This window comes from Corvus kubaryi, unplaced genomic scaffold (genome assembly GCF_017639235.1).
Source record: "Corvus kubaryi isolate FWS band 111438036 unplaced genomic scaffold, C.kubaryi_AGA036_p1.0 37385, whole genome shotgun sequence".
NCBI classification, from domain to species: Eukaryota; Metazoa; Chordata; class Aves; order Passeriformes; family Corvidae; genus Corvus; species Corvus kubaryi.
In genome coordinates this window covers 1-144,179 of record NW_024581127.1, presented here as the reverse complement: position 1 = coordinate 144,179, position 144,179 = coordinate 1, and the positions used below count along the sequence as shown (strand labels likewise).

Genomic DNA, 144,179 nt, shown 5'->3' with positions numbered 1-144,179 from the left:
TAGAGTCGTTTAGGTTGGAAAAGATCTTTTAAATCGTTAAGTCCAAGCGTTAATCCAGTACTGCCAAGTCCACAGCGTACAAGGAGACGGATGAACAAACAGTGCTCTCCAGGGGGCTCTCCAGGGGCAGTTGAGAGAAACAGGATCAGTGGAGAAACTGTGGTCCCTACATCTACATACGTGGTTTGGTCATAGACAAGTAATGTTCTGGGGCGGGATAATAAATCCAAATATACACACCGACTCTTAAAAATACTTTCACACATGGATGAAGTATCGGCTACCTTCTTTTTTTCCCTCTCCAACAAAGTATAGATAAATTAGATCATTTTTTACAAGCATAAAGGCACGTTCCACTCACCAGACAGCACTTTCCTACAGCCTGTTACCAGCTGCTGTTCCACAATACAGAGACTTCTGCCGTGAAACACTGAAGCTTGCCCTGGGGAAAAAAAAACCACAACACAAAAACAAAACCTTATCTTCTGCAAGGCATTTTAGTGAGATATCTGATTAATGTCTCAAATACACAGTACTGCATCCGCCAACTACATACAGCTGTTCATTTATATATTAAATGGTAGTGACAATAGTCAAATAATTACAGGACTACTGTAAAACAGTATTAGATTTGGAAAGCTGCTTTTTTTTCTACCCTTTTTTTTCACCCTTTTAAGTAGGAAAACATTAAGATAGTTTGATATACCAAACCAAAGGAACAAAAGGAAGACAAGTAAGAAGCAGCTTCTGCTCATCCAGGATATGTATTTGACTAGGTATGTATGTGAGGAGCACAAAACATAACCCACATTGCACAGTATAGAAAACTGTAATAAAACTACCTGAGATTTATATTTCTATGTATGGTTTTTAACACAAAATTCTACCTGGGGCTAAAGTTTACTAAAGTTTACTAAAGTTACTTGTTCTGAGAACATACATATTTTGAAGGATGAATACCTGAATATCTGAAAGTAAATTGAAAAGGTGATAGTTGCCAGAAATACATTGTGCCAGGCTCTGTGAGCTGATAAATTTTATGGATAATTGGTTTTCTATAGAGAAGACTTAGAGGAAGCATCATCTCTCTGGACTTCACTGAAGTATTTAGTAGACCACAAAATCTTTCTAGTTAAACCAAACAATACAGAGATTAATAATAAGAATGGCAGGATGGGTAAGGAGCCAGATAAATGAGCTAGTGCTGAAGAGATTTTACTTGTATTCACCATATTCAGGCCCTACTTTTACATCAATGGGATGAGGTCCATAACTTTCTTCCATTTCTCCCCAAGGATAGTGCTCTTCTGAGAAGTAGCTAAATCCTATGGAATAAGGGGAGTGGAGAACGTGATAGTTTTGGCTGTGATATTTTTTTCACAGTAGCTAGTATGTGACTGTGGTTTGGATTTGTGCTGATACAGGGTTGGTAATTCAGGGATGCATTAGTCACTGCAGAGTAGGGCTCACACAGCTTCAAGGCCTTTTCTCACCCCTCACCACCAACAAGGGGCCTGGGGGTGCACAAGGAGTTGGGAGGGGACACAGCTGGGACAGCTGAGCCCAGCTGACCACAGGGATATTCTATACCATATGGCATCATGCTCAGCATGTAGTGCTAGGGGAAAAAGGAAGAGGGGGACATTTGGGGTGATGGCATTTGTCTTCCCAAGTCACTGTTACACGTGACAAGGCCCAGCTTTCCTGGAGATGGCTCAACACCTGTCTGCTCATGGGAAATGGTGAATGAATTCCTTGTCTTGCTTTGCTTGTATGCATGACTTTTGCTTTCCCTATTAAATTCTGTTTATCTCAACCCATGAGTTTTCTCACTTTTACCCTCTGACTCCCCTATTACATCAGGAGTGGGCGGGGGAAGAATGAGTAGCTGCATGAGGCTGAGTTTTCAGCCAAGGTTAAACCATGACAACCGAGAGTAAGTTTCATAGAGGCTTATGATTCTCTAATATTTTTCTGTTTGTTTTCCCATTTTCCTGAAGCATTTAGTTATTTATGTCCTCTAGCTAGTCAAAATTGATCCCCCCAGCCCCCAAAAAAGGATGGTGGTGATAAGAATTATCCCTGCATATTAGGTTTCACAAAGAAAAAAAATTACACAAGAGGATGCTGTAGAATATGATTTCCACAGCAGCACAAGGAACTAAAATATTAGAATAACCTTGCATTGCAGCTGAAAGCACTGGGCATAGGAGAGGTACAGGAGAAAGAACCTGGGTCAGAAGGAGGCTAAGAAATGAAGTATGGTTATGAGAAGGCATAGGATTTCTAGAACATCTCAGAGAATGCAATATAAGAATACAATAATGTATAAAGCAAATAGGATGGACTGTATTTTACAGATTTCTCTACCCATGTATTGGATATAGAAGCTGATAGTCAAGCAACCACAGAAAATAATTTCCAGCTTTATAATGAAACAGCCCTAATTCAGCACCATGCATGCCAAGTAGAAAAAGTGGTGTAAGTTCTAAAAAGCCCTGTGGACTCTCTTAATGCCTAACAAGACGTGCTGTATGGATGCAAATTCAGTGCACTTGAAAAGAAAGCATATCCTCAAAAGCTTTATGACATGTCCATGTACAAATGGCCATACCCTCACATAAGTATATGATTTCCTATGCTAAAGCTGTAATCGTAGGACATCAAAACTTGTGCTTTTCATCTCATTGCATTCAAAGCAGAAAGCCAAGGTTGTTCACATTCATAGAAATACAGCATCACAGATAGCAGTAAGAGATATTACAGGTATGTCATAGAGACTTCTAATTCCTATAGGTTTAATGCTTGTTATCTTCAGAATCAAAGATATGAAAACTTTCAGGTTTAAGAGCTGAAACCATCAGTAAAAAATCTCATATCAAGAGGATTAAGTGAAATTCATAATATTTGACTGTTCTTGTAGCACTTTAATGGCACATACTATTTGTCTAATAAGCATTTACTTGTCTGTCTTTCCTGGAGTTTTTCTCAGCCTGCACCAAATTAGCTGGTCATGGACCTAGGCTTAAGGAGGTGCATTTTGTTAACTCTGCCCATCGGATTAATTAAAGTAATAATTAAATAATTAAAGTAATAATCACAGATGACAGCAGAAACACTTGCTTCGTAGTTTGACTTTTCCGTTTTTGATCATGAATATTAGTCAGAGGAAATTGGTGATGAAAATAAGTAAGAGTGTCAAAGGATAATCCTAATCCTGGGAAGATTTGTGTATTTACTTAATTTTAAACACCAAGCGTAGCCCTCGATGCTGTAGGTAAGTACGTTTAGGGTCTGCATAATCAGAACTTAAGAACAGATTCGTGTGGCCTCAGATTTCACCTTTGATTTTGGCATTTTTTGCAGAAAGATTGAGAATCAGAAGCTTTGTAATACTTTTCCAGCTTTTCCAGAATGAGAGAGGATACAGGGATCCAAAAATGCACCTCCATAAAGCTATCAACAGGTCACTTCACTATCACTATCACACTTCAGGCAGACTTGCAGTTATGATAGCTTAGAAAAACATTCCACTGTGTATTCCCCAAGCAGTCTTGAAATACCTCAAGCAAACTAGAAAACCCATGAAATTTAATATTGCTTTAAAGACAAATGAGGGTTTCAAGATATTATCAGTGTTTTTAGTAAATCCTATTTTCAATTTATCCTTCTGAAAGCAGATACACAATATAATGATCTAATTTTTCATTTCGATGTTAACACCTGCTGCTAGGAAACTGCATTCTTCATTAAAATGCAAGTACTTTATGGAATGAAAATATATGTTCATTGTGAATGACCTTTTTTTTTATTTTGAAAGAGTGTTTTAAATGATCAGGCTCAGTGTGGGAAACCACAGTGAGGCACAGCCTCTCAGTGGCTAGGCAGGTCCATGGGGAAAGAGATGGGGACTGGTCAGTGTCAGAGACAGAAGATATCAGACCTGGCTGGGCTTGTCCCTGGGGAGACAGAGCTGTGGGAAGCTGTAGATCAGCCCTGCTGAGGCAACGCTAGAGCAGGGGTTGATGGCCCTGGTGGGGCTGAGATGGGGTCCTGGGCTGTGGGCAGGGTTGGGGGAGCCCAGGAGGTGGCCAGGAACAGGCAGGACTGGTGGTGCTGTCAGGGCCCTGACAATATGAAAGCAGTTTTAAAAACATGAGTGCTCTAAGTGCACCAGCTGACTCCCTATAATTCATTCTGGTTTGTTAGTGGTGGACTCCAGCTCAGCTTTGGATTTGTTTTTTCTGTATTTAGCTCTTCTTATCTTTTTCTCCTTTTTTTTTGTTTTTGGTACAATGCATAATACATGTCTCCATAGCCAGGAACAGAAAAACTAGAATAAAGCACAAGATCTTTACAACTGTCTCCCACATTAATTGCAGGAACCAAAAAGCTAGTAAATTATGGAGATCTAAATATAAATATGATATATATAAATATAAAGATATAAATGTACAGATCTCTTCACTGTCAGTGACAGGACTTGAGGACACGGCATGAAGCTGAGTCAGGGGAGGTTTAGGTTGGATATGAGGAAAAGATTTTTCGCACAGACGGAGGTTGAGCACTGCAACAGGCTCCCAGGGAAGTCCTCACAGCCCCAAGCCTGACAGAGTTCAAGAAGTATTTGCATAACACTCTCTGGCACATGGTGTGACTCTTGGGGGGTCCTGTGCAAGGCCAGGAGTTGGACTTGATAATCCTGATGGGACCCTTCCAATTCAACATGTCCTATGACTCTATAAGGGTTTCTCCTTGCAGGTCAGTATTAATTTTGAACCATTCATTGTACATAAATGTTGGTACAATCCTCAATTTTAATATGGGAAAACTTGACAAGAAAACTGACGTGCATATTTATGTGGAAGAGTCCTTCAAAATGCAAAGCTGAATTTATAGCTCTGAAATGGAACATAGAATGGATTGTTTTTCTTTGCTCACTGCAGCTTTTGCGTTAGACTCGAAAAGATGGCACTGATACCAGCTGTGTTATTCACAATCAAGAATTTTAGATGCTAGGTTGGTCTTGTGACATTTGCTGCGCTCATGTTCTGCTCAGCTTTTGTGACCTGGTGAATGAGATTTTGAATCTGAGGGTCAGTGATAAACCATCACAGGTCACAGCAGAGGTTTTGCCACAGTATGAAATGTACTTCCTGTTCTAGAGACATTCAGAACTCCAGCTGAAGTCAATGGGGGTTTGGGAAGCAATGAACACATTGCTAAGGCCTGAATAGGGCTGGGAATTTAGGCTGAGAGGATGTTCCATGCAATTGTTCTAAAGTTTCTGTTGTCAGCAATATTTTTCTCTGAGTAATTCACACTCATTTCTCATCTATTTTCAGGCATTAAATGTCAGCTTTCAATAAGAAAAGCAAAGCTGACTTGCCCACTTGATTCTAAATAACAAAATTTACCTGAATTACAGTTATTATATTTGTAGTTTAAAAACCCTTTTTGTTATGATTGTGAAGCAGAATTTTTTTACATGAAGTTCTTTTTCCATAGAGTGCAAGGCTGTTGTTTGAATCAAGCCTCTGGACAGCGTCCGTCTGAGGAGATACACATGGGCAATTGTGGTTCAGGGAAACTGTACATTGACTGACTCTCAGTGGAAAAGAGACTGGAAAAGGTTATCTGTTTCAAGACATCTTGGGGGCTTGGAATGCGTGGTAGGTGATGGGTCAGACCTTGCTCTGGTGAGGTGGTGCCCTGTCCCCCATACCCCCCCAGCCCCACAGTATCTGTCAATCATGGCACACTCTAGGCAGCCCCAGTTTTGCCTAACCCAGTCTCTGAGTGGCCGAGAGACTGGAAGTCCCTCCTGGGAGAAAGGCCCAGAATGGGCTAAAGAGGTTTAAGAAGGGTCACTACAAGGCAAGCACATTGTCCTTTAACCCTACCTTCATCTTGGAGCTTTACATCACTGGAAACCACAAGCTGGTAGTTATATGTCTGTTTTTCTATATCTTTCCTGTCTTTCTGTTTTTCTCCCTTTCTTCTTCTTCTAACTGTTGTCTCACAGAATGTAACATTGAATAGATTATTAGGTTTTCTATGTTCAATGGGAAAAGTCTATGCTGTGATAAGTGATGTTATTGTAGTATTTACTCTTTTGCCAATGTTCTTTAATTGTCTATAGTTTGCCAGTAAACTTTTGTGTATTTTTACCTCTTGAGAATATTTGGTCGGAATTTTCTCCTTTGCATCTACCCAAAGCAAAAGAACCTTGGTTTAGCCCAGGGTTTAAGAGACTGGGGTGTAACACAGAATTTTTAACCCTATGGAGCCAGCTGTATTCCTCAAAATAAGGGTTAAGGAACTACATATGCATCTGATGCAAATTTCCCTAACTCCATTACTGGCAAGTGAAATGCAGTGATAGATGCAAGTGGAAGATTTGACTGCATAAAGCTGCCTTACCATTACACAATCAATACTCAGAGTAAACAACTCGTGTCTTTGTGTGGAAAGCCATCAGATGAGGTACTGGTAACAATGAATTCCTGCAAATATGAATTAATTGGTGGGTTTTTTTCTAGAAGTATTTTTTGCTATGTTAATTTTTTTCCTTTCAGTGAGCTCATAGTACAAACAATAACTTTCTAGGATGTAATTGTCTCTTCTTTCAGTTTTTCATCAGAACAAATTTCTGTTTGCTAAATCAACCTGATTTACTAATTAGCATCTGGATCTTATGTACACACTGTGCACACACACAATAATACCACAATTATATTATATTAGCTTTTTAAGGGCTCATCTAATTTTACTCTATACATAATCCTTGAAAATGAGATTTGCATAAAGTAATTTAAATAGACAGGGCAAACTAGAAGTATATAATTATGTGCAGCTCTGAAATAAATACATTTTCAGTTCTCAATTTCCATAGCTGAGTTCATAATTTAGCCCCTGAATATCTGAATTAATAATAAAATGACAGTATTCCACTGTCATGTATGTACTTACACAGAATTTACAGACGGGGTCTCCTTTGTTATACTTAGTGGATTACCTATGGAGTGAGTAAACCTTGATCCCCCTCTAGAAGCTGGAGGAAAGGGAGAAGCTGAGAGGCACTCTCCACTCTAGTCTGTTAAACAACTAAAGATACTTTTTCCTGTCAAGATTTCTATTGCTTCCAATGTGCAGAACTTGGGCTCCTAAACTTGGTTCTCTACATTCCATTGAAATGTGATGCTTGTAATAACCTTAAGACTACAGCAAATGTGTCTACCTATCTTTCAAAGTGAACCTTTTCTTCAGACTCACTGTTTGTCTGAGACCAGCCTATTAAATTACTTTCAGAGATTTTAACAATTCTTCAAAGAGAGTTCATAATTATGGGTTTGCATGATGATCCGTGAGGCACAATGAGGTAAATACACTCCTTGGTTTTGTCTATCAATTTTCTACACCTTGTAGCTGCATTTCTATAACCTACTAGTTCTGTTGTAGACTTTGAATTGCCAATACATAAGCGTGCAGTTCAATGCCCATACATACTGGCAGTACATGTTACCACTTATGATGATTTTACCATGTTTGCTAATATTTGTTAGTTGTATAAAGCCATGTTCAGCAATCAAGTGATTACACAGGAAACTTAGTTTGCATAAAGAAAAATAAACTGAGTCTTCTCTATGACAAAGCTGTTAAATGTGTGAGGATAACAATAACACATCGGTTGAATGGAAGCTGAAGCAGTTCCAGGATCTGATAGCACACACTCTGACTGTTCAATGTGATCATGTATCTATATATTGATAAAGAAAGTGATGCTGATAAATTTTCAGCTTGGATGACCAATACTGTCTGAGAAGCTGGGTAGTAGTTAATTATTTTAACACACATTATGTAGTCTCATAGTTTTGCATTAATTTGATATTTGTGAAAGTTATAGCCCTATGCTAAAGTTAAATATGTTGTTGGAACTTGTCACAACTGCATCAAGCTCTGCACTTGCTTTTAAAGGGCTCTTACAGGAAAAAACCCGCAGTGTGGGAGGCAGTATTATGACAATGACTCTATGCTGGGAATTAGGAGGACTCCAGCCAACAAAGGAATGAGATCCTAGAACAACTTTCCCAAAGCTATTTGGTGAAACAAATTAAGCCAATGACTTTTTAGACTGAGTTGACAAATTAATGAAGTGGATGACACATAGATACTTGCAATACCAGGACATTATAAAATACCAGGAAGTACCTTTGAACTATAGAAAACCATCAAAAATTCTAACACAAAAACAGCATGAGGAGCAAAGAAAAGGAGATATGTCAGAGATAGAAAGCCATCATGTCAGCCAGGATAGTTTATAAAGACTCTGGACAGCATGGATGCCTCTAGGCAACAGATCCTGCCCTAAGTTAAGCAGTCCTCCAGGATGCTCAGAAGAAAATGAAGGCAACATTAACAAACTTACTTGAATCATCTGCTGAACAAATAGCAAATTATGACTGGCTCATACTTGAGAAAAATGGCCAGAGTGAGCAGCTCAGGAGCAGTGCATAAACCCTAACACAGCTGCATAAAGAACTTGCTAAATAACTCTAAATAATAGGACAGCACATAAAAATCAGACTGTTTGCAGATAAATTTCAATAGGAAAAAGCAAAAAAATAAAAGATTACATTCTCTGAACAAATGCTTTACTGCAAATACTTTTCCCAGCTCTAATGAAGAGAGTTTCCTCTAGCAGCAGAGAGAATAGGGCTGTGATGATAGATGATCATTTACACATTTAAAGCTGCAAGGATATTCTCTTCCATACCCGAATTTTACCCATTGCTAAATGAAAAGGACATCCTTAAGTCATTTAATATTACATGAAATGTGGAGTCCAAACAAATCAAGCAGATCTTCAATCAGCACTCAGGGAAGGCATGGCCAGGCTAAGAGTAGAAGGAGCAACTTCCTGGGCATCAGGAGAAGGAGCAGTGCAAGCCCCCCTTTCCCTGCCCCCATTGCCACTGCAGCTGCAGCTCAGCCTAAGCCCTTAAGAGTAATTCCAATTTGACAGCTTGCATGGGTGTGAATACATTCAAGTAAAAAGAAACCCTGCCAACTTTAGATGAATTAAACAACTGTGACACACACTGGGCCAGATTCTCTAATGCACAACAAATTTACAACTGTGATTGTTAACTGGAGTCCCAGTTCATTTTTAATACTGTAGTTAACAAAGCTGTATACAGATGCAATGATTGCTATAGAGGTTAGAATGTTTCAGTGTTTCCGTCTGAGACTGCCTTTTGCAGTGGATTTTCATATCACATTTTAAAAATGGTAATCTGGATTGAGGGTCATATTTGCATTTTCATGTCTAATATCTGCTATTTATCCTTTCAAAAGCTTTCTGATATGTTGTGATACATACATACCACTTCTAGACAGAGACTTTGTTCCACTAACTAATCTCTCTTTGGCTCTTAATGTCTCAAAGAATGTTTCCATGATAAACATAAAAAAACTAAACTTCAGGAAAGTTTTTGTGGTGTTATTCTAAACAGCTTATACATCTGCTTTTTTTATCCACTTACCTATATAAAGCAAAAAGGACTTAAAACTTGGGAGCAAATAACAAGTTCCATAATGTTTCTGCAGAAGCCAATGAAATCCAAAATATCCGTGTCTGTCATTTGTTTGCTGAATCAAATATTTTAGAAGAAATGTAATATGTCAGTTTTAAATTTTCAAATGTCACTGTTCAATAGAAAATGTCATCTTTTCAGCAGGAACATGGAACTTAACAACAGCATAATGAAAGTGCAGTGAACTTCTGGATATGAATTTGACCTACCCGTAGTTCATTCTTCATGCCTGTGAAGGGTTCTGGTAGCCTTGAGGAACTGAAAGGTAATATGAGCCAGGCTGGAGACACACAGGGACTCAACACATGCAGCTCCATTGGTTTCTAGCTGTGAGGGTACTCTTGTAGCGCAAATATTAAATACTGAAATCTGAGAGAAATCTTTAAATTAAGATTAAATGTTTTGCTGTAATGTACAGATGTTATCAGCTTTGATCAGCTCTTCTCTGGCAGAAAAAGAAGTATTAAGAAAGTGGGAAGAATGAGGCAGCTGTTTAAAAGATGGCATCTTTCTATTCAACAGGTTCTGCTCCTCTGGGTGAGGGACTATGCTCTTTAATCTTTCTTGTGGAACAGGATTTGAAGCCAAGTACCTAAAATCTGAGTGGTAGAATTGTACAATCTTTTTTTATGACCACACATATGCATTCTTCCTGATTCCAATAATACTATGCTTTTTTTTACTAAGTGCATCTCTGGAAGGTAAAAATAAAGGAATGGTCCTTTCTTTTTGGTTAAGTAGGTACTTACCAGGAAACCAATATGTCTGAACATGCAAAAGATGTTCTGCTCATATTTGTCCATTCAGGAGTTTACACTATGTTTATTCCTCTGAAAAGACAGTTCCATGCAAAGTACATTGTCTGTGTTATGTATTGTCAATAAACATGTTTCTGTTATTGAACACTGATAGGATCAAACCAGGAAGAAAAGCACTTCATATTCCAAATCAAACTTCAGATGACAAGGGCCAATAAAGATACCTTAATGAATGTTTTTAAAAAGACCTTAAATGAGGATTGAGAGAAGTAGAGTAATAAGAACAGAATAATAGTGTCATTTTAAGAACAGGATCACTTTTATACCACATTTCTATGAGAAGTGTAAGCCAAGAACAGCAGCCTTGCCCTTCATCTGCCTCTAAATACAAACTGCTGCCCTCTCAATTGCCCTCTGCTTTAGGCTGACGAAGGCATTCTCATTACTGAGCAGCAGAACAGTTTGAATTAATCTGGATTAAAATTAATCATGACTATTTTTTCTTTCAAGTGAACTTTGAAGTGGACCCATTCTATTTAGCTCATTGCTTGGCAATGCAAATACTTATACTGGCAGCAGGCAGGGAGCAACAAAGGGACAAGGGCAAGCATTTGGGAACAGAGAAAGGGCAGGGCTGTTCTTTTTGGCAGCAGTGCTATACTGCTTGCAGAATTGCAATGTTAATGCATCCCGTCCCAACTCTGTTAGGTTATTTCTGCTTATGCTAACAGAACCAAAGCAGAGCAAGCTATGCTGGGTGGGAAGCTTGAACAAGGCAATCAAACCCCACACTGTTAGAGTGGCAAGGGTGTTCATTGGTAATGAGGTCTCGAGTAGTAAATAGTTTAAAAGCCAACAGTGGAGCAATCAGTCATGCAGCTTTTGTGAAACGATGTGGAGACCAAATTCAGATTTGTGCTGCAGCTGGTTAGTACTGTGCTGCCGACACAAAGCAGCTCTAAAGCCAAGGTAGCCAATCAATGCAGACAACTGGCATAGCATGTCTTATACCATTGCTCTCCTGGCAGCTGGTTATTTCTCTGCCTGAAAAGGGAGTGTAGCCAGATCATCCCTGATCTGAGACTCTCTTATCTGTCCCAGGGGCTCTTATTTGTTGGTACAGTTCTGAGCCTATATATCTCATTTAAAATTGCCATAAGAACAGCACAGGAGTGAATGTTTACACCTTCAGGCTGCTTCTGCTCTGAGCAAGGTGTGGGCTCTTTGGCTGCACAGCTTTCCTTGTTCCACAAATATGCCCTCCAACAAAGAAAACCAGGAAAAGTAAATACCTACCAGTAAAAGAAAAATATTCTCGTTATTGTTTATGTATATTGGAACACTTGGAAAGTGATAGCTTAAAGCATGTATTTGATGGAAATGAGAAATTGCTTGTGATTTGGGGTACACAAAGCACTCGATAGCTATCTGATCATGTTACAGTGCATAGAAAGTTCACTTCCTAGGGCTCTCTGGGCAGGACAAGCTACATAGCTTGTTAAGGAGGTGTTTAAAGCACATAATTAATTCATCTTTTTCCATGAACATGAAGTATCTTTTACATGATCAAAAGTCACCTCCATTATGCAACAGATGTGTTTTCAGTCCAGAGTACAGGAATCTCATGCTTGATAGTTCCCAGTGCGATCAGTGGTGGGAAGAGCTGTGTGCTCGCCTGTGTGCTCAGTGTCCTGGCAGGCAGCCCACCATGTTAAGAGAAATTCTGCTGTGGTGGCACAGGACTGCTAGAGGATTCACCAAAGGACTCCTGGGAGGGTGCACTGACCTGTAGCCTGCTCACATCACTGTGTTTCCAAGAAAGTGGAAAACAGGGAGAAGGCCTGAGACTGGGAACTGGTCTCACTGCTTCTGCAAGTGACGAGCACTAGGGAAAAGTGAGAATTCATAATGCAGGATGACCTTATTGTCTTAATTACTATTGCATGATATTAAGAGGACATTTCTCGGAGGCGGCTAAACACCTGTAAATTATAGGGACACTGTGTGTTACCAATCCATGGATCTGAGCAGCATTCCTTACACTTATAAAATCATATTGTTGGACTGTCACATCTGGCTAAAAGAATTTACTGACAAGAGCTGATGAAGAGATGTGTTCCCTATGTGTTTGCTCATGCTGATGGTGATTCTGGGTTCATGAAATACATAGTTCAAGGTGCTCTTTCTGCAATCAACATGCTGCAGGAAACAATGAAACTGAAAAATTTCTGTTCATTCCCCATTCCAGCCTTAGAACCAAATTTTGCACTCAAGAAGAAAAATGTGCAGTTTCCTTTGTTTGTGCAGCTTTTAATCATATCTGCACATGTGAGAAGTGTTTGAAATAATTACGAACTTCTACCTCTTGATTACCTCAAGTCTGTATTGCATAAAAGGATGTTTTAAGGCTATGGACCCACATTTCTATCAAAATTCTTTGGATTTAAAATCTACCAATGGCCTCATATAGCATTCTTTTTACACGTTCCTATTCCTTCAGCTTTTCTACTCATCTGTTACAAACAATTAAATCACTGGATTTTTCATTGTTTGAAATAACTGGTTGCATTACCATCTGGAAACAATACATTTTAAGTGCATAATTACGGATGTTTAAAATCCCAGAAACCCAACTTTATATGCCCAGGACTAGGAGGCAGCATGCTTGGAAATGGGAAATGTATTGTCAGCTGTGTGATGAACAGTTAAGAGGAAAGGAGGCGCAATTCTCCATCACTTGTCTGCTGCCTTCACGCCATTAGCCTGAGAAAGCTAAATTCAGATTTGACTGCAGAGCAAAAGCAAATGTTTAGACTGCTCTCACTTGCACTGAATTTTAATGATTGCAGTGGCACAAAAGGACCCTAGTTGAGTTGTAGCCTTTAAGTCCTCACCCTTCTTATTACAAGGCTGGAAACCTGACTTTACACTAATTTCCAGGAAGTGCAGAGATGAATGGAACACATTACATGACAGGACTCTGGAGGATAACCATGTGCATAATAATTTCACAGTGGAAAATGTTTCAATATTCTGAAACAGAAGTTGCAATATTGGATATTGAATGTCTGCAAAACCAGCATATCTCAATGATATGACAGTTAGTCAAAACTTAGCTAAAGCACTGGCTATTAGCTAAACTTTGACTAGTCTAAATGGCTGACTCCATCCCCTTTCCTACCATTCCTTGCCTTACATATGACCTATTTCACAATGTATTCATTTGCCAAAATGTATTCCAACTGAAAATAATCAGACAAGTCCTCCAACTTCACCAATGCCAGCTTCAGGCCCAGCTCAGCCTCAGGAATCACATCAGAGCAAGTACTTTATACTGACAAAAAGATATCAAGCAACTCAAAACAAAAAGCAAAAAAGAGTTCATTATATACAGGCCCAAACACACCATCAAATGTAAATTCTATTTAGCTTTGATTTCATAGTGTCTGTATTCCCACTTCTCCATTATCTTTCTGAATTTTTCCCCTAGGGTGTCTTGGGGTGACTTTGTGATGTGTATCCCATATCACTGCCCTATGCCCAGAAATTAATTTTTGTGCCTCTCTATGCCTTTAAACTGAGCCTGAGAGGGGGAAGGAAAAACTGAGCAAAACTTTTTCAGAGCAGTTTGCAGCTTGTTCAAGGTCACACAGAGATAGAGAATTTTTTTTCAGCTGCGGCAGGGGAGCGAGGAAGCACCCGGCTTGCTGCTTTCCAGTCAGCTTTTGACCAGTTGTTCAGTTTCTTTTTCTCCGGAGAGAGACTGAGAGTTGAACTTTTTTTTCCTTCCCTGGAATTTCAGGTTTTCTCCCATTTCTACTGGACTGGTTCAATATCAGAACACATCAGGAGGACTTTCCACCGGGCACAGAGGGCCTGGCCCTGGGCCAAGCCCCAGCTCCAAGGAGACCAAAAGGAGGACTCTAACACTTCTTCCCAGGTTTTTTTTCTCCACAGCGAGAGATTTTATTATTTAGCATTATTATCCTTTTCCCATGTGTTTGTTAAATAAATAGTTTTTATCTCTTTCACTTTCCTTCGAGGAAAATTTATTTTTTCCCGAACCTGGTGGAGAGGGATGGTTATGACCTGCCTTCTCTCAGAGGATATATTTCTAAATTTGGCCAAACCGGTACATAGGGTTACTTTGCCCTAAAAGACATTTAGCTTCTAGTTCTTTCAAGTTACTGTCTGACAGGGCACCCATCACTCCATTCCCTTCTATCAAACTTCAATACTAGTTGGCTGAGAAGAAAACCCCAAACCTCTGACCTGCATGAATGTCTGCTTGATTAAAAGTACTCCTCCTAAACCAACAAGTTAAAATCCACAAAACCAAGCTTACCTCTGTGAAATTTATTTCTCCATTTCCAAATCATTTTATTTCAGGGCAATAAACCATGCCTCTTCTGTTCACTTTTGTAATGCAGGTATCATTTTAATTTGAATTAATGTATAAAATGCACATGCAAAGATCAATATATTAAATTTCCTAAAACCCCCATGTGGAATTAGCTTTTCACACCAGTAATTTCCACATGCACCTCAGTTTTACTTTACCAGCAGCCTGGTACAAGCATGTAAGACTATGCAAGAGTACAGTTCATTGGAGGACGGCATAAGACACATGACAAGGAGGCCTTGACATAGTGAACGGGAAGGGACTAACATACTGCATTAAAAAGAGAACAAAGCCTGTTTTAAAATAAAAGTCAAAAGAAATCCCTATTCCAATTGAAAAAAAAAAAAGCAAAACAAACCAAACATGCCCAAGCATCTGATGGAAGGACTAACTAGCTTTACATTCTTGGGCATTGAGAAAGAGCCTATCCAACTCCCTCAGACTGTGTATGTTTTATTGTATGAAGATATATTTCCTGCACTGCACTAAACCTCCTTAATATATTGTTAAAAGTTGTATATAATGCCAGATGTTTCTAAACATTTTAAAATATTTGTATATATTTTCTTAAATAAAAAAGATTCAAAGAAAATCAAAATGGGAGCAACAATCAAACTGAATAAAGGCATTTCTTTTTGGAATAAAATAAATGGCATCTATTGGTTCATGATACACTGACTAAGACACACATAAGAAAGAATGTGATTAAATAGCATTCTTTTGGTGCATTGTTTATGTATTCAGCTCTGATTATAATGTTCCCAAAGACAATCAATCATTGATTTTAATTTACTTTATTGTGCTAAGGAAAAGAGTAAATTAAATGTAAAATTTATTTAGCCTTTCTCTTGTAGTCTGTAATAATCCAGATGGAGCATATACATTTTCTATTTAATGACACTAGCATGATTAAGCATTAAGACTTAATGAGTAGTGCATTTTTTATGGTTCATTAATAAAAGTTAGAGATAGAAAAGATGTATTGGTCATCAGCTTTATCTCCTTACTGTGTTTGTATGTTTATTATACAGTCAATAAACTTGTTTTTATATGATTGCTTTTGTGAGAGGGACCTTAACTGACTTTAAAGTACATGAAATCTTTCTCTCCCTGAATGGCTCAAAATTTAAGATGTGAAGACACAGACTGGATCTGGCGCAGATGAATGAAAAAAGATGACAGTGAAGAAGAGCAATGCAGGAATAATTTATAGAAGAAACCAGTTTGACAGAGGAAAGAATTGTATGTAAAAAAGGGAAAAGATAATGCTGAAATGAGAACTAGGGGACTGATTTTAAAACAAAGCAATATACAAGAGAATGCACACAGAGAAGAGTGGGGGGTCTGGAAAAGGACTTGTTCAACTGGTTTATTAACTTGTTTCAATGTGGGGATGATAAATTACACCAAGCTTTAGAGTTGAACATTGTCTAGCTAAAACCAGAAAATGTCTACATTACAGTTGTAACATAGGTACAAGCATTTTCTGGAAGTGCATTTTGAAATGAAAAAAGACCCCAAACCTAATAGGCGGTTTATATCTCTCAAAACTACTTCTGAATCCAGAAGATTATCATATGAGAAAGGGGGCTATTGCAGAAAACCCCACATCAAGGGCAATACATTAGGTCTATAGGTACTCCATCTATTGTCTTCTCTCCTTAAGACAAAAAAATCATAATCAGAAACACCATGTAGAGGCATAATAAAGTAGTGAATGGTAACACAAAACAGAAAAGAAGTAGCAATGAAGGACTTTAAATTGCATATAGACTATACGTTCTGATAATATGTTTCTTGTTTTAATGATTAAATGAATTCACATTACCTGTTTTTACATATTTCCGTCTTTACCCCCTAACACACACATACACTCTCAAGCCTCCAAAGCGTCCATCATTTTGGACTGTTGTAATTTGGTATGATGCTTGTCCTATTTTGAAGACAGTCTTGAGTAATGATGAATAATGACGATAGTATCAGATTTTATAGCTGTGAAAATAGAGTCTTGAAATTAGAAAAGAAATTTTTACATCCTATGTAGCTTTGGATTCACCTGCAAAGTACTCTCTGCTGGACGTATTTCAATGAGCTTCTTCCTACTGCCTCCTCTTAAATACAAGTAAGTATTTTAGTTCTACAGTTGCCACTCTTTATAGTGCTTCCCCTGCTACAGTTACTGGAGGTATCCATACTCATAATGGTTTGTCTCCGGCCACTACACCTGGAAACAAAGCTGCATGCAAGCCCAGAGCCAGACGACTGCAACACTGAGGATGTGCATCAGTGACTGCACTATTTCAAAAGGGGTTGCTTCCCAAGTAAATTGTGCACAACATAATTAACAGTGTAAAACTTGTATTAAATTGTTATTTTCTTTCCTTGTTCATGAAGGAGTCAAATTGCTGGTCCACAGCCAGACTCAAACTTCAAATCTCGCTCAAGCTATATCTTGAGTTTCATTTTTAATAACACACTCCCCAGAATTTGCCCCACACTGCAATGTCTGCAATCAGTACTCAACTGCTTCATCAGCAGAAGACAGAAAATTGGTCATTGCAGATTTGTAACTAGCTGTGAGTCAGTGTCCTCCTGCAGAGACACAGGCACTCTGTGAGTGTCCCAGACTGACCATAACTCACTGTACAAGGACAGCTGAGGGATGCTTTGTGTGAAACAAGCTCTGGACATCCGCACCCACCCAGGTTCACCAGGAAATGGCAGGCACACCTTCCTCTTTAATGCCTGCATTGCTTCCTAAAGCTTGGTCTTAACTGCCCCACATTGCAGCATCCTAAACTTTCGCAGACTGTACTGGAAGACAGTAAAAGCAACCACTTCTGTGTCCTCGGATTGTCAGGAGACAGAAATACAGCTACGTTTTCAAGCCTAGAAATGCAAAGCAGGAGCATGGCAAGGCACAGGCTATGGTGTGCTCTACCAATTGTTACATTGTATCTTCTGAAATCATTAAACTATTTCAAGTGTTCCTGAGTTTATTACAGGAGTACCAAGGGGCCCTCATCATGTATCAGAAGTTCATTATGAGAGCTGATATGCAAACAAATTTAATTAAAAGTTGTCAAGACTTGTATGGACAAACAAGGGGGAATTATTACACTAGCAGCTGTTCAAATTTGCCAAGCCACATTCTGGCAGAAACTGAGTCAGTGTGAGAGAACAAGGGAGAACCAAAAAAAATTTCCTGATTAAAAAAAAAGATTAAATTGAAAAATTTCCTCAGGATGAAATTGAGGAAAAAAAAAAATAAAAAAGAAGTCTACAGTCACGTAAATTTAAAAATTCAAAACACTTTTGAATGATCCCTGAAAAGTCATGTTTATGTCATTTATATGCAGATTAACTAATTCAATCTTTGCATAATTATTTTCTTATCTTCTCCCCCTTGAAAACCATTTTTAGTTTCAGGAAAATTATTTCCCTTACAACACTCTAAATTCTTTACTTGTCTGTTTTCAGCAGATTCCTTAAAAGCCAGTTATTTACTTATTCAATTTCCTTTCCCTTTAGCACATGCAGCATCTTGAGTAATGACTCACCGTTTTCTCTTGGGCAGGTAAAAAAATCCTTCTATAGATTATGGGAGCAATAAAAATCATGACAAGCTGCAGTAAATGTATGATAGTTATTGTTCCATGTTTGATGGTAGAATTTCAGTACGTTATGGGCTCATTCCTTCCATTTAGGGTAAATGTACCAGCATTTAACTAGCAGAAAATTGTGTTGATGGGGGACTCTGTTCTCCAGCACTAAGGAGGATCATTTCTCACTCCTATCCCCTGCTGCCTATCAGAAAAATAAGCAGGTGCAGAGAAGAAAAATCAAATCAGGCTATACTTTAGCATCCAGTAGTGTTGTGGGAATGTAGAAGATTAGGAGATCAGAACATGGATTTTTGTTGCTGGTGGCAGCAGCTGTAACAGTGCTCATCTATTAGTATCACCACTGCCAGTTTAGAGAGCTGGTAGCATTTGCCATATATAATCCTTGGGGCTTTCAAGGTGAATTGAAAGGTGAGTGAAGAGAGATGGGAGAGGGAGAGAAATGTTCCAGCCAGTGGCAAAACAGCTGGAGTGAGAGGTTATAGAGTACTCTCACTTATTATGCTTAGCTTATAAAGGAGCCTTCACTGTTACTGTTCTTTGTAGTTATACATAGTTACAAGTGTGGGAAATTATACAAGCAGTTGTCAATGCCCCCTGCCATAGCTCCTGCTACAACAAATTATTTATCCCACTATTCAGCCTACGATAATGCCTAGGAGTATTGTCTGTAAATCAGCACCCTACTATGTTAGCTGCTGTACACACACACGGTAAAAGTAAATCCCTCTGCCAGTGTCTTTGCACCTGAGGTAAAATAGCATGTGCTTGTTGCCAAGTTGCTTCCTGCAAAGCAGATACACATTTTGAACAGCGTCTAGAAAGCGGAATTGGCTTTCTTCTCATTTGGCCAGCTTTCAGGTGTGAAGTGGGCATGTAAATAACTGCACATTAGCATCATGGATCCTGTCTTCACTGGGAAACTGAAGAAGCAGCTCAGACATGTGGCACAGCTTGGCAAATTGTCACAACACTACAGGACAGAACTACCATAGAGAAAGCAAGATATTGCACTGGCTTCTGAAAGGGTCTGTTTGTCTTTCCTTTTCACACACAGAAGTCCTGGGGACTTTTTAGGCTGTCTCCTGATCCACTGGATCCTGAAGTGAAAAGTTTAAATGGCATTATCTACATAATATACACTTGTGGGGATGAGGGCTAAAACCCTAACACATGCTGAGAAAGTCCAGTATTTTTTTATTCCTCTTTGATAATAATATGCATTCTAAATGTTGCTTCATGATGCCACAAAATCAATTCTGCATTCTTAAAGCAGTAAGTATGAGCCATAAAACCCCTTCAGCATCTACTAAAACCTTCCTTCCTCCTCTTCTTTCCCCTCAAATGCCCAGGAAAGGCTAGTAAGATTAAGCATTTCACCAAGGAAACCTATTAGATTGAGATGGCTTTCTTGAAAAGAGCTGACACTATTTCCAAACAAAGAAAATAGAAAATAACGAAAATCTGACAAATTAAATGTAAAAATTCCTTAAGACAGGCTAATAAAAATCTGATGAATATTTTTCAAAAAGCTTTGAAACTAAAAATAAATCTTGTTCAAATACACAAGGAAGAGGAAGCTGACCAGATAGTCTGTAAGGCTAATAGGTGATGAAGAAATAATGGAGCACATGAATTATGGCCACAGCAGAAAAGTTAGGTTAGCATTTTGCACCTCTCTTTGGCATGCAGGACTCTCTTCAATATCCAGGCAGAGTTCCACACTGAAACACAACAGCAGATGCACCACAGTCCTGTCTCAAATTGAAGTGTGAGTTGAAAACATTTTTGGCCAGATTGACATAATGCATTGTAACAAAACTCCAGGACCAGGGCTAAACGAACTTTACTACAAAACAGCTGAAATAAACATTGTAGGATGTAACCTCTCACTTAAAATTGCCTCAGTGTCAGCAGACATGATTGCTTCTGGGAAGTATCCAGGAAACATTAGAGGAAAAATATTATACTGCACAAAACACTGCAGCAGTGAATAGAATCAGTGGGCATCTGGAGAAACCCTGCTAAACTTTCAGTGGTACCTAGGAACTCTGCTCAAAGACCATGACCCCATTATGTCACACACTGCAAAAGCACAGAGCAGATTGCTTCTAGGCGAAACAACAAGCAGAAAAAATACACAAATACTGAAAAAGGAGGTGCAGTAACACAGACTGACTTTTGTAGACCTTTCGGATGCATTTCTGAATGCCTGTATTACAGCTTGTAAGTTAAGTGTTTAACATACACAGGCAAAAATAGAAATGCCAGGAGGAGGAGAATCTAAGGAGACAGACATTGGCAAGGAAAGAAGCTAACTACAAAACATTGCATCTGCTTGTCCTATTAGTGTTAAAGAGGTCTTACACTGGTGATGAGATGCCCCAGGTAGCATCCCTATGGCACTGACTTCTACTGAGATGTGTGGATGTGACAGCCTCACTTCTTTGCAACTTAACTCTGCTTTTTGAGTAACATTTAGCACCTACCATGTCAGGGTTTCTTAAAATATGTTTAAAATTTAGTATTAAAGTTTATCCCCTTCTGTTAAGTTTAAAAGCATTGCATTATTTATATAGTACCATGGTATTATCATTACATTATTTTCAACACACTTTCTTTGGAGTGCTTGGGACCTGGTTTACTGCACATGGTTGGATGTCAATACTACAAAACATTTAAGAAGAGCTGATATGACTTTCATGAAGCAAAGTAATGTTTCTCATATCTGTGCCAGTTCTGTGAAGGAGTCAAGGACAGGTATGTGAATCTTGTGAATATAACTACTTAAATCTCCAGAAAAAGTGTCATGAAGACCCCTTGAAGAGCTCCTAGAAAAAAAAAAAGCTGCTTTGGGATAAAGGGAAGCTAACTGGCTGACTAAAGGGAATAGCAAATGGTTAATTTTCACAAAAGAAAGGAGTCAATAATGGAGTCTCTGTAGAGGACATATACTCAAGCTGATATGATTTGTCATATTCATAAATGATCATGAATGTCAAAGTGACAAAGTTTAAATCACTCACAGAACTAAAAATGAAGGCTGATTAAGAAGAGTTGCAGCAGGACTTCACAATACTGTGCAATAAAATACCAAAGGAAATTCAATAAAGACAAATCTGAAGTAATGTCAGGGAAAAAATGACAATTCTAACTTTATAAAGTGAATGTGAAGCTCCTAGCTAGCTAACACCACTCAGAAACAGAATCTCAAGGTTATAGTAAATAGTTCTATAAAAATGTCAGCTCAGTGCCTCACATTGGTAAAAACAAAGACAAGCAAAAATGACCAACAGTTCAGGGAGAAATAGGAAAGAAACCAAAAAGATGTAGTGATGCATAATACTGGTGGCATCATTTGCAACAGTGATGAAGAAAATTAGGCAGTGGCTGTCAGGCAAGGAAAAATTAATTCAAACTAAATGCCTTAAGCTGGAAAGAAGATAACTGAGAGGACTATGACAAAGATTTATAAAATCACAAGAGGTTTAGAGAAGGTGCAAACCACCTACCCAAACCCAGGGAAGAGACTTCAGGACATTATGTACAATCAACATTCTTGTTTTAGGATATCATGGATACTGAAAGTTTCCAGGGCTCAAAAAGATTATTTTGTGGAAGAAAAATACATGAAGTAAAGATATATTTCTGAATAAGAAAACTCCCATGATCCATTTCAAAGGCTGGGATATCACATCCACAACAAAAGCTTTACCAGTTACATAACTATAACTTTTGAAGTTGCTTCTGATACAGTTCTGTGCTAGAGCAAAATTATAGACTTTATCAACAAAATAATGGAAGAAAAAGTCAATGAAGGATATTTAGGTATTTAAAAGTATGAAAACTAGAATCAGTCACAATCATCCTCTAATTGCACTAGATCCAAAATTTCAATGTAAGTGGGAAGAACTACTTTTGTTGGAAACTTAAGTGTCCAGGATCATCCAAAGTAAAAACAAGTAAGGCTGACATTGGTGAATTGCATGTAAACATACCTACACAGACAACTGCCTAAGAGCTGGATGTGCATTCAGATTTGCTTCATCTGTGACAACCTCCATTGCTTCTGTACTAGACACAGATTAAGTGTACTAGACACCTGATTAAGCAGCTGAAAAGCAGAAAACTGCATCGTGCCCACCTGTTGGCAGGTGCTTCAAAGACACTGTGAGTAAAATTATCAAGTCTAGAGATGGTCCCTCCAACTGTAGAACATTTCAGCCACTGTAAGAATACAAGTTCAAGCTCTATGCATTTGTCAAATAAACACTGAATTTCAATCTTCATGTCTGCCAATAACTAAACTCATACATAACTCAGGCTTGAAAATGAAGCATCATTGAATCACTTTAAAAGTACAGATGAGAACAAAGATAGGCTTACATTGTTTTAGGAAGCCATGGTTCTGAAAAAGCATTGATTTAGTGCTGGTCCATGAAGGACATGAAACAGGCTTTTTAGCAAGAGTTTCAGGTAGGACTGTTCTATGGGACAGAGAAAAATTCTCCTCCCTGGCACACTGTTTCTGTACTGCTGTGCAGTCAAGCTAACACTCTAACTCATATAATGGAAGAAGAGGTGCACCAGCGCTGTCTTTTCCACGCTCCCTTCCAAGGAAGTTCTGGCTACTCCCAAAGGAGAGTTATCCACAAGGTCTGAAAGAGCATAGCAGAGAGTTCTGTGAAGGTCAGGTTGTCCTCTGTCTTTAATCTGGCATTCGTGATGGGTTGACACTGACTAGATGCCAGGTGCCCACTAAAGCTGCTCCATCGCTGTCCTCTTCAGCTGAGCAGGGAAGAGGAAATATAACCAAAGATTTGTGGGTTGATATAAGGGCAGGGAGACATCACTGAATGTCATAGGCAATAACACTTGACTTGGGAAAATTACTGGAATTTCCTACCAGTCAAATGAGAGTAGGATAATGAAAAGTAAAATCAAATCTTAAAAAAACCTTAACCCCATCCCTCCCTTCTTATTGGGCTTAACTTAATTCCCAGTTCTCTACCTCCTCCCTGCCAGCAGCACGAGGGACAGGGAATGGGGGCTATGGTCAGTTCATCACACATTGTCTCTGCCACTGCTTCCTCCTCGGGGGCAGGACTTCTTTCCTTGCTCCAGTGTGGGGTCCCTTTCACAGGACACGGTCCTCCACAAACCTCTCCAATCTAAGTCCTTCCCACAGGCTACAGTTCTTCCAGAACTGCTCCAGCACAGGTCACTTCAGTGGGGTACAGTCCTTCAGGAACAGGCTATTCCAGTCTGGGTTCCCCATGGGGTCACAAGTCCTGCCAGCAAACCTGCACCAGCCAGGGCTCCTCTCTCCACAGGTTCTGCCAGGAGCCTGCTCCAGCAGGGGCTTTCCACGGGGTCACAGCCTCCTTTGGGCACCCACCTGCTCCAGAGCATGGCTCCTCCATGGGTTGCAGGTGTCTATCTGCTCCTCTATGGACCTCCATGGGCTACAGAGGCACAGCTGCCTCACCATTGGTTGCGCCATGGACTGCAGGGAAATCTCTGCTGTGGTGCCTGGAGCACCTCCTCCTCCTTCACTGATCCTGCAAGGTCTGCAGAGCTGTTTCTCTCACATATTCTCTCTCCTCTCTCTGGCTGTAATTGCTTCTGTAATTTCTTTTCCCTTATGAAATATGTTCTCCCAGAGGTGTTCTCACAATTGCTGATGGGTTCAGCCTTGCTTAGTGGGAGGTCTGTCTTGGAGCCTTCTGGCATTGGCTACGTCAGATGTGGGGGAAGCTTCTGGAAGCTTCTCATAGAAACTGCTCCTAAAGCCCCATTGCTACCAAAACACTATCCCAATACAGCATTTCAGATGTGGAAGGGTCAGAAAAGGCGGCCTCATGACAACAAAGTAGGTGTGTTTACAGGGCAGAGCAGGCACAGCTGTTCATAACCTTAGGTTTGAAATAAACATTATAGAGTGTTGCTACCTTCCAAATGTTTTCCTTTCTTATTTCAGAAATATAATTAGTACAATATTCCAACAACACATAATACCAAGTCACATATTTCAAAGAAATACATGACCAGAAACCAGTGTTTCTGTTACCTATGCTGTAGAATTCGTTTGCATTAGGTCTTGCCACAGCAAAACTGGACAAAAAATTTTGGCTAGGCATCCACAGATTCCTATGACTAGGTGGAGAACTGGCACCTGGAAGGCTCTAAAATGCCAGACTTCAAGGTCAAAGCAACAGAACTATGCACAAATTACAGTACCAGCAAAGAAACAACCAATAAATAACAGGTACTGAGATGATCAGTACACATCCTAAGCAAAGTTAATAGATGCATCTATGGAAAAATTATAAGCAGAGAAAAATTAAATCCAAAATGAGAATGTTGTCTTTTAAGTGAGTAAGTCTTGTGTAGAAGTAAGGCAGTGCCAAAATGATCAGTCAGAGGGGATGAGTGAGGGGCAGGAGGTGGCAATTTGCCATCCAGCAGTAGGGTTACATAAAAGTGCTGCTCTGGGTTTTCTACAAGGTTTTTATGGGCACTTATGTGCCTAATTAAAAAAGACTGCAAAAGACACCGAAATGGGAACACTGTTCCAGGCACACTTGAGTAGGGTAAAAGAAATAGTAAAAAAAAGCCCCCCCCAAAAAGCTGATGTCTTCTTAAGCCACAATCCTCAGATTCTAAAATGAATGCAATCTTTCCCCCTGTTTCTACACTTCCTTTTCATTCATGGCAGCTCTGCCAAATCACGTGAGAAAGTTAATGGCAAAAAAGATCATCTGTTTCCTCCAACTGGTTTGTTGAGTACTTTAAAAATTGGCAGCCTGGAAATGTTTCAAGCCAGAAGGGAAAAGATTCATGTACCCACACATCCAAGTGTTTCTAAAGACTGAGCATACATAGTTCTGAACATTTCTCAGGTGATCTAAACAGATACGTTTCTAAGATGCTGCTGCTTGAAATACAACAGGCAGTAGGTCAGGGAACACAAAACTGGTTGATCAAAATGAAGCTTTGACTTTACAGCTAAATAAGAAGCAAAAAGGGTTCTCTGGAGGGCTGAGGGAAGGAGGAAATATTAGGTGAGAAATTTATTGGTACTATAAAGAGCAGAAGGGTAATCTTGCTAAAAGAGATGAGTTATATTAAGAAACAGAGCTATACAGCTAAAAAAACCCCAGGAAAATAGTTAGGGAGGATTAAATAGCCAGCTGTATGAGATAATTTTTGTTGTTGTTTTAAACTCAAGGCATTGCAATGTATCTGCAGACGGAATTAAGAGGTCTTTGGAAATAGATGTTTACATAAGGATGGTTTGCCCCACTTTTTGTTCCTACAAAACTGAAGCCCCAAATTAATTTGAATGAAAATTGAGCCCCAAATTAATCTGAATATTTAATTTTAATCCAAGATTACAAACCAGCTAACTATCAAATTTTCATGTATTCAGAATACTGTGCGTAGTTTTTCACATACTGCTTGCTATGTTATGCACTGAGGGAAGTCTCACCCAAATATTTTCTTAGGGAGACAATAGCTTCATAGTTGGCAGTGAATTAAGATTTAATATGTTCTGAGGAGATTCCCTTATCTCACCTTTCTCTAGCTTTCATTTCTGTTGTAAAGATGTACGTTATGATTCCACAGTGATATCCAGCATCTTGTACACACAGATGTCCTTTTGGAGCCCTCCCCTTACTGCAGTGTGTCAGCATGCAAAGCCACCACAACACTCTTCAGGACTTTACAAACATTTTAGAGAATATGACACAGGTAGAACAATTCATACACACTAACTTTGCCTAACAGTCCTGCACTTACTAGTGCAGATCAGCCTATAGTTAAATAATACAGCATTATGTGAGACAATACTTATATATCTGCCCTATGCAGCCATCCAAGGAAGCAGACATGATAGAGCTGCTTTTATTAGCAGATTACTCTTCTTTCTTCTTATCATGGAAATAGACTGGAAGTGTGATAGAAGACAGAAGCTTGATTGACTCCATCTTCTATATGAGAGTTATGTAAGCAGATTTTCATTGGCCCCGAGTGTTCTTTGGAGACACTTTAATTTCATGAGTTTCAATGTTTTCACAATGCAAATGTTGAGTTCCAAAATGAGCGAACTGAAACAAGTAACAAGGACCTGCAGTGTCAGCCAGCAAAAACATAACTGATGCTGGAACTGTGTTGGTAGATTAAGAAACACTGAGAGAAACAAGAATTGAGTCAGCTTTGCTGTGAACCACATGAGAGCAATACTGTGTTAGCCCCCATTATGTGCTGCACCAACAATCTAAACTGAAAACATTGTTTTCAGAAATCAGAAATCAGAGTTGGTCCCAGACACTGCTCCTTAGATAACATTTAGCTTTCCTGCATTTCTAATATCAGGAAAATTTAACACCTCAGAAAACAGTCTGAAAGTGGTCAGAATGGATCAGCAGAAAGAAGCTGATCTGCTCTGTTTGGGTTTCCATTCTGCACTGGTGGCAGCAATGATGCTCAGAGTATCATACAAATCTTTAGTGGTTTTGTACAGGTGAGAGTAGGTACCAGAAGCAGCACAAGGAAAATATTACATCTAGTGCACTAGAAATTAAGAAGAAGGGCTCTAGAGCAAAATACAGAAATGGATCTAAGCCAAATATTTTGTATCCAAATTGCTCCAAATGTTGTAGGGTTTTCGTTCAGACTCAATGGTTTGAGAAGAATTTGCCTCTAGACAGCTATTAAAAGGAAACCAAATCATCAAAAAGAAACTGGTCTGTGATGAATTTTGTGCAGCTGCCTAGGGGTAGAGATGGTGCTCATACATGCAAAGGAAACAGACTGAACAAGGCAGCAAGATCTTGGACACACACACAAAAAATTATTTTCTTTAATGAGGCTCTTCTTTTACCAAAGGCATATGAACAAGTGTGTAATAGTGGTCCTCCCCACAGTGGAGTTTCAGTGGATTTCAGAGGGTTAGAAATCTGGGACTATATGAATAATTTTGATGGTCAGCAAAGTCATAGTAGGGCACAACAGGCATACTAGAGTTTGGTGTCTGGTCACTAATGATGTTCTCCAGGGCTCAGTTTTGGGCATGGTCCTGTTTAACATCTTTGTCGATGATCTGGACAAGGGCATGGAGTGTACCCTCAGTAAGTTCACAGATGATACCAAGCTGGGTGGGAGTATGGATCTGCTGGAGGGTAGAAATGCTCTGCAGAGAGATCTGGACAGGCTGGATCAACGGATTGAGGTAAACTACATAGCGTTCAACAAGTTGAAGTGCCACATTGTGCTCTTGGGTCACAACAACCTCAAGCAGATCTACAGGCTTGGGGAAGAGTGATTTGAGAGCTCAGCAGAAAGGGACTTGGGGTTGCTTGTTGACCTATGACTGGATATGAGCATCTATGTGGCCAGGTGGCCAAAAAGGCCAATGGAATCTTGGCCTGTATAAAGAAAAGGGTGGTCAGCAGGACCAGGGCAGTGATTGTTCCCCTGCACTCAGCACTGGTGAGGCCACACCTCAAACCCTCTATTCAGTTTTAGGCCACTCACTACAAGAAGGACATTGAGGTGCTGGAGTATGTCCAGAGAAGGACAATGGATCTGGTGAGGGGTCTGGAGCACAAATCTTATGAGGAGCAACTGAGGGAGATGGGGCTGTTTAACCTGGAGAAGAGGAGGAGGCTTAGGGGGATTTCACTGCTCTCTACAACTCTCTGAAAGGAGGCTGTGGTGAGGTGTGGGTTGGTCTCTTCTGCCAAGTCTCAAGTGAAAGGACAAGAGAAAATGGTCTTAAATTGCAGCAGGTGAAGTTCAGATTAGATATTAGAAAAAAAAATCACTTTAAGAATGGTTAGGCATTGGAATAACTTCCTCGGGGATGTGGTAGAGTCACCACCATGACACTGATGGTTGGACAAGATCATCTTGAAGGTCTCTTCCAACCTTGATGATTCTGTGATTCTTTGAGATAGGAACACATTTGACATATCTTAAAGTACATTATGGTCTGTACAGTTATTGAAGGTACAGAGCTAGAACTTAAATGCACAATTCTATTGTATGCTTTTTTTTTTTTTCCTCATTGAGACTAGAAAACAGTATAAGGTAGGAGAACTAGCAGGCACCAGATATACCACTTCATGTCCTGCCTTAGCAACTTTGTCACAATTTCCTCCAGCTGTACCCTGGTCTGAGACAGATGACCTGCAGAATTGCTGTCTTCACCTAGCAAGGGTAGCGTAGTTTGCTGAGGACAAAAAAAAACACCACATGATTTTTCTGTTTTTCATCTTATGGCTGACGGCTCTGCACCAGGGGGGTAAAAAAGCAACCCTCACCCCCAGCCCACAGGCACTGAGAAGCCTATGGTTGACACCAACAGCCAGTAAAAGCTGTACTAATGCTGCCCTCAGGCTCTCATAGGGCCAGCTCCTCCTTCCTCACTTCTGCCTGCAGTTGTTTTGTGCAGCTTCCTCCATTATCTTCTACATGATCTGAAGCAGAATATGTTAAACATGCTACAGTTTACATTATCTCAAGCATGCAGATAAGCCTGTGGCATACATTCATTAAGTGTCTTGCATGGAGAAGGACAAAACTGGACAGTGAAAGTTTTATTTTTGCTTTCTTATTTGAAAGACAGTGACTTAGGTTGTCACGGTCTCCAGCTTGGCGGTGCCGGATAATGAGGCGCTGCGACCTTCCAAAAAGCGTCTCCAAGGCGAAGCCGCTCGGCAGGACCACCACACACTCACACGCATGCACGCACACACACGGATAGCTCCTTAAAATGGGTTGACGGCAAAGAGGCAGCAAGGGTCTTCGTAGAGAGTTCCACGGGAGAGGTTTATTGCAGCCACACGCGTGAAGGGTTCCAGGGACCAAGACAAAGAATATGGAGGGTCCAGGTTTATATACTGGAGCAGGGCGAGCATCAGAGACCAATGATCTGAGGGCATGGGGGCAGTACATAGGCAGGACTACGGTATGGGAGCCAGTGGGAAACTCTGAGAGAGTGGCAATGGGGCAAGGGCCAATGGGGGAAACTTGGAGTGGAGAACCTTCTAGGGCAGGGACATGTAAAGTAACAAGGGGCAGGGAGGCCAACCAGGGAAGCAGAACTGGGGTACATTAACATAACAGAACAGGGCATCCTGGGAGAAGCCTTTTCTGTCACTCTAACCTGGGGAGGATCTTTTGGTACTAGGCACTGTCCCACCAGGAGATTTTCTTTGTCCTTTGTACCACAGGCCCACCAGCCACCACATTAGGTATTATCTTTCAGTGTTCAGGATGCAGAATACCGTAAACCAGTGTTCTGTCTAGGTCTGAGTCAGTGTAAGAAAGTGGCAGAATAGCTAATACATCCTAATACACGACACAGGATCCAGAACACCAGCCTGACCATTTCTGCACAACGTTATCTTTTTATTATACATACAACCAGAATTTTATTTAATGGGCATAACAGCGATCCCAGAACATGAGAACTGACACCATGTTTTACTTGTTACTGGGAAGGCTTTGCTCCATAGGACCTGTCTATCTAATCTGTGCTAGTGCAAACACAGATCAAATTCATACCAAAGAGCAGTAAGGTGAAACAAGCACCAAGAATTTCATATCTGTTTAACCTGACATTGAAAATTTTTCACCATCAACAGCTCTTTGGGTTTTTTACTCTGATGAGTGGTACAAGACAAAGGAAACAGGTTTCAGTGCCCTACAGTATTAACAGGCCTATGAAGTCTGTATCCTTCCCTTTGCTACCTCTCTTAGAAAGAGGAATATGGGAACCAGCTGTGTCTGTCCCACCACTGCTCTTCCCATCAAGACAGTGATGGGAGGAAAACTAGAGCAGACCTTCCCTTGTGATACTGAAAACCACAAAACTTGTGAAGAAGCAGGTGAATGGAATGGAAATGATTTTGTCCACTACCTTGTATCCTTCTTGTGTTACCAGGCCCACGCATACCAGGAGAGCCCTGGTGTAAGCGCTCTCCAAGGTTGTGCATTATCCCTGCTGTGAAGCAGGAAAAAATCGGGCTCTTGAGCTGTCAGATCCTACTTCCTCTGCAACATTTTAAATGAAACAATTTTTCACTCTCTGAGTCCTTGTAAACAAGTTTTATAGTGCTTTCAACTTGACTCTATTCTGTGTTGCAGAAGAATTGCAAGTGTTTAGGATTTAAACTCTTTTCTCAGAACATCAGGCTGGAAGAACGAATGAAGTCTTTAACAGCTTTCAGAACCTTCCGAGATAAAGTTCTTGCATCTATCAGCATGAGCTGGCATGAGACACCTGGTGAACAAATTGCTCACTCAAAAAGCACAAATGAGAAATGAATACAGAGTTTTGAAGTTCTCTGTTGCATCTCTTTCCACCTACACTCTCTGTTCATTATTGGAAACACTTCAGGCATGGACCCATCTTTCCATATCTGTACTAAGTGCCAAATCCAAGGTGTGCCACTACTGATGCACAAGCTTCTATACTTCAACAAGCTTCAGTTTAGGCCAAATATAAATAGCTATATACAGGAAAGCTCCTGCCAAAATATTTGGAAGCTTTGACTCTCTAAACTTTGCACAATTGTTGCACAATAATCCTTTCTGCTACCACCAGGCTACTTCTTCCACCTCTCTCACTATCCTCCTAGTGCATACATGGGCCCTAGAAGAGTACCCATGAAACTCATTGCAAAGGAAAGAGGCACTGACTGTAGGTCACAGTCACAGGCGAGTTGAGGTCTCAGCATGAAGTATGGAATAACACACATTCTCCAGTCAAAGCCCAGGAACCAGTTCATTGACTCTGAGTCTTAGGGCATGCAAGGTCTTAGGGCATGCAAGGTCACAGTCCATTCTGCTGAATTTTGTTTTGAGAAACACTCATTTGTACTTTTATTTATGGAGCTAGATTACTGTATTGGAAAATCTAATGAACTCTATATCCAAGTCTTGGAAAAGACCGGGCAACATTTGGAGGCAAATGATTCACTTAGTTGGCTCCTCGGACACTGAATGGGGATACCAAATCCAAGTGACTGCCAGATTGGCAGTTTGTGTCCAAGTCTTGCAGTTCTTTAAGGAATGAATCAAGATAAGCATCAATGGCACAAATTCTGCTGCACCAAGATCAATGCAAAACCTCCTACTGACCTCAGGCACTCGGACTGTGTGGATGTTCTGGGAAGTCTGTATTCTCCTTTACTGGGAAAGGATTTAGTTTCTTTCCAGAAACAGAAACATTCTTAGTGTGACACCTAGTGTCAGAAACAAACACCTTATAGACTCAGATACGACAGACCAAGGATATAGCTAAGTCAACAGAACTGAAAATTCAAGTAACAAAATTACAACAAAACATTATAAATGCAAACTAACATCTAAAATACAGAAAATTCTGAGGATAAAAGGTTTTTTTGATAAATAAATCCATTAAAATACATACTGGTCATCCTCTGTACCCAAACCCAACTCTGACCTTATTACTTCTTCGGTCAGCTCAGTATATTCTGTTCTCTGGACTCTGCTTATACAGCAACTACCACAGTCCGGTCTTATGGGAGTATTTCAGGTGTCATTGTGGGATGTAAATCATTCCTGCTGACTTCAAAGTGCACAAAAAGAAACTACAGGGAAGCAGACTTTAGAGGTCAACATATTGACTTGAACTATTGTTGTGTTTGTATGTTTGTAGGTGCACATGAAACAAATTCAAAAAGAAAGTTAAGATAAAAAAAGGATTAGGAAATGATGTTCAAAATGTTAAAGTCTCTTCAAAATCAAGCTAATAGCACCTCAAGAAAGGTGCGGGGAAATGTCTCTGAATCATTTACAAGTCAGCAATTCAGGAAAGCTATTAATTCTAAATAGTAATTACAATTGATTAAGATCTGGCACTTTTAGGCCTAGATCTGTTTAAACTCAGAGGATAACACTGTTGGAAAGTGGACTACATAACTGCTGGTGTCTTTTGACCATTTTTTTGGTAAATGCAGGCCAAATACAAAGGGGAACATAGGTTTGGTGCCAAGTTTTTGCAATCTGAAGGCTAATCTGGCAGTCAGGCTTCTGGAGGCTGACTGATGGCTGGATTTCTTGATTTAGCAAAGAGGAATTATGTTTTGAGCAGGCACAGTGACATTCACTGCCATCTTCTGGAAGTGCTTCTGAAGCACTCATGCTGGAAGCATTCAGAGCAATGTCAAGGACTTAGTATCTGTTAAAAGCACAAACAAATCACTGAATTGATGTCAGGTCTCTTTCAAAACCAAAACTTCCTCCCAAAACAGAAATTTTCCTAAACAAAGTTTTCATTTTTATAGAATAAACTTTTCCACTAAAGATTTGCAATGGCAAATCCCTTAGTACTTACACATACCAGCTCAATTGCTGAACAAATATACAGAAAGCCCTTACAACAGCAAACTTACACCCATTTTAAAAAGTTCTGTTGATAAAGACACCTGTGCAGAAGCTCACTGCCATGATCATATTGATCTGACCATTTCATTCTATGAACAAATGTAGTTACAATGCAGCAAAAGCAGCAACCCTACAATATCTCTACAAGCATTATATAAAGGGAAACCAGCAAAATATGTCAAATTTGTAAGTTACATACATTAAATACATACATAGATATTTATATGAAAGTGGGTAATTTATTTTTAGCTGCCTCAATGTCAGGCCATTATTTCCTGGTTAGCTGGCTAAGTTCCTGTAGGGATCATGATTTTAAAAGACCAGGAGTAATAAGTTCAAGGAAGCTCTTCTAGCCATGAAAGTCAAGGCCGTTGTTAAACGTATCTGTGCAAAGGAACTTGTGGACATAAAATCTATCTGCACAATATTTGATGATGACAATATTAAAAATGATGAGAACAAAATAAAATCTCATATCCTGAATTGCAAGGAGCTCATTTCTCTTGTACCAAAGTTCCCTTCTCACCAGGGTCCTTTTTGTGCACAACACACAGATCCTCCTCCTGGATCTGGTTTTCTACAGCTACAAAAAGCAAAACAAAGTCAGGATGAAAGGTATCCACTGCTACCAGCCTGTGAGGAGGCCACAAAAACAATAAAACAGATCTAGAATCTCTGGCTTTTCAGCATATCTTTGCATGAAATTGTGTTTCCTTCTGCAGGAATCAGATAGGTTAGGCAAGCCATGGACGTAGGATATTGCAGGACTCTTATTCCCAAGGGCTGGAGAGCCCACCAAATGCTGGAAGGTGTTGGGTGTCCTCACCCATATTGCTGGTCCCCCAGTACTGACATCACTATGACAAGGTCGGGGTATGAGAACTTTTTGTCTTCTTCAGTGTACTCATCACGTAAGTGTTAAAGAGGTTAGAAAACATGTAAAGCAGAGCATAAAGAGATCTATTTTTACTGGTTGCTCCGCATGGGTCTTACTTCATGAGTCTTCGATTCCAGCCAAAACCTCTTACTTAGCTGTAAGAGAAATATAGATATTCAGTTGTGAAAATTGATTTTTTCCCTCAGCTATTTTAATTGGAGGTGACTTTGAAAAAGACAGAACTCTAAAAATATTTTTGGTAAGTTTAAACTTACATCTGTATGCAAGATGTTCAGCGGAAATTAATTATCTCAATTTCTTAGGGAACTGCTGGTAACACTAAGGTGTCTGCTTCTTCCATGTAACACATTTAATGTCCACTGCATGGGCAGTGTGAAACACATTTACTCTTCAATTATGGTTACAACAGATTTATTCTGCTGCATCATTGAGTAATCAGTCACCTGTTATCTTCATGAATTTGAAATATTTCTATGACTAATAATGAAATCACAGAGCAGAAAAATAAGATCACAAAAGGGTTTGTATTTTCTCTATAAGTTTGTTATAAGGATTGTGAAAGGTAAATTAATTCTGACTTGAAATCTTTCACTCTTTTAAATATTTCCATAGGTATCTTCTAATAGAAAGTATAGCCAATGCAGTTTTTAAATGTTTAGATACAAATGTAGAGCCCAAACAAAGAAACAGCTCAAATTTCATTTCAAAAATCTACTTTACAGCAGACAGATAGTATTTTAACACAGAACATTTCTTTTGAGAGGTCTTCTTCCTAGCGAAAATAAGAAATTCCCAAAGGAAAGGGTTCAGTCACATGTTTTCTAGAAATCATACATGCACTAACAGTGAATAACAACTTACACTACTTAGTATGTATGACACACATTGAAGGCCTTATTCACGAACTCAGTCTAATACAGGCTGAAATATTTTCTTAATTTTTTTTAGAATCACTCATTAAAATCAGTGTCCAAGCTCTAACTGAGCAAAGATGCTCTATCACGTCCCTAAAACATATGCTTAGCTCTAAGAGTATGTTTAAATCTAATTAAGTGTTCTTTAGAATCCACAGTGTGGGTAAAGAGTTCAGCTCATATAAATGTGAATAAATATTCCTGACATTCTTTGTGGCATAAATATTTTACTTTTTCATGTGGAACTTAAGAAAATTGTTTATGCAAAAACACCATTTTGAGAAACAGCCTAAAACTTCTGTACATTTCAAAATTAAACTTTTCATCTTCTTCAAATACTTTCAGCATTCTTTCCAGATATTCCTCTTCCCCAAACTTGACATCCATCATGAACAATTTTGTCCCTTCCTAAACAGCATTTTTCAGTTAATTTATTTTCAAATGAAAGGAGTTATCCAGTTCTACTGGTATTTTAAATTGGCACAAGTTTTACTTTTCCAAATACAGAGTTTTATTTCAGAGAAGTTTAAAGCACAACTGTCAGGAGCAGAAAACTACAAAGTAGACCTAAGAACTACAGCTTTGTCTGGAACACAGCAGGAAATTTGGCGGGTGACTAATATCCTAATAAAAAGACCTCGTTGTCTTGATAGTATTAATTACTTTAGCACTGCTATGATGTGATCGTACTTCCTACTTATGATCCTGGGACACTGTAACCGTCCACAATCCTACATACTTTCCCTCTGAAGGGTGGAATTTTGTGTTTGTGAAATGCTCCTCTGTGAACACCACTTCCTTGTTCCTCAATGCCATAAAAATTCTTTTCTAGAAACTCTGTGAAGCCTCAAGACTAGAGGGGTCAGCTTAAATGCAAATGGACAAGAATATAAGCATTCTTTAATTTTTTGCTTTCTCAAACACATGGATTTATACTGCCTACCACTACCCTACACATAAGTAAGCAATAGTTCAAGAGGAAAACTTGAAAGTACTCCCGACTGTTGCATTTCAGATATGGGTCCTTGTTGCTGGATGTTTTAGTACATCTGGGCTGTTCATCATAGCTTGGAAGCAATATGGTTTTAGTCTGTCCCTGCTTGGTGAGTCAAATGCTGTTTCTTTCTACACTGTTGAAACAATGAAATCATAGCATCATAGAATATGTTGAGTTGGAAGGGTCCCATCAGGATCATCCAGTCCAACTCCTGGCCCTGCATAGGACACCCCTTGTGCCTGAGAGTGTTATCCAAATACTTCTTGAACTCTGTCAGGCTTGGGGCTGTGACCACTTCCCTGGGGAGTCGTTCCAGTGCTAAACCACCCTTTGTGTGAAAAATCTTTTCCTGATATCCAACCTAAACCTCCCTGACCCAGCTTCGTGCCATTTTCTCTGGTTCTGTCTGGATGAAGAGATCAGTACCTTCCCCTCTGCTTCTCCTCTTGAGGATTTTGAAGACCACTATGAGGTCTCCCCTCAGTCTCCTCTTCTCCAGACTGAATAAACCAAGTGACCTCAGCCACTCCTCACAAGAGTTGCCCTTCAGACTCATCACCATCCTCATGGCCCTCCTTTGGACACTCATTTATAGCTTAATGTATTTTTCGTATTGTTGGTGCCCAAATCTGCACACATCACTTAAGGTGAGGGCACACCAGTGCAGAGCAGAGCGAGACAATCCCCTTCCTTGCCCAGCTGGTGATGCTGTGCCTGATGCCCCCCAGGACACGCTTGGCCCTCCTGGCTGCCAGGGCTCTACTGACGCATGCTCAACTTGCCATTGACCAGGACCTCAGGTCCCTTTCCACAGCACTTGTTTCCAAGCTCTTTTTCCCCACACTATTCACACAACCAGGGTTACCCCATCCCAGGTGCAGAATCCAGCGACAAATCACCCAGCAATTACATTCCTCCAGCACAGACCAGAAACTGCCCATAGGGCTTGCTGGCTTACATTTTGATTGTGCATTCTAAAACAAGATACTTTTAAAAACCCACTCGGATGTAGATGTCAATTTTTGATCTAAGGAATAACTCAGTTAGAACTGTTCTGCCCCAAAATTAGTCCCAGGACAACGTTCCTGATGCATGTGCATTACTATATAGGCAGTAGTCATTGCTCTACTCACCAAAATGCCACCTGACTTTTGCAGCATGGCCTGTCAATGAATGCTGTGCATTCATTGTCCTTTCCATCTTTTTTACGGCTTCTTTCTTAGAGGCAAAGATGTAACTTTTGAGCTTTCAGAGAAGGTCACACAATAGACATAAAAGAAAACTCTCTACATGGTATGAGTCCGTGAAAGGACTATCCAGAGTTTAGCCAACAATAGCTTACTATTGATTATTTGATATTAAGATATTACTTAATTTTTGCCTACTTTTTTACAATCTGTCTTTACCACAGCCCAGAATACGCAAATTGTCTTTAATCCTGTACCAAAAACTTAAATGGGGAAGGAGCATCCCCCTCAGATTTCTGTCAAGGCTAGAGACAGCCATCTGTCCTTCACAGAAACAATTCTTCACAAAAGAAAAATTAAATGGATGTTGATTGAGAGTTCACCTAAGCTAATGGTTCGATCAGACATTAATGTGACTAATGGTAATGGCCCCTCTAGATGAGTTACATGTAATAGTGCTCCAGCTGCTTTGGCTTTGCAGAAACCAGTCAGATGACTGAGAATAACTTTTCTGGTCTTCAATTAATCTCTGGTGACTGAAATAACAAATTAAAATTATGAGCAGTTCTGAATCTGGGGGGCGGGGGGTGGTTATTACTATTTCTGTAAGGCTTTAAAGGACATTTAAAATCTCCTTCGCTACTTGGAGTTCAAATACTCACTTAACAGCTTCTCAGGACTTAGACTTAGCGCTGCAGTTACCCAAAACGACAGCCTGATATGGCAATCTGCATTCAGTAAAAGGCCACTGTAACATACAACTGTATCATGAACTTGTTACAAAAAACAACTGTCCCCCAAGCCCCTTTGCAGTTATGTAGCAATGTAAAGGTTACAAATAAAACCTGCAAGGCTATTAAATTTCAAAGTCATTATATTGTATTTCTATTATGCTCTTGATCATTTTCTAACAAAGTATTTTGAACCAAAACTGCCTATTACTTCTCACTGCCCCATATTTCTGGCCAGTGTGTGGGTTCTCAATACCCCAAAGTTTCATTTTCAAAAAGTCTTTGTCCTCAAATGCTCAAGTAAATACTTCAAGAGTAGAGCTTCTTTTCAGTGATTTAGAGAACAATGAAATTTGGTCTAAGGTACAATAATTTGGTAAATGCTATGGTGCAAGATGCTGATGGTACAGATTACCAAAATAAATACTTTGCTTCACAGACAACATAAGAGATGTCTGAACAAAACTTTTCAGGGCTACAGTATAGATGCATGTGAAGTTGGTATCTTTTGATATAAAATTACTGATTTTTCTTTTTAATTACTGAAATAGTTAGTGGAACAAATTCCAGTGTTGTTGGGGAAAAAGTATCTTATTTCCCAAAATGCAATTACTGAGATTAAGTCTGAGTGTAGTCTGATTATATACACAAGGGAAATGCTGCCTACATGTCCAGTAGAGTGGTTATGAAAGAAAAGAGTGCTTGCAATGACCCTTTTATCATCTATCCAGTATTCATTAGTATTACATACTGACTCCCTTCCTGAACACACATGAAGAAGTGGCAACACAGATGAAGAGTAAGGATAGACCTGAGTAGGTTTTTAGGAACATAACTAGAGACAGAAACAGTATGTGGTAAAGCTACAGCATATTACTAAACATAAAGTGTTGAATTTGCCAGTTTTCCCATAAGTGCTGAAAATACAAAAAAAAAAAAAAAAATTAAAAATGTAAAATAGAAAAAAAATGTTCAATGGTCTTTTATTTAGGCATCTTAACTTGCCATAGTTATGTAATACTGCAAATAGGAAGATGCCCAAAGAAATACCCTTTCTGGTTCCCTTCCACTCCTTTTCTGCATGAACTTTCTTTTGCCTCTGGGTTGGGTCTTACATTGTGAAATAATTTGGGAAAAAATAACCTTTTGTTAGTGCAGAGTGTTTTCAGATCAGGATTTTCAACACTTTGGCACATTTAACATCATATTACATAGAACAAAGTGCCAGCAAATTAGAAGGTGAGGACAAGTTGGGTCCACAGCACACTTGCTGTGTTAGACCGTTGCTCTGGAACATTTTCTGGAGAGCAGACCAGCACAACTGCACTGAACCAAGCGTGGACTGCCTGGGAAGACAGAGCAGTTTTTAGTGCGACCTGCAACAGTACCTGAAAGTTACAATTCTCTGTCAGACCAGCAAGTCCTCCCTGCTGTTTCACTGAAAGAGAAATAAGGATAAAAGATCAAAATATGTTATAATACTCTGGAAGTTTAAATCCAGCATAGAAAAAATTTCCCCCCATGCTTCAGTCTAGGAAATAAGAGTAAATACAGAACATACGTCCTCCACAATTTAAACAAATGCAGCTCCATGCTGCCATGGCCAAGTGCTAGGACTGTCCTCATTAGCTACTGTTCCGGTTTGGCCAAATTTAGAAATATATCCTCTGAGAGAAGACAGGTCACAACCATCCCTCCCCCACCAGGTTCGGGAAAAAATAAATTCTCCTCAAAGGAAAGTGGAGGAGATAAAAACTATTTATTTAACAAACACACGGGAAAAGGAAAATAATGCTAAATAATAAAAATCTCTCGCTGTGGAAAAAATATCTGGGAAAGTGTTAGAGTCCTCCCTTTGGTCTCCCTCCTCCTCGGAGCTGGGGCTTGGCCCAGGGCCAGGCCCTCTGTGCTCAGTGGAAAGTCCTCCTGATGTGTTCTGATCTTGAAGCAGTCCAGCAGAAAGGGGAGAAAACCTGAAATTCCAGGGAAGGAAAAAAAGTTCAACTCTCAGTCTCTCTCCAGAAAAAAAGAAGCTGAAACTGACCAAAAGCTGACTGGAAAGCAGCAAGCCGGGTGCTTCCTCGCTCCCCTGCCGCAGCTGAAAAAAAAGTCTCTGTCTCTGTATGACCTTGAACAAGCTGCAAACTGCTTTGAAGAAGTTTTGCTTAGGGTTTCCTCCCCCCTCTCAGGCTCAGTTTAAAGGCATAGAAAGGTACAAAATTAATTCCTGGGCATAGGGCAGCAATATGGGATACACATCATAAAATCACCCCAAGACAGCTACATTAAAGCAATATGGGAAATCTCTACACTATGCTGTAGTTACTTCTTGTGCATGTGCAATAGAAGCATGACATGATAAAGATAAGGAAACGATATTAAACTACTTTGTGCCTTTTTGCTTCTTTTTCTAAGTTCTCATAAGAAGAAAAAATAAGAAGAAAAACAAACATTCAAACAAACATTTAAGAAGACTGATGAGCAGAACAAAACACCTCCTCTGCTATACCTGCTGTTCTCTTCCTCACAGTGGCCCTGAACTAGGGGAACCAAAATGCCAATTCAAATCAACTTAAGTCTAGCTGGCTATACAGGTTATATCTAATGGAGCAGAAAACCTGGCCTTTTATTTGCTGAATTAACCTCGAAACACTTGCACTGCGTAGCTCAAGCAGCCTGGAATCAGAACATGATGCCCCATCATTCCTCACCATGCACTGCCTAGAGGTTCTGCCCATGAAGACATGCTGGGGGCAACCAGGTATTTTGATATCTATAAAGCACTGTGCCCTTTCAGTATCTAAGAGCAATTTTTGCACTTAGGCAAAATCTACAAAGTCTCACAACTGTGCCATTACCCACCTGAAAGGAAGAGAAATGAGAGGGAGACAGAATTGCGTGATAATCACAAAGATTTCTTTTCTCATTGCCTCACAATACGCATTATAATTGCACTATATGCAGTAGAAAATTAAATAATTCTATATAATTTTTTCCTGGGGAGGGTGCATCTCTACTTCCCTAAAAACAGGTATGGTTGCTTCTTACCTTTGAGGCCCATCTATTGGGTCAGATCCCAAATATTTCTATTTTATTTACTAGTTCCCTGCTAAGAAACTTCCACAATTGAACCTTCATCTTAGGCAGTCTTCCACTGAACAGAACCAATTCCAGAAGCTGAATATACATACAGTCCCTGAGATTCTTTCAAAAATACAGTTGGTCTTCACTTACTACATTGACTTTACCACCTCACTTTAAAAATGTTTATGTTCCTGGGAATAACTATCTCCTATGAGAATGGTAAGCAGGATATACTAATGGATTTCCTGGTACTTCAGTCTAAACAGGTAACTATGTTCTGTCCATCAGAGCAAGATTCAGTTTTGAGTGACTAATTTCTTTAGGTATTTTAATGTACCATGTTTAACACAGGTCATATTCAAAACTGAAAAAAGGATTCCATTAGTTTCACTCTTGAGATTAATGTGATTGCAACCAGATAGCTTGGAAAGAGCAGTGGATGGAGATGGATGTATATCCCTGATACTGATGGAAGGAATATTCCCTTTTTAAAAGGTAATTGTAACTTCCAGTAAAAGCCATCAAGAACTATTTATTTAATTTCAATAGGAAAGAGCTCAGCTCCTTGCCGAGCTGAGAGAATGGGATGGAGAAGACAAGGAGTGAAGTTTTGGATTCTTAAGGGAACCCTTTTTATCTTTAAGTTAAAACCTAAAACTTCCATAAGAGAGAGGCACATGTTTGTGCTGACTGATTGTGATTTTTATTCTTATATGGAAAGGCTGAAATGTTTACTTGAAGCTTTGAGCAAAACCTGAAGAGGGGATAAGGAAGGAAGATGTTAACTGCAGAGACTGCTGGGAGAGGTTTATGAGGAACTGCCTTGGCAGCAGTTCACAGTACACCAAGTGCTGAAAAACTGTTTTTTGAAAAACTGTCTCAGACCATGTTCAGAAAGCACCAGAATGCAGTAAATGCTTCTATTGATTTTGCATTATTAAATCCAGAAAATGACCTACCTTTGCATGATACGCAATTTACTTGATTTAGTACACTAATAATTCTGTCTCTAAGACCAAAATGAAAATCACAGTGATTCTCCACTCTGAAATTGGATGACTGCAGAGGAATTTTTTTTTTAGATTATGTAAATTTCTCAAGGAAATTTAAAAGCACTTGTTTTAAACTGTTAAACTGCTTCACCATTCTTACCAATATGAACTGTTAGTCCCTTGGGCTCTACTATTTTAGGGTGCTGACAAAAAAGTTGGCAGGAGGCAGTGGAGTCTTAACAATGGTGAGATTTGGATTGGAGCCATAATGGGCCTTAGAAGAGAGGGGAGATGGGTCTTAATGGTGCATATTGAAACTGGAAGATCAGATGTCCATTCAGGACATCAGTAACCAAGTAAGAGTTACATTGCATGCATTTGTGATTTGAAATCCACATTAAAATACAAACGAAGTCATAAAACCCGAAACTTTTAGATGATACTCACCATATACTCACTATAGCACTGATTAGTCAGAACAGAAGATGAGTCACTGTCCTTAAGGCAGCCATGTGGCTTTCTCTCATGTAATGTATCTCTGTTGGGAGGCATACCGTGATAGTTATTACACCTTTAGTTTGTAATTTAAATCTGTTGGGTTTGCCTACAAAATCATCTAGCATGCATTCAATTCCTGGATACTGTACTAGAACATAAATATTACCAGGGACTAAATTACTTTTATGTTTTATCCAGTGTTCATAAACTATATCCTCATTCATTTTAACATGAAATCTCTTTTAAGAGACTATAATTAAATTCTACATCTGGAAACCAGATTTTTTTTCCATCTCAAACCCCGAACAGAAGGGAACCAAGTTCTTTAATGCCTGCGCAACTCTTCTTTCCATCGTGCTTCATTACTGACCTCTAATGAGCACTACGGAAATTGCCTGAAATTCTTAGCCCTTTACAGAGAAGAAATGCGCTTCCTAATACGGGTTTATCCTCTCAGAGTAAGCAGAAATGCTTGCAAGAGTTGCTGGGTTAGATTCCTGTGCTATTCTTCCTAAGAAGCTGCTTTCCAGAGGAACACGTTATGCAACCAGGAAACGGTGTATTTTAACCATGATAAGCTAGTAATATTTCCAAGATACTAGCAGATTAAAACAAATCTGCAAACATGGGACATGATACTCAAAGTCCAGAGTGCTCCTAGAATCAGGTTTGCAAACTCCACGTGAATACAGTGAAACCTGAGTATTTATGAGAAGCAGTTTTGTTGTATATTGTAGAAATAGCACACCATTGAAATAGTCTTACACATCTCTCCCTTGGTATGTGCTTGACTGGTCAGGAATTTTGCTCCTGAGGAATACTGTATACTGTGTCAAGCACATGACACTGAAAATGATGTAAGACTTTGAAAGTATTTTATAGAATTCAGATGGTTAAAGTATTTTTATTTTAGTATTTATTTTAAATGCCTGTCATTACCCCTCATCCTAGTTTACAACATAGTTGATATTATATAATTTGACAGTCTGGTAAGAATGTCTCGGTTAACAGCTCTTACAATTACAGTCCTTCCATCTTCAAATGGTCTATTAAGGTTATCATATTTTTGCACTATACAACTATCTTTACATGATACTGAAAGAGCCTCCATGCAAGGGTAAAAATAAAGCAGAAATGTTTCCATGTCCCAAACAACTTCAAATACCCAGGGACTGACAACATCTAATTGTGGGAATTTCTGTAGGACTCCCACATGTTTTCATCCAGGGTTCCACGGGAACTTCACTAGCTGTAGTGTTTTTAGCAGTCCAATACAAGATTTCTATTTCTAGTGACTGAGCAATTCAACTCCCAGGAAGAATACAGTATACCTGAAAATTGCTACAAGATATTTCCTAAATTGCTGACAATAACAACATCTACAGGATTTAAGATTAAAAAAAAAAAAATTTGGAAGTTTTAACAGTTTCAACTGCCATCAAAAAAATCAAAGGAGGACATTATATTACTCAAAATAGTCTGGTGATAATTAGTAGAACGAGAAGGGTTTTTTTAAGAAGAGACGGGGGAATACCAGCACAAGTGAATGACAGGGTCAGTTGTGTGCTATGAACTCCCACAGAAAATATTGTGGAATGAGGGTAAAGTTGCACTCTCTCCCAGAGGGCTGCAGTCCCTTTGGACCTGCAACACACAACAAGCTTGACCAAAAACAGATGCTGCAGTAAAAGCCATTTTGCAACAGCCACAATGGGCGTCTGCATGCCATTGTATTCTGGAGTAAGCAGTCATAACAGGATATTATTCCAGAAGTGCTATTGAGTTTTAAATTCTCTATGTCACTGGATAATAACTTCCCTCAGCTGAGGAGGCTGTAGGCAGTTTTAAACTTATGCACAGATTGGGAATTGGTAAAAGTCATGGGAACAGCAGTATGTTACTTGTACCACTGGGAAAAGGACAAACAACACTATGAAAAAGACAAACAACACTATGAAAAGACACATATTAATGAGGTCTCTGTGTACACAGCACCAAGACAGACACTGAAAAGTGTTGAATCACTCAGTAGGAACTCAGAGCACTCTTTTCCCTTGGTGCTGCCTGTTAAGGAAAGGCAGAAAAGCCTGGGCAGAGGTTTTTGTCAGAACTATCACTGAAATTAACGCTTTCCAATTAATGCCGCAGTGTTGCGCTGCATGACTGCCGCAGTACATTACTGTTACGGCCGTTGTGTTACAGTCTCTGTGCTTCAACAGCAAGGCACCGCCAACACTTCACTCAAGTGTTTGCTTCACCCCAAGGTGGTGGTAGGCTTTCACCTATCCACTGAACCAGGGCAGGAACTCAGTCACAGTAAGAGGAGCTGCAGAAGCTACCAAGTCTGCAACCTCGCTGCACTCAGCAGGAGCTTAAACTGGCAAAGAGAGAATCACACTTTTCCTCAGCCTCAAACTGAGCATTGCTGTTGGGTAGAAATATCTTCAGAAAAACTTCAGGAAGTTTTCTAACCCCTGCCCTGGATTAGTTTGGCTGGAAAACAAATGAGTGGGTTTATGGAATTATAATTGCAAATGTACAACCTTTAAAATTTGAATTATATTTCTTACTTCAAGAAAAAACATACATTCACACCAGAAAACCAGCATGGCTGTAATTACTCTCAAAAACTTAATAATCAAGTAACCAGCATAAACTGAAAAATTAACACAAAAGAAGGGTTGGCTACCTGCAATATATCATATAACTAGGATACAAAGAGGATAATAACTTCTAACATATTTTTGAAAATAACGAAAAAATAATTCTGCCCATACTACAAATAACAGCTGGGTTACATGTGAGAGGCATATAACTTGCATTAGCATTTTGCCATTTTCTAAATAAGACTGTGAAAAACAAACCAGTTAATTCTCCTTTTGTTTTTAAAGACTGTTTAATAGCACTATAATGTTTTTATGTATTTTGCCAAAGCTCCACATTTTGTCAGTAGGAAAGGTGAATATTTTATGCCAATCAATCCTAAAAGTATTCATATTAATGTATCAAAAAAGCTCATGATCAATGAGCAAGCAATAGTCTTGAGCAAGATACCTTACTTTTTCCAAAATAAATAAAATTTCAATCATACTCTTACTAAAAGAGGCACTATGGCACTATGTAGGGGTCCTAAAAGGTAACCACATGCTCACACAGAATAAATAGGACTTATTTGTTGCCATAGAGGTAAAAGACTAATTCACTAGGTAGTGTCTCAGGTGTCAGTAAGATACTTGAGCATAGATGAGATGTTAAAATTCCTTGGAGGAAAAAAAAACCCAGGTGATAGAGTAAACACTGCCTTATATTATTTAAGAAGAGCAGAGAATGTACCTGTGAATGCAAACACAACGTAGGGATTTTGGTGCCTGCTCCACGAAGAACACATGCTTTCTGCTAAAGCCCATTGTTACTTATAGCTGCTCTGTGCTCAAACTAGCTCATGGTACTAGTTTGGAGAACTGCAACCAGAAAGCAGAATTTCACCCCAGGACAGAGTTATGGGTACAACCTGAGCACTGTCAAGGGTGTCCTATATAGCGGGGTAGTATAAAAGTCCCTAGAGAAACTTGGGTTGCAAAACCCGCTCTGCTCTCAGCCTGTGAAAGATACAAGTCTATTTCCACTTCCAAGGTATGAAAATTGGCTTTTCAGTTTACACTTCCATTTAGTAGTCCCTAGTAAAATCCCAAAACACTGGCCAAAGGCACTGCCATTATACAAACCAGAAATAAATCTGGAAACATTGCTTCAGGTGAAGAGGTGAGTTAATGTTTAAATGACGGCAGTGTCAGAACATTCTTGGGATACAACAAAATGTAAGCCATTCTCTCCCTTTGAGAGCCAAAAGTGATCCTACAGACTGACAAATACCTTCCTCTACCAGAGTGTCCCCATTGTCAGTCCATGGTCTACACTCATCTTCATCTCAGATAAAACCTTTTGTATTCTGCTAGTCTTTTTCTGATCTTTGAATGTAAGCAGCCCAGATCACCATCATCAGGCAAAATGAATCCAAGCCTCCTCTTTCTTCTAATCCCAGTGTAGTCCTAAGGAAGTTTCTTAAGAGAACCATAGAAATCATTCCTCAGCAGAAACCTGAATGTGTCAGCATAACATCTTTAGCAACCACAGAAGTCTTTGGGACACTCTGGACTTGGGCATCTGCATCAGTGTTCTGAGTCTCAGATAGGAGACAACCTGGACACTTCTAGCACAAAATCCACTGTCGAAATTTGGACTGAAGCAAACTAGAAATCTCTATTAAACCTTCCTTTGCTCAATCACGATTTTCTTTTCTTTCAAAAGCCTTACTAACAGACACAACTGAAAAGAGGAAAGAGCATATCTAACATGAGTGTTCAGTTGATAATTTATTCATCTCTTTATTTTGTCTCTCTTAATGTTATATTATAGCATAAGGGTAATTTCTTGACAGATGAATTACATAAACATTGATTAAAAAATTCATTTCTCTCATTAAATTGCATTTATCCAATTACCCATTAAAGTGACTTGTAATGCGAATGCACATTTCTCACATGACATTCCAAAGCAATGAACTGGAAAATGACACCTTGCCAAACTGGCACATTCATACATCTGATAATAGAATTGAAAGACAAAAATAAAAAAACAACAACAAAAAACCCATGAAAAAAAACCCCACCCAAAACCCAAACAAATCCCCAAACTATTGCCAGCTGTTTATATCAGTTTTCGTCACTATCTCAGAATCCAGCATGGTGTTTTGAACTAATATTTGTCTAGAATAAAGTAATTTTATTCTTCACCAAATGGTGGTAAATCAGAAGCCTGAAAAACACTCTACTTAGTGCCCAAAAGAATTTTGGAACTAGAGGAGTTCTAAAGAGCAGAAGAACCAGACTCATCTGCAACTCATTCAAAGGACACTGGAAACAACCTCCCAAATCACTCTGCAATGATGGGTGCAGACAGATCTCAATGGGCTCTGCCTGTGCTGAGCATGGTGTGGGCCCAGCATTCTCATAGGAATCTAAGAACAATGAGCCAGCTCCAGGCCACAGAGCAACAAAGCTGCATTAGTGCAGCTCTGTGCCCCAGTTATCGTGCAGTAGCAAGAGTCAGAGCTCATTAGCTCAGGAACTCTGCTAAGCTCATTTATACACACAGTGTCTTCAAAACTGAGCTGCTAAGTCTGTGAAATGCTGAACTGTATTTGTGAAGCTACTAGGTCAGACTGCATCTCTGCACTTCGTGCCACTTCTTAGCAAGAAGATTCTCCTCTGATCTCAGCCATGGTCTGAGGTAGTGCAAATTGACTCTAGAATCTAAACATCACATAGACAGCTATACCTCAGAAAAATCCCTGACCTTTTATCCCTATGCATACACTTAAAAAGCCCCACTTAAAACCTTTCTACTAATACAAAACATGTGACTACAACTAGTCTTTTTTTTTTTTGTTTGTCAGTATCAGTACTCAGAATAATCTCTCAGAAAAGACTCAGACTAAAGTGTAGTCTCTCAAAAGAGATGAGACATTTTAAATACAAAGACTGAGCCAGCAGAGATATGTGCAGGTATTACTGGGCAGATCTTATGGGTTGAGCGTCTTTTATAGATCTTTTCACATTCCCTCGAGTGACCTGACTCTGTATCTGCTTTATTTTGTCACAGAAGCAGCAATCGCTCTTTGGTGCTCAGCTGCATCAGCAGTGAGCTAGGAACTGTTCTCATTTATGACAGCCTTCTGAGTATTGCTTACAGGCTGCTTTTAGAGGTCTGAGCAGCCCCAGATCTTCATGCTACTGCAACAACTGAATTCCTGGAACTACTCTTTGTTAATACAGGTGCTATGGTTAAATAACACTTAAGAAAGTCTATCCTATTCCAATCCTGTTGGGATTGAACCTTCTTTATAACACTACTGTGTCAAATTTTATACGATCTGCTTTGTACCTTCAGGCACACACAGGTCAGCCAGGTGATCAGGCCTCTGCTTCTGGATTTGAGAAGATAAACCATCACCCTGTTCAGTTTTTCTTTATTCAAAAATCCTGAGATACTTTGTGAGCAGGGAGCCACATATTTGCATGATAGCCAACTGTTCAAAACATCTCTGGTGACTTTATCTAGGTTATCTAGGAGGTGGCTCAACCACATTATTGGAGGCAGAACTGAACTGCCTCGTGCAGGCCAGCCATGTTCTAAAAGAAGTACAGCCACACCTTCACTATCCAGACCTACCAGTTTGGCTCAGCTAAAGGTTCTCTGGTTTCCATGGCCAATGAAGCTTTCTCCTTTTTCCAGTTATATCTTGCATCACAGTTTGCTGGATTTGCTTGTTCATTAATCACATTTACCATGTTTCTGCCTATCCAGCCCCTGGAAAACTGAGCTCTGATAGTACATATGAAAAAGAGGAGCGAAGAAAGAAGACACACAATCACATTTCTATTAAATGTGTAAATTTATGAGCAATACACTCAATAAAAGCAGCAAAATCTACCATGTAACGGAAGTATGTTCATAACTTCATTCCAAACGCTATCAGGTTTACTGAGCTACAATGTAGCCACAAAAGAATTGTGACCATAGGTCCCAATAGTCATTATCTCAAGTTGGCTCTTTTCTCACATCTGTTTCAGTCCAGCAACACATGTATCACACAGTTCTGCTTCTGTGTGCTTTGCCATGATTAATTTCTGCAGCACAGCTACACCTGCAGATCCTTCCTGCAGATCATCTCAGTGTTACCATTGGGCAACTGTGACTCTTCTTCCTGAGCTAGCCAAGGAAAGCCCCTTCTCTGCTGCAGTAATTGCCACTATTTCAGCCTGGCCCCATGCCAGTCCAAGCCTACATGATCTCACGGACCACATCTTCTGTCCTCAAAATGAAGGATTTGGAACAAGAATGCTAGACTTGGTCTTGTTTATTCAGAGAGGCTTTTCTGGTTTCTTGCACAGAACTACTGATGCTTCCCTCAAAATGACAGAAAAACTTTGGCTGGAAGGGAACTTTGGAGGTTATACTTAAATACCTTCAAACTTAAATACCATTTGCAATTCACAAATCCCTGCCTATTATGTCAGGATAACTCTTAACACTGAAACAAAGCACAAAATCTGTATTTGTACTATCATTATTACAAAATATTAACTTAGCAAGAAGATCTAAAGCAGAAAGAAAACAGTACTGTGTAGAACTAGGAATAAATAACAGAATGATTTATGTAAATTATGTTAGACATGGTAGGTTGTTCCCCTTTGCTGCCAAACAGTTAATCTTCGCTCCCAGCTCTGATGTTTCTGTCCAGAAGAATTGAACATATTGATTTACAAACCTCTTGAAAACATTTAGCATTCTTTTGGTTATTTTAGTTTAAAATACGTAAATGCTTGACAGAAGCAAAGACCAAAAATAAAGACAGTGGAATATCAAGATTTTCCTAGATTAAAAAATAATGAATAGAAGAATCTCTCGCTCTAGGGAAAGTAAAGCTATGTTTCCAGAGAATTATGAAGTTCCTAATAAAAACAGACTTCTGTTTTGTGGAATTAGAAGTAATTAATCACATTTCTAACTAAAGGACATGCAATTTAACATAAAAGGGATTTATATTAGTACCATTACATTCCCTATTACATGAATACAGCACATACAGATTGTAAGACTTTTTAAGGGGCTGGATGATTTGTCGACAAATCAAGAATAGTTCCTTGCTGAGCCAGCTTATGGTAATATGAGCACTCCAGGGTCCCATGCCAGGGCACAACCCGATCACCTACAAAGATTAGAAAGGAATGTTCCTCACATGTGCAGTCCTGAGTAGCTGGCTCTCTGTATCACAGATCTTGATACTTGTTTTTTAACCTTTTCCTTGAGCAGAAGCTTATTACTGTTTCTAGACTAGGTGCACAACAGAACTGATTCCGTATACTAAATCTTGTTCTCTTATCTTTTTACTGTTATAGGATTCTTTGGTGAGAAGGAATAAAGTTCTATTATATATTATATTTCAATATGCAGATGACTTCCAAGGTAATTGCATTTACATTAAATATTTTACTTCCAATTTATTTTCCACCAGGCATTGCAAATGAGAATGTTATACAAAATAAAAATGCATAGCTGTACACTCAGGCAAATAAGCTCAGCATCATAAAGTTATTCAAATTTATAGAAAATATGAAAGACTTCCTTGATTGTAACTTGCAAGTATGTACTTTTACACAATTTAATTGGATTATACTTACTAGATAACATGATTTAAAAGCCACCCTTCAGTGCTGTAGGCATCACTGGTAATATTTTAAAGGTTTCAATAATACATAAACAAGATAATAAATACTCCTCAGACCAAATCACATAATTCAGTAAGAGTGTAAAGTAAACAGATCCTCCTACTCCCCAGAGCCTCCATATTACCACTGGCAACCCCCAATGAAAATCCTGCTGCTCACAGTCATGGGGGTGAGCAGAAGGGCCAGCTTTGCAATCAGTCCAGGAAACTCAGATATCAGATATTTTACAGATATTACAAGATAGGGGGGGGGGGGAAGGAAAATACTTCACCTGCCACTTTCTCTTCGTATTTTAATTATGACTTAAGATAAGTTCCTCCTTTGCCCGTATAGGCTAGCATGGGATGGAAAACATTCCAAGACACATCTTGGCATGTGTAGGTCAAAACAAACACTTTAGCATTATTTTAAAAACTTGTGAAGTTCTATGAGAAAATTTTCATCAATAGCTTGTTTATAGAGAGGCTTTAATAAACAGATAGGTATACACATATTTAAGCTCACACACAGAACTACCACATACAAACTCATACATTAGGACTGTGTACAAACTGTGTTTGAACCTGAGCTATTATATATTGCACAAACAAAAAGATGGTACTTATATCCTGCCCTTGGAATGATGTGAACAAAAGAGAGAGCCTAGAGTGTGCTGCATTGAAAGAAGATGTGAAGGTGACAGCAAAGACACTCACTTTGTTCATTATGTCTTGAGATACCCCTCTTTCACTACAGGATCCTGGGATAAAGCAAAGATAAAAGTGGGCAGAACCACCTAAAGAATGACACTTCAAGTATGCAAAAGAATTTTTTTTGTTTGACTTGATCTCTGTGCAGGTTTTCCCCATGAGGCAAGAATGGTCTTCCAGTAGAGATGCAAACATCACTTTTGCTCTCACAGAAATAAAACTTCAGACCCTTAGCTGCTTTCACAGAGAGCAGCAAGATCCTACACCTCCCCCGATGGGATCCCTCAACCCATTTCTGTCACTGCATTACAGTTGTGCAGCTCTATCCTCTTCTTCGTTAATCCAAGTGGAAGTGGCAGCCTACTATGAAGAAGAGAAACAGACTTAGCTGGTCTATACTTGGATGCCACAAGTGGAGGGAGTACCTATACAATAAGGGATTCAAAACACAGTCACAGTTCTGCTGTGGTGCTAACCCCATCACCTGTAGGCTGCTCTCATTTGTGATACGAAATTTCGCTGAGAAACCCCATGGACTTCTGGAGTAGGCAGGTGACTACCTGTCTTGCCTTTCCGTCATAGCAATATCCTCCAGCCAGACCACCAACGGCCACTGATGGGTCTATTTGTCTAATGGAATTGTCTAATTCATAGATACATAGAATATCATAAGTTGGAAGGGACTCACAAAGATCATCAAAGTCCAAATCCTTAGAGTAATTAGCTGCTTATTAATACTTTTGATTGGATTAACGAAGCACAGCGCCATCAATCTACCTTTCTTCTCAGCTTCACTGCATGTGAACTTCTCAGATGCCATTTCTTTGGCTTCCACACTCCCCTTAAGGTCTCAATATTCCCCTTTCAAACAACAACCATCTCTCCCAAGATCATGTTGGATACACCATATTTGCCAGCATTACATTAATCTCAAGTGTGGGTATGTTCTACTCCTTTTCTTAGGTCTTAGGACATGTCCTCCCCATGCAGAGCAAGCTCTCAGTGTTAGGAACTCTCTGCTACCTTGTATTCTTCTGGTAATGTACCTTCAATGTCCACATTATGGCTTACAGTTAGATTTTATAAAAATGTAATTAAAGACAGTTAAATCAATTTAGTAAAGTACATTTGGGTTTAAAAAATTAAAATTTTGTTTGGCTCATGTTTACCCACCTGAGCACATAAAATTCCCTAACTGTACTTACCACTTCTTCTCACTTGCTCCTTCCCTGCATCCCCACCCTTCTCAGCTCCATCCCAAAGCCCAAATACCTTTCCATTGAGAAAACATTTTGTTCCAAATGTACCAGCATGCAAAAGGTTCACAGGCTGTTACTCTAAATTAACATTAATGCCATTTTAGTAGCCAGTCATGAGTAAACCAAACAGGTTTTTGAAATAAGATATCTTCTTTACAACATTAGGCTCAACACTTCACTACTTCAGTTAATGTGTTGTGATAGGAGTTGTAGGTCCATATTACTATCTTCCTGTACATCTGCAGTGAAGTCTCACAGTGCAGTGTAATTGGATCTTCACAACATCACCTTCCACCTGCTGGCAAGGGATAATGGCACAGTTTGTAAAACAGCTTACTACAAAGAAAGTAGCAGTCTGATAAATTCAGAAAGATAAACAATGACTGTGTAAACGGAAGTCAGTGGAAATTTTAACACTAAAAAACTAATTTGAATTTGCATTAGAGAAATACATAGCAAGAAATTTGAGGAAAAAAGCATCAGAACTGTAAGCTCTTCACCAAGATGAAGATTTAATGGTAGCTTGATCTTAGACTCCACAGGCAAGTACGTTCCAAACCAGATAATATCGTTTGAGGGCTACAGACCTATGGCCAGAAAGTTTACAGAGGTAAATCAGGAATGGTTAATGAAACAAGAGTTACAGTTGGTATGATCCAGCTCTGTGTGCCATTCAATACTATCTTGGAGCCAGTATAGGAGCTATGCTTATAAATTTCACACGGGAAACAAAAAAGCAGTAACACAGGGCAGATTCTGTTGCTGGCATTACTCTATTCAGCTATTTCTCACTCATATTGCTGTATCAGCTAAGATCAAAAGAACTCTACTATCACAATAAAAGACAGGCTCCCCCTCCCAGCAAAGGAACACATTCTGTAAGTCAGCCACCCTGTAAGTAAGGACCACATATGGATGGCCAAGAAGTACTAGGAAACCATACCATCCTATTGATTACAGTGCACCAGTCCTCACCATGGGCTAATTTTTTTTGTGCCCAAGAGTTTTAAGGTGTTATGTGAAGTAGAAAAAAGAACATAGAAGAAAGTACACCAGTGCTTATTATAAAATACAACATATGGGCAAATGAAGTCAGCATCTTAACTGATGAGAAACAATAACTTTAATCCTTGTATGGTGAGTCAAATGTCAGACAAATGACAGGCATCTGTCAGCTTGTGGAGCTGGTACCCACTCATGCTCTGAATGCCAGTCTGGTATTTGTGACTCTATAATATACAGAACTTGGCACCCTGCCCTCATTCCACACAAAGCAAGGGAATGAAAGTTGAAGGCCCTCAAAAATGAAGGAACTTTTGCATGTGTAATGGTAAAAGATTCTGCCTAAAGATCTTTCTAGCTTTTTTTAAACTTGCTATTTTGAATGTTAGTTTTCCTGGACTTAGTCTTAAATTTGACTAGCTTGACTAATCAGATGAAAATAGGAGCAGTTTCAAAGTTCAGAGTCATCTGAATTATTAAGAATGAATGATAACCGTTCAATGTAACTGATTTTCCATAACCACAAACCAGAAAACTTCTCATTGGAATGATAGTGCATTTCCACTGCAAAGTAGTCTCTCCCCACAATCTACAGGATACACTATCATGACCATCACACCTACAAGATACCCAAATTGTAAGGTGAATTACTACTACCTGCTTCCCCAGAGGAAAACACTAGCTTATACCTGCCAGATGGAACTGGCAGCTGGCAACTCAGTGCACTACAAAGATGTTATGCAAATAGGCTCTTAACAAATGGGTATTCTAGCTTTCTGTTCCCACTCCATTTAAATCTAATGCCTCTGACTCCCACTCCCCACCTTGGCTGGCTCTTTGTTCCTGCCCAGTTCAGACTGCTTAATACACACACACACACACACAATTTTTATTATTTACATAGTTTATCACAGCAAATATTAATTACATGTATTTACTCAAAGACATTGCTTTCAGTTTGCTTGCAAACAGACCTGCTTTGGCTGCATCATGTCAAGCAAAAGAAGTCACACATTTCTGTGTCACAGACTTTACTCTTTTGATTGCGAAATACATATCCCCATTCTCTCACTGAGGGGGGACAAGATTAATAGTACAGCAAATATATATACTGCTGCCCTGAATGTTCAGTACTGCCAAGTGTTTGCCTAAGTTAGGCTGCACCTAAACAAAAGTTAGCATGCCTAACTACTTCAAATAAATGAAGTAATTGCTCTTCCAGTTTGAAAAGTTTAGCAAAAAATTGGCTTTTACTTGTCATTAAGTGCAATCATGCATAAACCTTACCAGCCCAGTAATTTTTTTTAGGAGAAATTTCTGAAACTATTATAGTGAAATACACAAGAAAAAAAATAATAAAAAACAACAAACCAAAACAAACAAAAACCCCGGGGTATGTAAGGAAACAGCAAAATGAACCACTCTTGAAAGGTTCTGGTTCAGTAGGAGAGAAAGACATACCTGTAGAAAACTGAAGTAGATCTGATAGAAGCACACAGCTGGCAGAAAATGCCTATTGCAGAATGCTTTAAAAATACACAATTTTTAAAAAAGAAGTATTCAAATACATTATTTACAGTCATACAGTAAAAGCTAACCCGACAAAATATAAGAAGAAACTTCATTATCTATCTCAAGAGAGTAATGAAATACAGTGAGTTTTAGACTGACTCCTCTCAGATCTGTCCACATCCTACTCACATCATCAAGCTCCAAAGCTCCACCAAATTCATTTAGTAATGAATAAAACATGGCAAATTTTATTACTAAGAGTCACTTGCCTAATGAATAAAGGATATTGAGCGCGCCAAGATTCTATGATTAAGTTATATTTCTTCAACTGGTACATGTATCACTGAAAAGTGAAATAGGCTTAAAGAGAAACAGAAGTAGTTTGAGACAAATAGAAATGGTTTGCTTCATGAAAACAGCACCCTTAAGCTGTATTCTTTAACCTTGTAAAATGAAAGACCAGGTGAGGGTTAGAAATGCTAGCACTATCTAAGACTTTGTCTCTATGCTAAGAAGTCCCATTTCTTGCGGGTTTGTGGGTGTGGGCGTGTGCTTACCCTAGGCAGAAGTAGTTTCCAGAAGCTGGAAACTACTCTCAGGCGTGAGAGCTCATGCTACAGGCTATTCCCCCCAAAATTACTTGCAAAGAAAGAGCATGACAGAGTTCTAGCATTTGATCAGTTCTAGTTTACTGAAATGTGTAATTTTTAAGAGAATACTACTCATTTTCTGCCTTGCCCCTTTACTACAGCCAGACTGAAACTAGCTGTGGGGGATCCCTAAGCAAGTGGCCTGGACTGAAAAAGCTTCCTACAGGGCAAGCTCTATCAATTACAGCTCTTTTTAAAAACAATACTAGCTACTCTTTACCTTAAAAACAATATTAACTATTGTTTACCTATTTTTTGCCGGTGTTTTCGGTTTTTAGATTCTTCTAAATCCAGCTAAGTGAAGTCTCTCTGCTTTTTTTCTGGAATGACAGAGTATGTAAAAGCCTCTCAAGGCCACAGAACTTTCCATATGTTAAATAAACTTGAGCAGTATTTATTTATAACTGAAGATACAAAGTTCACTAGAGAGGACTCAGTTCTTTAATTTGCCAACAGGATGACTAATCAGCAAGTATGTGCTGGCCAGAGCATGGCAGCCATTCAGCTATGCACTAACCAGACACACTGGTACACACTACCTGAATATTCCACAGGGATGATCACAATTCTCTGTGGAAGACAGGAGGCTACTGAAGCAGAGGTGGGAGAGAATTCGGGGAAAGAAAGGAAACAAATCTCCAGGAATTTAGGCACAGTGTATCCTGCTGCTCCCTGGACAATTTGTTTTCTTTCCTAATGTGGAAAATTCACAAAATTATTTTATTGGACAGTGTGAACTAGCAAGACTAGTTCAGACATGGCATCTGGGGTAAGCAGCTATTGGTGATGGCTGATTTAATAAGAATATTCCAGGTTGATTTTGGAAAGCTGCCACATCACTCACAGAAATGTACCATCCATCAGGACAACTTATTAAATCCATTGCTATTTCTGTTCATCTATTCTTCAAGCTTAAGAATCCTAATTTATGGCCAACAGCACTTTTTGCTTTTTAAACAAACAAAACTCTAGAGCTTCTGACCAGAAATTTTTGCTATTCAGATAGCTCTTTTAATATTACTACTTTTGCTCTAGTCTGTACAGCAGTTGTACCAAATGCAATTGTGGGCTAGAGAAGACCTTTTTGATTCTTTCCTGCTTTGGCTAAACAATTCAGATACCTTGAAAAGATCAGCAGTACGTTGTCAGGAAAGTACCTTCCCCTTATTTTTCCTGCTAATTTCAGTGGCACGTATGATGGCATGTGCTGGGAATGGCTGACTGAGCTTCATTCTCTCGTTGCCACTCTAATGAGGATTGTATCTAAGATAACAGAAATAATACTGATCCTGGTTTGTTGTAGTGTTTTATCTGTAGTGTTTTACTATTTGAGCTCCATCAGCTGCTCTCCATCTGGAAGGTATGACTTCAAGTTTAAATACCTTTCAAGGCTTATTTCTGATGGTCTTCCAAGCATACACATTACAAGTAACTGTTAAAAGTGCACAAATAAATGTTTACTCTTTTCTTCTGGGAATCTCATGCTGTAGGAAACAAATCCACACATTACTGTGCAGGTGCATAGGGACATGACAAAAGGCATCACTTAAATTCCAAATACCTTCACAGTTTATGCAAAATCTAATCACCAGATGAAAATTATTTCTCTGAGAAGTTTTCTTCATTCTCAGCTTTGATTACACTCACAGGGATCAATTTACCTGAATCAGACCTGGCAAAATCTGCAGTAAGACCTCCAGAATCCAAGCAATGCTGTAACAAATCCCAGGCTACTAGGTCACACCACTGATCCAAAGGCCAAATGTTATTTGAGTTACTCCTTGTCAATACAAATCAGCTGAGAGCAAGGAGAGCAAGCTATTGACCTACATTTTACCTTCACAATTTAAAACCAAACTTTACTTCAGCCTTAGCTGTGCCTGAACCAGACATGCTCCACCTGGCTCAAGTTCTTTGTGCTTATATTCTGGATAAGTACATACTTCTGAATGCCTTTCAAACAAATGGCTGTGTTCTATTTGTCAGTATCACCAACTATTTAGAAAATGTTCTAAGTTTTTATAGGAATGCACAAATCTAATAACAGGTGTCTACTGCCATAGAAGTACTGTTACAATAAATACATTTAAAAAATAAATAAAAGAGAGATTTCATCCTTAAGAGTAACCAGCTCAACTACACCTTACTTTACTGCAGATTCACCTAGCTGTAAGTGGAACACCAACACAGAAAATGAAGTTGTTTATGTTTGGATAACCGAGACACTCTTCACCTTCTCTTGTCTCTCCCTCTTCCCAAAACATCCGATCTGTTTTTCCACAAGTGGTTAGTGAAGTTTGGCTGATAAATGAAAACATCTGGATGTTGATTCTCTGAACTGCCTGTAACCAGAAAGATGATCAGCATTTCAAGTGTCAACTTGATAATCCAGAAAACAAACAGTAAAACCTGTTCATCACCCTCTTTGCTCTATAGTTATCCAATGCACATTTTTAAACACAGCCTGCTGGTGGGAACACCTTTTCCAACTGGCTAGCAAGGTGCATAGTTCACCCACCATGCACGAAAAAAATATTATCTAAGCAATCAAAAACCTTAAAATTCTACATACCTAAGTTTTCAATCGAAAATATTATACTACCTTGGAGTTTTTAACATAGTATTTTTAATGCCATCCTGAGAATTCTCTCCCTCTTTTCAATGCAATGTATTATGACATAAAATAATTTTTCCTCTCTTGCTGGAGAATGAGCTTTCCCTTAAAAATCAATTGAAGCTCATTTATTTATGAGAAACATCTATAATTGAATGGACAGCTGTATGTCACTTAGAATGATCAACATGATTAACAGGGACACCAATAGAATGAGGGTGAACCCCTTAAGCCTTCAATTATCATACTTTTTCATACAAGAAATGTCACGGCCTATTAACAGCACAACAGATGCCTTCATGACAAACTCAGATAAAAACTGTGAATAGAAATAAACTCACTATAGCACTGATTTTGGCACAGGTGCAGGGGGATTTAAAATGGGTTATTCAGCTATGATACAGGAAGTAAAAATTATAGGCCTAATTTAATGGTTCCTTTAAGGAGATGTCACTCATTCATTCATATTAACACTTTTCACTCTGCATCCCATTTCACTGTTATAGACAGGTCATATATCTGCAGTTCTTTTAGAAATTAGGAGATTAGAGGCTGAACCCTCTTCTTGTGTAATTGTTTCATTGCTGCTTCTGCTTATCACCTTGGATGTATTTCTTTCTGTCAAACAGCAGAGTCACTGTGCTTGAATGAATCAGGACAGCAAAACAGCTGTGACTGCACTAATGCAAAGGTATTTATGGAAACAAAATGCACAGTAAAAACATGCATTTATTTTCCAAGCAGGGCTCATTATTGGTGGCATTCTTTTAATAAAATGATTTATGATATGCAGTATAATTTAAACTTAGTTTAGCTGTAGTCTCAACAAGGAGTCAATTAGGACAGTTTGGAGTGAGGGTAAATGTGATTCTTGCCAAGAGAAAGGATTTTTTATTTTCTCTTTTTAAAAGCCTGATACCAGTAGAAAGACTCCAACTGACTGCTGTGCGGTCTGTCTCATAGCCCTTGTCTTTATTTATAACTCCTGTTTTTATGGCTTTTTTTTTTGCCTTTGCCTTACTAACTTGCTCCTTCCTCATTGTTACATTCTTTTTTCTGTCCTGTTTCTCTTCCTCCTACAAACAAAGACAATATTTCTCTTCTTGTGGTTTCCTGCACACCCTTACAATGTACCAAACACTTAGCTCTAAAACAAATGAGCAGATTAAAAAGTGATGAGCCGTTCACATGCACATTCACCTACCCACACTGATGGCTTTTCTCTTTGCCACTTCTCCCAAAAATGACATTTAAAATATTTGCTTCAATTTTCATTACATTTCAGATCAGAAGTGTTTGTCATATCATTTGTAGCAACACTCACCCTGGCAAATTTAAATCAAATTAGGTGTTACTTTCTCTAAAAGAACCGATATCAAGCTGTCCCAAGCTTCTTCAATGGCACATCACGGATCCCATAGCCTGGACGTACATGGTACTCAGGTGATCCCAGTAGGAAAATCAGGCCTGCTGCTTTCTGCAAATTAATCTGAAAGTCTGCTTAGTCCAAAACCACATATCATGATCACATTTTAAGTGCATGATCAGAGATATCAGGCAGAAATAATAAAAAAAAAAAGACTCTCTGGTCAGTGGAGGACAATAGCCCCTCTTATCTAACATTCCTCCTCAGTTTACAGTTGTCTGGGGACTGGGAGGAAAAAGTCCTGATGCTATAGGAGATCAATACAAACCTCCAAATGACAAGATCATGCAGAAGGATAGTGATCAGCATGAACATACAATACTGTATGAGCATTTGTACCTCTGGGTGTATATTTAAATCTTGCAAGGGAGACTTCTTGGTCAGAAGTACAAGCAGGTTCTGAGTACACCAATTACAAAATGCTGGCAACTGTGTGCCAAAGTAAACAGAAGTAAGGAATTTGACAATCCCTTTAAAGCCCAGAAGTTTTTTCACAGTAAAACATTAGCAATATCCTTCTGAATGTCCTATCCTATCTGCATGTCCAGGGGCTTCAATGTTCTCAGTACCTCTTTTCTTATCAAACTGTCATTTCCAGTAGTTCAGCTTCAGGAAACTGCATCCCACATTAACCACAAACAGCTGTTGTCTCAATTGACAGTAATTGCTACTTTCAAGAATATAGTCACACATCTATTTTTTACTAATTATTGTATTTTCAGTAATCCCAGTACCAGATTTTTTTTTTTTTTTCTTTTCCTTTCAGGCAGCAACACCTTAGGACAGTTCACTCCTTGCATTGTACTTCCCAATTTGCTGAAATGTTAGTAATTCATCCTGTTAGCTTTTTTCTGATAAATTCTACACAGTCATGAGTACATCTACTCCTCCCTAACAGCTTTTAAACTTGTCCAGCAGCTTTAGCCTCACCAAGTAAAAGGGAAGCATCTCAAAAAATATTAAGTACTTACACATCATGTGAAAATAAGACTGGTAGAGTGCCATAACCAAGCAAAAAGTTCAGATACTCAACTGTACTTGATACCAATTAACTCACATGAGAGATACCAAGAAGTAGGGTTCATTGGTTTTGATGTTCCCAAAACTTGTTGCTTTTACTTCTACTGTCTGAAGTGATATCAGTGTGCGCACACTGATATCCCATTACTTGACTAAGCATCTAAGTGCAAATCCCATTAAAAAATACTGATTAACGCTCTCCAGTAAATTACTGTTTCTGGTTAGCTTCATGGCACTACTATTCAAAACACAGTGCTGACCTTCGATTTGAGAAAAGGCTTCCTTCTCCACACATCCACTTGCAAAGGCTCTAACTTTCAAAATTGTTTGTTTTGACCTGAAACACTGTATTTATGGCCAGGACTCAAAGCTGGGTTTTGCTTTATTCTTTCAGACTTTGTGTTACACCAAACTGGTATTTAACCCAGTCTCAAACGGAATCATCAGTACCAAAAGGCATCCTGAACTCCTGCAAAAAAAGAGGCTTATTTTGTCACAGGCAATTAAAAGTATTTTTAAAGCCTCAAAAAAGCCTTGTTGGGGAATTTATTGTCTGATACGACAAACTTCAAACTCTTTCACTCTGCTGATTGCAAAGGCGCTCTCTTCGGTTTGACAAGCTGTTCCATAGAATCAGTCACAGAATGGGTCAGGTTGGAAGGGACCACAGTGGGTCATCTGGTCCAACCTCCTGCTCAAGCAGGGTCCTCCTACAGCACATGGCACAGGATTGTGTCTGGACGGTTCTGGAATATTTCCAGTGAGGGAGACTCCACAACCTCTCCGGGCAATATCTTCCAGTCCTCAGTCACCCACACAATAAAGAAGCTCTACCTCATGTTCAGGTAGAACTTTCTGTGCATCAGTTTCTGCCCGTTGCTTCTTGTCTTACTGTTTGGCATCATCGAAAAGAGCCTGGCTCCATCCTCTTGGCCGTTAGGTATTTATACACATCGATGATGTCTCCCACAGTCTGGGGGCTTAACCGGATGAGGAGCGCGGTTTAAGACACAGGACGGGATGCTTTAGGCGGTGTCGCCATATAAATGCCGCCCTGCCGCCCACCCCGCTCTGCCTCCCCGAGCTCCCCAGCCTCTCCTCCCTCAGCGGCGGGCTCGCCCCCGCTCCCCCGCGGCGCGCGCGCGGCCGAACCCTCGCGAGAAGCCGCGGCTCGCGCCCGCGTTTGCCACGTTCAAACGGGCCGGCGGCGGCGGGGGAGCGCGGCGGGCGCGCGCAACCGCTGGGCCGCCGCCCCGCCCCCTCGCTGCGCCGCCGCCAATCAGAGACGAGGGGCGTCACGCCTCGCTGGCGCGATTGGCTGGCGGCGGGCGCGGGGGCGGGGCCGCGGAGCGCTCGGGGTCGCGCTGCCGTGGCCTCAGCGCGTTCCTGCCGCAGGCAGGGCTCGGGCGGCGGCGGCGGCGGCGGCGGCGGCGGCGGCTCCTCCTCCTCCTCCCCCCGACGCGCTCCCGCTCCGCCCCCCTGCGCTGCCCGACGGGAGGTGCGATGGCTTCCCGCAAGAGCTCCAGGGCCGCCGGCGGCAGCCCCAGCCCTGGCTCCAAGAGAGGTGAGCAGTGCAGCTGCTGCGAAGCAGTAGCTCTGCGGAGAAGGGGCGGGGGCTCCAGCGGCGGCCGGAGCCGGGGGAAGGGAAGGGGCAATGTCGCCCCTGCCCGCGATGCGGGGCAGCCGGCGGGCGAAGCGCTGGGATGCTGCGCCTTCTCCCCGCCTCTCCCGCCCTTCACTTCCCTCCCGCCGGCCCCCTCTGGTTCCTCCCGCGCTGCGGGAGCTGGGGACGGGGACACAGGGATAGATGGCCGTGATGTGTCCCTCGCGTTTCCGCCGTTCCCTGTCCAGGGAGTTCACGTGGAGGGGAAAGTTGTCGGGCCTGGGTGGCGGGGACGCCCCTCGAAGGCTCCCTAGAAGGAATGAGATGAACGCCGGGCAGGCCTCAGCATCTGTGAGTATCCCTGAGACCTCTTCCTCCGGGAGATGGGGGTAGAACCGGGATGCCCCAATCTCAAGTCTTTGTTATTCTCGTATCCACACTTGGATGTGGACTATCTCCTTAGACTGACCTGGTTAGGTCAAAATTGTTAAATCAGTTGTAGATGGAGCACCTAAGCTGATGGTTTCTGTAGCTATCGAGGCAAGGAGGAAGAATCCATAAAAATGGAAGCAGGAGGATTTTTGGGGCAGTGATCCCCACACCTCCCACCCCGCCAGCAAAGAACCCCTCACCAAATCTGACTGTTCACAGACCACTGTGTGTGGACAGTTTATGTAGGGAAAGTTGTATGTGCATTGACATTTCTCAGCATAGCAGTACACGCCTGAAAGAGGGAAAAAACTGTCTGTACTTCTGGAGTCACTATGCAGCCATGTACACTGTACTGGAGAAAGGAGGTGTTTTTATCACAGATTGAGCGTCGTAGCTTCTTTGGATTTGAGCTTGGTGTGCATAGAGCTCCAGTGGTAAAATGTGGTGATGACACAGAAATAATATCTGTTGTCCCTCTTTGAATTTAGCAATAATAGTGAGAACAGTGTTCATTAAAGGATGAACCATACAGGATTAGTTTACCTATCACATGATGAATTAAGAGGGAAAGATTTCAAATATTCTTAAGCTTAAAAGAGTTTAGAGATAATATTGCTATCTTTGTAAAAGTGTTTTTTTTTAATTTTAATTCCTTTTTTCAATTGCTGACCTCTGCTATGCAGTTTATGTTAATTACGGTTTTTGCTTGGACTGGAGGTGCTGTGATGATCACCCAGTATTAAGCATGCTGAATACAGATTTTCAATTTTAATGCCTTAAAAACATACATCCCTGTTGTAATTTTGAATACTGAATATGGTAGTTAATATTTTAAACATCACTTTAAACGTTTGTCAATGGCTGAAAAATAAATTTATCGGTAAACTGAATCTCTGACTGAATAAAAAAAGCATTCCATGGGTTTTTATTTGTAGTCTGAGTAAAATTTTCTCTCTTTATATTAAAAGATGTCTTTGAGGGGATGAAGCAGTATGGGCAATGTATTAGGCACTCTACTAACATGTAACCTCTTAAATTTGTTAGTATATGACACTCCTAATTAGAATCCCTTGGACAGCCATAGGAATTACAGCATGAAGCTGATGCTGTTTTCATAATTGCAGCTGCAGAAAGAGGTAAGGGATGGTAACTCCTGTGTGAATAAAGGAGCAGCGGGAGCAGCGGAGCCCTCACAACAGCAAGCTTTCGCAGTCAAGGGATGTGAAAATGAGATGAGGAAATGGTTTTGAGATGGCAAGTAATTGAGACTGGGAAGTATGAAAACCTCAAGTCTGAAGCAGTTTTTGCTTGATAGAAGTATTCACTTTCGCAGCAGTTCTTGAGAGAGGATGTGGCTTCTTGCCAAGGCCTTGCTCACAGCTCTCAAACCACTGAGGCTAACAGCTTATTTCAAAATCTGTGCACTCAAGACAATGCCAGCATCTGAATGTAGTAATCTGCTTTTAGGTTTCTGCATCAGAAAATATTTACAGTAATCTACAAATAGATTAAATCCAAAATAGTTCTAACTATAGTTTATGTAGGTGTTTTCAGGTACATTGTAATGTCAGAAGTGGAACTAAATATCTTTTAGAAATAGAACTCTAACTTTTACTTTCAGAAGTCATATACTAGAAACTGCCGAATCAGTCCTAATTAAAAAAAAAAATCTTTATTTGAGCTTTGTAGTGCTACTCATTCTTTGAAAATTACATTTGCAGAATTTTATGACTATACCATTGATTTTATTTAGAGTACAGAAGTGAAAACCAGGGAAAAATTTGAAAGTTTGGGGATACTTAGAGAGGGAAACATGTGTTTGTTATTATCCTTACTGGAAAGTTTGGCTGCTTGTTACTAGCCTGCAGAACCCATTGTAAAGACGTGGCCTCTCAAAAAGAAGAATATCAGTTTTAAACACTAGATGAAGTAATAGATAGTTGCTCCATTGTTAGTTGAAGCATCATTAGATGAGGGACAGTTTTGTTACAGAAACAAATGCATAACACCTGGTCATGAATCAACTCCCTCAAATTTCATGAGATGTGAAATGTGGAAATGTCTTGGGCATTAGCAGGTGCCTGTGGAGGAGCCTTCCAGCAAGACTGAGGATCAGCAGCCCAGCTACTTTTCAAATACAGATGGCTGAAAAAATATGGATGACTTTGTAAGCTATGCTTACCTATAGAAGTCCAGATTATAAGTTAACTATCATTAGGTTGCTGTGTGGGTGTATTGTGTCTTACAGTATGTAAGTGAGGACTTACTTAAACATAATTCTTATTGAAGATAAGTTGTGCAATAATTGTTTTCTTTGCATTTCTGATGGTAGGTGGGAGAGGAATTCTCCGTTAAGCTAGGCACCATACACACCACACATTTCCAATGCAAGGCATCATCTCTATCTACAGACAACTGTAATTTATATTTAAAAACCCATAGTCCTACCTCAGCTAGTTCTGAGGCTGTGTTGACTTCAGTCTCCAGGATATCAAAGAACTCTACTGTTGCTTTGATAAATTTTCTTTAATCTCTGGAATAACGATTAAGAATCTTTTGACATCCCCTACTTTTCTCTACAAGATCCGAGGAGATGTTAGTTTTCTCATTTTGCTGTTTTAACCATGTGGTTTCCTTACATGTGCAAATGTATTGCAAAGTTTTTAACTCTTTTTACTCATCCTCTGGACCCTCTAGTGCCCCTTACTCTAATTCTTTGATTAATTTTTGGCATTTCAACTTTCTTCAAGTTTGTTTGGGGCTTTTTTTGGTATGCATTCAAGGTGACCTGATGTACTTATCCAAATGCAATTTTGTGCTATCATTACAAATGGTTTAGTTAACTGTATCACTTCTAGAAGTTGTGCCTGTTAATTTGCAAGAACGTCTACTTTTTATCTCATCTCCATTGTAAAGGCTACTTTGGAGTGTGCTTTTATCTGGATGAGGCTCTCCATTAGCTTTTTAATTTACCTAAAGAGCAGGGAAAATTCATCAACTAAACAGGTCACATTTTGCTGCTGAAGTTATTTCTTTGGGAGCATTGAACTTCACATCAGTGCTTCTAATGCTTGAAGTGGGATTGCCCATCCATTCTGTGGTGTCTCTCAGCTACACATTTGTGCTATGGTATAACATCTCATTTTTTTACACCATGGATTCTGTTTAAATACGATATCTACCTAAAAATTTGGTCTCTGTAACTTCTGACCTCAACTACTGTCCAGTGTGCTTGTTTATGATCTTTACAGTTGTGTAGTCATCTGATTTCTTGTATTACAATCTATCAATTATTTCCTTCTTCATGTTAGTTGAAACCCTTAGGAAGAAGGGTGTTAAGGTGTTGGAGGTCATAAGTGAGATGTAAATTCGGGATGCTGTGTGGGGCTTAAAAAATGTTTTGACTTGTCAAACTGTTCGTTGAGCAAAAGTGACCAAAGTCCAAGTGTTTGCTGAACCAAAAAGAATTCTCATGATTCAATTAGCATGCTGCTCCGTGCTTTGTTTTGGCTTTTGAAACTCAGTGTCAAAGTGTTTTCTTGTAACATTATTGGTCTTCAGAAATATACAATGAATTGTTATTACTATGTTAGAGTTTCTGTATGTCTATTGTAGACAAATGAGAAATACTTTGTGTCTTACTGGTGGAAACTTTGTATACTGTTTAAGAAATTCTGCAGTGATTTCTTCTGGAAGTTTGTCCTATTGCCTAGTTTAGTTGCTCACAACTAGTTGAAGGTCTTGTATTTTTACCATTAATGCCAGATGCTAATACAAATAGCAAAATCATGAAAATGTCGACAGCCACCTCCTTGTAATTCATCTGTCTGCCTTGGGTCTTATTCAGGGTGGCTTTTCTGGAAAACATTTTAATATCTTGTAAAATAATCTGCCAAATTAAAAAATTTTAGCAATAGTAATGGTTCAAACATCTGTAATTTGCATGGTATGTTGCAGCAGTGCCACTGGTGAAATTATTACATTTGCTGATTCTCCTTCCTTCTTCTCTTTTTTTTTCTTCTATTTTTTAAATGTCCTGTACAAAACTGGAGACAGTAACTCTTCAAACAAGCCAATTTGCTTATATCTGATTAAATGAAAGTGATATAAAAACCATGCTTAAAATGGTTAACACAGGTATTCATCATCTTATTGAGCAGATTTGCATTGAAACGCTGAATCCTCGATACACTCTTGATTCATTTGTCTGATACTAGAGTCAAGTGAGCTCTAGAAAGACAACACTTCAGGTTTATCTGAATGAAACTTTCTCTACACTGCACATTAACTGTGGAAAGGTGCAGTAGCTGATTGCCGAGGTTACTCTGGAAGTAGAAACAATCTATTTGAACACAGTACATGCTTTTATGCTTTTTTATTTTTCCCTTGTTGCCTGGTGTTTGTATATCCTTTGCTTTTTCTCAAGGATGTGTTATTTTGGGTTTTAGGATTGATGCTTAAGTGTAGCAGCATGGACATAAATGCAAAGAGCCTGATACTTTCCTCTCTATCGCTTTTCTCCTGAAGAATTCTGAAGCACTGAGAGATTCCTCTCCAAACTTCCAGAGATGCTAACACTTGGTAAAGACATCAGAGTTCTCATGCCCCTTTTGATCTAGCGTGGGCTGAAATCTTGGGTCTGCTCTGTCTTTTCTAATGGATCTTACATGGGTGCAGGAAGCCATTGTGGGCTAAAAGAAATTATTCACAGTGCTTCAAATATGGAGGAAAGTTGCACTTCATGTCTGTAAGGATGTTTAATATATTTTCTGAGCATTTTGTTAAGTGTTTAAATTGCAACTTTTTCAATAGCCTTTTGAGGATAGGGCTTGTTTAAAATGCTAGGTGAAAAACCTAAACTATCTCTAGTATCAGGGAGACAGGAAGCTGGAGTATGTTTTCTCACTTTTGGCAATTACTCAGAGAATGCAGGCAAAGATTCCCCATCAGAGGACATAGCTACTCAGTGTTCAGACACCAAGGATGTACATCATGTTGGGGGATTAAGAAGTTAAATTTTTTTTACCAGTTTAATACTACAGGTCTGCAGTCAGCTTAATCTAGTTTGAGGCTGCTCTGCAGTCTTCCTCTTTTCAATACCACTTCTCTGTACCTGAGTTATTGACTGTGCAGGTGCAAGATGAATCACACAGGGAACTGATAAGGAGAAATCTGATTTTTTTAATTTCCCCCCCCTCTCTGCTAGACTGTCTCAATGCACAGCTTTATGGAAGGTCATTTGGGGAGGAGGGAAGAGTTGACAATGAGTGGGTGGGCATTAGGAGAGTGTGAGGTTAATCTAGAGTTTTAGGTTTGATCATATATTCATGGAGCCATGGTGCGAACACAAAAAGTTGACTGGTTTGGTTGGCTATGCTAGTATAATAGCTGGATATATAAGGGCTTCCGTAATGATAGCAAAATTTACTAGCAGTAGAAGGCCTATATGTCAAGATTATTTCTAATTACAGAGTGCATAAAGAGGTGACATTTCAATAATGCTGTCTCTTTAAAGTGAAAACCCCTTGGCCGATCACCTGTATGAGACAAAAAAGGGTTCATTTTCAGCTGGAATCACTTTGAAACATGTAATAAGAGTTCCTGTGCTAATTCTTATGTTGAATTCTTCATTTTAGAGAACTTGAGCAATGAAGTTCTGGTTTGCCCCAAGCAGTTCTTTCCTGACGAAGATCACAGTCTGGTAATCTGTGTGATAGCCTGCAGCAATCTTTTTCCTAACTGCATCTATGGGATAGCTCTTTGCATGGAAAAGTTTTGAGCTATGCTTTGAAGTGGAAATCATAATATTATGTGTCTTTAAACATGTTGGAAATGAGTTATGTAGATAACTATGGACTGAGTTTGAACATACTGTAGTACGTGTGGTTCAACTTCGTTAGAGCTTCAAAGATTAAACAAATTTTAGTTTTCTTTATATGGAGTTGCACTCTTACTCTGCATGTACTTAACCTGATGCAACAAATGCTACCAAGTTGTTTGTTTGAAGCCTTTCTTTACAAAACATCTAATAGCTGGGGGGGGGTTTAACTATTCAGTAGTGGTTTTCTGGTTTTGCAGTTTTATTTCCTGAGGTTCTGTTTGTTAATTGACAGTTAATTACTAATGCAACATGCCTCACTTTTTAAATTTAAAAATTCTTAAAGAAAGTTCACATAGTAGGTTGTAACTGTAGTCCTATTTCTTTCCATAGTAGCGAGAAGACACAGATACATCTTTTGAAGCCAGAAGTTTCTGTAAACAGCAATTTCTCTGCAACTGAGATCTCCTAAAAACATATTTTAGTAATGTATGAGACACCTAAATCCTCTTTTGTACTCTGTAAGAGTTGCAGGTGCATCGCACCCTTGTGGACAAACACCTAATTAAATTGGCTTAGTATCAGACTTGAAACTCTGATAAGTTTTAGGCATTTTAGTCATTTTAATATGATCTTTTTTTTCAATGAGCAGAAACTTGTGAAAAGCAGAGTTGTAGGTGCTTGCATGGCAGCTGGAGTTTTTCTATTTGAACTGCCTCAAAGCATGAGAAAAATTTAAAGTAAACCAACCATAGTCTGTTTTCTTTATTTTGTGGCTTAATTAGGACTTGTTGCTAAAACAAATTGATGTGACCCACATTACAGGATTGGAAAATGGAACAAGGAAAAAATACCCTTAAATTAATGCCAGCATATTATGTACGGAGATGAGGATTTTCAACCTTATGTAATAGAATCTTTTTTAAAGGTCACCACCAGCAAAATTTGCATGTTCTAGGCCCAAGTATTTCTTGTATTTCCTCTCCACATTTACCTTCCCTGAACTCTGTTCCGTCCTAAATACAACCAACCATTTAATTAACCTAGTAATTATGTAGGACTGTTGGCTGCATTAAATCATTCAAAAGCAAGATAGGTAGATTGTATAATTTTAGATTTTATTTCCAGATGTTCTGTGGGAGAGAGCTGGTTAATCAAAATAGCAGCCATTAAAAATCTTTAAGCAATTTGTACAGTTAAAATCAGTATTTTGTCTACTCATTGGTGTTACAGAGATACTGTTCTTATAGCAGGAGGCAAACTAAAATTTCTTTTTAGGCATGTGGTCTTAACCTTGAACTTCTTGTCTTGATGTTTGACTCAAGTAAGTTTACAAGAGGCACGTTCTACATTCAGTTTTGGACTTTAATTCTATTTTGTGCTTATATATACATAAAAACAAAACTAGAGAAAATTGACTGAAGTGTTTGGGAAAAAATGCGTACTTTTCTGTACAAATCTATTTAGATTAGGTAAATGTATTACAAAATATTTTTGTTCTGTCTTTACAGGACTACAGGTTTTTTTTTTTCCTCCGGTGCTAACTATTTAAGCCTGTTATTGTACTATCTTTAAGTTTGTGGGGAAAAGGTTTAAAAGAAAAAAAGTAATCCAAAGTATTTAGATAGTGATAAATGCATTAAATATTGCTTAAAATATATTCCTGTTGAAAGCATTCATTATAAAACTCTTTGAAGTTGTAAGCAATGTAGTTTTTAGTCATTTAAGCTGTGTGCACATCTGTATGTATTTCTTACTTGTAATAAATCCTGCTTGAGGAACTACCCAAAAGATAGTCATCCAAACAGCCAAAAATTGAATAAAAAGCCAAAACATGGCTTGGACAAAATTTGGCTAGGTTTTGGAAGTGATCATCTTTCTATCACATTTAGAAAAGAAGCAGGTACAGATTCAGGATTTTCTCTCATGAATTTACATCTCTGTACTCCTTTCTCCTTCTCTGACTTCAGTAGTTATGCTTGGACAAATAAGACTTGAGAAGAAAGTTGTTAACAGCAGCAGCTCTTAAGGGGCAAATAGCTGGTGTCTCCAAACCTCATGGAGAAGTGTGGAGCCACCACTGCAAATAGAGCCCACTGCTGTGTTGTATTTAGATCAAGTGCTTTTGACAAGTCTCTTGAAACTGTGCAACCTCCTAGGACAGACTTTCTCACTAAATTTCTCCTTTTCTTTCATTTGTGACTGTTTTTCTCTTAGAGACAAATCCTTAGGTTTTTTAAAAAAACCCAAACAACCAACAACCCTGAAGCTAGTCATTATTGGAATGGGTTTTCTGAGTAGATTTCTTGGGAATAAATTTTATTATTTTTGTTGTGTATATATGTCTTAGAAGAATCATGCAAATGGAAAGCAATAGGATTTATTTATGGTAAGAAAAAATGTAACTGCTGAAGAATAAGAAATAAATAAATAAATGTAAAAAACCCCAGCCTGGAAATAATGCTTAACGTCAATCAGACAGATTATAATCTTATTCTTGTTTTGGATTTTTTTTTTCTGAAGAATAATTAATTCTGACTTAGTAATACATCACCTTAGCTTGCAACTAAAAAACTCTTCTAAATATTGTGGTGTTCCCTGTGAGTCAGAAAGCTATCTCTAGGCTTAAAAGTACTTTGAAATGTAGCAGCTTATATTCAGAAATTGGGTTATTGACTATCTCTTTATAAACTGAATATAAGCCAGGTAAAAACCTATATGTATTTATTTTACTTGAAACATATTTTCAGATAATAGGATTGGAAATTTGAGTCTTGGGGAACTAAAATGGTTTTGTTCTTATACCTTTGGGTATACTTAGAAATGTCTTTAAACCTATAAAGAAGTTCAAACAGTGTTCCCTAGAGAAGAGAACTAAGTCTGACCTTTCGCATCCTTACTAAGTGAGGACTTGGAGGAGATGTTTCAATGGAATCACTTCATCTCATGAGGGGAGGAGCTTCCTTTCACTAGGGAAGTTCAGCGGGGTGCTTATGATCCTAGCGGTTTTCTACATATTTTGTGATGCATCCCTTTTTTTGCCATTTGTTTGTTTTTTCCCCTCCAGCTGGCCGTTCCCAGCATCTCCATGATCAGCCTGCTTAGTCATCTAATCCTGAACTTACAACTTTGCTCTTGCTTTCAGTATTTATGTTCTTTGATTGTATGTATAGTAGGATATTTTACTGTGAGAAATCTTGTAGGGATTGAAAATTAGGGACCATAAAGGTTTATGTTTGGATTGATTATATGTGAAATAAGGAAAAGTTCCTCAAATACTTATGTAAAAATCTGGTAAGTGTCAGCAGGAGAGCCAAAATTGCATTTCAGTTAGTTAATTTTTATTTCAAATTTATGTTTTGGTCTTTGTGTTTCCTTTGAAGTTAGTGCTTTTTCTGTTCCATCAGTTTCCCTGTTCCTAATCAGTAAGTTTCTGATCTAGGTTATTAAAGTCATTTGATAGCTTGCAGCGGTATCTTTATAACCATATAGTCTAGATTATACAAAGTTTAGACTGGAGATCTAGTTTTTAATGAGAGAATAGTAATTAAAAAAGCTATTTTTCCCACCTCCTAATTTCTGTTAAGGATGTAGTGCTGAAGAAAGTTTCCTAGAAACTAAAAGGAGGAATCAATTTTGTATTGCAAAGAATTTTTATTGAATTTATTGAAAGTAAAACTTTACCTTAAACTTTAGATCTTACCTCTAAAGACTCTGCTGCTATGATTGTTTGTAAACAAACTAAAATTTCTGAGTATTGATATTTTTGAGAATTTAAGATTGGAATATTTCATGAACGATATTTTAAGTATTTTAGTAAAAATCTCTGTTCCATCTGTAAAGTAAACACAGAAAATAGTAACCCTGTCTCACTTTAAAAAATAAAATAGAGTTCATAAAAGCACAATTTTGTCCATTGAAAGTGTATTATTCTACTCCTGATGTAGAATAACACTGAATAAAAATAGAAGATGAAAATTTTTATTTCAGGATAGCACTTGGAGTCATGATGGTTTAGGGACTTCTTAAAATGCAACAATTCAATATGTGCTTATTGAGTCAATTATAAAATACATATTACAAAAAGTGTGTGTGTGTATACACGTACATGACCTGTCTCTCAGTAGTGAGAGAGTGAAAAAAAGCTTGTATTTTAATAGAAAGGGGGAAATAGTATCAACAGAGAAGGCTGTGAATTTCCTGAGACACTTAAGCAAAATACTTGTTACTGACCCAACTCAAAAAACCCTCTGTGTAAAACCAGTTTAAAATAATTACCTGCAGTTCTATTACTGGAAATGACTTGCAACACTTGCTTTATCATTAATTATATTGGACAAGATAATTTAGCAAAAATGTCAAGCAGTAGTAGACCATGCTCATAAAACAGAGGTTGCTTTCTGTCTTTGCACTGCTACTAGTTCTGCTCTACTGGTGATAACATGGTTCTTTTGTACCTTATTTTAGCTTTTTAGTTCTCTCCCATATCTGCATTTTATCACACTGCATTTCCTTCTTAAAACAGCTTGTTCTGAAGTCTCCCTGTAATCTAGCTAATTGATAGTTTTTTCTTCTGAAATGTGATTTTTAGTTGTTTCTTTGAGGTTAGTGTTTTATTGCTTTTCCTTTTAATGTGTCTTTTTAATTTCTAGTAAGTGCCTGCTTGTGTGCACCCTTATCTTCAAGTGATAAACTATAATTTCTTCCATATTACTTCCTAATCACCTTTGTGGGAAATAATTATACACATTACAAAAGCTTAGCTTGATGATTTGAAGCCTGACATTTTATGTTCATAATTGACTATTTTTTCCCCTCTAGGCTTCTTTGCTTGCACTTTGGTGGTGAGCTAGAGGTTTAACTAATGCTGCTAGTCTTAATTGTCAATTATGCTTCTGTAAAATTAATTAAAGTACATGGGCTGCATAGTTGTAGCACAACTAACTTGAAAATAGTTTTAAAATTTTGGAATGTGTTTATAAACCAGGTGAAGAATAATAACTTTGAGTGTTAGTGAAGCAATTTGAGTTGCTTCAAAAAGAACCAGCAGTCACAACATTTGAACACAGCAGAAATGAGACATTGTAAGAAGTCTACACTGTTGACTTAGATATCCCAATCCCAGATTGCATTGTAAGTACATATTTGTTCAACTTAACCTTTGTTTTTCATAAAACTAACCAAAATGATATCATTTGGTATATTGAGCTAACCTTGGTCCATATTTGTCTTGGTCCTTTTTCCTTTTGATGAGTTTGAAGAGTTTCCCCATTTTAGCTGTAGCCTCCTTTTTCAGTAAGGAAGATGCTTTTCATTCTTATAGTCAATTAATTTTTAAAGGGCACAAGATTAAAGCTGTGGGTACTTGGCTGGAGGTTGACATATACGTGTTAGTTCAGATTTGGAGTGTACATTTGAAATCAATTTCTTGATTCTCTCAGCTTACTTTGCTTATAAGCCTTGTGCTTGTCCTTGAATGTTAACTTAGATCTGAGTGAAAGATGCAAAAACATGGGCTGAAATAATTGAGTATTCAGCCAGGTAAGTTCTAATTCAGACCAATCCCCCCAAAATATATATTAGTGGACTGGGAGGTTCTCAGCATCAGTTAAATGCTTTATGAATGTACTTGTAGTGAGATCTGGTGTCTGCAAGTGCAGGTGCAGCTGAAGTGAAGTTGCAATGAATTGCCTAATCTGATGCCTGTCAAAACACTGTATGGTTTATATACAATAGAGTACATATCACTGCATGTAACATTATTTTTCGTAATAATTTTGATTTCTCCATGTTCGGTTACTGTCACTCTGTGTAAATTTTCCCCATGTGCATCAGTTACGTTACTGAAATGTAGTAGTCAGGAGGTCTCTCTTGAAGCAGCTGATTGGTTTAATGTATTCAAGTAGCTTTGAAGATAGTTGAAAGATACACTAGTTATAGAATCAACTGCCTGTAGTTCCTTTTCATCCATTTGAAAAGTCTTAAGCTGTAGTGCTGTTTCTCAATTTTTCTCCCTTGAGCTATTGGGAATTGCATTTGGTAATTCATTGCTGGATGTTAAAACCACAGGAGGTATGTGTTGTTTTTCAAAGTAGCTGTAACGTTCTTCTGTTCACTCCATCTACCTGTTAGCTGTGTTATTTAAAGAAGCATGGGGATGGAAATGCAGAGTGCTAGATCCTAAAGCTTTTATTAGTGTTGTAGTGGATGAGAAGTAAGTTCGGTTCTGACTTCCACTTAAGAGGAGCTGGCTTTTGTTTGATAAGCAACAGGAAAAGAATAGTTTGCTAACTGAAGATGTAAAAAAAGTTGAAAAGTGTATTAGTGGGTTTTTCCTCTTTTTCTGGTCCTTAAGAAGAGGGTGTATTGGTGATTAATCATTTATATTAGGTTTAAATTGTACAGGCAGTATGCATGTTGTCAGAATTTAAGGAGGGGGGTGAGTGGGATGAGTTAGTATTAGCCCCTTCTGGAAAGGGTCTGCCAGAAGCAAATACAATGTGTACAGTTCTGATATGAAAATTCTTTGGCAAGAATGCGTGAGGTTGGTTTCGAGTAATTCTTTTAGAAGACTCAAAACTACATTATAGAAATTAGTTGTCTCTTTTTTTCTTAAAGTAGTACGTTTGAAATGAGCAGTCTCTGCAGGATACTCAGGAAGCCTGGTAGGGGAGTGCCAACATGGAGAAAGTTTCTTGGATGAGGGCCAACTTAACAAATGCAAACAGGCAAGCTTTGTGTCCAGACTTGTGTTTCAGCTTATGCGCGTGGGTTTAATGTCCTTAGAGATCAGGCACTGTGGCATAAATTGCAGCAAAAGTACTACGGTACATGTGCTTGCTTTCATTTGCTGTTGTTTTTGATGTTGGAGGATTAAGGGGAGGGGAAAGGATCAACTACCCAGGATGCTCTGTTTGGAGGAGTAAGTGAATTTCATTGCCGTCAGAACCAGATTGCCATATGAGTTCTGAAAAGCGTTTGGCTCTTGAGGATAACTGCTCTAAAAATAGTACTGGAGGAGAGGTTTCTCTTGGGTCCAGTTTCGGGTTCCAGCTGAGCTGGCTTTAGGAAACTTGTTTGCTCCTGTTGCAAGACTACAGTGAGGGTATTTCTTATTCTGCCTTCAGCATTAATTTTTGGAAATACTGACACACTCGCTCTGTTGGTGGAAATCAAGCACTAATGTTATGGCTGACGACACAGGTATAATCCTAACCTTTTTTTGTGAGCAAATGGAAAATGTGTACTTGCAAATACTGGTTATGTCTGATTTTATAATTGGCAAAACGACTGGCTTACTGTTGTCTGTTTGTTTTCTTGCCAGTTTGCTGTTCTAGAATGTTACAGGCTGCTTCTGTTCACTTTGATTGCATGTTCTCTGGACTAGGGGTGTTCCATGAGTTTATGGCAGGTGGTTGATCGTAAATAATTTTTTGCCTAATAGAGTATCTTATTAACATAAGAGACATTGTTTTGTCTTCAAATATCTGTCTTCAAAGTTATTTTTAGAGTATGTAAAACTGCTAGATGTCTTGAAGGTAGGCTAAACTAAAAAGGTTTTCCTACATTTTTAGCTAGATGTGACTTAATGGGGGGTGGTTGAGGTATAGGATTTTATAGATTTGCTGTTGAGCAATAGACCGTGCTTTAAGACTTTCTGATGTCTGCATAAAGACATCTGGTGGTGTAAGCACAGGCTTACCAGATATGGCAAGTGACCTACTTCTGACATGGCTGGCAGCATGTGCAGGGAAAGGGCTTGAGTTGAGAATTAACTGTTTGGAATGAGCTCTGAGCCAGCTTCAGTCCTCGCAGTGTTTTGTTCTAACCCTGCATGTAGCATTATTTGTGCAGATCATAGGTAAATTTTTTGTTACATAACCTCCATTTATATAAAAGTGTTGCGTGATCAAGCTGCCGTGGTTGAGTTGTTGTTCAAGAGTTTTGTAAATAATTTTGCTATAAGGTAGAAAACCACAGCATAAAAATATATTTTTATGAACTACATTCTTATAGCAGAATCTATTTTTGAGGAATTTACATGAAACAGTCTTTGATACTTGAAAAAAATATGAATAGTGCTCCTTGATTACTTAAGTAAGTTGTCTTTTCCTTCATTTTCCTGTTCTTCTGATAAGTAAAGCTTCTTTCCTCAGAGGCAACTAGCAGTAAACGGTAGAAAACAGGCAAATGAGTGTGAAATGCAATAAGATCCTCTTTCCTGTTTGCTCTAGAACCAAGTTGCAATCTGGAATAATTTAAATTGTTTTTAACCTAAGGCTTTCATTTAAATATATACAAAGCTTTCATTAACTGCCTTGGTACACAGGTGTAGTGAAGCCCTGATATTACATACTGTAATTGTTTATTTCTCAATATTAACATTACCAGCTCAATAGTACTGTAAATAATTTTCATATGGTTGGGCATATGTCTGAATGCAGACGCTGCTTGTCTGTCGCTCAATTTTCAGGCTACCCATACATTTCTCACAAGAGAGATATTACAATGAGCTGTGTATATGGACCCTGCACATATGTAGTTAGAGGACTGTGCAGTAGCAAATGATGTGTGCCTGATGTGAGGCTGAGTTGCCTCAGTTTCTCCCTGAATATTATTGGGCATTTGTGTTTAATGTAGAAAAGAAACTTAAATAGTTAGTGTTTGATCTTTGAAGGGAGTAGTCTTAATAAAAGAATTCTTTTCTTCAATAAAATGCTGAGCTGAGTAAGAGTTGATGTGGGTCAGTGGTTTCTTTATTGGTCTGAACTCAGTATATAGCACAATTAATGTAATAAAAGAGTATTTTATTATGGCTGTAAACCTGATGGCAAGCAGGGTAAGTAAGTACTTATATATAGTTCCTGTTACAAAAATAAGTCAGTCGCCCATCTCTCATTAGTTATCGTTCAGAGCTACCCTATTTTATTCTAAAAAACAATTGTGTTGACATTTAGCTTGAGAGTATTTTTTTGGTCTTCTTCTATGATCAGTGTGATAAATACATCAAAAACTAGTTGCAATTAGTATAATAAGGATAACTCCTTATATTATCACAACATTCATGACGAAGTTTCTTAAAACAGTCTTTAAATCATGTAAAAAATAATTTTGCTTGAATAACTGGGCCTGCATGTGGCTGAACAAGCAAAAGTTGCTTCTTACAATGGAATGAAGTGGAATAGGTTAATGGTCATGAAACTGCAGCCAAGTGCCACCCTTGCAGCAGTAATGTCAGGGGACAGAAGAGCAGACCTTGAGCTTTGGAGGAAGGCCACAGGCAGGCATCTTTTTCAGTACATATTTATTTACTCATATATATATATATATACATATATATCTCCCTCTTTCACTAAAACAGTCCTAAAACAACAGACCAAGCAATTTATGCCTTCTCTAGTGAGGATACCCATTTGAAACTTGCCACACATATGCTAGGTCAAGGCCTGTCTTTCGCAGTCATTTGTTTACAACTACGTGTAATTTTTTATATATATTTACTTTCTGTATGTGCAGTTATAAGTGAAACCGTGATTTGTGTTATGTCTCTGTGTCATCCTTTTACTGGTATGTTCCGTAGGACTGAAATTCTGGAGTTATTTAGCACGGAGTGAATCTCTGCTTAATTCTAAGCATCAGGGAAGATGATTTTAGTTGGTTAAGTATCTGAATTTGAAGTCTTACCCTTAAAATAGTTCAGGTTTTAGGGTTTTCTTAGGCTATTTGAATTTTCATGTTGGTTCTGTGAGCTATTTCGACTGGTTTTGAAACTCGATTAAGGAGAAATGCTTCTCTTGCAAAGCTTTTCTGCTGGCCACAGTGTCCTCTGGTGGCAGTCTGGGAACCGCAGGGAACAAATGCAAAGCATCTCAAAAATGTGAAGCTCTGTGTAAATACACATCAAAGGGGAGAGCAAGGCAGAATTTCCGGCTAAGTTGTAAGACAAATCAGATGGGGGCTTTTGGTGTTTGGTTGGTTATGAGGCTTTTGCTTGGATAATCATCAAGCTTCTCATGGTAATTCACAGTGAAATGGAAACCAAGTGAAGGTGGTGAAGTTTAAAAAAAAGAACAACCAAAAAACTCCACGACAGCAACAAAACCCACCAAAAAATTGTTGCTCAAATGTCTTGTATTCTGTGTAGTCATAAGCAACAAGTTTTATAATTGTATCCTCAATAATAGTTTTCTAACTCTTACATACATTTTCTTTCCTGTCTTTTTTTAACAGAGACTAAGCATGGAGGAAGCAAGAATGGAAAGAAGGAAGGCCTCTCTGGAAGCTCATTTTTCACCTGGTTTATGGTAATTGCTTTGCTGGGAGTTTGGACATCAGTAGCAGTTGTCTGGTTTGAACTTGTAGATTATGAAGAAGTTCTAGGTAAGAATTTTAAATCTTAAGATTTTTCTAGTAATATTATGATATGCATTAAATGAATGTCACTTTATATTTTTAGATAGATGATTTGTCTACTGCAGCATTTGCAAATGACCTACATGATAAGAATAGGCAGTGTAGTTCAAAATGTATGTTTTAATGCTGAACACTACTATGATGTTAAAATGGGGTTCTCAAAAAGGGTATTAATATCCTGTAGGATGTCTTTGTAACAGGTTGTAGCGGGTTGACCCTGGCTGGGGTATACTGTAGTTCATTGGAGAGGTCAGCTAAATATGCAGTTTGAATTAAAGCTCTCAGAAATTCTCAGCAGTGATTGAAAGCTGACAGCTAATGTTAGCTCTCTTCTGATGGACTGTGGTGCATGTAGGGTCAGGACAACTGATCAGTCATCCTCTCACGAGTGAGATGCTGAATGACCTCAGTTGTCCTCAGTTTTGACCTTATAGCGGTGATAACTGTCTCTCAATATGACAATTTGAAGACAGTACTGTTAATATAATATTTAAGGTTTAACAAATTAATATCTCAAATTTCTAGATGTATGTCCATAGGTACAGCTGATGTCCCTGATGTTGTAGGATTCAACATGCACTTTTGCACCTGGTGGCTTTACAAAATTTACAAATTTGTTAGTACATGCTTTTTTTTGATCCAGACTGATTTTTTTAAGAGAAGCTTCTGGTTTGAAACTTAATTGGGTCTAGTGATGCAAATAATGTTTTTTGTATTTTTACCATGCATGCAGCCAAAGCAAAGGATTTCCGTTATAACTTGTCAGAGGTCCTACAAGGTAGGATATTAGAGAAATACACTTGCTTTTTACAGTCTCTTGGCTGAAAGTGTTGGTTTACTTTATTATGGTTTTAATTTTTTTTTAAGAATTACTCTTCTTCTGCAATGACATGAAGCTCAGTCATTTCTCATGTCTCATTCTTCATGATTTTGAAGATAATATAATTCTTATTTCTAGAGAGTTAAATTTTTACACCAGTCTGCTGTGTTTATCCCTGAACAGATACGGCTCCTTTCTAATGGGTTGCTTCCATACAATGGTGATGGACATATTTGTGTCTATTCTAGACCCAAGTCTGAATTTTTTCTTCCACAAAACTGTTTTCTAATTTTCTAAGTGCCATATTAAGAACTATGTTTCATTTATTTTGATAGCAAGAAAGTTCTATCTCCATGTAGAGAATGACAAGTGTAGTAAACTGTCAGACTATAAGGACACAGAGTTCTGCAAGCTCTGCAGGGTTTGATCCTGTTGCAAGTTGTGTCTGAATTTTATCAAGCCTATAATTAGATAACTCTCTACTTGTTTGGTGGTCCCAGGACACTTCAAATCCTGGATACCACAATTCTATGCTGAAAATTCCCTTTTAATAGAAACCTTTTAATATTTTAGGAGCTCTCCTTTTGCATATACCTAGGGCTGATAGAGCTGCAGTTTCAAGAACAAAAAGTGAGAAAACTGATTTATTAGTAATAAATGAAAGGATGGACAACTTTTTTTGTCTGCATGGAAGGTTATACAATTGTTGGTAAAATTTATGAATGGTTTTCCTTCGTCTGGGAAGTAGGCTGTTTACTTTCTACTGACTTGGCACTAAACATTATATACCTATGTACCTTCTAATTGTAATTCTTCTCCAAGAATTTAGAACTGCAGGAAGAATGTAATCAGAAAACAAATGGTGATTCTTTTATGAATTTTTGTTTTACTGTTTTTTCTTAAACATGTTGAATGTTTCTTGTGAACTTAAATTTTATTCTGAGCAAAGCATGTCCGTGTAAGGTCCATAATTACAGACATGTTTTAAATCTGCCGGCTGCAAAATAAATGTGCAGGAAAAAGACAAACTTGTATTTGGTCTCAGGTCCAGGAAATACAGAAAGAAACTTGAAATATTTCTAGTATTTCCCAGGAAATTTAAAATGTGGTTAAGAAGATTACAGCTAAATTGTTAAAAAACATATGGTAGCAACCTAGCATTGGAGGTCAACCATTGCACATTGAAAACTGTCCTGGAAACAAATGGCCAGATCCCTAATTGTCTTGTCTTCCTCTCTTTGCACTTCTAGGCAAGCTTGGGATATATGATGCTGATGGAGATGGAGATTTTGATGTGGAAGATGCTAAAGTATTGCTAGGCAAGTACAAATACAGGTGGAACAATCTATATAATTTAGTTGGCATGTTCATGTTTGGCTTTTTTTTTTTTTTTTTTAAGTCAAAACAATATTTCTGGTTTGTTTGTTTGTTTATTTTTCCTAGTTTGAAAACTTAAATTGATTTCATTGTGATGGGTTTTTTTTCTTAATGCAAGTTGTAGGATTGGGTGTGTACCTCATAGCATTTTTTGTTCTTTTTCTTCTAATACAGCAATGTTAGTGGAAAGCATTTAATTACTTACAGGATGATTTTGAAATTAGGTGGTTGATGCTGCTGTATTGAATGTTGAAAGATGGTTGTGATTATCAGCGAATTTCTCAGATGCAGGACCTAGGGTGCTTCAAGAGTGAAAACACTGTTTTTGTTAACATGTTAAGCCAGGTCCACTTTAAATGTGCCTTTGTACTTCTTAGATGACTAGTTGTGTAGTGTATTTTTGTACTGTCTTTCCTCTATTCTGAATTCTCCACAAGTCTGTTCATTTTCTTTGCCCTTCAGAAACAGTACATGACATGAATTTTTCTTCTCTGACGTTGAAACATTTGGTTGAGGTTTCTCTTCCTTGTAATTTGTGAGAATGTCTTTCTGCTCACTGTGTATCTTCAAAGGGAAATGTCAATCACTAGACATGCTTTATGATACTGTTCTTTACTTATATCTTTTAAAGCATTGCCTTCTCCAGCTTCACAGTCAAGCATTGGATAGATACTTCTTGCGTACCTGATGGTAGAAATTTTACTTAAGTTTATTTTTCTTTAGTTGGTTTGCTCAAATTTGAACCTATGCTGAGCACACAAACAATTCAAATTAAAAAATGAACAAAACAACAAAACCCCCAGCATAGTAACTAATAGCTTGAGCAGTGGACAAAATGGAATGTATCAAACTGGTCAGTTATCAGCAGTACGTTAGGATGTTATGGTTTGCTATTTCAAATTCATACTCCATAAAAATCAGCTTATCGTAATTTTTTTTTCCTACTTTTATCTGGAGATATAAGCAAGAGTTTGGGAGGATATGTGTTCATTTGTTTAATCCCTTCACAGTTTATAGAAAACCCATGTAATCAACTGAATCAGTTTGCAGAGTGAGAGTCACTCCAAAGAATCTCCAGCATTCTGAATGGCTTCAGAGCTACAGATTGGGTGTTAATTATAGTTGGTGACTAAGATAATACTTGGTATAGTTATAATCCTAATCTTTCTCTGTCTATTCTGTAGTGTACAGAAACTGGATATCCCTTCCTTGATGGTCATATACAGCCAGAAACATTCTGCTGCTTTGTTACGTCTCTGTTTTATGCAGCCTGATATAGCTGGGAGTTCTGCCAGTACATGAAAGTGTTTCTATTATAAGCTTGTCTTATCATACATTTAAACCTTATACTTCAAATGTGACATTAAAAGGTCACAGATCAAAATTTATTTTTATTATTTTTGAAAAGTTGCTTAGAAATAGGATTTAATCTCATTTAAATTTGAGAATAATTTTTGCAGCATGACAGAAATGATAAATTCTAAGTTTTGTGACACTGAGAAAATTATTAATATAGAAAATACATTTTTTCTAATAACTAGCATGTTATATTATTAACTGAATTTCCCTGTAAGTTACTGTGCTTGTTTGCAGTTAAAATTTAATATGAAATAAAAAATGAGCACTACAATGCAGACTGAGATTATTTCGTTGATGCAGAAACTAGAAGATTGGATTCCTTCTTGAGGAATTTGTCTTCCAGAATTAAGTCTTTGTAGTAACAGAAACTGTGTAGTAAGCCTATGTTCAACTGCATTAGGGTAATTTTCTGAATATTGAATGCAAAGCTCCTTTTATTTGTGAGGATTTTGTTAGTACATATGCTGTATTTGAAGGCTTATTACTCTCTGGGATTTTTCTCTGGGTCAGAGTGCCATAACAGCAAGTGGTTTCTGCAATACAAAAGGCGCTACTGTACTTTGATGTTTAATGATGGGAATTCATATGCTTTTTTCTCTTCTGTTCTTTAGCTATTACAGCACTAGTATTGTATATTGAAGTTTTGACATGCACAGTGGTTTAATGTTGTCCACTACCGTAACCTTTAGTTTTCACTACAAATTTCAAGATTGAATTTCATATTAATGGTAAATATCTTGGAAGTTTAAATTAAGTTAATTAACATTTTGAGAAATGCTTCTACTGGCACGAGTTTATTTTGTATTTCAAATAATGGTTTAGTAGTTGATAATTTAATAATTTTCTGTACTACTTGGCCATACCTAAATAAAAGAATTAGAGTTTATTATTTTATTTCTTGTTTGTAGATGATATGATAGGATCTGTTCTTTTTATTTGTTGGAATCAAAGGAGGTTTCATGAGTAAGTTCTCTTGAGAGATTTGTATAATTTTAAAAAGGGTGTGCGAGAAGTTTGTTCTTCCCCTCTTCCCCCACTCCCCATGTAAGAGAAGTAAAAAACCCATAAAACCCAAGCCAACTGCACCCCCTCCAGTCAACTAACCCCAAGTACTTATGGAGTATTGTAGCATTTATTAACAAATTATCTGTAGTGGGAATGCAAACTTATTGAAGCTAGTCTGCCATTATCGTGCAGATTTTGTCTTTTCCATAGATATTTGTTAGGTTCTGTTTACAGAATTCCTTCTGGTAATGGGAGGAGAGGCTTTGTACTCTGCTCTTTTGGGGGCTGCTGTTTGCAGTACTTTGCTTCCCAGTTTTTGTCCACTTCACTCTTGATTGTCCTCTGAAGGGTGTTATTCTTAGGGGGAGTGCTATACCTCTGACCTTGCTTTAGATCAGTACAGGGAAGCAGTGGCTTTAGTGGTATTACCAAAACATGGCGTGTATAGGAGTAGCAATGTCTGTTGTAATAGAGACTTTGGAGCCAAGCTGTTTCTTTTGTGCTTCAGTCCCTTTTAACAAGCAGCAATATCCTGAGAAATTCTGCTTAAACGGTTGCAGTAGTTAGTATAGTTACAGAAGTGCAGCTACAGAAAACAATCCCTTTATTGTACTTGTGCTTTTAGTTCAGTGTGATCCAGCTATGCAGAAAATGGAAAAACCCCATCCTAGTTTATCAGCAGTCAAAGGGTTATAAGCAGTAGAATCCAAGTAAAAATATTCTTTTCCGCTGGTTCACCTACAGTAGAAAAATATGTTTGCAGGCAGTCACGCTGAGATTGCGCATTCAAAAAATCTGTAGTGACATAATAGGTGTTAAAAGAATGGTTTTGCACAGTTCAGCTGTTTAGGATAAGTTTCATGCTCATCCCTATTTTTCTCATGTTCTACTGTAGCACGTTCAAGTATTGAAGGTTGGCTTGTGCTCATTCTCATAAAAAGAGGTGTTTACAGGGGAAGAAAGGCTTTGTCTTGTTAAATGCATGTAGGGAAGTCCTGTGCCGTAGTACTTGTGTTAACTTTTGAACAGATAAATATTTTGACTCCTTTGTTCATTTGGATTTAAATTGTCATGTTAAGACTTCTCTTGAAATAAAATAGCTATATCCTGTGAGTCCCTGCTTTAGTAGGGTATGGCTGCCTGCTTGGGCAGCTCTGGTTTTGTCACTGTTTTCAGACACTTGTTACGATGCTTTTGTGAGCTTATCAGTTTTTACTTTGAAAAGCAATTCTTCTTGCTTATGGGGGTGAATGAGGATGAAAAGTAGAGTATTAATTAGTTGGGGGTTTTTTGTACTCTTTCTTAGAAAAAAAGATAAAACATATGAAATACTGTGCTTTTTTCTTTAACTCAGGCTGAAGTGTTGTCTGAGGGTTTTTTTGGTTTTGTTCTTGGGTTTTTTTGTTCAATTCAAAGGCCATTATCTTAATCTTGTATAATTTTTGCAAAGAATTGTAAAGAAAGGGTTTAGGTTTTTTTGTCTGCTGTGTTTTTTTTGGTGAAGACACATGCTTCCAGTTCCTGTGGTTCCCTTTGCTGTCCTAGTATTTTCAAAGAAAATATGCTGCTGTACTCTATTTTATAAAGGTAATTGCCCAAAGGTCTTATTCTTGACTTAGTGCAAGAACAGGGGTATCTATATGATTATGCACGTGAACAGAAATAACTTCTAAAGCCTGAGGTCATTTGGGAGTAGTGTGTTGTTTTGGGGGGGGGGTTTGTTGGTTTTTTTGGTTGGGTTGTTTTGTTTTGGGTTTGGGTTTTTTTTTTTTTATATGAGATTCTGACAGACTAGAATGACACAAGTATTATTAATTCTGTATTTATAACTTAGATTGTACTTTAAGGATTTTTGGATTCAAGTGTCCATTCTTAAATTGAGATTTTGTTCTTCAGTAAATACCCTTACTTTAGTATGCCTTTGCATCTTGCTTGATCCAAATTTTGAAAACAAATTAGAATGACTGACTACTGTGCATAAAGTTGTTTATAAAATTTAATTTTTATAGAACTAAGCCATGGAAGAAGTTGGAGAGGGATATTTATAATACCTTGATTGCCTCCTGGATTCAATCTGTCATTTTTAAACCTTTGGGCTATCCAGTGAAAAATTAAAGAGAATGGCTGGTCACTCAAGTAGAGGTTCTGGACATCCAGGTACAAGGATGTGGAATATCATGGACTTGGAAGTTTCCTCAGAATTATCATTGATACTTTCACTATGTGCTGTAAGAAAAACATGTTGAAATGTGTTAAATGTCTCTGCCATGAACTTCTCTATCTTGAATGTTTCATTAACCTGCATCTAATATTGCTTTGTAATCTGCATGTGCAATGTGTTCACTTAACTTTATGTTTCAACAATCTGTCTTCACCTTTAGCTCACTTTTCTGCTTGTCCTTTCAACACAAATGGAGGTTTGTTCTGGTTAGAAGTGGGGGAAATTCCTCCCTCTGCAGCTTTAAAGCATACCAGTAATTGTTTATTGTTGCCGGGTCATTCTGTTGTGCTTTTCCTAGAATGGAAAATTTGAAAAGTTATGTAGTAACAACTGTAAAACAGTGATTTTAATTAAAAAAAAACCAACCCGAGCAAGATCTCCCCAAAAAACAGGAGGGAAAAAAGCATTAGCCATGGATTATTTGTACTTTACAAATGCCAGTTAGATTAGTGGGTCTTGTAACATAAAGTAGTAACTTTTAATATTAGGGAATTTAGCAGTGATGAACTCTTTCCTGTTCCGGCCATCTCTACTTTAGCTCTTTACCCTGCTTTAGATTTTCTATATAACAAAACTTACACCCTGTATTGGCTACCTATTCATTTTTATCTAGTGTTCTGTATATCCTCAGGTGTGGAAATAATTCCCGAGGATCAAGTATATTGTGTAGAATATCTATCATAGAAAAAAATGATTGAGAAACTTGTTAAAAAACCCAAACAAGCAAACAAACTGCAAAACTACACCCTCCCCCCAGCAATTAGAATCCTCACTTCTAAGCAAAATTCAAAATTCTGCATGATAGAATGTTATCCTTAACAGTGTGTCTGTGACAGGTTTTTTTATATACTCTTTGCTTTTAAATGTTATTCTCGGCCATCAGTTGCAAGCTCTCAAATTTGAACATGATGGTTTAAAAAAATAAAAAAGGCAAATTGAGTGATTTTAAAGTAGTAGAAGATTACTGATAAAAAGTTGTCTAAAGGTGAATGATGTGGTAAAAAACCTGACTATAAGTGGTTTAGTCTTAGGACTAGGAACAAGGGAAAGCAAAGCTACTGCCTTTTTTTTTTTTTTTGTTTGTTTTTTTTTTAAGTAAGATTGTGGCCTAATGTTTTGCATGTTTATTGCCCAAATTATAGTCTGTATTGGAAAGATTCAACTTTCTTAACATCCTTCTATTTCCTAGTTAGCATTCCTGTAAAGACTTCTGTCTGTGACAAGAGATGTCTTTCACAGATCCTCCTTTTACAGTTTCCTCTTTCCACCTAACTGCTGTCTCTTTTTTCCCCTTCCCTCTCTCTCTCTCTTTCCTCTATTCTTGTATAGGCCTGACCAAAGATGGCAGTAATGAAAATATTGATTCCCTTGAGGAAGTCCTTAATATTTTAGCAGAGGAAAGCTCTGATTGGTTTTATGGCTTTCTCTCATTTCTCTATGATGTATTGACTCCTTTTGAAATACTAGAAGAAGAAGAGAGCGAATCTGCAGATGATGTTGATGGCACGTCACAGAATGAAGGGGTTCAGGGAAAAAAGACTTGTGTTATTTTGGATTTACAGAACCAGTGACTGAGAGACTAATCTGATTGGCTTTCGAAAATGTCCATGAAATCATCAGTATTAATATAACAAGAATTTATGGCATTGAGGGAAACTTCCCAAATGAACACTATAAAGATTGAACTAGAGTTAGGCATGCAATGCTGTTTCAGTAGTTGAAAGCCATTCAATAATTTTTCCATTTTTGTGACAGGATGGCAAGTATTTTGCAGGTGTGTAAATATGTAGAATAAAACATGTATCTGTGGTTGTGTAGTTGGTTTCTGTATGTGCTTCAATTTGTGCATTTTATGCACAAAACTTACAAAGCTTAAGTGTAATAATCTCTACTGTTAACAGTATAACATTTGTCTTTCTAGCAAACATTAACTGAAGCATTTTGTAACAGCCTTGATTATAAAGTGTTCTAGCATGACTGCATTTTGTAAATACATATTTATATGTTAATCATTAATATAGACATGACAATGATAATTCTCTTGTGAAATATAATTTTAATAAATAACTTATTTTGTGATTCACTGATTTCTCAGATAGATTCTTTTTACTTGTTCAAAGAAAAGCACTTAATTTATAAGTGCTTAAAAATTCTACAGAAACATTTATTTTTAAGTTAGCTAACATCTGTTGTATTCAGAAGCTACTGTCATATGGTTTATTCCCACTGATTTGTCTGTTTTCAAACTAAGTCTTCAGTCATTTCTTTATTATGACAATCATATCACAAGGGCTGTTCTAAATTTTTTTAGTTTTTAAGGTGGGCCTTCTATGGAAGTGGGAAGCTGTGATTATGTATTTCTAATGTAATACTGAATATATTAAAGACTAATTGGAAATTAGAATTTAATGTCTTCTATTTCTTGAGAAATTGAAATATTTAATATAGTTTTGCAAATTCAAATTGTTTTCTTGTGACACTGTTTTATGACAGTTGTTCCAAAAATACTTTCCATGTATGTGAATTCTGTCTGCTATCATGAAGTTACTGGTATAGAAAAGGCAGTTTATAATTGTGTCCTGCAGTTTTTTTCAGGTATCAAGTTGAAATTGAGCTGTCCTTTTAAAACATGAATAATGTACTCAAATCACTATTAAAATTATATCAAGTTGTTTTTTGTAATGCCTGCTTTGCTTAAGTTTGTATTGGTTTCCTATATGAAGTTGATACTCAAATTTTAACACTAGTAGTTGCAGGCTGAAATTTTAACTTCTTTTAAAAATAAATAAATTTTCACTTACTTTGGCATGACAATTTTAAACAATTTGACATGCCTGTTTCAAAAAAACTTCCTCTACATCATCCAGTTCAGGGTACTGTATAATCTTTTAAAAGTAATAAAAATGTGTTAGTGTTAAGTAAGTGAAGTGTTGTGATGGGCTAATACCGCTGCTCAGGGTTTATGATGAGAACATTGGTCACCTTTTCTTCCAAATATTTGGGGATTAAGATATAAGAAAGTTAACCACATATAAATGTAATGGTTATTAAAAAAAAGATATATAAAGTGTAAGGCAAAGAAAATAAATAAATGCCCAAACATTATAAAAATAAATGCTAGCAGATATCTGGCATGTTACTGAGCAGTTTGTTAGCAAGTGCAAAAAACTTGCAATGTCTGAGATGTAGGAAATAAGCAAGCTTGGGTTGTTTTATTTTGTTTGGGAAGTTTTTGATCTTAATTTTAGAAACAGATTTGAATTAGAAATAAGAGTTTCATCACTGTTTTTGGATAATAGCACGTCTCAGTGTGAATTAAAAAATTGTTATGGAACATTGAATTCTATTGTAGATGCTTCAGTAATGGAGCTAGATAGCCAAAAAGAGAAGGGAAACATCTGCTATAGGAATTCTATATAATGAAGTTTATACAAAGTAGTTAAAATATGAATTGATAAACTGGAAAATTTTCAAGGGAAATCGAGGTGGATTGCTTGAATCACAAGAAAGCTACAGGAACTGAGATAGATCAATAAACAGTGAATTAGTTTAATGTGGGCTACAGAGATGAAATTCCAGCCAACAGAGTTCTAATTTGATATCATGCAACTTCCTTGTTGGTTTTATTGTGTGTAGACATCTGCTCGAAAACAATTCGAGTGGGAATGAAGAATTTGTCAGAAGAGAAGAAGGGGTTAGGGGTGGGTGCAAAGACCTAGGGTAAGTAAATAACTTTGCGTAGGGTACCTTGTTTCTGGAATATAGTCTTGTTTTTGGAAGTGCTCACTCTTGCCTGGGGTTGTTCCTGTTAACAATTAAACCCTCACCAGTGGTGAGTGGAGCTCTCAAAACTCTCCGAAAGTTTGGGTTAGAGGAGTTTGGTTTTCATGTATTCTATTAATGGTTGTGATTGCAAGCAGAACTTGGCTAGTATGGGTGGTAATAAGATTTAGTTGAACCTTCAGTTATATCAGCATGGCAGGTTGGTTTGTTTGTTTGTTCATCTGTTCTAAAAAAAAGCATTTAACAGCAAAACACATTAAGCTGAGTACGATGTGTAAATAAGCAAAGAAAACTGAACAGTATCCCAATTTGCTTGTGAGTCCACACAAATTGTTTGAAATTACTTCAGGAACCTGAAAACTAAATTTTTAGTTTGCTTGTTTGTGACTATACAAATACAGTCAGTATATTGTTTTTAAAGTATTTTAAAAATATGGGTTGAAAGCCACAGGAGCTTTGACTTCTATTATTTTAGAATAATTATTTTAGAAGGCAAGGTTGCTGCTTTCGCATGCAGTTTCTGGTGTGAGAATTTAAAATAGGAGAAAATTAGTAGCAATCAATGTTTTTTATATGGAATATATTTACTGATTTTATATTAAATTGGACGTGCAGTTTTCATTAGATACCTTCATATTCCTTACAGTTAATTTATATTAAATTTTACAGAGCTGCAGAAATAAATGTCTGTGACTAAAATTGTAGTCTTCCAGTTTGTCCAGCATTTTTAGAAATATGTGGGATGTTTTACTTTGTCGTTTGTTGGTAAATGTCTGATATTTTAATTGCCATTCTTCAAACAAAATACTGCATTGACCTTTGTAGCAAAGCTTTTGCTTGCTTTCTTGTGATACTAATGAAAATATATTTATAGGGGAAAAAACCCTTAATACCCATAAATCTGAAATGGCTGAAAACTTTTGGAAGCTTTGAACCCCAGATTTCTGTGACCACCTTCAGCAGTATTTAATTTGAAAGTAGGAGAGTGTTTTATATGGCAAAGAGAAATCACAATGCTCATAATGTATAGAATAACTTTGAATTGAAGAGAATAAAGAGTACATTGCTTGCATACCTGTTGAAATTCTTATTGCAAAAAGTTTTCTTGCCAGTATTTCACCCCTGCCCCTTTTAAAAAAAATTCATTATTAGTTAGTCTCAATTGATTGGCTATAGAAGAAATCAAATTTTCCTAACAGTTACTGGTATAGGTTGCATTTAGATGGCAGTATAGAAGAAGAACGTATTGAAGCATTAGAAAGATTTAAATTTCATTTAATGGTCAGATGGGAGAGGTAAAACCCACCTGTATTGCAATGTAATTTGAGAGCTGGGGAAAGCTGTTGTGTACAGATCAGTCATTTTGGGCAGATGTGTTACTGTATTCCCTGTTCGGTTACCATCAGATAAGCAGGTATCATAATGATGTCACAGCAGCATGAAATACATTAAATACTGTCTTTCTCGTGGTCAGTTAGAATGTATGTCTCAAGATGAGGCTAATAAAGGCAAGATTTCCTTGTTGGTTTCTTGTATCTGCTTGTATAGAATGCAGCATAAGCATCTGTGACTTCAGGAAACACAAATGCTTTCTACCATGTGTATCCGATCTGGATTTTTCTTCTGACATTAGGCAGTTAAATAAGCAAGAGATACTACAGCAATGTATGGAGAATGTACTGAAGCTTGGTGTTTTGTTGTTTGGGGTTTTTTTATGCTAGTTGTATGAATTAAAACTCTTGCTCTTGGGAGAGTTACAGGCTGTGGTAACACAAGTGCTGAGCTCAGTTTAAGGTAAGTGGGTGCTGGCTTTCTATCAGTAAACTAATTTTGTTTAGCAGATGACCTTGTATATCTACTATAACGTATTATAAATGCACAATCATAGTAATAATTATGTGTGGGAGGCTATGCAAACAATCATAAATTTTTCTGACTTGCAGTTCTTCTGGAGAAGGGAAATAAAAAGGAAAGAAAAAATGTTAATAATGATTTTGGCTTACAGATTTGTGTTTCCTTTTTCAGTATTGCATTTTTAACATTATTTGCTAATTTTCTGTGTAGTTAAGGATAGAACATCGTAAATTAAGGAAAGAACACAAAGCCCTAGTGTTTAAAACTTGGCACTAAATAAATATTCTGTTATCCAGGCTTTGAACAATGTGCAGAAGGGTAGCAAGTGCTGCCTGTTGGCTGTTTAGTGCTAACCTGGCCCATGTGCTTTGTATGGTAAATGCAAAGTATCCTCTCCCTTTTTCACATCCAAGTGGATAAGCCACCTTAATTAGCTTACATTTGTTTCATGGTGCTGCAGGTTAGAAGTGTTTATGCAGGTAGATGCAGTGGAGAAATTGACTTACAGGAATTTTTTCACATGGCAAAGCCTTTTGTCTAGCAAGGCTGTTAAAGTTGTCAGGATTATTAAGTGAATAAAATAGTATTTGCGTATCAGGTTGCTCAGTATATTGTTAAATATGAGAATATTACCTGTCAACATCTAGGAAACTGCTCAAAACCAGTGCTTTTTACCTATTTTTGTTTTGCAATGCTTATATTTCTGAATAAAAATAGTATTTATATATTTTTCTTTGATGCTTAAGTTCTAAATCTGTGCTCTCTCTTGAGGGTTGTTTGTGGAGAATGCTCTTGAAGGTTTTTATGGGGGAAAAATAGAGGAAATGACTGGACTTTGTTGCAGAATAAGAATGGTTTGTAATACTCCTAAGCTTCAAAGAACCAGTTAAGATAGCAAGTTGACCACCTTTAAGCTTTATGTGAAAATAACCACTTTGACAGTATTTAATTTTTAGAATGACCGTTTAAAGCAGTTATTTAGAAAATATTGTAAACCTATCCACCTATGCTAATTTTGAACTCAACTTTTTAATTAACTGACTCCAATAGTAGCCATTTCTGACATTTCATTACACCCACATTTGATGTTATAAATTGTATATTTTCTTCTTGTATTGCCAGCATTGGACATTTGTAATGTGGGATTGAGTGGAAAAAAGAAGGAATTTTAAAACTAGCTCAAAACAAGTGTGAAGCCACTTGAATTGGACCTTAGAACAAGAGTCTACAAGTTCAACTACATGATTTATAAAATTCTGGACACGGGTTAGTGTGCTCCCAAGCTGTAAGAGCCTAAATCTTTGCCATGAATTCCCTTAGGTGCCAGATTTTGTCACATGCTCTGGGCATTGCTGTATTGGAAAATCAGGTGTTTTGCACCCATCTTGCTTCAGGCTAATTGGGGCTGACAAATGAGATTTTCCTCTGTAGGGATTTCCCCTTGTAGGGATCATGACCAGGTGGAAATCAAGACGCAGCAGGATTTCTGTCTTGAGATTATTGCATAATACTAACATTTTACAATATATTATTTTACATACTTTCCTTGTAAACAGGTCTATTAAGAATATGTTAGAATTTACATGATTTATGTAATTATGTCATTAATTGGTAATTTGCTGAGAACCTTAGTGCTATTCATTGCATAAAAGCAGATTGAAACAAAAGTACTGGTTGTCTGAATATTTAACAAATGAAATAACAGTAATCAATGAACAAGGTATTTTGTAATCTTTCAACATAGTGCATATGTGGTTATTTAAAAATAATTTGAAATATTTGTATGATAGTTTTTGTGTATACTGATCCTTGTAAAATTTTGCAGTTTTCCTTGTCAACACATGCTTTTAAGAGTGTCTTAAAATATCCAGTAATGTTTAATTTTAATATGAAAAGAGGGGAGGAGCTGGAAATTTACATACGGCTTTGCAACTTTGCTGAGTATCTTTTATTGTTTATATTTTCGTTGATGTTGTAATAAAAGGAAGTTAGAGTCTATTTTTCCTTTTATATGAAAAAATTGTTAACTTATTCTTCCACGCTCTGCTTAGAAATAGTAAGACTGAATAATGATTTTAGTCAAGTTAGAGCGCTGGACTTCAGCAATGGTGGTAAATCTATGAGGGAAGAGCTTGAAAAGACTCATATCCCAGGTATGAGTTTGTAAGGAAATTAATTTATAAATTATATTTTTACTTGACTGACCCTTTTTAAAACAATTTTGGCCATAATGTCAATGCTTGATATTTTGAAAATGTGTGGTATAGAAATTAGATGCAAAGTGACTACAATGACTACATTCTTTAAATTTATGATTTTATTTATTTAGTATAGGCTATTGGAATACTGTTTGTTTTTCAGAATAAGTGTTGATATATAATGACACAATTTAGGTAGATACTGTCTTCTGGAAACCTAAACTCAAGGTGCAGATGTTCAGTGTAGGTGTTTTGTATGTCTGAATGAGAAGCCTAATGTTGAGATGTGGGAATATCTCTTCTCGTTTAATAAGATTATGTATGAGTTTAAAAATAAATAGTTACTGTATTTTTTCAGCTTTTCTTTACTTTCTAGTTGGCTTTTAGGTAGCAACCTACATGATTTTTATGGTTAAAATTGCTGTGTTTGTGGGGTTTAAGTCTTAATCCACAGCATCATGATAGCGATAATCCAGTCTCTTTTAGTGGTTTAAAAAAGATGAAGCTAATTGTTACTTATATTTTTGGAAAGGCTTTTGCCTTATGCCTCTTGTGGTACTAGGTATAAAGCACAATCAAGATGCTGAATGCCCTCAGTTTGTTAGCTACAATGGGAAAAGAAGACAGCACCTGATTTTGGAGAATCAGGTTTATTTTTTAAAATAAAAATCTTAACAGTCTTAAGTAGTCTGAAGTAATGCAGTAAGTATTTTAACTGAAATGAAATGGCAACTGCATTTTGGATCTGAGCAATACCTTTGCCAAAACATTTATTTTCCACTGGATAAAGAAATACATGTTGTAATTTATTGTAAGAAAACAATCAATTTATATACTCTACAATACCTATGCACTTGAAGACCTTTTGAGTTAATATGTTTATAAAATATTTATAAAATTTTATAGAAGCATAAATTAGTGTGTTTGAGAGGGATCTGACAAGTACTTTGCAGAGAAATCAGAGGGGTGTTGGTCATAATTACATGGCAGCACTTGTCTGGAGAGAACTGAGCTATCTCCAAGTCAAGAAGCTTCACAAGTAGCATGCATCTGGTAATGTGGTACTTTTCTTTGATTAGTTAGTCTTTCATATCAGTACTTGTGATGGTCCTGCAATTGAACTTGCTTTATTCTTAATCAGTTAATATTTTGTTTTTTTCCATAGCATTGTAGTGTGCTATGTAAAGTGAACTTTTTACATAACATAGCAGCTTGGGAAATTTCATGTCAAGTTTGTTAAACATCACAAATATGTTCATAACCTATTTCAATTTTGCAACAAATTAGGTGAGGAGCCTGGAGGGGTAGCCAAGAAAAAAAGTAAACCCAAAGGTATTTTTAATGCTCTTTTTATTGTGGAACTTTATGCAGATAATGATGAATGTGCATGCGCATTACAAATACCAGGTCTGGGTTATAATAATGGTTACTAATACCAGCTATGTTGGCTAAATATTGTCTAATGGTGCAGCAAACTATTGTTCTTGCAATTTTTTGATATTTTTTTTTGCTACTGATTGTAATTTAGTGGCAATGCAAGTGCTTTGCTAACTAGAGATTATATTTAGTTTGTGTGGATTTTTTTACAACAGATATCTTGTTTGGATTGTAAGGAGTTTATGATAATTTGATATTCTGCATGTTTTTAAGTAAGGTTTTGCTCTGTGTGAAATCCTCTTTTAGTTGTCTTCCATGAATTCATGATACTATTACTATATTGTGATTGGACTCAAATGCCTTAATTCTTCTAAGGCTGTACTTTGATAGTTTCATCTATTTTTTTTTCTTGTGGGAGGAGAAATGAAGGCAAAGTTCAATAACTTCCCCTTTAATATTATTTGCAGGATGGATTGCAAAATTTTCTAAAAGCTTAACGTAGGATAGCTTGCAACCAATTTATGCCATATATTTATTTATAATTACATTGCTATATGAACAGGCCATATGGTCTAAGTGTGTTAAAGACAAAAAAAGCTAATTAGCCTCAGCAAACACCAAAGTACCAGATATTATTCAGGTGCTTAGCTTTTTATACCTGCCCAGTTATCTCCAGGCAGCATGGGGCTATGTATATTACAAGTCTTCATGTTGCATTAAAGACACATCGATTTAAAGGTGGTTTTTTTCCAGCAGTATGTGAAAAATGCATGCTGTTTACCATACAAACCGTCATGAGAAAAAAAGTGTATTTGCTAAGGAAAGCTCTCTGCTCATTTCAATGTGACTTTTCTTGCATCAAGTTGAAATTTTTAGGATCTGTTCCACATTGTGCTTGGTATAACTTGGTTGCAAACCGTGTGTTTCCGAGAATGTAATAAATGTCACTTAGCAGTTCTTTCCTGAGTTTTGGATTATTTTCCATGTTTGATATGAGAATAAAGAAATGGCATGTCATATTTCAAATGTTTTATGTCAAAAGCCATTTGGAAGGAAATGTGATGTCATTCCTTTTAGACTGAGCTATGTAATTGAATTGTTCACTCCACAGAAATGTTACACAGCACCTAGAGGCAAACCTGCTTTTTTGCCTCAACAGACTGCAGTTTCTCTCAAAAGTCTGAATAAAAATAGAGCTGTTTATATGTAAAAGTCATTATCACATTCTTAATAGTGAGGGAGTATTAATTTTAAAATTAAATGCTAATATTGCATACAGATTTAATGGAAAAACCTTTAAATTTTATTGACTTAAGAATTCCTTATTCTGGAGAATTCTGCTGGTACTGACAAATATTCCAAAACTGTGGCAAAATGGAAGTAAATATTGAACATTAACCATACTGAACATAAATTTCAAGGATTCTATTCTGACTGTTCTTATGACATATTATCTGGATACATTGTCACAGCCAAATATGAATTGAAATAGAGAAAAGAAGCACAAGAGACACAACTCCAAAAGTAAAACAAAGAAAAAGTGTTACTGATAACTGAAAAGCAAAGTTGTAAGAACCAATTTACAATTATTGCTTTGATTTCACTGAGTGTAGTCAAACCCAGTTAACTTTTTTGGACTTGATTTAATTCATCGGGACATTGCTGTTTCTTCTCACTACATACTTCCATTATCTTTTTTAAGTCTTTGCTTAATATGAGGCAGTAGTATCAGTAAAACATTTTATTATAGCTTTGTGTTATAATGCTTTAACTATAACTTCTACAACTGTTATGCTGTTGTCAAAGGTTCAAAATTTATTGTGATTTTCATGCTCACAGGCAAAAGTGGTTTTAACATTGTGCAGAAGTTAGCAGTAAGATAATAGAGGCATGGTTTTCTCTAGGTTAGGGCTTCATTTGGATGCAGCTGCAGTATGAGCCAAGGTTATTTGCTGGCTGCATGGTGTGAGATGTTGCTAGAAGTCAAAACTAATTTGTTTAAATTGCTTAAAGCTTAGAAGTTAATTATACAAGTTTATATCTAACAAACATTAAATAATAATTTGATCAAAGCTTTTACTTGGTTGTTCATAAGATGTTTTGTGGCCTAAGAATGGTTCTCTTATTGAACGTTTCCTCTTTTTTAAATGAAAAAATAAAAAGTAAAAGAAGCTGTTAAAGAATCACTCAAGAAATTAAGGGAGAAGCAGGAATCCAAGAAGGAGGAAAATGAAGAAGAAAGAAAGAAAACCAGGAAAGGAAAAGATGCTACTGATCGAAAGGACAAGAAAGCTGTTGATATGAATAAATTAAAGAAAGATTCTGACAAGGCTAAAAGAGACAGAGGAAAGGAAAAAGGCCTAGACAAAAGTGTAAAACCCAAGGAGACTACAAAAAAGTCAAGCAGTGAAAAGGATGGCACTGTTCAGGTGGGAAAAGACAAAGAAACAAAAAAGATAGTTAAAAACCAATCCAAGGAAGACAAGAAAGAAAAGAAATAAACAGAGTTCCTCTTCTGCTAATGAGGAACAGACCTCAAGAATGAAAAATTCAGCATATTTATATGGATGTGGTAAATATGGCAATAAGAAAATAATGTTTTCTGGAAATAAGTGTGAACAAAGGCTATATATAATATTTTTTTAAAACTGTTCAGTGTGTACTGGTATTATAAACACAAAGCAGAAACATCTGCTGTGAAACTCAAGTATGTACATATGTTAATGTGCCTGGCTACCGGTGTGTGTTGAAAACATTCAGATTGATGCCAGTTACTTCAAGCCTACTCTAAATATGGGTTTAGATTTTTTTGGTTGTGGGGTTTTTTTTTCCTTCCTTGTTTACTTGTATTTGCTTAATGTGGAGATGAAAGTCTAGTGTTCTATATGAAATGCAAGTTCAAAAGCAATATTAACAGGCTTATCTGGACACATGTAGTGGAAACTCACACATAAAATATTTCTATTTCACAGAAACAACCAAGAGGAGCATTAATGGACTCTAGTGTCATAGGAACTAAGTAAATAAATGTAACTTATTCTCTGCCAAACTTTTTCCCTGAGGGAACTACTTTTTTCCTGGGAAAACTATTTTATACACAAATAGTCAAACCAACTTGAGTGTTGCACTTGTTCATGAGACCCCAGGGTGTACTCAGCAAAATGTTCCAAGGTTTTTGTCTGTTGATCCCATGACAATGTTTCTGCCCTTCTTCCATTCCCTATTTATTTAATTATTTTATTTAGCTATCTTTGGGTTGGAAAACTTGATTCATTATCACTTTTTATTTAACTGTGTCCTGATTTTTTCCTAAGTTTGCCACCCTTTTGGTAATGAATACTGCTGAAAATTGATAAGTATTGTTGTATTCCAGTTACATTTAAAATGTGATATGCTACTGCTACTCTATTCTGGTTGAATTTGTTTAGAGAACAGCTTATGTATTTTTGCAACTATTATTTTCTTCAACACTTTTCAAGTTCATGATGTTTCTATAAGCAAGCTCTTGTGTTAGTTTACTCTTACAGCTTCTGTATTTTTAGCATCAAGGAAGGATTTATCTAGCAGTCTCATTAGAATAAATAAAGGTGCACAACATTTCTGCAGAGATATTAAAGAGATTTCAGAATATTATTGAATCTATGGTTGGTTTCAAGTTTATTTAGAAATAAATATTTTCTAAATAAATTTGAAAGCAAGTATATTGCAAGCAATTGCACAATATAATTACACAGGATTCAGAACAAAATTTGTAATGGAAGATTTATTCTTGATATACCGCAGCATTAGTTTCAAGAAAGCAAAACTAAGGAGTGAAATTGAGAATGAGTATATATATATTTATATATATATGCATGTGGATGGTAATGTAATATTGAAGTCCTGAAGGTTAATTCTGTTTGTGGTTTTGCTAAAATTTTGTGTATAACAGTTAGCAATACACTTATCTCAGCTGTTCCATACATATGTCTGCAACATCCTCTGATCCCTAGAGTTATAAGATGTGATAATAAGGTTAAAGATGATTTGGTTTGTTTTTTTTTTTTTTGTAGAGAAAATGAAACGTTGTTCAAATAGTCATGAAAAATAGTTCTAATTAAAGCTGTAGAAAACAGTACAGTAGCTTAAGATTCTGGCTGTGATAATTAACAGAGATGATATGCTTAGGTATTTTCTAAATATTTATAAATGCATGAAGAGGGAGGGAAGAGATGTGCATTGTGAACATTATAGTGCTTAGCAAAAAATATGAGAGAATGAAGATCTAATAAATGCACTTGCATAATGAACATTCTCTGTTAGGTTTTGGTGATGGCTTTGCTCTGGTAAGTGTTGAAATGTGTATTTGACCAGAGGAGCATTCAAATCACACTTCTCAAGGATGGTGGCACAGTGGTATAGTGCACATGACTTTTTATTTTCTCCCATAATGTGACAGGACTTGTAACTGTGTGGGAGTGAAATTTGAAATTAATTGCTGTTCTGATTAACATATTATTGTATCTATGACCCAAAGTTTATCTGGTTCTGAAAAAGTTGGGTTGTTTTATTTTTTTCTTTCCAAAGAAAATTTTATTTGACCAGCACTCAAGGCTATATAGATAGCCACAAAATAAAGTATTTTTGCCCCAGAGATCTGTTGTGTTGTTGTATATCTCTATGAAATATTACTGTATTAAACTTAAGTTACCACAAGTTACCACATAAGCTCAAAAAATGCACCAGACAAGTAAAAGCTAAGTGCAACATAATTTTAATAAACAGAAGAGAGAAAATAATATCTTACAAAAAGCAAATGATGTAATATATTCCATACTTGACAGGATTGAATAGAAATCAGTGATAAATACAATAGATGTGTATAAAAAGCTTGAAGGTCAAGTTGAGAAATGTGTGAGTGAAACAAAGACACACTCTTGCTAGTTCCTTCTTTCCTGTTAAATACCCATAGTGCTTGTTGGGTGTGGAGTATTGGCTGTCTTTTGAAATGCTTTGAATTCATTTATTGTTCATGGAGCAGAGTAAGTGGTTGTCTGGAACTGGACATGTGGGTTATTGAGGATATGAATACTTACTTGAAGCAGTGTATGTGTAAGGGAACTGAGCTGTGTTTGTGAAAGCAAGGTGGCTGTTCCCATGCTTATGGATTCTGAAGTGTGAGAGAGTGGCTAATATGACTGACTGGTTTTGTCTTCATCCAAAGATGATTGTAGAAGGATGTAACTTCTTACTCTTGTAGCCATTAATATTCCTGCAGCAAAAGATGAATGTCTTAGTAATATTTTTTTAATATTCTAGGTGGATGGTTTTTTAATGACAGAAGAAAATTGACCAAAAACCAAGTGTAAATTTGGCATTTTTCTTCTAGCTTTTGAATCCAAAGTGGTGGACTCTTAGTTACAGTACTTTTGGATACAGCCCAACTACTTACCTTTAAGTAGTTTAAATTTAAATAATATAAAAAGATAGACTTAATTCTGTTATCCTGTAACTTGAAATAAACACGTTTTTCTCACAATGCATAAAATAGTAACATCTCTCTAGTCTACAACAAATTTGGTTTGAGACACACTAGTCCAATTTGTATTGAGATATGTTTGACTCCAATAGAAATGTGGTAATTATTATTTTTTTAAATCGTACTTACTTTAAATATAATATTTATTCCACTTAACAGTTGCTTTTACAAGATTGCTAGTACTACAGGAGTATTCATCATAGTTTAGCCTCTGCTTTCTTACATACTATCTTTTCTATTGATTTCTGTGTATACAGCTGTTGAAAAACGAGTTTGCTTTGGGCAGTGTGTGTATGTGTGTTGAGAAGGGAGTCTTTTCTTAATTGACCTTGGATGTAGGATTATAGGTGAATGCAGTTTGGAAGGGACTTCAGGATATCCTTATTCCAACATCCTGCTCAAAACAGAGTCATTTCAGAGGAATGACCAGGTTGCTCTGGCCATTATCCAGTGTGATCTTTGAAACCTCCAAGGTTTATGCACAACCTCTCTGTGCAGTCTTTTCCACTGATTTATCCATTGTGTGGATTATTTATCCATTATCCAGTGTGGTCTTTGAAACCTCCAAGGTTTATGCACAACCTCTCTGTGCAGTCTTTTCCACTGATTTCACTGCCCTTGTGGTGGGAGAGTGTGGATGTGTAATTTTTTTCTTATACCCAGTCTGAACTTCCTGTATAAGTCTTGCTTGAACCTTCCTAAAGGAGAGTTGAGAGGAGAATTAGTCTAATACCAACACATTCTTGAGCATATGGTGTCTTAAGATGTGACATGATCTATCACAGCTGTATCTTTATCTCCTGCCATGATGATGCTGTTGATCACTGCATTTATTGATTGCTCTATTTTCATTGTGTTTTGATCTAGAAAGACTCTGTGGTTTAGATAGTCAGGATCTTAGTGGTAAAATTCCATCAGTCATACTTTTTCTACACTCATTTAGTTGTCAAAACAAACTAATCTTAATCAGGTCTTCTAAGATGTAACATATGAATTTAAAATACCTCTTCTCATTCTGTGCAGCTTTTCATAAAGTTCAAATTAGTTCTTCATAGAACCTATAAAATTGATCATATGAAGCGCTTTTTGCCCAAATTGAAAACAGAGAGAAAAATTTGCTGCCTGTTTTTTTACTGGATACTGAATAGATGTTGAGAATACCATAGTCATTTGTTCAGTTACTTTGAAATAAAGGCAAGTGCTTAAATTTCTGTACCTTTTATCCTCCTCATTGTATGTTTGTCTTCCAGACATCTTTTACTATCTGAATACTCTAGTCTTTGTATATATCACTGTGTATATTATGACAGCCCTATAACTGATTGTTTGAATGCATTTTTGGAGAGTGTAACATCAGTTAATTTAGTTGAAAGAACTTTCTTAGTTTATAGCTGAATCAGTTCAAAAAGGGCATAAAGTTAACTTTATAACTGAAAAATGCAGGCCTTAAAGAAAGATCTGTCCCAGCACAGCCAGCATCACCAGATTCTGAGGAGACTGTCCAGCCTGCTGAAAAGTCCTATGTCGAATCAGGTAAGACCTTTCATGAATCATAGGCGAAACAAAAGACATGATGCTTCCTTTGAATTATAATTCTGTGTCATTAACATGCAAACCCTTTTATAGATTTTGTTTTGCTTATCTGCTAAAGTTTATTTAACAGGAATCACTATTTATAACTTTGTATAAATCACTGACCATTAAAAGTGTAAAATTTCATGGTTACCATTGTAGCAGTATCACATCAGAATAACTTTCTGATGATGTATGGTTGTGGTTTAAAGATACATTTCCAACTGTGTATCCAACCAGAATAACAGCAGATTCTTCACCTTAAAGCAACCAAATAAAACCCCCTCAACAATCAACTTAATAAGATAATAAAGTACTCCCTTTACTGCTAAAACCACTAGTATATAATAAATACAATAAATGGAGCTCCTACTGTTAAAAAAATTAAATATTTTTAAAGCCCTGTACTATTAGTAGAATGTATTAGAATTAAGAGGGATTCAAGAAAAAATGTTTTACACGTCACATTTCACGTATGTGATTTGCATTAGTGTTATTCAGAGAGTACATGTTTTTTCCTGTTTATTGAAGAGGCTTACCCTGTGTGATGTTTAAGTGAGTCTAATACATAAACCTACAAATACAGAGCATATGGCCAGTGGAATCTATGGAATATAGGTTTTGTTTTAAAAGACTTTCATTACTTTTCTTGGGATATAATTTATAAAATATATCGAATGAGGTTATGGTTTCCTGGTTGTGGGTTTTTTTTGTTTGTTTTTTTGGGGTTTTTTTTGGTTTGTTTGGTGTTTTTTGTGTGTGTGTGTTTTCTGTTTTTGTGGGATCGTTTTTTGTAACTGGTACCATTTTGGATCTTTATTTGAAAATGCAGCTGTTATCTGGTTTAGAGCTTTTTTTTGTCAAATGTCAAATTGTAGGGTTTCTCAATGTTAATTTCAGGACATTCATATGAAGACAACACTTCATACAAATTCCTGGGCTTATGTGTTAGATGCCAATCACTTGTCCATGAAACCAGTTTGTGATTTCTCCTGGCAATTTGTAGCGGAATTGATATTGTAATGTTAATATCTATTTTCCCTGTTTATTAAGTCGATAAGACCCTACTTCTGCAACTCACATTTTGTTGTCAAATGTGACTTGCTAGTGCTGCTGCCTAAATTCTAGGAACATAATAGATGAAAGTGTTAGTAAATTAATTCCTTAGAAGCAAGTTCTTGGTTTGAATAGTTATCTGAAGTTGTTACTACCCCGGAAAAAATGCATGTGCAAAAAATGCAGTGTAGATAATTTCTTCCAATTCATCTTCAGATGGATGAATCTGATGTGATTGTTGTAATACTTTCTATATTGGAGAGTATGCAAGACAAAATTCTTTTTCTAATTGTGTGAGTTGCAGAGGTTCACCAGGTCAGTCTCTAGGGAACTTTGTGAAAGGGATTAAGAACATTATGGAGCTTACTAAAAGCTGCAAGCTTTGAGTTAATGTTTAGGTTTTGCCTTTTGCACTTACCTTCACTGCAATTTGTAATCCTTTTAGAGCACAAGACTGCTGACGTAGAGTTGGAAGAGGAAATTCAATCTGTTCTTCATGAAGCTCTCCATTCCCAGCCTGGTAATGCATTAACACTTAGAAATTGCCAAAGAGTTTATAAATACTGCCACAGGCTAGAGGAATCTCAGAGTCTGGTTTTGGTATGCAGTTAAAGTACTTTTGCCTGCACAAAACATTCAAATCAGCTCATTTGTCATTTTCAAGAAAATTCAAAAAGTTCAGTCACCAAATCCTAAAACTGTGTCTTCTTATCCAGACTTGTTTGGCGGCAGTAGCTCAAATCAGTCATTTAACAAAAACTTCCTCAAAATACTGGATAGAGGGCAAGAATGGGTAGACCAGAGATGGCCTTTATTGTGAGCAAAGAAAGTCCTGGCAAGTTTGGTTTATAATGCTGGACTGTGTAGATAAGTCATCTGTCAATCCCCATTCCCATTGGAGACTAGCTGGAAAACACAAAGGGTGTACTGGAGACTGAATATTTGCTGGTAATAGAACATACCAAAGAAAATTTATTCACTAACAATCTGCATTATTGATTAGGAGAGAGACATGAAGATGAAAGTGTAAGTGACCAGTGGCAAGTAAAGGAAGAAATACATGGAGAAACTTTTGAAGCTCCTGCAACAGATGACATGCTCAGAGAATTTGAGAATGAAATACCAGATGCGTATGAGACACCAGACTCGGTTCAGAAAGGTATCTGAATGACTAAATACATTTAAAAATAAATTTACAAAAGCAAACCCAACCCAGACAAATGAAAATACATCTCATTAAAACCTGGACTTGTAATTTCTACTTAAAATATAGAGCCATAGCAAGTGTCAACTACAGCATTATTTAGCAAATAAATATATTTTAAGTCAAAATGGAGTATTTTAATGCTATGTGTTTTGGCATCCAGGTAACCATATATTATTAATTACTATTCTACCAGCTTTCAACAAAATTAATCTGTGCTCCAAATATGCATATATCTCCCCAATAGAGGAATGAATATAATCATATAGAATGGTTTTGAATGGTTTGGTTTAAAGATGTCCTAGTTCCAACCCTTCTGCCATTGAGGACACCTTTCATTAGACCAGGTTCCTCAAAGCCCCACCCAGACTGGCCTTGAACACTTCCTGGGCTGAAGCATCCAAAGCTTCTCTGGGCGACCTGTTCCAGTGCCTCACCACCCTCATAGTGAATAATTTTTTCTTTATATCCGATCTAAACCTGCCCCTTTTCAGTTTAAAGCCAAAACCCCTTGCATTATCACTACGTGCCCTTGTAAAACGTCTCTCTTCAGCTCCTTTGTAGGCCCCTTAAGATACTGAAAGGCTGCAGTTAGGTCACCCCACAATGTTCTGTTCTCTAGGCTGAACCCCAGTTCTCAGACTTTTCTCACACCTCTGGAGAGGTGTTCCATGTCCGGTCTCTTATCTACCAGCACCCCCAAGTGCTTCTTGGCATGGCTGCTCGCAATCTGTTCATCTCCTATCAGTAATACCTGTATGGAGTCTGCTTCTGGACCTTTTGGTTTATTAAATGCAATTTTAAAGTTTATTAACCCAGTCTTTTCTAGACTTTATTCTCATTCTTCTTTCATTGAAATATGGCTCCCTAAGAAAATGTTATGCATTAACTATATTTAAGTCCTGCGGAGATGAAGATATTGTATAAAGATGACACTCATATCTTGTCACCTTGGGGCATTGACTGGATGATAAAAATTGTAGTGAAAATATTAAAGTGGAATCATATGATCTAAATCCAACTAGAGGAAAATTTTTCTGAATGCCTTTTATTTGTACTACTGAAAATTTTACCTATCTCTTAATACCTCTTGATACCTTTTGAAAAAACCCATGTTATGGATGTCATCTAAAAGTTTTGATTGCCGGAAGTGCACTGAGATTCTTTCTTCACAACCAAAGTAACTCTTCAGTCTGGGTGTGTGATACCTCCTTGTTTCTGTATCTCTTATTCATCCACAGCGCAAGTCAAAGTAGGAGACTAGAAGAGAAATTCAAATTCTGTTTACTTTAAATCTTTGCAATTAAGAAGGCAAAGTGAATATATTCTCCTTTCCTCCAGTTTAGTCAGAAATTTCTGGGGAGAGTCCTCTTATTTTGAGGAAATGTGTATAGAGTTTATTCATATATACACATTCTCAATATTGTATATAAAAAAAATGGTATTTTTTTTCAGTCTCTATACATATCTTGCTACCATTAGGAAAAAATTGCTTAGAATTTCAGCTTAGAAATATGACTGTTCTTACATAATATCTGTTAGGGGGTTTGTGGTGCTGTTTGTTGATTTTTAAAATGTTAAAATTTGTGCAAACATATTTGTTTCTCAGATGCTGATCCTATGGCAGATGATGTTGGAGCAGTGGAATCTGAACCATATGAAATTCCAGGTGTCATTTTGTTTTTCCATACTCAGTAATAATGGTTTTCTGCCTCAATGTAGCAAATTATATGAGAAAGAAAAATAGAAAAAGTTACCGGTTTAGGAATATATAATTTTGAATTTGGTTTTTTTTTCTCCAATAACTAGTTCTTACTCTCTTGGAGAATTGTACTTTGGGATGACTGTATCATACTTGCTATTGAAAGTCTTTATTACAAATAACAGGAGACAGGTATGGAAACTGCTTTCATTGGTGCAAAAACTTTTTATTTACTGTGTGTTTCTGACTGTTGTGTGTGACTGGGGACTTGGTAGGCAAGTGATCTGTGGTTTTACAGTCTAAGAAAGTGAGAATGAGATTTATTGCTTATATTGTCTTTGTACAGTCTATAATACTAAGATTCTTCTAGGCTATTTTTCTTGGCATTAGGAGCATCCAGTTATTTGTAGTTTTCCTTCAGGACTGTTTGTTTCTGTGTGGCTGACTACTGTCAGAGAGTGAGTCAACACCAAGAACATAATTCTGAACTATCTTTGTTCTGTCTTTCTGCACACCTTAATGCATCTTGAAAGCTTTTTGAAATTTGGCTTGGACTAATCCAATTACCCTATAGTCATCTTCATATTATGCTTGATGTCACGTACAATGGCATTAGCTCATCTTTCCCATTATGAAGAAGCATTAAATGGATATTGCAGTTTCTCTACTGTCTGATAAGTGTTTTCTTCAGGATTCTAACAGTGTTTTTTTTATAGTATGGGCAGTCTCTTGCATTGACATTAAAAATTGATTTATATTTGGACTAGTCTTATGTTTGATTCACTGTTAGCTCTGGACCTCACAATTGTATTTGATGTCACAGATGTGACAGAAGAATAGTTTTATTTGTTTGATGCAGCTAAAACTGTTTATTCCAAATGATGTGGGAGATTACTGGTTTAGAATCCAAGCTATTATACTTCCAAAGTAAAAGGATAAGTTACTTTATCTTCAGTACTGTGTTTTCTCAGATGTGTCATAGTGAGTATATTAACAGCATTGAAAAGAATTGTAGTTATAGAGGAAAATAATCCCCAAATTTAGCTAGGTAATGAAAGGAAGTAAATTGCTCTAAATCTGAGATGCCAGAAGTGAAGCACATATTTTGCAAGGTCAGTTTCTGGTTCATATCTTGTCTTCTATAGATCCATCACCAAGTGAGCCCCCTGCACATTAGTAAAGAAACTACTTTACAATTTTGAGAATAGAGGATGTTTGCATTTTTTATTAATATTAGAAACATTATTAAAAAATATTGATGGAGATTAATGGCACTTGTTGCTCTAGTTTTGCTACAGAGAGCGTAGCAGAAGGCTAAAAGAGAGAGTGGCCCAAGGCCTTCCGTTAGATTGCCATGTGTCAAGTTGCAAATGTCAGTTTATAAAGTTTTAGTTTTTCATTTTTCAACTAAGGAGCTACATTTAGCCATTGAAAGACTGATTATGGATACAAGTTAAAACAATGAAATATTAAACATATTTCCTGTTTTTAATTTCAAGATTTTTATTTGTTCATATTTAATTTACATCTTTAGATGAGTATGTTGCAGATTTGGAAGAGAGAGTAAGTGATCCAGACACTCCAGGTTTGTAAATTTTCATTACTTCAAATGATAATCACACTTTTTAAAATGTGCTACAAAGCAATGTGTCATATTGACTGTTTCATCAGTTTTATTTTCAAAGGATTTTTAGATAGTTTCAAGTAAGCCTGATTTTTAGGCCACTATGTTACCATTACATTTGTGAGCATAACACTCCATGAATTCAATCTACAAACTTACATAAATATTTTGTTCTGTCACGAGTTTCCCAGTCTAATCAATGGATTGATCATCCAACACCTGCTTATATTCCTAACTTTAGGCCTAAATACAAGTATGCATAAACTTACTGTACTGTGTGTTTTATGGTGTAGTTCCTGGATGTGTTTTATAATTCAGCAGTCACTTTCAAATAAAGCACTGTAGTAAGTCAGTATGATTATTTCTGTTATTTTTGAGCTAAATATGTGACCTTTCTAAGTTCTCTTGTGTTATTTAGCTGTCACATGAAAATTCAGTTGGAATATAAAACATTAAATATTTCTATTTAAGGTGACTCTGAGGTACTGCCAGAAGATGCTATGGAACATTACACAGGTACAGTCCAAAGTCTTCTTTCTTTCTATTAAAAGTTCATTGAATTTTGGCCTCAAACCAAGACAGTCACACACACAAAAATACCTCCCCAAAACAAACAAACAAAACAAACCACAAAACCACACAACACCCAAGACTTTGGTGCTTCTAGATAGCATTTTTTCAATATGTAAATTAAAAATGTAGACATAATAACTTTGAGGAAATGATGCTAAAACCTACATGAGTACTACTACTCTGTAATGTCAGCCAAATGGGCAGAATAATATTTTGAAGGTTGAATTTTCAGGGGAATGAATATTGGAATTTTAAATTGTATAGAAATGTTCTTGTGATAAAAAAGAATTTAAACTTGCCAGAGATGTTGCAGTTAGTGTGATGTCAAGAAGAAAGTAGTATCTCTAAAATTTTTTTTAAAAGCAAGTAAGCCATAACAAGTAGATGCCAAAATTACACTGTAGAAGTTAGCTATATATAGAAATGATTTATAGATACTTCAATTCCAAACTATAGGTATTTTTTAGATGGCTTCATGAACTGTATAAGAAAGCCTGCTGATATTGCTTTTTTTTTTTAAGTCTATCTTCTTATGCCAGAAAATCAATCAGTTTTTTTTACAGGATCTTTTAGAAATTTTCACCTTTGCACTCTTACTAACTTATTACAGTATGAACTACTATAGTTTCAAATATTTTTTTTGGTCTGAAAAAACTTGACACTATATTGCATTATTTGTTGCATCTTTATTTTCTTAAAATTCCATGAATTTTCCTACTAATTTTCTTTTTCTTTAAACAGAGGATAGAGCTCATGAAGATTATAGTGAAGACCAAGGTATGACAACTTCTATATTTAGTAAAATTGCAGTATCAAAATGTTTCATTAATATGCAAGTGGAATTAGTTTTAAAATTTCCTATGCTGTCACATTACTTTGCAAGTTCTCACTTAAGGTTTTGGGTTGTTGTCTGTTCAAACCCCCTGTGTTTGTAATCAATCAATCAATCAATCTTTTAACACTGGTTCATGTGTAGAGTATGCATATGCATTATATTCCCATATTGGTCCTCTTTGCCATACTTTGTGCCTATGTGGAATAAGAATGTTGAAGGCTTTGCATACCCTTTTCCTTGTGAAACCCTGGCCAGGTCAGCTGTGGTTTATTGCATCTGTTTAACTCACTATCACCATGTCATCTTGTCTGCCATTACCAGTTCTTTGGGAATTACTCTTTTTTAGTGTGATTTGGTTGATGATTTGCTAATGATTACTGAGACCAAATCAAAAAGTAAACAAGAAGAATAGCAGTCACAGCCTTGAAACAAAGGTGTGTGGTTGTGGCTCCAGCTGTGATATCCTTCTGGAGACTACCATACTTCAGAATAGTTAAACATATCTTTGTTTATTGTTTATTTCCCATGTTTGTGTAACCTGAGCAAAGGACAACGTTTCTTAACTTCCAAATACTTGCAACAGAAAACTTTGAGGTTCATTCTTTGTTATCAGGAGGTAAATTCCAACATCCGTCTTTGGGATAGAAGTCAAAATTCCACTGAAAGACTTTCAGTGGCCCAAGGATGTATTTAGCCCTTAGCCTGTGTCTTTCTCAGTCTGCAGAAGGTAATTATTTGCCTCAGTTATGGTGCCTGTGACAAAATGTCTCAGCATTAATAGGATAGAAAAGCAAGAGACTCTAGGTTTTTCCCAGGGCTTAATTTTTACTTGCCTTTCTAGGTGATAGTTATTTTATGATCAGTTCCTAATCAAGAATCACTTCTCTTGCTTCTCACACCTAGATATGAAGAAGTGCAACTTCTAATCTTTCCTTTTCATGCTCCTTCGTATGTAGGGGTAACACGAACAGAAAATGCTTCCGTGTCCTTGAGGAGACATTTCTATCTGCTTTTTGACTAAGTTGATCAGGAAGGTTACAAAGTAAATTGCATCAGCTTTTTTTAAAATCAGTTCCAACAGCATTTCATATTCTGCAGTCTCTTCTGGCACCCCAGCACAATAACAGTGAATCACTGTATTTTGTGAGTCATTCATGTGCTTCAGAAAGCAGTGGTTTCATGTACAGTTGCCTCTCTGTGCTGCAATGAGAGTTTTAAATAGTATCAGATAAATCCCTCTACTCTTTCTTTATTCTTGCCAGTCCTCTGATTAGGATGATAAGGAGAATAGAAACTTCCATTGTTTTCCTCAAAAGGAAATTCTAAGGTAGCATGTGACTGTCAAAAAAATTATTACTCTTGGCTATTAAATTGTCAGGCTTCTTTATGCAGTAACGTATTCCCACAGTTCAACATAAGCCATGGAAAACTGCTTTTCTCTTGAAAAAAGTTCTCATTTTCACAACATAATTTTACTTTGCTTTCAAGTTCCACCTTGAAGACATTCTGGTTGTGAGAGAAAACACAATGCGTCCTTTTGTACTATTTAGAGGAATTTCATTTCAGAGCTGCAGACTGGAGCAGTGTAGAAGAAAAAGACCAGTCAGATGAGGCTCCCTTTCTGTCACACACCATTTTTTCCCTCTGAGTTCAGTCTATGGAGTTTCAGGGCATGTTCGTGTTCATATGCTAGACACCATTTTAGCAGTTGTACCTATTTTTCATCCCTGTTGTCTCTAGGCCCATCTTTCTTGTACCTTTTGACATGGTTTTGGTTGGATTGAAAGTGAAACAGATTTACCTTGTTCATGGAGAAGAGCAATTATGGCACAGTTTTTCTAAAGTCAAAGAACAGTTGGAGGCCAATGTGGAGATCTGAAATTCTTTATCTCAAATGTAAAGCTTGTGGTTTTGCCATGGGCTCCAAAACTGCAGTAGAATTCCACAAGAAGATTCACATTAAAGCCTTTATATGCAATTGTCTGTGAAATCAACAGAAGTATAAGCTTTGGGTCATTGTATCTTCCCCATCTATATTGCATTTGTTTCCCCTCTTCTGGCAGGACCCTCTGGTGAAATATTTTTCCCAATCCTGGTGCTTTCTAGAGTTCTCAAAGCTGAAGGCAGTGCAAGGTGATTGTTGGCCAGAGCAGTCCAGTTTCTTTTGTGACTCTTGCTTTGTGTGGCTTGGTTCTTAATTCAGATCAGGAGCTGCTCTAATAGGATTGCTGTAATTGCATCACTGAGGTTATTGCTAAAGCTAAAAATTCTTTAGTTGAAATAAGTGCCCACAGTGGAGTGTGTAAATGGATTGATCGTAGAACTTGGAATACAAGAACTCAGTTACTGTACATAACTTTCAGTAGTTTTATGAAGAATTTCCTACAGTTCATCACCAGGAAAGTAGAGAAAGAAAGCAAGTTTGAGATTTTCATTAGAAATAAAGGGTTCTTGATGTTTTTTTAAGGATATTCTGTAAGATCTTTCTAAGGTGCGTAGGGAGAGCCATGTGACCATTAGAACCATGTAAGATACAACAATAGTATTAAGGTGGGAGGGTTGTTTGGTTTTTTACAAATGTTATGTAAATAACCTTTTTAAGATGAGGATTAGTACCTGTTAGATAATGAAATTATCCAAAACACTGAATGAACTTTGAACTTGTTTAGTTCTAAAATTTTCAGTAAGTGTATATTGAAAATTCAGACAATGGATAGCATTTTGTCTATTTTCAGACATTATTTAAAATAAAATATTGAATATTCTTAACCTATTTCTTCTTTGGAATTACAAAAATTAGATGGACTGTATGCAAAGATTAAGAATGTGGGAGAATCGTAACAACTGTGCAGAATGATAGAGTTATTTTTGTAATTATTTTCAACATTTCATCTGTGTGGTAGAAAGTCTTGAAATTTCAGCAATATGTACACATATAGTATTTTTTTTAATGTGGAATTTCTAGTACAAGCTTCTGAAAGAGCTCAAATATCTATTCAGGCCCCCAAACTAGGGAAGGTTTTTTAAGGAGTTTGCATTTATCATTAATGAAAGGAACTGGATGTTTAACAACCAAATTTTTAGGATACTTTGTGCATATCAGCCACTGTATTTTTTTCTTTCCTTTCAGAACCCAAACATGAAAAGCAAACTGAGACTCAAGATACAGGTATACACCTATATACCTATATAAATATTTTAGGCAAATTAGCATAAAAATTGTAAACTTAATCTTGCTGTTTATATATATTGAAGTACATAATCTGTGTGACCTTCAGTCAAGACATTGTCAGTTATGGCAAAGGTTCATTACAGTCTGTATTGTTCTAAACTTAGATTTTTAACTACGAACTTAGAAACTTTGTTTTAATATGCCGTCCTTGAGGATTCATCTTTAAGGTCTCAAGTGACACGAAGTGGGGTATCTGAGGCTTTTAATGGACAGCTGGACCACAGTAATCACAGACACTCAGCCTACTTCTTGCGATGAGCCTTGCTCATAATCTTGCAACCAGTGTGTAAGGTCATTCAAAATGTACAGGCTGTCAGTACTAGCTCTGCTTTGATGCAGACTTCTTGCTGGTGCATGTCTCATTAGTAGAAGCAATTACAAATTATTTGTCTGCAGTATTCTCGCTGCAGTATTCCATACGCTTTGTTGTCTTGAAGTGCCAGCTCTTTTGAGAGTCATCTCAGACAACTGACTGAAAAAACCCACAGTCATTTAGTTTAGAAGGAAGTCAAGAAGTTCTCTACTGTAAATAAATTGTGTCTGTTTTGTCACCTTTGTTATCATAATCTTAAGAGGACAGCAAAATGAATTAAAAGGTGCCATATTAAGAGAAAACAAAAATAACTTATTTTTTCTGTAGAATCCGTAATTCAAATTGTAGAATTTCTTTGTTGTCCTTCAAGAAGGAAGTTAGGACTCACAAATGAATTGCATGTTTATCCAAATAAAAACTTTTAAAGTTTATAGGTTTGCAGGTTTTTTGGTTGGTTTTCACTATGTCTAGTGGATGGAGTTGATGCTGTAAAAGATGAAAGTGGGAGTACTTGAATGTATTTAGAAAGAGTAAGGAGAGGTTTTAAAATTTCAGTTATTGTGTCATAGTCCAAACAACAATTTGGTTGTTGAAAAGGTACAATTTTGAAATAACTAGCTGATGAATAGAACAGTTATTTAGTGAAACAGGAAACAGTATTTAAGATGTATTTTTTTCCCCTGGAATTCATCAAAGTATCTGTTTGTTAATAGCAGGTAAACATGTCTATGTCCTAGCTACATGTTCTTTTGTGTAGCATGTAAGTTCCATCACTTGAGGGCTTGATTTCATTATTGCTCTGAATTGAATGTTTTCTTAGCTGTTGAGGACCTTCCAAAGGAGGTGAATGAAGCCACAGGGCCAGGCATATATTTTGTAATTGTGATCTTAATGTTTTGATGAAATGTATACATTTGAAAATTAGATGTTTAAAAAAATAGCAAGCTGATTATACACTTTTTCCTTTTTATACTTATAGAGGAAATTAATGAGGATTTTGATATTGCTAAAGACCTCTCAGGTATGAAATTTTATAGTTTATAAAAACTTTTTTTCTTCCATTTATATTGGTTAATATAATTAAAAAACAAACAAATGAAAAACACAGCAGAGTATAGAATCGTGGAACACTTTGGGTTGGAAGGGATATTTAAAGATCATCTGGTTCAATCCCTCTGCCATGTCCAGGGACATCTTTCTTTAGTCAACTTGCTCAAAGCTCTGTGCAGCCTGACTTTAAACACTTCCAGGGGTGGGGCATCCACTACTGCTCTGGGCACCTGTTCCAGTGTCTTACTACACTCATCATAAAAATTTTGCTTCTTATGTCCAATCTCTATCTACTGTCTTTCACTTTAAAATCCAATGCTACAGGCATCAGTAAAAAATTTCTGCCTTTCTTACAAGATCCCTTATTGAAAGGCTGCAATAAGGTCTCTCTGGAGTCTTCTCTTCTCCAGGCTGAACAAGCCCAAGTCTCTCAGCCTGCCTTCCTAGGAGAATTACTCCAGCCCTCTGATCATCTTCATGGACCTCATCTGAACCTGTTCTAACAGGTCCATGCCTGTCCTCTACTAAAAACTCCAGAGCTGGATGCAGCACTCCACAGGGGGTGTCATGAGAGACACCTCTTTAGGTGCAGCCATGGATGCAGTTGGCCTTCTGGGCTGGGGGTGCACACTTTTGGCTCATGTCCAGTGTTTTATCCACCAGAATACCCAAGTCATTCTCCACAGGGGTGCTCTCAATCCCTTCTTCCCCCAATGTTTATTGATACTGGAGGTTGCCCTGACCCTGGTGCAGGACCTTGTGCTTGGCCTTTTTGAACCTCATGACATTCTTAAGAAGTACTTATTCTGTTGCTCAAACTGGAGCTCTGTGGTAATTTCCCACATTGCTGCTCAGAAAGATTACATTGTAAATTTTTGTTTGCTGTATTGTTCTTGAGGAATTTTAAATGAGTACTGTGTGAAATGTAATTTAAAGATACGCTCTAAGAAGTTAAAAATCTTGTTAAAGCAGTTTTTCTCAAACATGATGTTGATTGAGTCAGCAAAGTGATCTAAGCAGTTTAGCCTGAGCACTGTGTGTAGGATTTGATGCTATATTTATTTTGATTTTCTATTTGAAAAATGCATTCTTGTATAATTAAAAGGGGTAACATACATTGTTTCACTCAAACAACGATTGTAAAATCCTTCTGGTGTGTGCAACAGAAGTCCTACTTCTAGTAGCTAAACTTTTGGATGTGAAATGCATTCAGTACCCTATTTCCTACTCTTCAGTTAACCAAATTGGTTAGTTTATAATTTAAGCCTTCCTTTTTTTTGATACTAATTCGATTGTGTGGCTGCTGGGAAATAAAAACAAAATTATGGATGTAATGTGAATAACTTTCAACACTCATTTTCTGTCTAGGAGTAGAAAGCAAGCAAACAGAAGATGATATGGCCATTGAACCAGAGGAATCAGGTTTGTATATTGTGTTTTCCATGCTTTTGCTACTTAAAAAAATTAATAATCGAGAATGTTAAATATTATGGAATACAATTCTATGCTGCAATAAAAATGCATTCATAACTTTTTCTGCAGCTGTTTTGTTTTGAGGACAAACACATCTGTGTTTTTGGAATCTAGCATCTTGGGATTTTTAATGACAATATTCAATGGCTTAGAAAGCACTCTTCAGTTTTAGAAGTTTCTTGAACTGGGAGCACTGGGAGAGTGCTCCCAGTTCAGAAAAACTTATATTGATAAAAATTACTATATTTGGCCATATGATGGAACTAAAAATTTCTTTTCCATGCTCTGTTTTCCACCAGCCGGTCAGGAGTGCGTACTCAGAGAAGAGGGTATATGTAAGGAATAAAGTGGAATGTCCCACCCAGCTTTGAGCTCTTTGTTTATGGGCTTCCCAAATCAGAGAATGTATTTCCCTCTCTTCAATTCTTCCTATTATCTACAGCCAGCATCCTGGCTATTGGGAGGTTTTTTCTGGTGAGCCTGACTCCCTCCAAGCATGAGCAGGGACTGTGTGCAGCCTTCAGTCTATTAGCAGTAATAGCACTAAGTGATGTGTGACATGTCTAATTTAAACATATATATGGAAATAAAAGTAATTGAATTTTGAAGTCAAGTATTTCACAGTTACAGCTGGGAACATAATAGGTATATATGGATGTTTTCTACGCCCATACTGTAGTAGCATGTGAAACTGTGGAATATGTGTGCTTTGGATAATATAGTTTCAGAACTTTGAAGTATCATTTTTGAAATTGCGCAATCCTACAATATGCTCACTGGCCTACTTAAGTATGAGTCTTTCCCTTGGAAAAATTCAACTGAGGAAGAAGTTTGCATCCCACTTCTGCAAAAGTAGTATTACAGAGCAGTCTTGATAGGTCACTACTTGGAGTATAAGTGAAAAAAAAAGAGGCTTTTTGTAAATATTTAGGGATCAGTCCAGTTTGAATTATTTTTACGTTTTTTATTTACAGAAAAACCTGCTAAAGCTGAAGATTATTCAAATGATGTTCAAGTGGGTAAGTCGATCTTGGGTGCCTGGTTTTTTTTCCTAAAAAAATGAAGCTGTAGCTACATGGAAATTAGTAATCAAGTTACTTTGTGGAGAGGCATGAAAGGATACCATTATTGTCAAAGTTGCTTTAGTTGGTTTAGAAGCAATAATTTTTCTGTTGTACTTGATAAATTCCAATGGTAGTTACTGGGTTGTATGAAAGCATTCCAAATAAACTGAGTAGTTTTAATTTAAAACTTAATTTTTAATGATTTCAGATAGAGTGGAATACTTTTGAAAGGGAAACACCACAATTTCAGGTCTCGATATGTGTATGCTTCCTCTCCAGAGCAAGTATTGTGGATGATGATAGTGTTACTTCTCTGTGTGTCAGTTGGATCTATTGGAGTCTGACTGTGGCACATTCTTTAGGCACTGATCTGGAAACAGGGACTGTTTTGTCATGCCATCACATTTTTCTTGGCATAACTTTTTAAGAACAAGAGCACTTTCAGTTCTTCCATCTGTTGCCTGACAGTAGTAGACATAGCTTTTACCAAAACCATTTTAGAGTAGTTAAGTGGCTTCTAAATTCAAGGACTGCATATTGTTACATTTCTTGGAGTTAACTATTACAGTTTGCTGATTTGTTAGTTGTAGCAAACTAGTTGTGTTGGGTGAAACAGTTACACCTCAGGGCATCAGAGAAATGGCAATCCAAGACGTTTAACATCTGTATTTTTGTTCTGTGCTGATTAGCCTGACCACCTTTCTGGTTAGTTAATCTTTGTACTATGCAGGTCTTACAAGATGTGGTACCCAGAGAGTTCTGGGTTGGTGTTTTTTTTTTTTCCTTGCAGTATTTGTGTTTGGTTCTTAGTCATGCCAAAAGTAGCCAGAGAAGTGAAAAAAACACAGGAGGCCTTTTGTGGTTGTCCAGGACAGATTGTTTTAGTTCATGTTTGAATTTGTATGCTGAACCAGAGCTGAGGTGGTTTGAAATGCGCTCACATTGGTGCATAACTGTGTTGTCTACAAGGTCTTTCCAACCTGTTTATCACAACAGCCTCATGGTGTGCTGAAATATTTCAACCCATAGCTGTTAATTAATAGATGCATTAGCTGAAAATGTTTTGTTTCATGATGGGTATGAAGTATTCTTAACCAAAGCTTATGATCAGTATAGGAACAAACAGTACTTATCTTTGACAGCATGGGCAAGAAGTTCAGCAAAGGTAGTCTTCACTCTGCTTGTTGTGCATTAAGTTGGAGGAACTGGAGAAGAGGAAAAGATGTTTGCTCTCAGAAAAGATTGCTGTTTAAAGTTAAAATAACAAAAAGGGACAGACAGAACTATTACAAAATTTCAACAGTAGATAATTCTACCACACAATGTCAGTTGAGGATACTGAAATGATTTCTTGACTTACACATACTATTTTAAAATTAAATTCAGAATAGAAGTGCCAAATTGAAATATTGGGGGTTTGGACCATATTTCTATCAGTTTTTGTGTTGTAATTTATGGCTCAGTCTTGCAGCAGTAAATTAATTTTCCTACCTTCGCAAAAAAAAAAATCTTAGGTGTTTTATATAGTAGTGGTGGATTTTGAAAGATGCCATTTTGAATCATAGCATCATTTAGGTTGGAAAAGACCCTAAAGTCAAGTCTGGCTATAGACCTAACACTGCCAAGTCCATCCACCATTAAACCATGTCCCCAAATGTCACATCTGCACATCCTTTAAATACCTCCAGGGTGGGAACTCCACCTCTTCCTTGGGCAGCCTGTTCCATTGCTTGACCACCCTTTTGGGGAAGAAATTCTTCCTCACACCCAATCTAAACCTCCCCTGGTGCAACTCAAGGCTGCTTCCTTGAACGATCTCTTGCTACTTGGCAGAAGAGACTGACTGTCACCTGGCTACAACCTCATTTCAGATATTTATGGAGAGCGATAAGGTTCCTCCTGAGCCTCCTTTACTCCAGACTGAACAACCCCAGCTCCCTCAGCTGCTCCTTATGAGACTTGTGCTCCAGACCCTCCACCAGCTCTGTCCTTGGCTGGACGTGCTTCAGCACCTCAGTGTCCTTCTTGCAGTGGGGGGCCCAAATCCAAACACAGAATTCGAGATACAGCCTCACCAGTGCTGAGTAGAGGGGAATGATCACTCCTTTAATTGCAGATGTATTTGCAAATAAGATGGTGGAATTGAACCTAGTTATCCACTCTCCTTTTGTTGTATTGTGATGCTAAGAGACTCCTTGCCATTTTCAAACACTGTTAGAATGAGAAAGAGCTTGTTCTACTTTGAAATGGTATGTATTTCTGAATAAATCTTTTAGATTTTTTTTTCTTACCTGTGGTTGTTTTCAAAATTAGTGTAACACACCACTGAAATCACAAGAGTATCTTGATGTCTATCCTGGCATATCTTTTAGAAACACATAGTAGCAGCAGCACTAGAAGAAATTAATTATTTTGTCAGGGGCCTTCACAGGGAAAAAGTGAGTGAATCAATCAAAATGTGTTTTAAAGACAGTTATTAAAGATGTAAGTAATTATTAGAGGTAGTACAATGTACATGATCCTTTGTTTAGGAACTAGAAAATGAAAATAATTTGATCAGCACAAAATCTGAGCCTGCACTAACTTAAGAATCCTTATAATTTGTGTAGTTGTGTGGGAACCACTCGAAATGCAGAAGAACCAGTATTTCTAACTTTTTCTAATAATTTTATTGCTTCAGCACATAAAGTAAAATTCAAGTAGCATCATGGGAAACTGACAAAAGAAACATAGGACATAAACTACTGGCAACGAATAAAATTTTCATTAAATTATTGGTTCTTCCTGCTCTTAAGTATATTTGCTTGTCTTTTTTGGATGTGAATATTTCAGTTTGAAAGCAAGATTACTCTCAAATTTTCCTCTGAGATTATGACATTCATGTTTACCAGGTTTTTCTGTTTTAGTATCTTCTTTGTGATAGAGGATTCAGTATGCGGGATTTTGTTGTCAGAAGTCTATCTTTTTTGTTTATGTGATTTAATTTCATCAGTTGTTCAAAGCTAATATTTCCTGTTCTTTAAGCAGTAATAAACATAACTTCAGGCAGTGTAAAATAAATTCAGAAATGTCACTATACATTCCTTATTCTTCAGTAGTTTAAATTCGTGCAACTGCATTTGAAGCATGGTGGCACCAGTTTTTATCAGGTTTGGAGCAGTTGTTTGGTTTTTTGGAAAGAAAATGGGAGATAGCTCAGGGGTTGAATTTAGCTGTGAGGAACATTCTCACATCACCAGGGAAGAGACTGGGTGTGGGATTTGAATATGCTGGAGTGCAAGTCAAAAGTTTCTTGCTGACTTCAGGTCACATCACAAAAAGGTCATACTAGTCAAGTACATCTTTAGGTATCTGTAAGTACTGTTTTCCAGTTCTCTGAGTTTACTTCTGGAATTATTGCCAGTGTTCTTTTCCAGATGTAGGCTTCTTTAGCTGCAGTTATAATCTGCATTTTTATAAACTAATGGACTTGGGTGGTATGATAAACTAGCTTGAAATATTACTGATACAGGTTTTCTGGCTAATCCTGCTTTACATTGGCACATAAATTGCAGTGGTTGTGATAGTGGTTGTGGTACTTGTTGGACACATATTTTAAGGGAGACATTGCAGGTTTAGGGGATACCATTACTCTCTGTATTTGGATTTTGATCCCTCTTGTACGTGTTTAGATTTAAAATATCTACCAGTTGTTCCACTCCTCCCCTTCACCTTGTATCCTTGACGTTTTTATAACCCTACATTTATTTTACCAGCTGCTGAAATGCCTTATGTGTGGAGAAGTTTCCACTTTAGCACTTTGGCCCTTCCTCATTCCCTGGCTCCTCTTTTCCGGTTGTCTTTGATTTTAACAAATAAAACCCAAAATCAAACCAACACAAAAAAACAAACTACAACCAAAATCTAAATGTTTAAAAGGAATTGTGGCATGGCCTAGATATCCTTTACAAGGTAAATGAAGTGCCATATGGTAATAAAAAATTTACTGCCTAGAAAAATATTTAAAAGTTTGTTTCCCACCTTATACAGCAACTTTGTATATATTCATTAAGGTAGCTCTTAGTAATTACAGCTTTTTCATATTAACTAGTCTGATACAAAGTTGCATTTTTTAGCATTTAAGCTTTTTTTGTTGTTGTTTTAGAGGAAGTTGTGTTTTGGTTGGTCCTTTAATATAGATTTCCCCTTATTTTTTCAGATACTTAAAGCTTCAAAAGAAAAGTCCCTACATCAGGAGGACCAGTCCTAACCATACGCTACAAAAGGGGAGCAGATGGTTGTAATAGACCTTATGATGTAATTACCAAGCAGTTCAGGGTTTGGGGAATGAACACTAAGATGTTGTAAATGGGTTTTAGCCAACTGTCATTTTAGTAAGCATTTTTAACACTTGGATGTTTAGTTTACATTCCTGTCTGATTTTTTTTTTCCCTTGGTCAAGTTTAGTGAATTCATTATTTTTCTTCTGTGTTTGTGACAGTTACAACTTAGAGCTGCATTTCATGTACTGTTTAAGCAATTGTTAATATTCTATTTATAACGTAGCAGCAAGTACATTTTTTTCAGATTTTAATATATATCTTTTGTTGTGGATTCATACAGTATGTACAGAGCAGTTTGGTCAAATGAAACATATGATGTTATGAATTTTTAAATATTTCGTAACTGCTGATATAGCATACAGCCTAATTGCATTTTATTAAAAAAACACTAATCAGGCACACACTATGCTGTGAAGTTTGACTTCTATCTCTTTGCACTGATGTTATGTCAACAGTTAACTACATGAATTTCAGGTGATTTTAAAATACCCTAACAAGATATGAAATGTGTGTTTAATACTAGTAAAAAGCCAGATTACAAAATTACAGTTTTCAAAAACCCTTTATGTATGAATTAGCACTTTTTATTTATGCCCATTTGATTTTTCAAGGAAAAATGTCTAGAGACTAGATGCTAGCCTGGCAGGGAGTCAGTGGAGATTGCAACAAGACTGATTTGCTGGAATCAGGTTGAATTCAGTAAAATTATTCCATTTTGCTTTGCCTACCAATATAATGATCTCAAAGCTGGCTTTAATAGGCTTTATGTTCAGTAAATTATTTAAAAAGTCCATTTTGCATAAACACTTGATTTGCAAATTTTATTTAAAAAAAAAAGTTTTGGAAATTCAACCTTAAGAAGGATATGATGTCAGAACTTAAGACCTACAGTTTTGAATGCTCTTAAAAATGGTACATCTGAAATTTAGGTACTGTGGGTGATTTAGAATTTTAATATAACAGGTGTGCTTTTTACCTGTTCTGTGCTGCTGTTCCACAATTATGAAGACATATTTTATTCTTTGATATTTTGCATGTGTTCCTTTTTGGCTCAGGAATAATTGCTGTGATTTTAGGAAGTTGCCAAGCCTGTTACAGGAGCTTAGGAGAAATAAAGTAAGATAAATTTATAAAAAGAAAAATCAGTATGGTAACCCTAACAGTTGGTTGCCTTTTGGTTTACAGGGAGACTTTCAATTTCTGTAACACTGTTTTGAAGTCAGGGTTTTAAATGCTTACATTTGTAGTGAAAGGGGCATCATATATGCTTGCCCTTTTTTTGGGTTTGGGATGTCAGTAAGACTCCTTTTGAGTGTTACCTGTGATCAAGAAATACAGATGTCCCGAAGTGATTTCTTTGGACTTTTCAGGAAAGCAATAATACTCTTAGACTGTGATGTGTTTTGGGATGGGATATTCTAGTAAAATTACCTGTGATTGTGAATTGCAGAGCAATAATTTTTACAAAGCCATATTTTGTGAGGAATCTTGGAAATTATTTTAGGATGGTGAATGGAGGACTTTTTATATAACAGTGGCAGCCAATTTGTAGAATTATGGGACTGTGAGAGTATATTATACTGTGATTGTATTTTAAGTATTTTGTAACTGGGTATGTGATTTTACGTGCTTCATGTTTACAAAAATATGCCAAGCTGAGCAAGGTCAAGTGGACTATTAAAAGTATGTATATTTAATCCATTTTAATGTTTGGCTGCAATAAAACACAGAAGAATATCTTTGTCTTTCTAGTGTCATTATTTATTCCCAAATGTGGTAGATATTAACTATAGGGATAAATATTTGACTCAGCCACTAATTATATTGATTTTTAAATTGTGAATTTGAATATTAAAAAATATATTTGAAAGTATTATTTACAAGGAGGAAGTAGCAAGTAAAATAAATTAATTTTATTTCTGGCTGCTGTTATGTGAAGGAAATGGGCAGTACGCTAAGGTCTGTGTTTTCAGCAATTATGTTGTGATTGTCCTTTTGGAGTATTAACATTCTGCAACCAGTTTGGCCTGAATTTTTCTCATGAAACATCATTTCTGTTTGTAATTTTAAATGGATGAGATTTTAACGTGTCAAACCATGACAAACAAACACAAATGCCTGGGGAAAGTGATATACCTACTTTTCATACCGAGTATTATGGTTACAGTCCATAGTTTAAATCAGACATCTAGTAAGGTCCATGCACTTCTGTGAAAGCAAAAATCTTCCTTGACCTTTACAGTTTTCAAACACCTCCATAGCTTTAATGATCTAGTATTGCTGAATAGTAGTTTAAGAAAAAGTCAGGAGATTACCTTTTTCTTTATATTTTCACATTGCTACATAGCCTCTTGTTGTTATATGTCAGTGAATCTATGAAATCTTGGATTCAAATGCTTTTTTGGAAATCACAGGATGAAATACCAGTAAGCAAAGAGTAGAATACTGAAGCTGTATTTTAATATTGACAATTTACTGCAATTTAAGTGACTTTCTAACATTCTCTGTAATTGAAAAGGTACCATATCATGGCACTTCTTTCTAAGAAGTAAAGAAGATGGTTAAGATTTGATATAGGAAAGATACTGAAAAATGTAATGATTTTAGTGAACATCATTTGTGATTTTACATGTTTCAAAAATTATGTATCTGTAAATAAATTGTGTTGTACATTTATAGTGTTGATTGAGATTCATGTAAAATCTACAAGGTCTGAAACACATTTTTAACTGTGACTTGGGTCATTCTCATATGCCATCAAACATTTAGTATTGTATTGTAATATGAAAAATAAATTTATTCTTCCTGGTAGAAACCTTCTTGGGAACCCCTGGTGCATTCATTATATAGTGAAAACAGTCCTAGCCTATAGTGATTAGCTAAAGGTGTTTTGTCAGTGATTTTCATCTTGATTTATTTTGCTGGAAATGAAGGAATTGAGTCAAGGATGGGAGTGGTTTGAAGAGCTAAGATTTTTCTGCTTGTTTGCTTGAGCTACAATTGGTTTAAGTTGATGAAAAAATAGTCTCAAGATTTATCATCATATCCCTGTCTTTGAGGGAGCACATTTTTAAGCCTTCGTCAGAAATAGTGTAATTAAAGCCTTAAATTGAAATATGCTAGGGATCAATGTGGAAGGAACAAAGCAATATGTGCTGAATATGATGCTGAAGTGAAGTATTACTACTTCACTACACACTTCCCTTAGACCTTCAGAGCTAACAAGATCAAGTTGTGATGAATTTCAAAAGCAGCTACCTAGAAGGAGAACCTGGAGTATTTAAAGATCGTTGGAGAGGCTTTGGTGTAGTCAATGGCAACTAATTTAGCAGAATACTGACTGAAAAAGTCTGAGAGTTTGGAGAACTGATTCTAGTGCATAAATAGATATAGAGAGCTGTAGGTTCTATGTTGCATGAGTCTCAGGAATAAAGAAATGTGAAGCCAGACAAGAAGTGGGAGAGAGGAGCAGGCTTTAGATGGAGGAGGTTATACATTGTTCTTCCTGTGATGGCAAAGAAGTTGCAGAAATAACATCAATGTCCAAGATATGTGGAAGCAGGTTATGGAGTGAGCTAGAATGAAGTAGAGAGAAGAGGCCAGGTGAGAATCTCAAGTGTTGCTGATAAAGGAGAGGATACAGGGAAAATGGGTGACTAACTAGCATGGTGTGTCATGGTAATAGAGGTGGTAAAAATAGAAATATGGGTATATAAACTGCTTTGTTTGAAAACTGTAAAATTACTATTTCATCTGGGGCTGCATTATTGCTCTTTTTAAAATGTAGTGTTTTGGATGACATACAACCATTTTGCTGATAGTGTGATATGGGGAAAAAAATGCAGAAGCCAGGGTTTTAGGAAGTACTGCACAATGCTTTCATTAATATACTGCTACAGTAATAATTATCCTTAGCATGTAATTGACTCTATAGATCTTTTGTCATTTCTTTCAATTTAATTGACAATCTAGATCTCATATGTAATTGAAGAGGTGAATGACTTTCAGTGTGACCATATTTATTTAATTTGCCATATAATCAAGTTGATGCTCGTTCTGTCTTGTACTGAATATAAATTAGAGTTACAGTGTCCATACATTCAGTAATAGCAGTTTTCAGCCTATAGTAAAGGGTGAAATTAGTGTTAAAATTTTGTTTTCGTGTGTGCATAATCCAGTTTTTTCATGAAAAAATGCAATGTTTTCCAGCATTTTTAAATGTTGTATTCACACTACAATGCTTTTGAGTAGTCAGTTTAAAAAACAGTGAAGACTGAGTACTGACAGGGTGTGTCTAAATTAGTTGGAAATTAAATAAAATGGTTTTTATGTATATAAGAATACCCCAAAATTAAATGGGAAATGTTAAAGAGGACAGTAGCTAGCTAAAAAAGCAACAGACCCACTGTTTAGTGTTCTCTAAGTTTATTAGGAGGAAATATTGGAAGCTTATTGGGAAAAAAATTGAATCAGAAACAGAGTAACAGTGTTAAAATTGTGAGGCAAGATGCTTTATATGTTATAGGGTCAGGCAGGATCAAAAAGTGTTTGGAGAGGGAGAAAAAGACCTTTATGTATCTACCACCTTCATGAAATATGCATACATGATTTTTCTAAGGATTTAGTTTGCCTTTGCTACAGACTGTCCAATACTTAGTTAACATCTACCTCTGCAGTGATATGTTTGCAAAATAGCTGTTAGATTATTTTAAAAGTTGAAGAAAGACAAAAGCTTCCAAGTGCCCAAGTCACTTCTAAAAATGCGGCTTAGGTTGCCAATTGATTTTGTTTTTCACATTTTAATGTTTGTATTAAGCTGGTGTTCCCAATAGCTTTTAATTAATGAACAGATTTTCTTTCTTGCAAAATAGCTTGCACACTTGTAAGCGTATATCAACAAAATATATTAAATATCTACAGGGGAAATTCTGTGAAATGTTTTGTGATGGAAGCAATAAGGTAATACTTGAAGCATCTGCAGGGAAAGACCTTTTAGGTAACTATATAGTTCAGAAAATAATTGTGATTATTTTAAAAAATAAAAATGAAACATGAAGTCCTATAGACTCAATTATGTTTTGAATATAAATATTAATATTCTTGTATCTCTTATCATAAAATGTTAACATAAATTTATTTCAATGAAATTATATTTTTAATGTTCTAGGGAAAAGCGAAAAAGAAACTGAACAAGACAAAACAGAAAAAGGTAAGTCTGAAAGTAACATTCTGTTCTGAAATTCAAAACCATGCTTTCTGGGAGGATTGATTTAAATCAGATTAAAGAGTAGTGAAGCTTAGCTCCTGTACGTCTTATGTAGATAAACTGCAGTTGAATAAACATCCAGAGAGCATGTGCTTTTGTAAGTAAACACTTGGTTGTTTCCAAGGCTGGCATCCATGTACGTCAATCAGTCTTACCTGGTCACAGAATAGAAGGATAGAATTGTTTAGGTTGGAAAAGGCCTTTAAGGTCATCGAGTCCAACTCATAACCTAACACTGAACCATGTCCCTAAGTAACACATCTTCTAAATACCACCAGGACAGCCTGGCAACCCTTTCAGGTGAATAAATTTTTCCTAATATCCAATCTGAATCTCTCCAGGAGCAACTTGAGGCCATTGCCTCTTGTTCTGTCACTTGTTTCCTGGAGAAAAGACCAACCCCCACCTTACTACAACCTCCTTTCAGGGAGCTGTAGAGAGCAATAAGGTCCTTCCTCAGCCTCCTTTTCTCCAAGCTAAACACCCCCAAACACTCCCAGCTCCCTCATCAGACTTGTGCTCCAGACCCTTCACCAGCTTCTTTGCTGTTCTCTGGACTCACTCCAGCACCTCAATGTCTTTCGTGTAGTGAGGCGCCCAAAGCTGAACACAGGGTTTGAATGCAGCCTCACCAGTGCCGAGTACAGGGGAACAATCACTGCCCTGGTCCTGCTGGTCACCCTATTGCTGATACAGGCCAGGATGCCATTGGCTTTCTTGGCCACCTGGGCACAGCTGGCTTGTGTTCAGCCAGCTGTTGACCAGCAACCCCAGGTGTTTTTCTGAAGGGCAGCTTTCCAGCCACTCTTCCCCAAGCCTGTAGCGTTGCACCTGAATCACGGGACAGTTGTGACAACTCCTGCTGTTTCAGGACTAAAATGTTCAGTGTCATACTCCTAGTTTAGTATTCTGGAGGTCAGAGTTTCACCAAGCCCCTTCTGCACCTGAGCACAACAAGGCAACCTGTGCTGCCTGGCCCCTGGAGCTGGGTTCAGCACTGCCAGCTGCACTAAGCATGAAGAGACAGATGCCATGCAAATCAGTCCTTGTCAACACCACGATTAGCTAGTCTGGCTTAGTTTAGGCAGGAAGATGCAGACAAATTAGATGGAAAAGAAGTGAGGTTTTGCTGAAGAGCGCTGTGAATCTGCTCTCCCTACGATGACATTTGTTCTGGCCCCATGCGTTCACTGTCACTGCACAAAGCTTGCACAGCCTCCTTCACTGGGCTTCATGGCTGGTTGCTGATGATGCCCAGAAACCTCAGGGCCTGTGCCAAGGGATTCAGTGGCTCTACTCCTTTTTTGTTCTGTTTCCATTTTCTGTGTGGCTGTTATTTTATATTTGAGTACTTAGGAATGTTGCTTTTCCAATATTTTGGTACGGTTTATTTGGTTTGGTTTTGTATATTGGTATCTTAAACGTAAGTTCTAGGACTGACAAACTTTAAACATTTTATTTAAGTATTAAATATGTCATGTGTAAGCATTACATATAAAAAGTAAAAAAAACCGCAACCAAAACAACTTGGAAAGCTTGGCAATTATGCCTACTTTTCCTTTTATTGGCAGGGAATATCTTATTGCACTGTATTTACATACTTGATAGTAGGAAAAAACTCAGCTTTATGTGCTGCTTTTATTGACCTGTTAGAACAGTATAATAAAAGGAATTACAAGAGACATCCAGTACGGGTAAAAAGCAGTCATAGGTAAAAATGCCAGCTTGTGTAAGAAACTTACTATTATGCAACATTATTAGTCAGAGCCTGTACAAGAACTTTAGGACATGAAAGTACAACAAAGGGCAGCTACTTTCCTTTTCTACCCTAAGTGCTTTGTGGTTTTGTTTCTTTTTAAACAGCAACTAAATAAATGCCATTGCAGATTACAAGGTTTCTGTAAGGTGGAAAAAGGGATGGTTTTGTTTTCCAGGTTAAATTGATAAAATTTTACATCCTACAGGGAAAAGCAACCCTGCATTTTTTAAAATGAACTTTGTTTATAGCTACACTGCTTGTGTGATTTTCATACAAGTTGAATTTTATTGGACTTTTTTCATAGTTTGAACTGTTTTAAATTTCCACTTTCATTAAAAGTGGGTAGCTATAGATGAGCTAGTCACAGGAAGTGCTATAAGGTACTAATGATTCGGTTTATTTTCAATTAGCCTAATAAGGTGAAGAAATAAATTAGTGAGAGCTGTATTATAAAATATACTGTACTGTGACTGGTATATGTAGAAAACTTGGAAATCTAAGGAGTAGGGAATTTGAAAATTCATGTTTGGCTTGGGTTTAGGGTTTGCTTCTGATTCTGATAGTGCATTCTGATGTGCAAGTCTGCATTTCTTTTGTGGTATTTGGACATACAAGCTCCAAAGAGCCTTCTGTGCAGAAAGTATTTATAGCTTTGAGTAGCTCTTGCAACATTTATCTTCTTTCCTGCTGCAGCCTTCATAGTACTTGGTTAGCAAAGTGTCGTAATTATTACGTAAATTTCAGTATTCAACAGTATTCCATCAAGTTTATTAAAAGTCTTACTGAAATTCTTTGATATTAGCAAAATCCCCCTCTGGAAAGTCCTCTAAAGAAACAAAAATGAAAATAAACTTGTTTCTAACATACAGTTGATTCAAGGTTTCTCTGTTGTATTTGAGGTGGATTCTGCATCTTCTCCCTAAGAATGTAATCAGACTTTATATTTAAACAAGTAATTGAAATGGGATGGGTAGTCCAGGTGAATCAGAGAAATAATTCTTTAAAAGGTTTCACAGGTAGTGCAGTGCAGGACATACATGCCACATCCATAAAGTGTCTTTCCATCTGAGGTGGTTTTAGTTGTGTTTGATCACATAGACTAAAAAAAAAATGAAGTAAGAAGCTTAATTCTTCTACTTTGATTTATATTGGACTTACATTGAATATTCATTTATATTGATGAACAGATATAAAAACTGAAAAAATTATTTTCAGCTATGAACATGTTTGTTTCACGTAGTGAACTTCAGCATAGGTACTATTATTATAAATAATAATTTTCCCTTTTCAAAACTGATAAAGCATGACAGTAAAAAGTGAATGCAATTTGGCTGGAACACTCAGTTGTATTGCATTAGGGACAGAAGTTCAAGTAAGCAAGGACAATGTCATTCCACAAGTGGCCCTGCAGGTGTCATTTTGGTAACGGGTCAGCATTCACTACTGTTTACTCCAGGTATTTACCTTTGAAGATATGTGGGATTCCACTGTGATACCAGTAGCTATCTAATCTGAGGAGGCTAAAGTGCTGTTCTTCTGACTAAATTTAGGGGTTTGCCAGAGGATAGGATCAGTTATCCCCTAAATTCCATTGGGAACCTTTACCAGAGCTCTGCTGTCTGGAGAAAGAGCTTACATGGTAAGCTCACCTCCAGCATTGTCACTTCAAGTTGGGTGGGCTGAGTTCCACCCTTGCAAGCTCTACTTTTAAGAGTATACATAGTACCTGTTGATTTGCAAATTTGATACAGGCTACAGTTAAATGTGAGCTGTGTGCAGAACGACCAACACAAGTGTACAGAAGTCTTAATTGTCCAAGTCCAAAACTGCTGCATAATGCCATTCTGAACTAAATATATAGGATATTAGACTATTACAGTGTATTTTTTAATAGAAAGTCAATGCAGAAATTTCTTTCTGGTTTGTCAAAGGATTGCTTGAGTCTAGCCTTCGAGTGAAGCCAAAGTCTTAATGGTTAAAAAGAGGTGAATGATGGAAATACATGCCAAAATTAAAATTATTCTGCAGTTGTTTCTTATGATCAACATCTAACCAACCAACAATAATTTCACACAGAAAGCCCTGTAGAATACTTTGTACTGCAAGGGAAATTGTTCTGGAACTGCAGCTAAGGATTTATTATAGTCATTAGATTCCAGCTTTATTAGTCCCTAAAATGCCTCAGTTTTTATTGTCTGATTACTTCCCCGGATAAGTTGATTATAGTGGTTTTGCCTGTTCTACCAGTACAGTTTAGAAAGATCTTTTAATTATTGTAGTGCTCCTGGCTTTAAATTGTCTAGATGCAGTTACTTGGTTTTATACCTTCTAAGTTATCATTTATAGAAGCCCATAAAACAAATGTAAAACACTCTCTCTGTATCTCACCTAATGAGCTTCCCAAACAACAGGACAATGGCAGGATTTTTTCATCATCATCAAATTCTCATTCAAGTGCCCACTGAGAGGCAGCACAATTTCCAAAACTAATTTGGGTAATGATACGGGGCTAGTATCAGGAGGAAGGACAATTACTTGAGCAAATTTTGAATTTCAAGTAAAAGTCTACTAATATATGTGTATGTTTTTCTGAACATAATTGAAGCTTTGAAACTTGGACTGGGAAGGTGTAGTATTGGTGGTGGGTGGCAAAGGGAATTAGTAAAACAAAAGGTCACTTAATTTGTTGGAAAACAACTACGGACCATGATCATTGGTATCTACTTGTCATTGTCCCACGCTCAGAAGTTGCCAAGAGCATTATTACTGAATTTGTATCACAGCAGGGATGGGAGGGTATTTAGAAAACAAGGCCTATGACCTGCCCTGGAAATTGCTTCCATAGTTTTTCAGAGTTTAAGACAGAGAACTGACAGGAGGAGCCTTTGCTGCAAGTGACTTATGAGATTGCATCACATGAAGGGGTTTTTATTTCAGATTGGCTTTAGAGATAGTGTAACATAAGGAGACATAACTATATTGTTATAGCCTCTACAGTTAAATAATTATAGCTTTTATTAAAACTTTATTTAAGATTCAAATTATAGAATAGTTTGGGTTGGAAAGGACCTTTAAAGGCCACTTGTCCAACCCCTGCATTGAGCTCATTCAGTTTTCTGGCTGGCAGTAAGCACAGCATACAGTCAGTGCAGCAGGATTGTTCCAGTGTACTTTTCAATTCAACAACTGGGGATCATGTGTCCTCAAGGTGGCTGTAAAGACCAGCCTTTATCTTGAATCACTTATACCTTTTAAAGTAATTGTACTAGTTTGAAAACAAACCAGTGGGAGGCACTAAGTCAGAATAACAATTTAATGGAAATTAAAGAAAAGGGGAAAAAAAGGTAAAAGAAAACACTGTCAAACTGACAGAGTCAAGGTACAACCTGACACCCTGTTAGGCAGGGTGGTGGTAGCAGTCTGGTAGAATGGTGGCTGCAGTCCTCTGAAGCAGTGATCCTGTAGTAAAACAGTCTGCTCTTCCTCAGGAAGTCCAATGGTGGCTGTGTAGCTCCTGTCCTCTGGAAATCCAGTGGGAAGCCCGTGTCTCTGGTGTTCAGCCTCAGATTATATCCACGATGGGATGCTTGGTTCCTCCCTCTGGGCGGAGCATCTCACAATGGGGTAACGAGTCATGAGTCCAAGTGTTGATTAGGCTCATTAACAGAAGATAGTCCGGAGGGAGTTATCTCTGAGCCAGGCGGCAGGACAATGATGGGCAATTAACAGAAAGATAGTCTGGGGGGAGGAGGCAAGGAAACACTGCCCCACCTGGTTTCAACGGCTCATGAGGATGGTAATAGAATACACTGCAACCCAGGACAGTAATTAAAACTGGAGTCCTAATTCCTCGCTGGTTTGCATGCGAGTAATAGCAGATTTAACATCAAGGAAGCTGCCAGGAATCCTCCCTTAACATTATAATGACAATACGAATGAATCAATAGGTGAATAAAAAAATCTAATTACAAGAACCAAACCAAATTTATGAGGTGGTTTGTTAGATAGGGAGTAAAGTCTTTCCATCCTCAAGTCCACAGAGAGATCGTAATGTTATTGTCTTTCCATTTCTGAGGAACCAGAAATTTCATTAGAAGACATGTTTAACAAGAAATACTTATGCTAATATGTAATATGGACTCTCATAATCACTGAGCAGGCCCCTCTCAATTGACTGTAAATCCTACAGCATTAGTTTCCAAACACTGAAGCAAGACTTTTTATCCTGTGTGGAAGGCAACCTTCCCCACAAAACTCCAAGTTAGACCAGCCAGGCTATCAGTCATTGCTCTCAGTGAGCAGGCCAGGTTCAAAATGTCAGCTCCAGCACCACAGGTAAGCCTGCCCTCCCACCCCACCAGTTTTCCTAGGCTCTGAACATAAGAAGGGGAGTAGAAGGCTTAGGAAGGGAATCATTAGTACTGAGAGCAAAAGAGGGAGGAGGAGAAAAGGACAGCAAGATTGGGTGGAAAACTGCCTGAGCTAGTCCCAGTTGAGATTTCCTCCTGGCCATGGTTACACATCAGCTAACACGCTCTCTGCGGTGTACTTCCTGGCACGTCTGTGGGGTCAGAATAGAATCACAGAATTGTAGAATATCTGCTCCCAATATTTTGCAAGGCATAGGACTGAGATTTGTGTAAAGTGTATGGAAGTGCATACTGGTTTTTAGATACAAACGCTAATTGTTCTGGAAGTTTTAATAGCAGCGTGATGTTATCACCTACTTTGCTCAGGAAGAGAGCTCTACATGTATCCTTTGATCAGAGGCTCAAAGTGTGCCAGCAAGGACAGAACAGTTCATGCTATGTGTTGTGATAAAGATACCCCATCTTTAAAATTACCTTTTCAGGAAACAAGTTGAAGCCTTTACAGTGTATTTGACTTAAAAGTTGCTATCTGTTAAAATGCCAAGTGTGTGGTATCTCTCTAGGATAAAAAAAGTGTGTTAATTGTGAAAGATAATCAGGATAGTATTCAATATTTTTGTCCAATTCTGGCTAATGATGTTAACTGTTTTGACATACCGGGCTGATACCTACTCAGGCAGGTCATCAGTGTTTTCTCTTTTAGGAGAATGAAATTTTCCTTAGCCTGGATGATGGTGTTATATTTCAGATGAAAATGTGAAATGGAGAGATTTCATACACACAACCCTTCCCACTTCTCTGGAAGCTAGAGAGGATTCATTTACTCCATTATAGAAATAGTATTACTAGTTTTTGTGACATTTCTATGAGTTTTTTTTCTATTGCTTTGGTCTTAGGGTCATATGTAATCAATTTTTTTGCCATGTACTAGTTATCTCTTTTTGTTTTCCTTGTTACTCTGTGTAATTGGTTCAGATGCACTTACTGCTTTAACATAATTGTCTACTTGGCATTTTATACTGATTTCAAACCTTGGGTTATGCTCAGTTACACAGGAATTTACAGACATTTGATCATTTGAGGGTGTTTGTCTAGAATTCTAGAAAAGTTTTAATTCCTTGATTATTACATCTTCAGGCAGCTTTTCACAATAAAAGCTGTCAAGTATCAAGAAATACAATTCTGTGAATAAATCAACAGTTTGCAAAAATATTTTTCTGATGTTATTTGGAGAATTACTTAAGGTAAAAAGAAGAATATTTACAGAACTTGATTTTTTGAATGTTACTAGTGTTTTATTTTCACAGAAAAAGCTAATAATGGCAGTGGTAATGGAGATTGCTTTCAATCGCAAGACAGTGTTTCTAATAACTTATGGCTTTTCTGAAATTACAGCACTGAGGTGAAATTTTGCACTGGGAAAAGTTTTGGAGCTTCAATATTTTATTACTGGCATAGGGCTAGGAGGAATCTCAGCTGCTGTGATGACGGGCACTGTGAGCTGCTGTGGGAGTTTCTTTGGTTGTCAAATAAGAGAATGCAAGCTACCAGTGTAATTCCAGTGTTGCCACTAAAGCACATTAACATGTAATAGTATATTACAGAACTTGTAGGACATATGACTAGGTGGGGCCCTAAAGCTTACTTTGTCTCTTTAGTTGACTGAAGGCCTTATCAGCTGTGTGCATTTTTCCTGGCAGATGCTTATACATCTTGTTACTGCAAATTTTCAGTAATTAGAATTCCACAGCTGCCCTCAGCAGCCTGTTCTACTGTGCTTGTTCAGAGATAGTAGTTCCAGATGTTCAAGCCAAATTTTCTGTTATAGCCATTTTGAGCCTTCTCTTCCTTCTCCTGACTATGATGATACAGAAAATAATTTATTCTTTTCATCTCTGTAGCTGCACTTTACAGAGCAGTGTGTACCCCTCTTCCCATGGCAAACTCTTTATAACTGCCTTTTTACCCTTTGTTTTTGCTTATTGTTGCTCCCCTCCCCACCCCAATTAAAGAAAAAATATTTTTAAACCATTTTTCAAGACTGGTTCAATTATGTTTAACAATCCAGTTACTTTTCCTTAATTTTGATGTGATTCTCTTGTGGTCTGAAGAGTATTTCGCAGTGTGCCATTATTATTCAAAAATAATTTCTCTGTCCCTTGTAGAAGTAAGACTGTCACTGCTTTTGGTGATGACAAGGTGCTTTTCAACCTAAAACCAAAACATGCCTGGTATTTTAGTTTTCATATGCCAAAACAGTTATATGAAATATTTCATCAACTTTCATTGGATGATATGACAGGCTATTAAGTTTACTGCACATTTAATATACTACATTGCTACTTCTGAAATATTCTCCTATTTTTTTTTTAATGCTGTATCTTAGTAAGTGAGATATGAGATTGTTTGTCATCTCTGGTAATTGTTTATTCTCCAACACAAGAACTAGCATAGAGTTTCTTATAAGACTTCTTCCTAGCTTGCTGCTTTTTCAGTGGAAACTCTTTTCTCTAAGGGAGTCTTCAGGAATCCTATGACAGCAGTCCTAGATAGAATGCCTGTTCTTGCATCCAAGGCTATTATTGAAAATCCTCAGTAGTACTGTTGGAAGTCCACAGTATGATACGTAAAAGGATTATTACCATTTTAATGCTCAACTTGATTTGGACTACAAACCAGCCAAGCAGTTGTGTGATCATGCATAACTTCACTGACATGGTGAAATTTGTCACTGATAAAAAATTACATATATTTTCCTCTGAAAACAGATAAGCTATCTTCTTTGTATCATTGAATTTAATATATTGGGTCACATCTGCTAAAAGATTATTGCACTAGAAGGAGGCAATGGATAATTTATTAAAATACCCCTGCAGGGAGATAGCAGGCTATCTGGTTAATATAGAGGAATGCTTGATGTTTACTCTGAAAGCTCCCTGGTGAATCCTTTAACATAGGAATAGAATGGGGGATGAAAATTATTGCTCATTATATAATGTTTACTGTGTTATATTGGTGCCTAGCAGATGAATAATATTTATGTTAACAGCTCCTTTCCAGCTTTTTATGTTGATCTCCTGCTGGTCTAGGGCTGATATATAATTGCACTAAAAATAGGAATACTTTTTTTTTAATGGAGGGTGGTGAAAAGGTTCTTCCAACACATCACCCAAGTTGGATATGAAGGGAAAGATACTGTATCTTTGTGCCACAGACTTGTAAGATTTTTATTTATTTTTTGAATTTACTTTTTTTTTCTGAGCATTTTCTCGTCTCCTTGTAAACTCAAATGACCTGCAGAGATGGTGTCCCACAGGCAGTGGGAGTTTCTTGGCGGGTGGGAAAGCTTCTTTCCGTTGCCTCAAAGGAACCTCACTGTTGCCGTGCTTACTGAGTTTGAGAAGGACCAAATGACTCTGTCTTTCCATGAATGCTGACAGCTTAGAAGCTGACAAATAGCTGTCCTGTCTCACTGAAATACAGTTCTTGTGTAGCTGGCCAGCCTTAGATCAAGATTTTCATTCATAAGAACTGAGAATTAACATTTTAGTTGCAGTTTATGTTACTTAGAGGACAGAAACTAAACCAAGTGTTTAGTGGCAATATCCAGTTGGAAGCTTCCCAGATACTGTACCCAGAGGAGCTGACATACCTCAGTTTTCTTGCTAACAGCAAAGGACAGTTTCACATGGCAGCTAAGAGCAAAATGAACCTAAAAAGTCCTCAAGGTCACTTGCTTTCATTGGTTCCTTGTCAGCGATTGAATCATGGACCCAGACCGGCAGGGGATCGAAGGAATGGGCTGCTTTTATACACTTTTCTAAGGCACAGTATTTCCTTATGTGGCGTGACCTATCCCGTGTTGCCACATCAACAACACACTTCCTTCTATGGGGTAGTCACTTGCTGTTCACCCATCCAGCAGCCCCTCTCTGTAGGGCTCTGCTGTGTGACGCCTCCTCCCCCCAGGGTTTGGCAGAGACAAGCCTCTCTGTGCCACCATGTGCTCCTTTGTGCTGCCATGCGCTCCTTTGTGCTGCCATGTCCCTCTGCAGGCAGGTTTTACAGCTCACAACCTAATTCTCTCTTGTAATTCCCCATAGTTCCTTGGGCTGATGTTTCTGGGTTCTTCCACTCCTGCTGTTTAGCAAGCCAGGCCTTAGAAATAGCAATGGTTTCTTGAAAAACTGAGCTGGCATATTTTTTAAAAAGAAAAAATCACAAAACCCAACAAGCCTTTTGCATGTTATGGATTGTTCTTTTCAGGCCCAATGACATTATGTATGAAACTCCTCACCATACCTGTTGGTCACTGTGGACTGAAGGGTTGGGGTGGAGGGATCCTTGCACTTGTAATAAGAGCTGGTTCTGTGAATTTGACTGAATTTAAGGGGTGTGAACACTTGGAAGATAGCCAGTGCTATGCTCCTTAACCATTACTATTATTAAATGCATGAAAAGGCAGTAAAGACATTGCTTTCCTATGAAATGGAGGACAGTAAAGTAAGACAAAGATAGGAATCAGTGACAGATTGGAAGGCATTTCTCCTACATAATTTATGGGGAATAACCAAAAGACATTAAAAACATCTATATTATTAAGAAAAATGCAACACATCTCTTTAGTCAATGCAGTTCCATGATAACTACATTCCTTAAGAGCATTACTGTGTGCTTCAGTATAAATGCTGGATTTCAAATCAGGTTACAATAAAAAACTTGGAAGTGTTTAGGGAAGCAAAACCAAGATATTAAACTATGCTATTTGTTAGTTTATCCTGTAAAAGGAGTAAATTCCTAAATGTCGGACAGTTCTATTTTGGTGTTTTTTTTTCTTCTTGGTAGCTAATGTCATGGAAAACTACAGTCCCTACTATTATAAGAGGAATCAACAGAGATATAATAATACTAGTGCATTGCTGCTCTAATACCTTTCTTTTATAAATCTTAATACATTTTTTGTATTTAAAGCTTTATACAACCTTTGTGAATAAATAAATGGAATTTAGTAGGATAGCTTAAATTCTGTTCCCCTCCTGCTCCTGGAAAGCAATAGCATCTATTCAACTGTGCATGCCAATACTTCAGAAGAGTTTAAAAAGTGATGTAAGAAAAACTCTTACACAGAGTTGTCCGAGTTCAGCATTGAACAGAACAGTAAAAGTCTTAACAGAAAAAACATAAAAAGGTGTTTATTTTTCACTCCATACAGAAGAAGTTCAGACTTATGACATCATCTAATGAGCAGATGGACTTACTATTGGTTTAGCACTAGCCAAGGCATTGGTCTCTCTCTGAGGTTTAACACAGATGACGTGATTTATCTGCCTAAAACTCTGTGTAGGATCAGAGTCGCAGAGAGACCGTGTCATTTAATGAATCACGAGCACAGCTTCCAGTACCATGTGGTGGCTCTTGTCATTCCTGAAGAGTGCACCTGAGGACCTGGGAAGCAGAATAAAACATGGCTAGTTACAATAACTTGTTATTCAAAATACTTGCTACTGCATTGCAGCAGTCTTGTGATGTTAAAACTGTAGGGTGTTTGCTTTAAACTTTATACATACCAGTTACAGCATTCCCTATTGAAATTTCTACAAGGAAAATAGTAATTTTACTTTTTTTCCTGCTATTAATGACTTACTTTCCATAGAGGGGGAAAAAGCAGTAATGTATAATTAAAACAAAAAAGTTGTGCTACTAATTACAGATATACCTAACTAGTAGTGACTTGTGTCAGACAATACGTATTTCCACTAATTGTGTCAGAAAAGGTGGAAACTTCTTTTCTAGTGAAGTGCAAGTGCAGAGTTAAGCTGTAGCAAATGTGGAGGAAACCAGTCACCTGCTGTCATATCCTTTCAGTAGCATACTTGCATTTTTTTAACAGCTAGTGTACTTAATGCAACCAAGGAGACATTGTTTAGGAGTAAACTGCTATGAAATAAATAGCTGCTTAAACTGACACCATTTACTTAAATTTGCTTCAAATGCAGTTTACTTTACACAATTTGTTTCACGGCTGGTATGCCACATACTGCTGCTGCTCTACTGCTGTGTGATAGCTTACTAAGCTGTAGAAACTTAATCTCGTAAAGGGGTCTTAACCTGACATTTCAGCGCTGAACTTGTTTTCAGCAGGAAGTTCAAGTACTCGACTTTTGGGGTCCCTCCTAACCTAAGTAACTATGATTTCTATGAACTCTTCTAAGCGCAGAATGGGTTAGGTTGGAAGGGACCACAGTGGGTCATGTGGTCCAACCTTCCTGCTCAAGCAAGGTCATCCTACAACATGTGGCACACGATTGTCTCCAGACAGTTCTTGAATATTTCCAGCGAGGGAGACCCCACACCCTCTCTGGGCAATATCTTCCAGTGCTTGGTGACCTGCACAGTAAAGAAGTTCTTCCTCATGTTCAGGTGGAACTTCCCATGCATCAGTTTCTTCCTGTTGCCTCTTGTCCTATTGCTTGGCAGCACTGAGAAGAGCCTGGATCCATCCTCTTGTCACCTACTCTTAAGATATTTATTTATACACGTTATTGAGGTCCCCTCTCAGTCGTCTCTTCTTGAGGCTGAACAGGCCCAGCTCCGTCAGCCTTTCCTCAAAAGAGAGGTGCTCCAGTCCCTTAATCATCTTCGTTTTCCTCCACTGGATGCACTCCAGGAGCTCCATGTCTCTCTTGTCCTGAGGAGCCCAGAACTGCACACAGCACTCCAGATGCAGCCTCAGTGATTGCTCTAGGCAAAGAAGTAGATGTATAGAGTCACAACTTTCAGAAATGACTAGTATGCCCTGATGATCAGGTTTTTCATGATACCGTATAAATGTGGAAAAATAACAGTTCCCTTTGCTCTTCCACATCAATTGAACCATTTGGGAAAAAAAATCCTTGACTGTAATGTGATGAAGAATGCTTTTTGCTGAACTTAACTGCCAAGTTACTCAATTTGAATGACTGAAGTTTGCTTTTTCATATAGGAGTTTGTGATTGTAATAAGGAAGGAATCAGTTTCTTTTCAGTGTAATTTGAAACTGCCTCACTTGAAAATGATGCACTTTGCCAGCACAGTCCCTAGCTAAGTGTTACTCCAGACAATTGAGATATGAAAGAAGTAATGAACTGTTTGTTAAATCTTCTAGCTAAAAAGAAGAAGCCAAAGCTCTTAAACAAGTTTGATAAGACCATTAAAGCTGAACTAGATGCTGCAGAAAAACTACGTAAAAAAGTAAGTTTTGAATGTTTGACTCAGAAGTGTATGCAGTGCATGAAAATGAATAAATTAAAAACTTGGAAAAAGGGAGAATGAATTTTAAATTACTTTGTGTGAAATTAACGTTTTGAAATATTCAGTGCATATTTGTCCTTCAAGTTTAATTTCTGCTGAATAGTTTATCTTAATTTTTTTAAAGCCAGAAGTGTATGTCTGTTCATGTATGCTTGCTCACTGTTAACCTTGAAAATATGTAGCTTAATCACTGAATATCTGCTTTCCACGGATCACATGGAACAGGGTTAGTTCTGTCCTATCAGTGTTGTCCACTTGACTACTGAAGTCATGTGTTACCAGAGACCTTTGTGTGTGTGTTAGCAGGATCTCTCAGTAAGTGTTCTGATGCCTTGTGAGCATTAGGTGCAGATCGTTGAAGTAGGTTGAGATTCCGTGTCCTGGGAGTGCCTTTGTTGCTGTACAGCTGCTTAGAGGATGAAACTGATATTCCTGCTTCTCACCAGTGGCAGCAAGACCTTAACACCATTCAGTTTGGGTAGTTCTGAGTTTAGTAACTTGACCGTGAAAAGCAAGCAAAAAACCTCCCAACAGTAAAAAAGCTCTTCAGTTATCTCCCCTCATAGCTTCCAATTTTGTACTTTTATTTGAGTATTTCAGAAAACAAGACCTTTGCAGACATGTCCCTTTTCCAGATGTGAGATTAAATAGTGAAGCAAGACTGTGGCTGTTAAAATTGAGAGACTCTAAGTCTTTTGAATGTAGTTCTTCTTAAAACTCTGATATGTCTCACAGACAGTCCTTGCACATAGAGAACAACTGCAGGGCTTTGTTATACCCTAGATTTTCAGTACAGTACAATAAAAACCAATTTGGTCATTCCAGGTGCAGGATTATTCTTGATTTTCAGGACACACTGTGCAGTTTTGACTTTATCAGGCCATCTATGCAGCCCCAGAGTTTTGGTAGGTCTGTGATGGGACTGGAGGGCTCTTGCATAGAGAGCACTAACCTCTGGCTGCTGCTGCTGCTGTTCCTTACTAGAAGCCTTCTTTACAGGTTAGAATACAAAAACAAAAGGAATTTTCATGCATCTTGCTACTTAAGCAATTGGTTAATGAGAGAAAGGTGTAATAGAAATTTTGGCGAGCCTGTAGGGTCAGTTTGTTGACTCTATTCCTGCTGTGTCTCTTGGTTAGTTAGATAGTTATGCATGTCATGTAGGAATCAGGATAAATTTAGGAACAAATTGGACATGTGTAATATTTACAGATAGCAAGGCAGTTGTGTGTAATAGCCCACTCATATTTATAAAGCTGTAGAGGTGAAAGTGGCAGCAAGGTCTATTGCCAAATATTGCCAAGCAGTGCTTAGCACCTGTTTAACAGTGAGGCTGGTTCTTCTCAACTTCTATCTGTACTTGCTAGTCAACATCCATCAAGAGATCAACATCCATCATGAGAATACCACAGTTCCATTCGGACTTGTGTGAGATGTCCTCAGGGATGTTGTTCTGCAAAAGACATGGAGGAAATAGCCATACACTATGGAAAAGTCTACAGAATTTCCCCTAGAAGAACTGTAGTTATGACACTGTTCATCATGGGAGGTATGCAGAGGGAAATTTTCCACCTATGTCCAGAATTTTCTTCCTATTCTCTATTATATCTGATCTGGAATTCGTTATTAGCAGTAGGATCTTCACATTTTTATATAGACAGGTTATTTTCGTCTCAGAATTTTATCCAGTCAACAAAGGGAAAGTGAGTAAAATAAGAAAAACCAAGCTATTCATTTTAACCATGGAAAGTAGATTATATTGTTTCATAAATAATGACAATGAATTTCTCTTAAATAAGAAGGCAATCCCAACCAAAGTATGAGTGAAAGCTGTTGATTCATTCTGCACTGTTTTGTGTTTGTTCTTTAATTGTGAAACCGATGTGTTATTAGGTCCTGCATCCTTCAGCATTTTTATTAGAGAGAATTGCTGATAAATATCTCTACTTTTCAGGGAAAAGTTGAAGAAGCTCTAAGGGCCTTTGAAGCATTAGTGAATCAATATCCACAGAGTCCTCGAGCAAGATATGGGAAAGCACAGGTACTTGGAAAAAAAGTGATAGGTGTTGAAAAAAGCTAAAATAAACATTTTGTTTTATCAATAGAGTTATAAACACCAGTCAGGATTAATTTAGAAATTTATGGAGGTTTCCTAGGTAAAAAAAGAATCATGTGATCTGTCATATTGTATCTCTTTCAGTCAACTATCCTTCCCCAATTACTTTGGCAGCTTTTATGTAACTTCAGTAGCAAGTACTGTAAATAACAACAAGATAAGGTACATCCTGTAGATCTCAGGAGAACTGTCAGGTGAATGGCAAGAGATAAATACCAAGTAATGGCCCAGTGCAGGAGCAACAGGCAGAACTTAGCTGTTACATGCTCTGTGCTGTAGCTGGTAAATCAACACATCAGTTAGCCTGGGATAAATGCTGCTTTTTGCTCTAGTGGGAATAGAGAAGAGGATTTGGAGTTTTTATAGACAGAGTATTAAAGAACACAAATTCCTAGGCAAGGTGTCTTAATTGGCTTTACTTGTGGAGTGAGTTATGTTTCAGGTGTTTCCCTTGAGAAAAAAACGAAAATCTCCAAAACCCAGAAGGCATCAGAAAATAATCTCTTTATTCATAATACTTTTAGGCTGTGTTGGGATGTCTCAAAAGGGAATAATCTTTGAATTTTCTTAAATAGTAAGATAATTCTGTTGCACTAGGAGTAATAAAAGACTCCTTGAACACATTTTAATCAACATGAACAAAGTGAAGCCCTCATTTAGGAAGGAATGGTGCTGTTAGACAATTGATGAGGGCCTTGGAGTCACAACCAGTGTCCACTTGGTTAATAATAGTCATGCTAAAATCAAAACCGTGATTATTCAAAAATCTGTCACGCAAGCACTTGATACACACCAGACCAAATTCTTCAGTGTTCTCTGTGGTGACAGTCTGCTGAACTCTTTGCCTCTTTGCAGTAGGAGACCACTTTGTTCATACATGTGATGGACTTATCTCTGTTAAGTTACACTTTTAATATTTACCATTTTTTACAAATCTACTCATTATATCTAATGGAATATGCTTCCTGCCTCCTCAGTGGTTTTATGGGGAAGGGCAGGTCACTGCAGCCAGTTGTGAGGTCTATTCTCATTCAGAATTCCCATCTCAGTGACCCAGCTTCATTTGTCCATTTATAGCAATTTTTAGTCACCCACTACTGCTTGAGTAATCCATGAAAGGCCAATATAGACCAATATCTGAAGTAATAATGAGATGCACTTTCTGGTAGTGTATAAAAACAATGATGATTTCATTTTCTGTAGCCTTTGAAGGTTCATACTAGTCATTTTACTGAACAATCATATTAATATTACCAATGACAATTTTATTGAATCCAGTATGTGTCAGTTCAACCTGTTTGAAGGAATAGGAAAACCATGGGGTTCAGACGATGAATTATTCTTAAGATTTGCATTGTAACACAGTATTATTTTTAAATTGGTATTCGTGCCAACAAAATTCTTTTAAATTTTCTATTTCTCATCTAAAACTAAAACTGCAGAGAAGGGTAAGGTTAAAGGTCTTGAAGGTTAAAGGTAAAGAAGGTCAAAAATTCACCACAAAAGTGTACTTCTCCACTTCTGTGAAGCATGAACCACCATTACACGCTGATTTTGTAGATTTGGTATTTAATAAGACCTGAAGATTGATTTTTTTTTTTCTGGATCTCTTAATGGCTTTAAAAGGCCAAAAGTTTTCCCAAAATAATCTGCAAATATTTCATTATTGGTGTGTTTTTCAGAAATATGAACAATTCTTTAATTGATGTCTGGATTACACTTGAGCCAGATACAATAATATTCTACAGAATTCATTAACATCTTTACAGCTGAAAAGAGCAACAGATGGGTTTTTAACCTCCATATATGATTTATACTGGTGAAGTTATGCAGATTTTATGCTGACAATTTTTTGCTTCTTTGTTATATATCTTTAATATTCTTTGCCCTGAAATTCCTTTGAAAAAAGGAGAAATAAATTTCCTAGTGAATGTACATCAGAAGAAATAAGTTATAGCTTAAAACTGATTTCTGAAGCTATCTCTGAAAGCTGCTTGATGAACTGTTTGGCTGAATAACCGTATTTTTTGGTATTTCCAATACTAAGTTTTAAAGCAACTCAAGGGAAAAATTAAAGGACAGAAGTGCAAAAAGATTTCAGATACTCACTATAACATACACAGTTAAAGCAATTAACACAGTTGAAGCAATTTCATTTAAAGTGTGTGTTTGATGCAACAGTGAGTTTAAATAGAACAAGAGCTCGTGCACCATCATGCTTGTGATGCATCTCCCCTGGCTCTTGTCTTAAGAAAGAACATAAGCCAATAAATATAGGAGTATTTGGGAGGAATGCATTAAACACATGAAAATGCTTGCATTTATATAAACAATTCAAAGTAAGCCTTCAAAAATTCTGCATTTGAGTCATAGTCTTTTTCAGCTATGGAAGCAAATGAACATGCCTTACCACAGGTGAGATCAGTCATAGCTTCTGTTAGATTCACTGAAGCTGTAATCTCACTGTAGAGAGTTCATATATCCTTTGGTCTGCTTCTGAACTTGATGAACAAGTTTAACTTTTGAAGGAGTTGTAGGGTACATATTCTTTTAACATACACAAGACAAAAGGCAATTTCTAATTCATTTTGCAAGAAAGAATGTAAATAAATTCATGTCAGAATAGATGAAAATGTTTGTTGGTGTGCTTTGAATTGTGTGTTGCTTCCAGAGTGAGGCTTAGTAGACAAATAGTCCACAGGCAAAATTTTGCATTTCTTCTGTGTTGTTGAAACAGAGTGCTTCATCTATTTTTGAAAGCAGAAATTATGAATTCTGCAAATATTAATCAAAAATCTGTTAATGTTTGTTTTAGGTGCAGATTTTCTCGCACTTTAAACACTTTGTCAGTAACAAGATTTAATGGTAATTCTAGTGTTCTTTCCCGTAAAGCACAACCCATAGTCTAACAATTGCATAGTTTGCCTGGTAAGAAAAGAGTTGTGTTTCAGTCTAACAGGTCTGTGCCCACCTTGGGCAGCTGGGGGACCCCAAAAAAAAAAAAAAAAAAAAAAAA

At 37.3% G+C, this 144,179-nt stretch overlaps 1 protein-coding gene and 1 long non-coding RNA gene across 2 annotated transcripts; both read left to right on the top strand.

Annotated features, from left to right (window-relative positions):
* The first annotated feature begins 61,913 nt into the window (after positions 1–61,913).
* LOC121668606 (aspartyl/asparaginyl beta-hydroxylase-like) lies at positions 61,914–143,214 on the top strand. Its single transcript, XM_042036488.1, has 19 exons — positions 61,914–61,983; positions 62,017–62,128; positions 78,648–78,797; positions 79,564–79,608; positions 80,901–80,969; positions 101,786–101,875; positions 103,416–103,490; positions 103,974–104,129; positions 105,784–105,843; positions 107,411–107,461; positions 107,972–108,016; positions 108,815–108,850; positions 112,039–112,077; positions 113,433–113,474; positions 114,872–114,925; positions 115,951–115,995; positions 125,530–125,571; positions 138,902–138,987; positions 141,002–143,214. The coding sequence occupies exons 2-19, from the start codon at positions 62,068–62,070 to the stop codon at positions 141,125–141,127; spliced, it is 1,272 nt and encodes a 423-aa protein (XP_041892422.1). The 5' UTR covers positions 61,914–61,983; positions 62,017–62,067; the 3' UTR covers positions 141,128–143,214.
* On the top strand, positions 67,745–70,077 carry LOC121668607. The gene is made up of 2 exons (XR_006017487.1): positions 67,745–68,300; positions 68,811–70,077. It is a non-coding gene; the product is annotated as an uncharacterized LOC121668607 (long non-coding RNA).
* Positions 143,215–144,179: the final 965 nt, after the last annotated feature.

Excerpts from the sequence above, each read along its gene's own strand:
- LOC121668606 (XM_042036488.1), top strand. The coding sequence starts at position 62,068 with ATGGCTTCCCGCAAGAGCTCCAGGGCCGCCGGCGGCAGCCCCAGCCCT. Across the intron at positions 80,970-101,785 it reads AGATGCTAAAGTATTGCTAG|GCCTTAAAGAAAGATCTGTC; the intron begins GCAAGTACAAAT and ends TGAAAAATGCAG. Across the intron at positions 115,996-125,529 it reads TTCAAATGATGTTCAAGTGG|GGAAAAGCGAAAAAGAAACT; the intron begins GTAAGTCGATCT and ends TTAATGTTCTAG.